Source organism: Aricia agestis, chromosome Z (genome assembly GCF_905147365.1).
Source record: "Aricia agestis chromosome Z, ilAriAges1.1, whole genome shotgun sequence".
Lineage (NCBI taxonomy): Eukaryota > Metazoa > Arthropoda > Insecta > Lepidoptera > Lycaenidae > Aricia > Aricia agestis.
Window position 1 is genome coordinate 29,246,866 of NC_056428.1, and position 108,024 is coordinate 29,354,889.

Genomic DNA, 108,024 nt, shown 5'->3' on the forward strand with positions numbered 1-108,024 from the left:
CTGAACAGTCGCGTAAGCCTAAGTTAGAAAAAGGAACAGAAAAAATAAATCGTCGAAAAAACATATATTTAGGGCCTTAAATTATTTACATCTGCACTAAACTATGATCCTGATGGTGATGCAAATCATAATAATGTATCTTAATTAGCTATGTCCACACTATGTGCTTTCATCTTTTTTGTATTCAACTTTTGTTTGGCGCTTTCAATAATTGAATGCTTCAACGAACGCAACGCCAACATTGTCATTGTTGTTCAGTTGCAGTGTATATCAGATTATTGTTAAAAATATGGGAGGAGAACATTTTACTGGGTGGAATATGTGCGACTTATTTGGTTATAAGAAATTCAAGAAAAAAAAGAATAAAGCGAAAGTTTTGAATACGGTCAGAGCGCATGCGTCGCGGCTTGCCTCACGTGCGATGTTGACTGGGCTATGACGCATGCCCTTGATGAACAAAAAAGGCACAGTGGACATAGCTATTCACTGTTAAATCATTGATCGTAATTTCGCCTACATTGTGAGGACTGTATGTTTTCGTAGACACCGTGTAGCGTCATTGTAGCACCTCGTAGCATTTCGTAGAGCGCTACGTGCTAGCTACGTGTCACTTTTAAAACGCATCTATAAGGTTGGGCTGTATTATTTTATGTAACGGAATCTTTGAGCATGATTTTTACCTATCTCCAGGAGTCTAATTAAACGTATTAAGAGCCAATGACAATGCAATAATTTATTAAAATAAAATTAAAAGTTGACAAATTCTAATAAAATTTGAAAATGCAATCTTAAAATATGTAGATCAATTGAAGTCAAAAATGCATTGTCTATGAGTTATTTTAATTATTATTAATCTTGTAATGTATAAAATTTTCGCGTGTTTGTTGCCACATTCCCCCGGAACTGTTGGGCCGGTTTTGTTGTAATTTAGTTTGCTTTATCTATTGGTCTAAGTATCGATCCTCATCTATTTTTAGCGGCAAAACAAACTCTGCCAGGTCAACTTGTGTGCTATAAAAAAATGATATTTAATTTTACAGCAATTCCTAACTGAGCTTACAAGTTTCCAATTAACCCATCAATCCCCAAGCGGTAGCCGGCTGCCGCATCACAATAATTGAAAATGAGGACTTCCTGCTTATAGTCGCAAGGCGTTGTTGTGATACATTTCAAATGAGCCAGTTTTTAGTAAGGGAGGGGAAGAGGGGATTTCGCGACACATTAAGTATGTGTAGATTTTCGACATGTGTCTAGTTATCATGGTATAGAAATCAGATTTCTCACGTGGTGGGTTTAAAAAAGTTATTTTGAAGTATTGAAATACTATCGGATCGGTCAGATTAAGATAGGGGATGTTCAGCATACCCCAAAGTAGCAAAGAAAGTGTTAAAGGTAAGCCTGTAGAGACAATTTAAAATATAGAAAAATAAAGCTTCATATTTTCCTAACTAAGCTTTGCAGATATTTTATGTTACACTCAACTTAATAATATTATAGTCCTTGTTATCTAAAATCTTGTTATAATTTACCTAAAAAAGCAATTTTCTAAATATATTTTCTTTTTCATAACTATAAAATGGCTGTAATTTCTGAACCCAATGCTAAAATAAAAATAAACACTTTTCTTATTTTTATCAGTTTTACCTAATCTAAAAAACCTACTAGGTCTCCATGACACGAATAGCACTCTCCCCTCCCCTACTATTTGGAACAGGCAGCCTCACATCGCAACCGGCCAGTCTTTCAATTCAATGTATTCTTGAATCTTGTGTAGTACATAAAGGTCAGTTTTGAATAGGTCATTTATATACTTTGCATTGCATCGTCATCGAAAAAGTAAAACAATATCACAAGATTTTTCACTGGTCTTTCTGCGCACATACCATAGTACTTATAGCTGATTCTGTATGTTATCACAATTTAGCCACGACTGTGGTTGTATAAAACTGTTGAGTTTTCTGTTAGTGTTGACTGACCCCTTAGCCAAGACGTGTTCTTTATCGCTTCTCTATAGATTCACCGATCAAAATGTATGGAATTGACTTATGAGTTCGTGAATATGACGCAGACGTTCGACTCGTCTAATGTCAATTCTATACTGTACATTTTGATCGACGATTCTATAAAAGCGATAAAGAAATAGTCACTACAGACACTAGATCTCGATTTGCAAAATAATTTCGAAAATCGGGGTCCTATATTCTAGATTCTAGGACAATTGTTTTTAAACTTTTATCATATTTTACAAGGTAATGTAAATAATGTACGTAAGTATTTAATTATTATGTTTTACATGATATTATGTCTTGTTTTTCCAAAGAGTAAGAAGTTGATGTGCCTAAATATTAAATAAGCAAACCTTATAATTTATACCACCACAACATTTAATATTTTTATCATTTCCCTTGTTTCTTACATAATCAGGATCAAAGATCTTTTTCCAGGTTAGTAGTGTATTCTTAGCGATCGCCGTAAATTAATAATAATCGCGGAGGCTGTGTCACAATGGTGACACGTGAAAGTTATGCGCGACTTTGCGTAGTTAAACCACTAGTTAAATATTCCTCTGTACCAGCTTTGTAATATGCACCTGCTTTACACTCGTGTTTGTGTTCGTGATAAGTAGTTAATTATTTATTTATTAATTAATAATTAAATTACGAAATATTTTGTATGAAATCTTTCAATAACTGTTTACACACAGAAACTGATTCAAAGGGAGATCGGGTTACGTCAAGCTAACGGCCGTTCCCAATATTTGATCTATCTCTGGTTTTGCCCTACTAGAGATAGGAATAGCTCACAATTGACATAAAATATATGTCTCTAATGTCTAATTTGAGCTATTCCTATCTCTAGTAGGGCAAAACCAGACATAGATCAAATATTGGGAACGGCCGTAAGACGACACTCAACTACCTTTGACTTCATATTATAGTCCGACTTCATATAGTACTTTGTACCAGGGGGTTTGAAAAACCAAAAGTTACAACAATTGACAATTCAAATTCTTCATTCGGTGGTAATTCTTCATTCTTTAAGAGGATGAAGTTTGTATTGAAATTAATTCGTAGGTAGATAGCTAACCTACGTTATTTGATCGGGTTATTTCAAGTCAATAACTGTCGTGATCTGTATTGAATCTTGATATAACCCGACAAAATTACGTAGGACGTACGGATTATTACGCAAAGGTGAAAGCAGAGGGCGCTACTAACGCATACAATAAATAATTCAACCAAAATCTGACATGCTGCATACATCATATCAGAATATTGAGAGCTTTGTCAAACGTTGAAAAAAACTTTTTGTTTACTATCAGTAGGGTTGATTGAGACCGCAACGCAACGAGGCGAAGCGAGGCGCAGCGTGGCATAAATTTGTATGGACTTGACAAATTCAAATCCAAATAAATTTAGAAATGCATTTAGAAATGCATTCGTCGCGTTGCTGTCTCAATCAACGTCTTAAACGGAAAAGTATACGTTGATACTATTACGTTACTATTAACGGTAACGCTACACGATAACGGTTGTCGGCCCTTCGTGATTTGCGGTTGCGTTTCCGCCGCGACACGTGCGGATATGCATCGGACGTCCGTTGATATTCCGTTTCATTTGATTGATTTTCCGATTCATTATGACGATTTTTTTAATAACGAAAATAAGGGTACTTACAGTCTGTCAAGAAAGAGTACCTAGTTGCAGTACAAAATTTTCTAAACGTCACGTTCCAAAGGTGGATTTTTCTCTTTGTATTTCCACAGAGAACGCTTTATATATTATCACCTTCCTCATTTTTATTTCGATGAGGTTTTCATATTTTAGGTGATTTCAAAATTGTCTACAGCGTCTACTTTTTTTTGACAAGCTATACATACCTTGCGACTTAAAGGGCCTTCTTAACGTTGGCTCATGAACCGAAATTGCCACTTTATAATTGACTGGATGACGCCCGCAACTCCGTTGCGCCAAAACTCGTTTATCGCGGCGGAACCGTACATTTGATCGGGATAAAAAGTATCCTATGTCCTTTCCCGGGACTCAAAGTATCTCCATGCCAAATTTCAGCAAAATCTGTCCAGCGGTTTGGGCGTGAAGAGGTAACAGACAGACAGATAGACAGACACACTTTCGTATTTATAATATTAGTATCGATTATGCTCTACAAGTTTATGTTCTTTTATTTGTCCATCTTGGGCTAAGATTGAGAAACCACGGAGCATCTTACATAACACGGTCCAAACTCTATATGATTATATATTATTATTATTATATATTATTATATATTATTATTATATATTATGATCTAGTTCAAGAAATTGACAGAGTTGCCCTATTGTATAATATTGATGATTGATCCCGTAACCACATTACAAAACTGTGTACACAAATACAACACAGTCTAACACTCATACACAATATCCACTCCTTAATATATCCGCAACCACATAAAATCCTGTACATACAGCCTTCCAGCTACATTTATATACATAGTTATATGCACAAAAACAAAAGAGAGTCGTAATTGGGATTAGCGTTCGCTTTTAATACAACGTTAATTATGGTTTTAATTGAGGCTGTGCGAATAACATATTTTCCCGTTTTCACGAGAGTAATTCTGCTCTACGGTCGGCAAAGAAAATGTACTGGTATTATATTTTATTTGGAATATTTACAGTTAAGAATAATATTATATAGATTTATATTAATAAATCAAGAATTATCCTTAGTACACAGTATGTGTATTAATTCTTAATCAATGATCAAAAAAAAATATAAAATACTTAATCAATGTACTTAGTACATTGATTAAGTATTTTTTAAATAAAGTGTATTGATGATCTAAAACACAATATTATTACTTATAAAATCATTATAATTTTAAGCAATGCTTAGGCTATACAATGTTTTATTTTTGTTTGTAACACAAGAAATGACGCTTGAATCTTGGTCAATACTGACAAAACATTGAAAGTTTGAAAGAATGTAATGAATATTTTTTAATTTAATCTCTCAAAATGCCGCATCGGCATGATTTGATCTTAACGCGATTTGATCGGATTTACATTGAAAAACACACGTCAAAAAGAAAAAATAAATAATTATGTAACAAACTGTTCTGCTGGCCGTACACATTATGTAAGTCGGAGGCTCGGGGCCGCAGGGTGGGGCCACATCCGGCGGAAGCCCCGCTCTATGTAAACGTCAGCCTACTATTTCTTCGCGCTCGACGAATACTTTTGCATGCAATAAATAATTTTATTATATGAACATGTTTTAATTAAGTTTTAGTTGTAATATGAATATGTTTTGTGTTGCTCGAGCTTGTATACTATGTAGTCTTTATTGTAAATCTATACTTCTATACTAATATTATAAATGCGAAAGTATCTCTGTCTGTCTGTCTGTCTGTCTCGCTTTCACGCCAAAAGTACCGAACCGATTGTAATGAAATTTTGTATACAGATAGTCTAAAGCCTGAGAAAGGACATAGGCTACTTTTTTACTGGAGAAAAGGGTTATAAGGGGGTGAAAATACGAAAATTTGTTCAAATTAAGTTGGTTCCAAAAATTCATACTAGATGGCGCCGTGCGTCTCTTACATCGCGCTAACGCTTGCCCAACATCTTTCTATAAGACGTGGTAAATCGAAACTTAAATGTATGATACATTTAAGTTTCGATTTTTTTTCGATTGTAATTTCTTTTTTCACGTTATTTAATAAGTCAGTACTTTATATTACATACAGTGACGTAACCTTAAACCTATCAATGATAAATAGTTTATGGGTAAAGTTGTGTAATTGGGGGGCTAAATAAGCTTTAAAATTTGGCATAATATATAAAGTTTAATTTTAAAAAATGAAATATTATGTGCACACTGCACAGCTGTTTTGATTTAAGGGGTACAAAGGTTTTTTTTATAAAAGCTTTTGACACCAATTTTGTTGACATCGCGCGCTATAAACTGAAGTCCACGCGGACGAAGTCGCGGGCAACAGCTAGTAGTGTATAAATTTAAATAATATCCATACTAATATTATAAATGCGAAAGTGTATCTGTCTTTCTGTTACCTCTTCACGCCCCAACCACTGAACCGATTTTGCTGAAATTTGGTATGGAGATACTTTGTGTCCCGGTAAAGGACATAGGGTACTTTTTGTCCCGGAAAAATGATCGGTTCCCGCGCGATAAATGGATTTTGGCGCAACGGAGTTGCGGTCATCATCCAGTTACAGATATTCGAGAATGTTAATTGGTGCACGATATTTAGGTAGATAAAAGCCAAGTTGCTCAAATACGAACATTATTTTATCAGGTAATGATCTGTTTAAACACCATTGATATTTCAACAAACAAATTCATATTTCAATCGTATCGGTTCTAAAAATGTTATGTATACCATCTCAAAAATATTAATTCCAGAAGCTCCGGCCTTACAAAAATGTGGGCATATGCGAGATAGGGTAAGGTATGGTTTAAAATCCATTAAAGACTACCACCAGCTTTGTTGCATTTACACGTATTGTACATTTAGAGTGCTGCCGGCGCCCAATCTTAGTTCCACCTCGATCCGCGATACCCTAAAAAGGGTACAACAATTGATGCTTGGCCCAATTAATAAGCGTACGAGATTCATATTTTCGTTCCCCTTTAAAATATTTACTCTACTGATACGTAGTGTTGACTGCTGTCTTTACCTGATACAACCTTACAAGCATATTGTGGCACTCAAAGTGAGTGTCTCAATTTATATACCTATAAACTCTGTCTATATAGCGATAGTAGTAGATGCATTTCTTAATTTGGATGGATTTGACAGATTTGCGAGACGTCTCACGCTAACAAAATCTGCCAATTCAGTACAAATTTAGAGATGCATCTACACGTCACGTTGCGGTCTGAATTTACCCTAAGGACGTAGTGTCAAACTGATGGCAAACGCAACGGCTCGGCGCGTCTAACTCGGGCACCATGCGATATGCTCCCGAAGGAACCGCAGCGAGCGATAAAAGCGTCATGCATAATGTACAGCCGTCCGAAATCGAAAAATTAAACTCCCTCCGCCGGCCCTAGTAATTACGTGAAGGGTTGGCTCTGTTTTGACATGTATCCGACGGTTCGCCGGGTTATGATCACCGCTAATTATCTGCTGCGTATCATCGCGTCCGTTGTATTCGTCTAAATTTTTTGTTTGGATTTTTTTTTCGGAGATTACATTGTTTGGACGATGGAGATTTGTTTTTCTTTTTGGGTGGAAAAAATTATGAAATAACGTCAACAGAAATGAAGACAAAGAACATAGAAATGAAAGGGATTTTGTTTTGTTACTATTTTTGTAATTATCTTTGTTAGGTAGGTACTTTCTGATAAGAGGTCGATCTGTTTAAAAAAGGTAAAGTTAAAAATAAAGTTTGGAATTTACTCTGAATATATTTTATATGCAACTTGTATTACTGAGAATAAAATAATTATAATTAAAAAACAACAATTCCTTCTGTTACTGATCTAATTAACTAAAAAAGTTAAAAGTTGCAACTGAAATAATAATTGAATTAAGCACATCTGGCAAAAAATACATTCAAATTTAATTTTTAGTGAGTAACATAATTCAGCACAAATTAAATATGTAGAAAGCTGGTTTGGCATAGCTGCGGAAAACTAAATATAATATTAATAGATCAATAAATGTATTTGCTACATAAAAAAAAACTTTTCAGTGTAACATATTTTGTCACAAAGCAATTCTGATATTTCCTTTCTTTGATACTGACTTATCTAAAGTAACATCAGAAGGGCGGAATAACATAGAATACTATACCAGTGTAAGGGTCAATTCAGACCGCAACGCGACGAGGCGAGGCGAGGCACGCCGCATGGCGCGGCATAAAGCTTAGGCCAAACCTACGCGAACAGGCGTCTGCGAAGCGGAGCGTCAAGTTGTCAAATGTGTGTTTTGTATACAAAAAATCTGTCAAATTCAACCCTTAGGCTGCGTTTCCACCGGAGCTAAGCTTCATTGCGAGGGATGTGTTAGCGTGGTTAGGCAAATTAACCGATTCTATGGTTTGTAAAAAACACAAACTCCGTTGGCGTATCCATCTGAGCTGCAAGGCTTGGTTTTTTTTATTTGTTCCAAGGCTTAAGACATTAATTTTCCATATGTCCGGACATCCTGGTTTCAGCGCTACGGGATGACGACAGGAAACGACTTGTGTCCGGAATTCAGGACACTCCGTCTTGATCGCTTAGGAAATCCATTTAACGCAGTATTATTTAGTAGTGTAATAGCCTCTTGGTGCATGCATCAATGGCAACAGGTTCTAGATAAGTGGTTGGTTGGTTTAGAGACACTCAATAGGGAATATTACGCAAAAGTCAGATCAGAGGGCGTTACTAGCATGTACATTGTACAGTAAATACTCCTACCCAAATAAGATCCAACGTCTGCACCATACACGACATATTATAATATTGACAAAAACGTTGTGAAACGTGGAGCAAAACTCTTTATATACTGTCTATGCTGGTGCTGCCGTCTAGCATGAAAACAATGCAGCTATAATTCCTTTTAAGAAATGGAGTATTTTTTTTATGAAATCCTTATTTCATAAATCGATTTATCGCCCCCGAAACCCCCTATATACTAAATTTCATGAAAATCGTTGGAGCCGATTCCGAGATTCCAATTATAAAAATACAATAAATGATTCCACTAATAAAAACAAAATATAAAATAAAATACAATTAAAATGTCAAATAATAAAACAACGGCACAAATATAAAACCAAGAGTACAGAGACTATCCTAATATCAATGCTTAAAATTAGAACTTAGTTATTATTATCACACAAAATACTACCGTTACGCTTATTTACTACACCCACGATTGTCCTGCAAAAAGCCAGTAAGATATCCCGCTTTTTACCCCCCCCAGGATGGATGGCAGATTCTCACCAGATATCAAATTTGTACAGTGGCTTCAGTGAAGTGGTAACAGACAGACATACACACTTTCTCATTCATAATATTAGTATGGATATGGACAGAATATTCAAAGTGTAAATAAATACTTTAATGTAAATTATTATTTAAAATTACTAATAATTTATTGATGCCTTACGATCGATTTCGCAACTCGCTAGCAACTACTAGACATACAAATTACTATGTAGTGAAGTACAACATATATTTTATATATATGTTGTACTTCACTACATAGTAATATACAGTGTCGAATCAGTCTCACATAATATTAGATTAGACCTGTGTACCTGGCCAGAGGCCGTACCACGAAACCGTTTTGAGACTCAAACAATCGTACGAGAATGCCGCGTCCTGCTCTCACAAACGTGAAATGACGTTGTTAGAGCAGGACGCGGCATTCTCGTCCAATTGTTCGAGTCTCAAAACCGGTCACCGTCACCGAAACATGGTGTGGGAGGTACTGTTATATTATTACTAGAGGACGGCCGTCGCCCGCAACTGAGTGGTCGTAGTCGTCGAACGCTACGCCAATTCGTTTATCGCGCTGGAACAATACAATTTTCCGGGAAAATGTACGGTTCCAGCGCTATGTCCTTTCCTTTGACTCAAAGTATCTCCATACCAAATTTCAACAAAATCGGTTCAGCGGTGTGGGCGTGAAGAGGTAACAGACAGACAGACGTCTGTCTGTCTGTCTGTTACCTCATTTCTTTCGCATTTATAATATTAGTATGGATTCAGTTTCAATCTCTTGACTGCAAGCAAAGTGGTATTCTCACAAACGTCAAACATGATGTTTTAACTTTGAATCATTTATTATATTAAGGATTAAAAACAAAACGGCTAAGTTTTATTCAGTGATTGTAAAAATAAAGTTATTCTATATAAATTGAGTTTCGGGCGCTTCTATAAATATATCTGGAACCAATAGCAATCTCTGTTCTGATGCTATTTGTATGTAGGTTAGTCATAATGTCAATTACAAAAGTGGATCACGAAATGAATAGAAGCGGCGAAAGTTTCAAAGGTGTACGAGTAATTTCTTAAGTTTAAAAATGTTCCTGATTAATTTATAATGTAACGAGCTTTTGCCCGCGGCTTCGCTCGCGTTAAGAAGTATTATTATATACAAACTTTCATCCCCTATTTGAACCCCTTGGGGTTGGAATTTATCAAAATCCTTTCTTAGCGGATGCCTACGTCATAACATCTACCTGCATGCAAAATTTCAGCCCGATCCGTCCAGTGGTTTGGGCTGTGCGTTGATAGATCATCACCATGTCAGTCAGTCACCTTTGAGTTTTATATATAAGATTTTTTTTATATATTACATATATTATATAAATGAATACATATACTATAATGAATGAATGTGCTCCCTCACCGGGAATATTCGCTTGTAATGTAAGTTGTAACGTTACAGAGTCGAGCATTACATCGGTAAGGGAGGAGAGCCGAGCATTACAATGCGCACGTGTAATATCTTGATACAACTTCGTCGGGAATATTCGCTTGTATTGCAACGTTACAGAATCGAGCATTACATCGGTAAGGGAGGAGAGCCGAGCATTACAAGGCGCACGTGTCAATCAAGATATTCTTGATACAACTTCGTCGATCAGGCAGATATTTATGTAACGTAATGCTCAAAAACAAATTTATAATAATGTTACATTACACGTGAATTCTCCCACGTGAAAACGTGTAGGAGTACCGTTAAGTATGCTATGATAAGTACACGAAGACGCGTCTATTTTGATAACTTTATTCAATACAATACTGCAAAGTTAATTGCAGACACAAAATTAGTTTCAAACAGCCAAAACTTTGTCTGATTTTCTATAAATTTCATCTTATAATATGTTAAAAACAAGTATAGGAAATGTTTTTTTTGTGTATTTCCTCGACTCTTATAAGGAAAACCTAAAAAATTATGACGGAAAATTGGTGTTTTATATTTTAGAACACAAAGAGTTTTTACTATTACGTATTTCCATTTTTACGGTTTCATTTAACAATACATATTCTACAAAAATGAATTGCAATGTATTTTTTTTGTTCAGTTGCGAATTGTCATTTGCCAAATTAGTATTAATTATTAATTGATTTTAGTTTAATGTTTGAAAATAAAAAAAATTCGACTATTATTATTTTACTGAAGATGAAAATCATTTTTTTATTACGTCATATCTAAATCACAATTAAATACTTATACGAAATACAAATTATTTATTTAATATTCATGTGTACGTGATAATTAGTAAATTTGGCACTTGCATCCATCAACCTTTTCGAGTTAGAAGCGTGAAAAGGTAACAGACAAGAGAAGTGAATGGACCAATTAAATAATTCAGTTAATCGTGGAGCCGGCGGCGGCGACGTAAACATGCGTGAGAAGGGCGAGCGGTGCGGTGCGGGGGTGGTGCGGGGGTGGTGAGAGCGCGGGCGGGGTGGCGGGGGCGGGGCGAGGCGCGGGGGCGGGGGCGAGGGCGTGGCCGTGACGTCACGCCGCGCTCGCCTCAGTCGGCTATCACCCGGCGAACGCATCGGCCGCGGCGACGCGTCGCCATTTTAACCCCCGAAGTACGATAAAGTCGCCAAGATTTTCGACCGCCAGTACCACTCACCTTCCAAGGTGTTGAAGCTCGAGGACGACCCGTGGGGGTCATGCGCCATGTACTCCCCGGACAAGATGAAGTCCGGCGGAGGGCTGATGGCCCCCCCGGGGTGCTTCCCGGGCCGGTACAGCCCCACGTACCGCAGCGCGGACCCCCGACGGTGCGTCCCCAACCCATCCGTGAGTACCACCTTGTTTACAAACACTCCACAGCCAGGGGGTTAAGTACGTGACAACACACGTCAATTCTTAACCTTTAAAAAAAACAAAATATATCAACATCCTAAAATGAATCAAAACTAAAAAGCAACTTAAAACCTATAACACCTATAAGGACAATATAGCTATACAAACTAACATTCTTTTTCAGGACTGTATATTTGTTTTTGCTATGCGTCTGTGATATGCTGGCTTGCTTGCGACTTCACAATGGAGCTCCATTTATGTTGTGTCTGTAGCGAATTAATTTTGTTATCCTTAACATAACTCTCAGTGTTACATTGTTTTAAATTGACAATTTTCATTAAAATTCAACATAGCTCATAACAACAAAACAAATTAAATATATTAAAACTCTACCTTCATATTATCACAACGTTGTTTACTTGAGTTATTCTGTCATTAATGCAAGTATATTTTCAGGATGACTAATTATTTTAAAAGTTAACTTAAAAAACAAGGACCTCTTGCAATAAAGAATAATAATATATTTTTCTTTTTACGAAAAAATATTACAGTAAAAACAAAATATCGCCACGCCGTCGTCGGAAGCCTTAAAATTTTGTTTTTAATTGAAGAAATCAGTTAAGTAAACTTTTTTTTAGAGTTATAATAACATTATAATACTTAATATAATATTACAGAATAGTAATAGTGCGTTCAAGAAACAAATTGATTGTAAATATCATAAATTAAAAATACCAAAATAATTTATTTTATTTTATAGACTAAATTTTAACTTTGTATATTTTTTATTATAACGCGTTCATTTTATGTACGTTTATAAACATATACTTAAACAATTAATCAATAAGTTTGATCGACTGGATAGCGATGGACGTTGCCATGGTGTCATACTTATTTAGTCACTTCAATAAATCAATAATATTATTATGGCAAAACAATGTTTGCCGGGACAGCTAGTTATCGGTATAAAATTACAAGTTTTTCGTAGCAGCCTACGCCGTAGCCGCCGTGCATCATCCATCGGATATTTTTACTTGTTTTTGGCTTTTATATGAATATGTTAAATAAGAAAATGATAAAAAAGCTGTTAAAAATCGTTAAAAAATAATTATTATAATTTATAATTATATTTTTGTATTCACATGTTTTTCGTAGCAGCCTACGCCGTAGCCCTCTCCGTAGCCGCCGTCGGCTACGGCGCTACGGCGTAGCCGCCGTCGCGTAGGCTCTACAGAACACGTAGCAATAAAGAACACAAATTATAAAATAAATAATATACCTATAATATTATACATTGTTATTCATTTATAATTTCGGATATTTAAAAAGTGTTTTCGTGAAATGATTAATCTTTTGTAAAAGGTTCTTTTAATTTTTATTATTATTTCAACCGCATTTTAGTTTACAATCACGTAAAAAACTTCCGAAACAAGAGTATGTACGCGTGATTAAAATAAAATAATTGTCAGTTTTAGTAGTTTAGTATAAACGTATTTTATTATTATTTTTAATTTTTAGCTGAATTTTAAATGGTAATTAATATTAATTTAAAACACTGAGAGCTGTGTAACAGGAGTTATGTTGTTTTGTATTTTACAGATTTTCAGAAAGCAGTTGACGCAGATGGAAGCGGATTTTAAATAATTAATTTAACTTACACGAAATAAAATAAACTTCATAACGTTAAAAGTATTTTTGTTGTAACGAGGAGATAGTAAAATAAATAATTAGAATTTTTAAATAAAAAAAAATTAAAACTCTTTTGTTTAAAAGAATTTGTGATATTTTTAATATACTAAAATGCAACAAACACGAGGGTTGCATAAACTTGAAGTCCTTATATAATATAATCGTGATTATATTTATTTATAATATAAATATATGTATAATATAAATAGCAGTCACATAAACATATACTTATATTATAAATAAATATATAACCATATATTTATTTATAATATAAGTATATGTTTATATGACTGCTATTTAAAAAACAAACACTCAGACCTAATAATAAAAACGATCATTTCTTCGTTTAAACATTATAATACTGTTGATGTGACGATTAAGCGCATATTTCGTTTTAAAATGGCATCCGTAAAACGCGTAATACGTGAGCGCTTAAGTTATGGTTGTTTTAAAAGAAACGACGTTTTGACAGCCTTTAAAATGAATCGCCGGTAAACACTCAAAATAAACATTTCTGCTAAATGACACTTCTCAGTGCCTATTAATTTGGATGATGATTGAATGACGTGTTTAAATTGTTTTAATATATTATGATCAAGACAGCTGTAATTTACTACATTATTTAATATAGTTTATTTCTTACATTGGTACTATTTAAACGAAACTTGTACTTTTTAAACAATTATAGTATTTTTTTAACACTAATCGTACTTAATTATAACATTATTTGAAATAAATATTTTCTTAAAAGGTTTTGTAATATAGTGCGTGCGGTATGACCAACTTTTTATTATTATTAGTTTTGTAATGACAGTGTTTAACGAATCATAAGAAATTATAATTAACTGATGACGTGGGAACCGTACTTTTTTTCGGGATAAAATTAAGTATTCTATGTCCTCTTGAGGGGGCTCAAGGCGTACTAAATTTAATCAAAAACAGACAGACAAGTAAATTTTCGCAATTATAATATTTGTACCGTTTTAGGATTATATAAACAGGAATTCTAGTTTACGAAGACGCACATTAAAACCAATCATAAAATTTTAGTATTAGAAAAATCTTGTTTTAAATTTTATCAAAAAATACCTTGTCCCCAATAAAACTACCTTCGAGGCTCAAATGTATCGCGGCCTTCGCCCATTTTAAATCATGTATTAATAGAAAAAAGGGTTTCAAATTTATGTTTTACTTACAAATTTATATTTTTGTATTTAAGTTAAATAATGTTTGGTTTACAAAACTATTAGATATTATGATATTTAATGTACTGTTACTTCTTGGTGGAAATTCATGTTCAATTAGGTAAATGATTATACACTATCCTTGCGCTTATTCCACTTTAATAAATTAGATTTATTACTAAATTATTATATAAACGATTGGTTTCGACAAAAAAACTGTAACTATTGTATTTTTTGTTGCATATTATTTATGTTTTACGTTGTTACATGTTTTCTTTATTCATTTGTAATGGTGCTCCCACACAGCAGTTAGAAAATGTTTAGTAACATTAGTAAACATTTGCTTACAAATTATAACAAAATAAAACATATTGTGTTACCTTTTGTTTGCAAACCTTTTATAAAGGACGACGGGGTGTGCGGTGAGCCAATACCAGATTTAAATGTTATAAAATGTTAGTAAAAATTAGTAAAAATTTTCTATTAGTTTAGGAGCACTTATAACATGTTTCTAACAAAATGTAACAATTGACAACATTTGTTAGTAAATGTTTTTATGTTAGAAAATGCTTACAAACATTTTCTAACGGCGGTGTGGGAGCACCATTAGAATCAATTTTTACGATGTTTATATTTTATAACATTCTTTCTTTTTTATTTATTTATAGTTTAATTTTCGCGATTCAACTAGAGGTTTTATTTAGTAGATTTTTTTAAAATGAAATAAGGGGGCAAACGAGCAAACGGGTCACCTGATGGAAAGCAACTTCCGTCGCCCATGGACACTCGCAGCATCAGAAGAGCTGCAAGTGCGTTGCCGGCCTTTTAAGAGGGAATAGGATAATACAGGGAGGGTAGGGAAGGGAATAGGGTAGGGGTTAGGGGATTGGGCCTCCGTAAACTCACTCACTCGGCGAAACACAGCGCAAGCGCTATTTCACGCCGGTTTTCTGTGAGAACGTGGTATTTATCCGGTCGAGCCGGCCCATTCGTGCCGAAGCATGGCTCTCCCACGTATAAATGAAGATAATACTATTGATGTTTAGGCTGGATGTGCAATTCAAATATTGATACAATAGAAAAATTGTCAAAATAATAATTTATTTTGATAATTTTACATTTTTTTAAACAAATTAAGTAATTGCGCATGTTATGTATGGGTTACGGCTAAGACCGGAAGTGCGACTACAGCTAGGTCAAACTGGCTAAGTGTCAATTTAGACCGTAACGCGACGCGTCTGTTGCGGTCTGAATTGACCCTAAGCCCGTTTGTCCATCGCCGCTGTCACCGACAAAAATTCAAATAAAATGCAACTTTATGACCTACGCCAGGAGTTCTTAGAGCACTTGCAGACAAAAGGCACGAGTCGGTGGCACGCGTTGGCGGCAGTCGACGGCAGACGACGGCATGTGTCGACGGCAGCCGTCGACAGCTTATCACGCTTGCAGTTATGACGTACCGCGTAAAGGTAAGCGTCCACAAGTTGGTATCGTACGCAACGGACGTCTCGCATCAAACGGATAATTTTTTTACAGTACCGTCCACTGTATTGGCAGCGTACGGTTTAGTGACTAGCCACTATGTTTATCTTCAGATTAGTCCAAACAAAGTTTATAAATAAAAATTTCTGCTTTCGACTTTTCCATCCACCCCCCTTTTGAGCATTAATTTACTAAGTTAGTCGGTAATCCGTACGCGGCTGCGTACGGATTTTTTTTACAGTACGTCCGCTGAATCGGCTGATTCAGCGGACGTACTGAAAAAAAAATATCCGTTTGAAGCGAGACGTCCGTTGCGTACGATACCGACCTGTGGACGCTTACCTTAAGGCGGTACGTCACAACTGGGGGCCTACCACCTACACTAAGCGATACCGTTTGACAGATACGTATTTATTACTATAACGTCAAGCTAGCGATCTTGAAAAAGTTGATATTTCACAGCGGATTTAACAATGTTTTGCAGTTTTTACTGTTTTATAGTAAAATTATAATTATATTAAAAAGTGAGTACGGTAAAGTTATTGTAATCTTACAACAAAGTGTTCTAGAAACATGATAGTTTTAGGAAATGTTGTGGTAGGCCCCCCTGCAAGCGTCAGAAACTGGCTGCCGTCGACTGCCGTCGACTGCCGTAGACTTCCACCGACAACTGCTGTCGACTGCCGCCGACACGTGCCGCCGACTGCCGTCGACTGCCGCCGACACGTGCCGCTGACACGTGTCGGCGGCACTGTCTGTAAGAAGTTTGTCTGTAAGAAGCCTTAATCTTTTACATCCTGCGGCGCAGTTACATATAACAATGTTTTGTCACGGCGCCCTACTCTACGTAGCAAAAGATACCTAAACACCTTTAATGATTATAAGCAAATATTTAATCATCTATCTTCTTAACATGATTATAATTTTATTATATTTATGGTCATAAAGTTGACGTCCCGGTGACGGCGGCGATGGACAGGCGGTTAGCAGGATTGAACTAACCATTCTTGGTTAAATATAGTATTTAAGCCGATAGTTTTCGGGTAAAAGTATAATTGATATTATACTTTTACCCGAAAACTATCGGCTTAAATAATTGATATAAATAATTTGACTAAACTATAGGATTTTCTTCAAGGCTTATCCAATACTTTTTTGGTTTGGCTAGGCCTTGAAAAAACTCCTATCGTTACGTTACAACTACATCAATTACATTATGCAGTGAATTATTAAAAGTAATTTTAAATCAATTAATTTCTAAAAGACAATTCAAACGAGAACAAGAATACAAACCATTGCATAGTATAATAAATATATTATAAATACCTTGCGTATATTATAATAATTATAATATCGTCAATACATTTCGAGCACAATGTAATACTCAATTTGCGGTAAAAACTGATTCAATGAAATGAATATTTAAATGTAACCATACATAAACAAGTTAAAATTAATTATTAAAGTGTGAACTATGCCAATAAACTAACTATTAATTTACACGGTTTTAGATTTATTATATTATTTAAATTAATAGTTTGATTAATATATAAAATAATTATGTTTTCAACAAAATTAAGTATAAGTGAAGGTTTTAAAACATAGTGTACGAAGTATCCTATACTACGTTTTAACTATCCAGTGAACATTAAATATAATTTAGTGTCATGTCATTTTGGACACTTATTTCCGGAGATGTTAATTAACTTCTCCGGAAATAAGTGTCCAAAATGACATGACGTACGTAACGAGCGAAGCCGCGGGCAAGAGCTAGTTTATATAATATTATGTTTAATACCTTAATAACATCACAAAGACTAAATTTTAACCTTGAATTTAAGCAAAAATGCAAAAATCAAGCAAGACAGAAATATCATATTAAGGACGCTATCACATTTTTTCACAAATATCAGCGATTTTCAGGTACCATTTTAAAGAATTAGCAGTCACACTGCCAGGGTATTTTGGTTTCAAATGAAAGATAATATATTCTTGAAATTTATCAAAAACCTTTCTTAGCATCTACGTGCATGCTAAATTTCAGCTCAATCCGTCCAGTGGTTTGGGCTGTGCGTTGATACATCACTATGTCAGTCAGTCACCTTTGACTTCTATAATTATATTTAGATATACATCAGTTGCTGATGTGCATTTATATTATAATTATTAAGTTTAATCTCAGATCAATCCCCGAATTTTTCTCGTAATTATTTAATTATTAGAAACGTCGCCTGATAGCGTCGACAAAAAAATTAGTTTTTAAAAACTCTGAGAAATGGTTTAAATATTATTGATTAATCTGCTGCTGCAAAAGTTTTGTGTCAAATTCATTTACGGCCATATCGATTTTTGTGCTGAAAAATCAATATCTTTAAAAGTGAAGTGGCCAAAATGACAATATTATATTGTTTTTTCCTCTCACTTCGGGAGTTTTTAGTGAAATTAACAGTTGCTCGCAGTTTAGCTTAAAAGCATAATTAGCTACGCTCAAACATTACTTTACTTCTATGTTTTTATCCTCCTTTCATGTGTCACTTCTGAAGTGTCAAGCTCACTGTCACGGTGCTGACAACATAATCTTGTAGATCTCAAGATTGATCTCAAAGCACTCTGGCAAATTATTTATACGTAAATGTAAAATATAGACAAAATATCGTCGTGTCCGTGTAAGTAGTGCGGCGAGTAGTTCGTACTTTTCGTGTCAGAAAGTTTCTCACTTGGTCTAGTTACTTTACTCCAGCGAAGTAATCTCAACTCGCTGCCCTTTTCACTTTCTCACTTCACTTGAGGAACACTTTTATATGTATCTGCGGCACTCAGAAACAAAATATATTAATTGTTTATATGTAATTCTAATTAAATTTCGATTCAGATTCTTCATTAAATTTAACTTTAATCAACATAAAAAATTTCTGAGTGCAGCCGTAAGTGTGTCTTTCAAATAATAAAATACAATTATTTCGGTTATCAAAACGTTAAACCATATTGCTATAAAAATAAACTGCGTGTCATGTCAAAAATAATGTTCAAGTCAATGGTTGGGACCATTGACTTTACCGGGTATTTTGAGGCCGTATTTCTGATTTTTAAAATATTGTGCATCGCAACATAATAATATAAATTATAATGCTGTAAACGTTTGGAGCTGAAGCTAAAATAATACATAATATTGTACGGTCGCGGTCAGAACTGGTATATCGTTTTCGACTTTATCGCCTAAAAAATAAGGTCGAAAAGTGGTACAACGTTTCTGATATTAACTATACCCACACGCTAAATGCATGTGGGTATATTATAATGGAATTATACTAATTACGTAGCTAATCACATTGAAATAAACAACGTAAACACATAATGACTATGTAACCTGACTTGTATGTAGTCCGTATGTTTACACTGTCTTCGGCTAGAGCAATTGGAAACGTAAACTTATTACGTATAAAGACGTATCTAATTTAGGTTAATAGCTAGTAAATTACGCTTGTTTCAATAAAAGAAGTTAGCGCGACTATAGGCATCATTAGAACGCGAACGGTTAGACGTAAGTGCCGGGAGCGATTCTGATTCCTCGAATGTCGTTTCCGCTGCACGCTGTTGCCTCCGCGTGTGCGTTTGAATGAGACAGTCCGCGGTCGAATCGATTCGAGGTATTGAGAATCGGACCCCAGCCTAACAGCCGCTTGGCGTGACCGTTCAGGATATTGTAATGACAGCCGCGAAATTGATCCCCCGTAATGGTTGGAATTTTAAAATACTTTAAACACTGTTCTATTATTCTAGGAACATTTTTCTACCACGCCCCCTTCTTGTACGTGCGACGTGTGAATGTGTCCGTTGCAACTTGCAGTCGGTTTGAAATATAGGGAAAATTTTACCCGCATTTTAGATAGTAACTAATAATTATTAATTATACTATAGAATATAGATACATCCTATAGTGACTTATTATTTTTATAAAAGAAAATAACAGTCAGTATCAGGGCGTGTGTGGCTATTCCATTATTAACATAACTAATAACTATTCTTAAAAAATACATGCGTAATACACCACTAAAGGAAAACAAATTTCAATTCGTTGTAGATTATTCTAGTTCCAAAAAACCAGCCAAGTGCGAGTTGGACTTGCCCATGAAGGGTTCCGCAGCAGCAATAAGGTTTATTTTTATGAAATTATAAGGGTTTTGATACATTTTTATATTTCAGCTGATTTAATGAAAGTTAATTAAAGGTTTACCATTTAAGACGTATAGAAAAACTACTTGTTAGATCTCGTTCAAAAAACCAATTTTCGTTGGTAGTTTTTATAGTAATGTACATCATATATTTTTTTAGCCTTATCCTTCTTTAGTAGTAAGGGGGAGGGGGGGACATATTTTACCACTTTGGAAGAGTCTCTCACGCAAACTATTCAGGTTAGAAAAAAAAATATTATTACAAACTTCAACATGACTTTAAAAGAACTATCCATAGATATCCCACACAGGTTAGATGAAAAAAAAAATTTTTTTTTGGTTTAAGGTTTACAATTTATGACGTATAAAAAACTACTTGCTAGATCTCGTTCAAATCAATTTTCGTTGGTAGTTTTTATAGAAATGTACATAATATATTTTTTTAGACTTATCATAGTTTAGAAGTTAGAGGGAGATTAGATGAAAAATTTTTTTTTTGTTTCAGTTGTACCCATCCTAAAATATTTTATAATTTTTCCATTTTTGTATCAAAATCTTAATGCGGTAAGACAGACATGACGAATCTATAAGGTTTCCGTTTTTCGCCATTTGGCTACGGAACCTTAAAAAGCTTTTTCAAGCTTTAATCTGCTTCTGTATATTTTTATAAAATAAAAATGTTACGTTATTCAGATGTTACCTAGGTAGACTTTAAAGTTTAGTTTTTTAAATACTTTTGTATTTACAACTACAATTTTATATAAATAGTACCTACCTACGGCCAGTCAATATGTACATGTCGGTAATATGGTGTTCATGTTACAAAAACTTATTCACGACTATGTAAAGTATAAAAATGTCAAGATGCAATTTCAATGTAATCGTTTCTGTAAAGGGTAAAATTAAGTTACAATTTCAACAGTAAGTAAGTATATGATATAAAATAAGCATCATTACGCCAAATTAAACTGAATTTAACACGTGTGCTGGCCGAATGAAAGGCAAATAGCGCAAAACATCTACATACTATACCTTACACTATACGCTTCTATATAGTTACAAATCTCTCGTGTAGGCGCAATGTTTTATTGCATTTCAACTCCGAGTTACCAATGGCTTTCTCGTTTTGGCAAATGGCATAATTGGCAGTTTGGAGTGAGACAGGTAGAGTCGGCCGGTACTATCTTATTTTATTCATGGAGGCGAGAAGAACGGAGCGAGGCGAGACAGACTTATGTTAGGAGTATCGCGAAAGGCAAGGACGGCCGATGCCTCTCGTGACCGCCTGCAAACAAAACACTGCGAGGGTGAGCGGCCACCGATTGTTATTCGACTTATATTATAGTGACGTTTACCTTCATAAAAGTAGGAATGATAATCGTAACAAAAGAATGCAGCTATCGAATTTTTTCCGACAAACATTATCGGAACGTTAGACATTAGAATATTATATTAAGAGTTGATACTTAATAATAAAATATTATTCTAAAATAATATTTTGTTCATTTATCGAAATAAAATACGAAAAACTGGTTTTATTAATATTAAGTGACAGTATATAATCGGAATTATAGCTCTACAGTAAAACTTTTTGGGAACTCTAGCCCCAGTAAAGATTTTTCGTAGAAGATTTTCGGGTCTATGTAGCCCAGGAGCTAAGGAGAGTAATGAATACAGCTGATATAGCGGTAGTAAATTAGACAATGAAAAATATATCAAATTATAATTTATCACTTATATTTTCTATCATTACTATCGAACTTTTGGATTAAAACTTCAGATTATTTAAATGTAACATGTTTTAGCATTTAATTATAGTTTTTATTTCATCAATTAATTAATAGAAATATAACATACTGTCTTCGTAAATGAATTGAATTGTCTGTATCACTTTTAATATTTAACTTGCTAGATTTCTATTTGTTTTATATTCACACAATGGTGGCCATAACTTTTTTGTAATCGTAAAATAGAAGAATAAATCGTCACAATATTATTATTACGAATAAGTAATTTAAAATTCAGATTTTCTTACGGAGTCCTAAAAGATATTTCTAGGCTAACGAGACAAAGAAGAATATCTAAATGAAAATATTGTAAAGAAACCGTATAAAGACGTCTTTTCTATCATTTGTACTATATCAATGGATTCGACGAGCAATATCTAAGAAAATCTTCAAGCCATTCTGAACTTTTTATAAAATAAGAAGCAACGTAGCGTTTCTTATAAAAGGGGCAAATAATAAAAATATTCTTATGAAAGGAAGACAGGTTACTAAATTATTCATGAATGTTTAGTTCCTTGTTTGAAAGAAAACGCACTTTACATTATTTTGGTCTTTGTAGTGGAATAACATTGCAATGCGGACTTCGCATTTTTTCTTTTACAATATTTCATTTATGCAAATTGTATCAATATAGTGTACTTTGTGCGAGCAGCCATGTTGCTTCCATACTTGGACCCATGTATATAACCTTTATGTGTTTTACATTTGAATATTTTGTGCTATCATATATTGTATTCTAAGTGTTCGCATAGTAACAATTCTAAGTTATATCAGTAACGTTAAACAATTACGTTATGTAAGGTACTATCAGATCAGTTGATTCCTAGGCAGATGGGGGACCTACGTAGTTGTTTCGCGTTACGTCGAACCGAGCCGACAGATCACAATTAACATTGAATTGACACGATCCGACCAAATGACGTTGGTCTGTCAACTGCCTACAAATCATATTTCTCGAACCTATGTTGAATAATATACATCATCGGATCCTTTCTGTTGCAATTATTGAGCTTGTTTTTAATAATATGTATTTAAAAAATGATATTTGCAGTTTATACCATTATAGCAGCCAGTTGTGATCGTGTTCGTGGCTTCACTTATGCTATATTATGGTATACAAGAATCTCATGGCAAATTTGGATGGGAGATTTCCAAAAAATATCCTCAATCATTTGATATTTTTTTACATTTGCATGTAATATCACACACAGAATCAGCCGCTATATGAAAAAAAAGCATCAAACGTTTTACTCCTATGTCCCCAGTATAATTGGTAGCGTCAATTACTTTTGGAACAAAGTTCCTTTTCCCGCGTTCGGCGTAAATCTGTAGGCTAGACAGAACGACCTCGACACTTTTTTCTTAGTACCTGCATGTTAGGGGCAGATAGCACTGATAGTAAGTTCTTGTGCGTCAACTAGATGGCGTTTTTTTTAAAAATAAACAGCGACGCGTGGTTAGTATTCCTGGGCGTCAATAGATGACTTTTTAAATATTTTTTGAGTGTATATGTATACAGGATTTTGAACAGAAATGAATAACTCAGTTCCATTCGGGTGTCCCTTGACACCTCTCAAGTTTTTTTCCATTTTTTGCGATCAGATTCTGGTAGACCTATACCATTGTTTGGTACCATTTATTTTGAAACATCGATGCCCAGTTTGTATCATGCGGGAACTTTTCTAAGTCCTTTATCGGGACTCGAAGCATGCCAATAGTCAAAATCGGTTCATCGTGAAGCAGTTACGTTAGACAGAAAGCTTTCTCAGTTATAATATTTTATTATTGATTCTTAATAAATTTTCATCGTTTAAAAAATAGTTTCTAAAATGTATTATATACTTACATCTACATAACATTATTATGACTGTATTCATTTATGTTTTCATAAAATCATAAAAACTTGTATTTTAGGTAACTTCAGATTTTCCATATTATCATAAAAATCAAAAACATTTCACATTGAAACCACTTTTTACGTCCGTGATTGAAACATTAACAAAATGGTTTATCCTTGTCAGATACGAAAAATGTCACATAAACATTAATATAGGGAGGCTTACGCCAAAGGAAGAAGAAGAAAACTTAATACGCTATCCATCTCATATAATATGATAACATACTACTAAATTATATAACTTTTATTATTAAATCCGTAATAGAGTACTTATTAGTACTAGAATTCTAAATGATATTGAAACAAGAGAATGGGTGTTAAATAGACATTTTGAAAACAAGTTTGTAAGGGGCTTACAGGAATTGTAAAACAAAATATAATAGCGAGCTTGCTTGGTGAGAGCTTTTAGGACGCTTTCTAGTGGCAACCTAATTACTGTATTCAACAGTCGCAAACTTTAAAGCAAAAAAAAACATTTTTGTATTAAATGTTGTATATTATTATCTATTTATTGCTATGGTAGGTATATGATTTTATAAAACGTATTTAAATGTATGTTTTGGTTTATTTTAATCGTTAAACTTGTTACTTACATAAAATTATTTAAGTATTAAAATTCATTTGACAAATTGTTTTATTTATATAACACATCTTAATATAACTGTAAATCTTACACGTACAATGCAACGCTTAACGTAAAACGGTTCTTTATTAGTAAAAAATATAAAATAATAAGTAAATTATATTATTGTTTTCACTGTGTAGAATTTTTTTAGAACTTATCATCAGACTAGAATGACATGATGTGAAGCGTCCATCGTTATCATTACATTTCATGTGACTAATAATTTACAGTAGTAGTATGAGCTGGTACTTGATATTTCTATATTTCCAACCACGCGAGTCCAGGCACGCAAGGTAGAAAATATTATAATTAATTAACTAGAAGTTCCGCGCGGCTTTGCCCGCGTAAATTAGATATTTCACAGACAAATTAGTCCACAAAAAATAGTCTATGATCCATCACGCGGTCTACTTCTTATCTTTTTCACATTCTTCGTCAAAAATAATAATTAATCCATTATTATTTTTACATTTTTCGATCAAGTCAGTTAGTCATAGTGAATTAAGCAATCATTAGGCATCTATGATCTTCCAAAACACATCTGACTCGATGTGACAAGTCAGCTGGATTTCGTCTGACTAACCTGACTAACCAGTCAGTTTAGTCAGATGGAAACCTGACTGACCTGACTTGATACAACCGTATCAACTTTAAACCGGCGTGAAACAGCGCTTGCGCTGTGTTTCGCCGAGTGAGTGAGTTTACCGGAGGCCCAATCCTCTACCCTATTCCCTTCCCTTCCCATCCCTACCCTCCCCTATTACCCTATTCCCTCTTAAAAGGCCGGCAACGCACCTGCAGCTCTTCTGATGCTGCGAGTGTCCATGGGCGACGGAAGTTGCTTTCCATCAGGTGACCCGTTTGCTCGTTTGCCCCCTTATTTCATTTAAAAAAACCAAGTCAGGTCAGTCAGGTATTCAAGTATCGAAACTAGTCGGAGTCTGCAGGAAATTAAAACAGTTCTATATCTCGACTCAGCGTCCGGCTCGTGCACAATACGCCTGCTGAATATTTCACCTGTAGTTAGCGACACACTCGTGATGCAGTTAGCCCATAATTGAGTGTGCAACGTTAACCGAATTGTTAGTTTGTTTTGTTAATTCACAATTACGCTGTTTTCTTTTAATATCAGCCGTAAACGCTTTCAGCGCTTTTAAAATCTTATTTACGTAAAACAATTGATGCCTTTATTACTATATCCCTTGTATGGCCCATGTATTTTAATGGAATTATAGACTTGCGGTGGATCCAAATGTGTATGAATATTAATTAGAAGCGGGTTTTGGTAAATCTTAATCTGCGAAATATTGAGAACATATTTATTTTTAACTGTAAAACGCGATTAATTGAAATGACAGGGTTTTACTTTGCCGGAAAATAATAGAGTTTTTAAGTGCACTGTGATAACGCCCATTCGAAAATTCAATGAATTTTGTGTAATAAAAGAAAGTTAATTAAAATCCTTACATACTTTTACTACCAAGTAGATATTAAATCCTGTTTGACATTAGTCACACTAATATTGCGACTATATTATATAAACACGTCAGACACTTGTAAATTAAATATACACTAGCTGTTTGACGGAGCTTCGCTCGGTATCCGATGATTTTCTAGAAAGACGAAAAATTTTTTTCACTTTTGTATGGGCAAGGGCCCGAGCGTCACGAGTTTCTCCATACAAAAGTGAACAAAAAGTTTGTTCTTTCAGCGCTGCTACTTTCACAGTGAACTCTCTACAAGGAACACGTACACACCCTAAAGTATTATCACTTATTTTTGTTACACCCTGTATATAAACACGTCAGACACTTGTAAATTAAACAAACATGTTTATGCAATTTTGTATATCACATATATAGTCTCTTTGAGCAGATTATAGTTGTAAGCGTGGATGCGTTAAAGTGAGATTCATGCACGGTTGCATTACCCATTCCTAGTCAGATTGGCCGTACGTCCGACCAATGCTACTGGCTTAAACTACATTACGGTCTTAGTATTGTTCGGGATTTAATCTAGGAATTAAGTCGTTTTAATTCACTGAACTTTAGTAAAATATCTATTATGCGGCGCTTCTCCCTATGTGCCCGTTTATGCATATTTTGTGTGCTGTAATGAATTGAGTGTTGAAATTAACCGCTTTGAAATAAAATAATTTGGGTGTGACGAACGTAGATACAAGTGCTTTTATTTACAAAAGTGTACCTTGTATTATTATCGACGTCTCGAAACAAGTTTTAGGACTCGGTAGGAAGGCAATAATTTGTTACGAATTACGATCGATTTCAAGGGCAGTAGTGCTCTTGAAATCTATTAACCCATCAATCTCTAAGCGGCAGCCGGCTGCCGCATAACAATTGAAAATCTATTGTGTCTGCGATATCCACGATGGAGTTAAACGAGTATTCCACAAAAGTAACTGAATAGAATTAATAAACACCTTAAACATTAAACAATAGACATTTTGCAACAAGGTTCTTTATATAAACTAATTAGGTAGAAACTAGCGCATACGAATTTTCCTCAGCAGAGTAGTTTCCAAAACCTATTAAGCTCCAAGATGTTGGTATTTTAATAACTGAGCGCACGTCTCGGCTCCGTAAACTTGAAATTAACTTGGTGCCCACGGGAGGGATATGCACTTTGCCATGAATACGGCTCCTACTTCTATTGTTACCTGTTATAATAAGGTTCCACGTACCTATTTTAATCTTGCATTAGGGTGCAGTTACTCTCTTGTGTACAGTTAATACCTAATTAGTTATATACGAATTGAGAACTCGCTTTAGGCTTAGGAGGAGGTTATGCATATTTGATCTTGGCTCTCCGCACCCATTGATAACACTGTGTAAACCATGAAACACGACAAGTATATAATTCTGATACGTGTTTAAATCTTTTAATTTATACTTTTTTTTATGAAATAAGGGGGCAAACAAGCAAACGGGTCACCTGATGAAAAGCAACTTCCGTCGCCCATGGACACTCGCATCATCAGAAGAGCTGCAAGTGCGTTGCCGGCCTTTTAATATATTTTAAATAGGGGAGGGTAGGGGATTGCCTCCGGTAAACTCACTCACTCGGCGAAACGCAGCGCAAGCGCTATTTCACGCCGGTTTTCTGTGAGAACGTGGTATTTCTCCGGTCGAGCCGGCCCATTCGTGACGAAGCATGGCTCTCCCACCTTTATTAAAATTATAAGTTTTATGGTAAATATTTATGTTAACATTCAGCAAAACTTTTCTCGCGCTCACCTCCGCAAGTCGACCTCACTTCCACCGTATGTTCAGAAGCTATTTTATTCCTACAAGAGCTGTCTTTGTCGCTACAGACAGGGTAGAGGAATTATTTTGTGTATTACTACTGCTTAAACATAAAGCCGTTTTGGTAAAAAATGATCATTTTACTAATAAAAATGACGTATGTGTGATTCTACGCTCGACGCATCAACCAAACTCCTTCCACAACGTTCCAATTAGTAATCATTAATCACTAATCTGGTAAATCAAAAGGGTAAACGCACATTAGAATGAAGAATGGCGATCCCTGCAGTGTAATTCGTTCGGGGAATCACGTTGCTCGGGTTCAGATGCATAATCATATATACATTTTACGAGCGAATTTATGTCTGATACCATTTTTATGCCCGCAGTACAACATAACCTGTCAGCGCTTGGTTGTGGTTTATGCCAATAGTTCTCCTGTTTGTGCGGGATAGCTGCTATTTATGGTATTTTATATGTCACATAATTAACAAAGTTTATAGTATTTTAACTTTATTATTTGTCACGTTGCAATTGTTTTAGTGAACAATAATAATTTATAAGAAGTAGTAATAAAGTCTTCGTGCACAAATATAATTATTTTTTTAATTTATACCTGTTTTTTTTCTTAATTATTGTTTTTAATAATTAGGTTAGATATTAGAATAGTAAGTGGCTGAACATCTAGTATATTTAATATTGACTACTTAACACTACTACATTAACTATGAAAACCTTGACTGCGTATTAATTAACGTAATAAACCAATAATAATTTATTATTGATACGCTATTATATCCATACTAACATTATAAATGCGAAAGCGTCTGTCTGTCTGTCTGTTACCTCTTCACGCCCAAACCGCTGAACCGGTTTTGCTGACATTTGGTATGGAGGTTATTTGAGTCCCGGGAAAGGACATAGAATACTTTTTATTCCGGAAAATGACGGGTATCATCTAGTTTAACCCGTGTTTGGTCGCACTTTCAAAATAACGCCGTCAGTCACCATGGGGTCTTTGAAAGGCCGAAAATTAAACTATAAAAAAAAATTGGCATATTATATTTATATGAGTACTTATTTTTTTATTTTTATTTAATTCAATATCAATCCGAATTCAGATTCAATAAAAAATTAATGATATTTTGAAGATTTATAACCTAAACTTACAATTTAAGTCAAAAATATGTAACTGGAGACCGTATAAGATGGGAAAAAAAAATAAAAAAAATAAAAAAATGTTGAAAAATTTTAAGGAACAAATTAAATGTTAAACATTGACATATTTTCTGCACCAAATCCTTCTATATCGATACATAATATTATTATTATAAATGTGAAAGTTTGTTTGTCTGTAGTCTCGAGAAAGGACATCGGATACTTTTGATCCCGCGCCGGTAAAATGTACGGTTCCGGCGCGATAAACGAATTTTGGCTCAACGGATTTCCGGGTGTCATATATTTTTATATATTTTTCTGTTCTAAAATTTTAGGCATATGGTAAATATACCTAGCAATAATTACTTTCTCATCATCACTAAAAATGTATCATCATCTTCTTCGTCTAGGTAACAAAATATGAATTTTTGGTAAAGTGCGTCTAAAGCTTCTTATAATTAGTATTATATAACAAATTTACAATTAAAACAAATACACGATCATTTTTATTGATTTATTATTAAAATACAATAAAAATCACAAAAAAAATCCATTTCGGCGTGAAAACTGTATGGAAATATCAAATAAAATTTTGTTACGCGGTTTCGTCACCTGGAGTCTTTAAATACCCCAGCGTGAATACACGCGATACACACACCACATACACGTGAGCTCGGATGAGTAGCGGTTATATCGAAATATAATTCCTTTTAGAAAGTTAAGTAAAGAGCGTAGTTGCTTCGATTAATTTAAATATAATTTTTTCACGTTTTCGCAAACTCCGGACTTTTAAACGTGACCAACAGAGGGTTTATATAACTTTGTTTACGCATCCTTGGTGAACTTGCCACGTTTTATTTTTTCATATTATATTATATAAAGTGGAATATATTGAAGCGAAACGAAACCATTCCAATGTTGATTACGTCTAGCATGGTTATAGTAATTTAGTGCCATTATTTGGTGTTATTACATCTAGGAGACACATGCTAACTCTCACGCTTACTCATGTTATATTTACATGGTTTTACTGGCGAATACTGCATTATTTTTTTACAGATTACGTTTAAAATTGACCAGAAGTTTAAAAATTAAGATTTAGCACTTAAGGCGGTCCCCCTACGGAGATGCCGTAATTTACCGCTTTTTAGAGTTTTATAACTCATGATTTGAAAGCTACAAAATTATAATAAAAATATACCAATAATCTTTAGTATACAAACATTCCTTTCCACGTAATTAATTTCCTATTTTTGTTTATTATACCTATGATATCAGCTTTTTTTTTATGAAATAAGGGGGCAAACGAGCAAACGGGTCACCTGATGGAAATCAACTTCCGTCGCCCATGGACACTCGCAGCATCAGAAGAGCTGCATGTGCGTTGCCGGCCTTTTAAGAGGGAATAGGGTAATAGGGGATGGTAGGTAAGGGAAGGGAATAGGGGAGGGTAGGAAAGGGAATAGGGTAGGGGATTGGGCCTCCGGTAAACTCACTCACTCGGCGAAACACAGCGCAAGCGCTGTTTCACGCCGGTTTTCTTTGAGAACGTGGTATTTATCCGGTCGAGCCGGCCCATTCGTGCCGAAGCATGGCTCTCCCACGTATAAAAGCCTATAAAAGCTTCCAAAGTAAAACCAATATATTAAATTCAGCATCTCCCTAGTATTTACAAATTACTTTTATTTGGAACACACGCCAATAGATCGAAAATATCATAAACTACATATTCCACGTTTTAATTTTTTAGGTCAAATTTGAACTAAGATAAGTAAAAAAAAATTGAGTGTTGGTGCGATCTCGGCAACGCGGCAAATATACGGTCAATGTCGTTTGTTCGGGGGACGGCCTTAAATAAACAATAAGTTAACAGTGGTTGCTCTTGTGGAGTTCATCTTTTTCTTTGGTAGAATATTTTCCCCCAATACCAATTTAAGATGTATTAAGAAGATATTACGTATATGGACGCTTCACACCACGTCAGTCTGACCCTGTGGTAAGTATCTGAAGGACTTGTGTTACGTGGTACCCGTAACAACAACTGAAATATATTTAATATTTTTATACTATACATAATATATTTAAGATTTTTATTATATTATACATATGCATATTTAATATACATCCAAGATCCAGGAACTTCGAAAACCAAAAAATACATAATAGATACCTTGAAGAGCTGTTATACAAGGTGTAACAAAACTAATTGTAAAACTTACGGGGGAGTGTGGTTTCCCTATACAGAGTTCCAACCCAGAGAACAATTTTTTTTTCACTTTTGTATGGGCAAACAAAGTTTCCCCATAGAAAAGTGAAAATAAATTTGGTCTTTCAGCGCTGCTACTTTCACAGTGAACTCTCTACAAGGAACACGTACACACACTAAAGTATTATCACTTAGTTTTGTTACACACTGTAATTTCTATTTAAGTCTTGGGCAAACTGTTTTCAGAGTATAACTGAGCAATGTTTTAAGATTTATCAAATTATGTGAACATAAATGACGTGACCACGGCCGCTGTAAAGTAGCCGAAACGTCGGGATTAATAAAAGTGCTCCGCGACAAAATCCGTAAGTGTTTAAACCTTAATATAATAAATGACGTAACAATAGATGACTCGATATGAATGTGAAATATGGTTTCGACCCGCTGAGGTCGGTAATTAGTAGCACGTGTGGCCGAGTGCTCCTCGATTTGGGGTTCGCTTCCGGCCACGCGATTTACAATCTTTACACAGGGGTGCTCTACTGTTTTATTGTTTAAGAATTTTGAGATACATAATGTAACTAGCTATTTGACCGACCTTTGTTCGGTATTCGATATAACACGAATAAAATGACTTTTAAGAAAGGATGGAACAGGTTTTGCACAAAACCTGTGCCATAAATAATGCCGCAGGAGCAGTCGCACGCACACTAACACCGTGCCGAAGTCTGCCGAACTGAAACTACGCAATGCACGGCAACGCCGCACGGACTACCGGCACAGCGATGCGGCAACGCAACGACAACTAACACCCCCCCCGTGTTAAGTTTATTTTCGTTATGGAATTTCTTGTATTGAAAAGCTATGCAATAGCTTAAAAGAAAACATCTTCATATAAACTGTTCAGATAATGGGCACACTTCACATGTACTTTTTATTTTTATTTTCGTTAAAATAGGGTATTTTAAGAATATAAATAGATATAAATTAATTAATTTTGAAATTCATTGGCTAGTTTTTTCTCAATAAATTTTTAAAGTTTCGCTCTGACGTCATCATCGGCGGCCGATTGACCTCTGCAGTATGTTTTAAATTTCCTTTCAATCTTATTTATAATGGCTGGTTCGTCAAATGCAAGTTCTCATTATGTGAAAACTGATACGAGAAGCTTACCAAAAGTTCGAAACGTAATGTTGGTCGAATTTATTGCTAATTTAACGCCATTGAAGGTCAAACTAAGGTTAAACATATTTGTACAAAAGTATAAGTAAATAATGGGTATTTTTTTCGTTTATATACAGAAAAACGATCACTGACCTTATTCCTCGAAATGTTTTTGTGATGAGCCAAATTAAAAAAAAAATGAACAATTCCCATTATGTATCCCGATACAGTTCTTTAAAAAAAGTGTTGTTTCTTTAGCTTAGTAAAAACTAAAAACAGCCTTACAATTCTCCATGGAATGAATAATTATGAGGTCTATTCCCAAACAAATTAGGTAGTCTCCGAGACATTCGTCAATCATGATCAGCTAAACAGGAGCGACACGGTGTCAATAAAGCCAATAAACTCGTCGCAACTTTCTTAAGTACCAGCCGAACACAATTTATCGATTACAGACGGCCTCTGCCACCCTAAATGTCACTTTACTACCGATATTGATAGTCGGTGACAGAGAGCGCACCGACTTCCCCCATATCCGATTTGTTCACGAAAAATTGTCGTCTACTTTCACGATGACTTCCCAAACTCGACCTTATCACCACCCAATAGAGTCCGACCGGAAATAATGAACGGCAATACAAAAATTCGAACGAGCCAAACTTACGCTATATCTAAGAAAATATTTCCTTTGATAAAACGTGCTGAGGTTTTCGCCGGCGCGGGTTTATGTGGATTTTCTTCTCGCACAAGTTGAGGTCTTTTCATAACTGTCGGGGTTCGATCTTGTCGGCTTTGTTGATACTTTGCAAATCCCGTGATCTGTGATCTATCAATCTAATACGTCTCAAACATGAAGACACTTGCCAATTAATTTACACTCAATGAGCATAATCCTTTTGGTGTAGTCGGTTAAAAAATTGGTTAAACAAATTTTTCCTTCAGATACATCCATTCCAGTACATTCGGTAACGATTGATTAATGTTGTACGTAAATAAGATAAAAGAAAAAGCAAACAAATGTTTACCAATTTTAAAAGTTTAAATAAAAAATTCATCGTCCGAATATAAAATTGCGGTCCTTCTTCAAAATTTGATTCACACACGAGTGCGCCGGCCACCTCTCAATAAAACTTTAATACAATTCTCCGACCGTTGACGACCGCTGCATTTTACGTGTACCGCACCGGAAGTGTGTAGTTAAACAAGATGGCGGCTGGCCGGTCACGTGACCGCGGATTCACCCCGACTTCCGGGGCTCATTCACAAACATGTCAAGTGTATTGCGGGTAGTTAGATAATTATCGGCGTCATTACATCCAACCCTAATGTTTTTATGAGTTTTGTATTTTAAAGGAGCATCTGTTATGATTTTATTACCGGTAATGTACGGTGGCGTTTGTTTGTAGCCAAATTGATTTTCAAGTTGTTTTGATTAAAATAATCGTGTTTCGATTAGATATATCAGTGAAGTTGATGAGTCAATCAATTTTTTTACAAACCTCTACATTGAGAGCAACGCCACTCTCTCTAGCTTTGAAATGTGTACCAATTTACTTGTGTAGGTAAAGTTCTTACAAGCTTAAAATAGCTACAAGTGTCGATGTGCCCTGACTCTTATAAATGTCACGACACACAGTAGAATAATAGCTCAGTTTAAAATATGTGAACCCACTTAATAATTTAATTACTGTCACTAAATAGCATAAAACAATTATGCATTAAATAAAATCTACTTATCACATTACGAAATTATAAAAGTACAAGTTAACATTATAAAAGGTTTCACATTTAAAACATTTTGTATAAGCATATTTTCTTTAAAAAAACTGCAAAAATCCAGATTTACTGGGTTCATCTGAATTTCTTTTATCTTTTTATTCTCTTTACGGTGAGATACTACTCCGCTCATGAACGGATGTGCGCTTTTTTGTTCGGCTTAGGGTCAATTCAGCGCCGCAACGCGACGAGGCGAGGCGTGGCGCGGCGCGGCATAAATTTGTATAGATTTGACAGATTTCAATTGCGTGACTCGTGAGACGTCTTGCGAATCTGTCAAATCCATATAAATTTAGAAATGCTTCTAATTTTAATAATATCTGGGTTGATTAATTTAGAAATGAATCAACCCAGAGCCAGTCCACACGGCGCGTTGCGTCACGTAGCGCCGCCGTTTGACGCATAGCCGGTCACACGGGTTTTTACGAAGCAGTCACGTCAACACCTCCTCCCGCTTCGTCTCGGGGGTTGTTTTTCACCATGTGTGCGTTGCGACGACGCAGCGCTGACGCAACGCGCCATGTGGACTGGCTCTTAGTATTGGATATTTGCACCAACTCTCAATTTTTGTTTCAATTTTTAGCATCGCAACATTGAAACTTAATTTTTTACAAAACTTTATTTCGTACTCAGGTGGAGATTATTGGATAATCTTTGCATCATCTAGACGGGAATAATTATGAGCATACAAAATATTAATTTAATGATAATTTAATATTAATTCTCGGTGTGAACAGTGAGCACACATTTTTATTTAAATTGCGCAAGTAATTTACATACTTATAGAATATTGTTGTAATTTTGATGGATTATTATAATTAACGAATAATTATTATCATTAAATGATTTGCGTTACGAAATTATAAATGTAAAAAAAATATTTTCTTAGATCTATTCCTCTTATAAAAGTTTTTGCCATGTCCTTCGACTTGTAAGTCTGTAAGGGAATTTAAGAATTGTAGACGGCTTACACACGGCACGGACGTTAGGTCTCGAGTTTATGGCACGACTGTAGGTACTTGTCGCGTCAGACAGATGACCCAACATAAAACGTTTACCTCCACATAATATCTTACCTTTACTTATTCCTTTTCCTGTTCTTGTTTGTTTAGTATTCGAATTTTCAAATACAGAATTTTTAAGTTTACTTTTTTTTAATTTGGGCGGCATTTTTACTGATGCTCTTTCTCACATGCGTATTTTTGAATTTTCGAACATTGATAGTTTATATTTTTTTAAAGTTTTAGACACACTGCACATGCATATTATAAAATATTTTTTATTTTATATTCCTATTTTCTAGTTTCTACGTAGTTGGTAGAATTTAACAATATAGAATAACATAACTTAAACAGGGAAAATAATATATTTGTTTAGCCTACGAATAATAAAAAGTTTAGCTTTGAGTTTTGTTTCATGAAATGATATTGTTTTTCATATTTTTTGATGTGACGAAAAAGTAAATCGAAAACGTATAAAAAAAATTTTACGCTCAATAATTGACCGCCAAAACGGAATGTTAAAATCTGAACCGTTCAAAAGCCAATAATTGCATAAAATTAATCACCGTTACATTCGACCAGAATCCCCCTGTTTCCCCTCAAAGGACACAATAAAAAGCCGCCAAAACGCCGTGCGTCTGGCTGTCAGTCCATCTGTGTCAATCAATTAGACAGACATAGAGCGCAGACTGGTACGCAGCGGCAAATCTCTAGCCCCGCCCCTTATTGATCAGGCCCGCCCAGTTGCGCTGAATTTCGTGGTGCGCATTTTGCCCTGTCTACTCTTTCGTGAGCCCCCGCGTTAGATGGTATCACTGTCATATTTGTAAAATTCCTTTGATGGCGGATTTTAGAGTTCACTCCGCTTTGGATGTCCGCCCGCCGGACGACAAATTTTGTTGTGCAATTTTGTTGTCCAACATGCGACTGAAAAAACCTTTAAGTTTATTCTGAGCATTTTTAATTTAAAATGCTGTTTCCTAAAAATGGTTTTTATACTACTTTTAAAGCAAAATGAATCCTACGAAAGTTAAGGAACAAAATTTTTATCCCAATCATAACATTAGAAAATTCGTAAAAAAAAAAAAACTATAGCATGCATTCGACATTCATCTATACGTACCTAATACATAATATTATGATGTAACAGACAAACAGAAAAACAGACATTTTCATATTTATAATATTATTAGTTGTTTAGCTACGTTTAACACAGTTCTTATATTATTCGTTTGAACCTAGCATAGATACTGAAAACAAAATCCCACAAAGTTTGTTTACTAGGTCTAGGTCAAAGTTCCGTAATCCACATTTATCTCACTTGACATAAGTTTTAGGTAGAGACAAATATTTAAGGTCCAATGACCTCCACCAAGAAGACGAATCTAGAATGTAGAGACTAGGCTACGTGTTTAAAATAGAAGACGTAAGTGGATGAAGTGGATAACTAACATTTTATAATATTAGAACAATTACTAATTTTTTCCGTTTTAATTTTAACAAACCTAACCTCCCTTCTTCTTTCTTTGTACCTAGATAATAAAAATATATCTACACATAAAGTCTACATATTTACATTACCTACGATCCATCTCCATTTCCAACTGCAATTTATGAAAAAAAAAAAACAATTTTCAAATTGTTAGTTACCCTCCACTTACGTCTTCGTAATTCTTTACGTCTTCGTAAGAAGACGAATCTAGAATGTAGAGACTAGGCTACGTGTTTGAAATAGAAGACGTAAGTGGATGAAGTGGATAACTAACATTTTATAATATTAGAACAATTACTAATTTTTTCCGTTTTAATTTTAACAAACCTAAGCTCCCTACTTCTTTCTTTGTACCTAGATAATAAAAATATATCTACACATAAAGTCTACATATTTATATTACCTACGATCCATCTCCATTTCCAACTGCAATTTATGAAAAAAAAACAATTTTCAAATTGTTAGTTACCCTCCACTTACGTCTTCAATTGTTTTTACCCTTTACTTTCTTCTCTGGCTGGCTTTTTGGTAACATATGCCTGGAAAACTTCATATAAAACCAAAATCACCATCGCTTTCCATTTAAATTTCGAGGAGTTACCTCGATTACTCATGGATCCCATCATCAGGTCACCACTTTTATGAACATGGTACTAAATTGGAGTGAAACCTAATACAACAAAACAAAAATTAAAAAAAAAAGGTTAGCAAACGGCTAAGTAGGATATCGTTGAACATACAAAAATAAAAAAAATATCCACAGCCGAACATATAACCTCTTCCTTTAAGGAAGTCGGTTAAAAACTCGTAGTATACCAATAATAAAAGTATTAGGCGCATAAAGGCAAACCAAACTGTTGAGTGTACCTATAAAAGTATTGGGCACATTATCGCAAACCAAATATGGCGGAACCAAAATCTCATTTAGTAATTTTCTCGGCGGGGTTGTGAATAGGGAAGTGGCTCCATCTGCCGCTAAAATCTTACCGTTGCTAAGTAACCCATTGGCAATAACAATTAACTGGTAACGGTTATTGTTACGGCGACCGCTAATGCAGCCTGTTATTTGCGGCGCCTCCCTTTTAACGTTTCGATGTTATCTGTATGGCCTTAGATAATATTGTACACTTCCGTGTGTACTATGTCTTAGGTCAATTCAGACCACAACGTAGATGTATTTCTAAATTTGTGCTGAATTGACCGATGTCAATTGCGTGAGACGTCTTGCAAATCTGTCAAATCCAAACAAATTTAGACCCTTATAGTAGGGGAGCCCAGGGTGCTAATCGTGTAGTCACTCCAGCATCATAGAGACCTAGTAAATTAGGTACAACTGATAATGTTATGAAAACGAAAATTTATTAAAAACATTGCTTATTTAGGTAAATTATAACAAGATTTTAGTCACCAAGGACTTATTCATTTAGTTTAGTGTAAAATAAAGTATGTGCGAAGCTTAGTTAGGAAAATATTATGAAGCTTTATTTTTATATTTTAAAATGGCCTACAGGCTTACCTAACCTCTTATTCGTCAGTGCTTTATATGGAAGCTTCTTTAGGTTATACTAAACAGTAAACATCCCCTAACTTTATCTGACAGATCCGATCATTTCAATATTCGAAAATAACTATTTTTTAATCCACTACGTGAGAAATCTAATTTCTATACCATGATAACTAGACACATGTCGGAAGCCTATACAAGCTTAATCTGACACGCTCGAGCTGGTCGCGAAATCCCCTCTTCCCCTTCCTAACTACTAGATATTATATATGTCGTAGGATGATTTGATAAATCCGTGTTTTCGCGAAATCCCTAGAATTTTCGCGAAAATTCTAGGGATTTCGCGAAAACACTGATTTATCAAATCATCCTACGACATATACACTTCCGTGTGTGCTATGCCTTACGTACGAAGTGTGTTGGTGCGTATGAGCATGTATGAGGCATTTTATTTACGGAGCCGGTGAACTTAACGGTATCACTTTCCTCCTTATATAAACCTTCCCATGGGCGTAGCGAGATACGAGGTACTAATGCTCACGAGTGTCATACCTAAACGTGGAACGGAGAGAGTTGCGGGGTGAGAGGGGAGGCATTCAATCCCAGTTCGCTCGCTCATATTTTGTTTTAAATTTTTACCATAATTCAAGACAAAAATTATCCAAATCGCCTCAGCCTATCTTAAGTTTTAGCAAAATAAACAATACTTATGTGAAAATTCATTTTTATTTATTTTGATTTTTTTACCAAAAATAGCAGTAATTCATTACAGAAATGGAAAGAAATGAGACAGGACGCGATGTCGCATTTGGTGTAAATTAATAAAGTAATTCATTGTCTTAAATACAGAGATTGATGGATACAAAAAACAATTGAATCATATTATTAGTAGATTGTAAAAATAAAGGCATCTGTTGTGGTACCCACCTACCCACCTACTTGAAATACAGAACCGATTTTGATAAAATTTGGTATGCAGGTACCATAAAGTTAATATATTCCGCTAGGATTAACTTTATGGCAGGTACTTCAAATCCCGGGAAAGGACATAGGATAGTTGTTTTCGAAAAAATATTATACGATTCTCGCGCAATAGACGAATTTTGGCGCAATTGAGTTGTTGGCATTATCTAGTAAACGTATATATTTTTTTATATTATCAACGTTCCTAGGACATTAGAACTGGCAATACGCAACTGATTATGGGAACTAATTAACTACAAATACAGTCGATTATGGCTAATCCTACTTCGAGGCGATTAGACTAATTGATTTGGAATTTGGTAACTCCATAAGCTTATATTGGCGTTAGGAATTTTTAATCAAGCATTGATTGCATTTTACATAACAAATGTATGGTGTACAATTATATAAGTTATAGTTTAATTAAATATGTATTAAAACAGTAAAGAGACTTTATTTTTATACGAGAATTGCCCGCGGCTTCGCTCGCGTTAAGAAGAAAATTCGATTTATCAAATCATCCTACGATGTCGTAGGATGATTTGATAAATCGAATTTTCGCGAAAATTCTAGGGATTTCGCGAAAACACTGATTTATCAAATCATCCTACGACATATACACTTCCGTGTGTGCTATGCCTTACGTACGAAGTGTGTTGGTGCGTATGAGCATGTATGAGGCATTTTATTTACGGAGCCGGTGAACTTAACGGTATCACTTTCCTCCTTATATAAACCTTCCCATGGGCGTAGCGAGATACGAGGTACTAATGCTCACGAGTGTCATACCTAAACGTGGAACGGAGAGAGTTGCGGGGTGAGAGGGGAGGCATTCAATCCCAGTTCGCTCGCTCATATTTTGTTTTAAATTTTTACCATAATTCAAGACAAAAATTATCCAAATCGCCTCAGCCTATCTTAAGTTTTAGCAAAATAAACAATACTTATGTGAAAATTCATTTTTATTTATTTTGATTTTTTTACCAAAAATAGCAGTAATTCATTACAGAAATGGAAAGAAATGAGACAGGACGCGATGTCGCATTTGGTGTAAATTAATAAAGTAATTCATTGTCTTAAATACAGAGATTGATGGATACAAAAAACAATTGAATCATATTATTAGTAGATTGTAAAAATAAAGGCATCTGTTGTGGTACCCACCTACCCACCTACTTGAAATACAGAACCGATTTTGATAAAATTTGGTATGCAGGTACCATAAAGTTAATATATTCCGCTAGGATTAACTTTATGGCAGGTACTTCAAATCCCGGGAAAGGACATAGGATAGTTGTTTTCGAAAAAATATTATACGATTCTCGCGCAATAGACGAATTTTGGCGCAATTGAGTTGTTGGCATTATCTAGTAAACGTATATATTTTTTTATATTATCAACGTTCCTAGGACATTAGAACTGGCAATACGCAACTGATTATGGGAACTAATTAACTACAAATACAGTCGATTATGGCTAATCCTACTTCGAGGCGATTAGACTAATTGATTTGGAATTTGGTAACTCCATAAGCTTATATTGGCGTTAGGAATTTTTAATCAAGCATTGATTGCATTTTACATAACAAATGTATGGTGTACAATTATATAAGTTATAGTTTAATTAAATATGTATTAAAACAGTAAAGAGACTTTATTTTTATACGAGAATTGCCCGCGGCTTCGCTCGCGTTAAGAAGTATTATTATATACAAACTTTCATCCCCTATTTGAACCCCTTGGGGATGGAATTTATCAAAATCCTTTCTTAGCGGATGCCTACGTTATAACATCTACCTGCATGCCAAATTTCAGCCCGATCCGTCCAGTGGTTTGGGCTGTGCGTTGATAGATCACTATGTCAATCAGTCAGTCACCTTTGAGTTTTATATATATAGATAATTCTCTTAATAAAAAAGACTGGATTGTTATTTCATATTTCTATTAACTATTCGTGTATCTTCTTTAAATTTTCGTAATAAAAATATTCATACTCTAGACGACCTCTGTGGCTCAGTTGGTGGGCCGTTGGTAGCTCAAGCCGGAGGTCGCGGGTTCGAATCCCGCCGACGGAACAAAAAGTTTTCAAAGGTCATGGATGTGTATTAAATATGTCATATAATAAAAATCTTAAATATATGTATGGTATAAAAGTATTAAATATATTTCCGTTGTCTGCCAGTACCCGTAACACAAGTCCTTTAGGTACTTAGCACGGGGCCAGACTGACGTGGTGTGAAGCGTTCATAGATATTGTTATTATTATATATTATTATACTTAAGTAGTGTAGATCTTGTCATTGGTAGGCGGGTTATCTTTGCCACAAACAAAAATATTACAAAATGGTGTTTGCTTTACCACTGACATCGGTGGACGAGACTCAAAAACCCCGCTGGAAACTGCCGATGGAGTGCACCTCAATTATCAATTCACAAATCCCGCTCGCATCCCCCTTCGCTCCCCTCGCCCCCTAAGCTCGAACGACTCCCCCGATCTCCTCTCCGAAACATTAAATACAATATCTTTAAATTGCTTCTAAGTACCGCCACCCTCATCGAGTATTTTTATCGTCATTACCATAATCTCCAATCAGTCATCTCGCTCGCTCGCCCGTTAAAGCGTACTCGTCTCTCGCTCATTCAAAGCTTAAAATTCGTCGCCAAATTTAAGGTTCATTCTCATGATTTAGGTAAGATTGTTTCGAGCTCTTAGTATTTGAGACGCGATTACGGGGATGTAATTTGAAGTACTTTTTACACATTTTTATTTGTGGCGCATCGTGCGAAGCGTCAGGTGGTTAGCAGTACACGTGCATGTGAATTAAATTGTCAGTTATAATAACGAGTAATTATATTGTAATGCTATCGTTATCAACTCTAGGAACAATATGAATTCGGTCGCTAAACATTGACTCGAGGTTTCCATTACGTTATTACTTATTTGCATTTATAATTTGATTTTGTGGAAAATATTATATGAATTGTGTTTGCAATTTTGTGTCCTCGAAAATTAAATACGTCTCCATTTAAATACATACTATATACTTAGTGCATAATTAAAACGTTACTACTCAGTCAAGCAATCTGATCTACCATCTCGGCTACATCAAATTGTAGAAATAGTATTGAAATAACAGAAGTTTACAGCTGGTATACAGTATATAAAATATATTCCTAATTCATAATTGATTACCAGTTTGTTTCACTTTCATTAAAACATTTTAGCTATTACATGATTGTGTTTAAAAATGTCAGCATTTGAACGTCCTCGAAAATTAAATACGTATCCATAATATTATAATCGTTGAACATACAAAAAAAAAATAACTCCACAGCCGAACATATAACCACCTCCTTTTTGGAAGTCGGTTAATAAGCATACTCAAAACGTTACTATGAGTAGTGCCGTCTGTATCTAGGTGCAGGGTAGTGCCCCCGTCAAGGCGAGCCAAGCGAAGCACAAGGGCACTACCTACCTTTTCTGGAAGTGTATCGTCGTTTTTTTGAACCCTCATAGAGTTGGTTTCCGATGTACCAGATATTTCATATAGACTAATATATAATAGACTAATTATACATATTATAATACAAATACTCATTTTAAAAGCTCTAATACTTTAGATTTCATTGATATCTAAAATACACAGATTTCGTCACTGACATACTGACTTACTGACACACTGATGATCGTCAAAATGTTTGGCTACTTTCTGAAGAGCTAGAAAGCTGAAATTTGGTATGTAATCTTAGTTTAGTATACAACGAATAAAAAAAAATCATAAACTTATAACTTTCACCCCCCATTCCCTAAAATGGGGGGAGTGGAGGTTTATATGAGAGTTTAGGACATAAGAGTTTACACGGGCCTATAAACAGTAACTAAAAAACCTTTAAATCTTATATCTTTATATTATTAGGCCGTTCCAGAACCTTGGCTCTACATGAGATCTGATATCTTTTTCACAGGGTAAACCTCATGTGGTCGCCTCGGCAACATTTTACAAGAAAGGTTATTGGTGGGAGTTCATATACTTCGTCTACTTCAAATTGTATGTTGTGTGGGTATTTTGCATGCCCATTACCCACAACTTATATTCTTGAATTCCTGATTCATAATTGATTACTAGTTTGTTTCCCTTCCTTAAAAAAGTAGTATTGAAACAGGCGATTAGGTCGTTACGTTTAAACGTCTTAAGTAGTAAATGCCAGGAATTAATGGAACCCGTCTGTAAACTAACCTGTAATCGATTAAAATAGGTTTCATGTTGTAGCACATTACACATGTAACGATACGAATAAAATAGTTGCAACGGACACGAAATAACATTTATTGTAAAGAAAAAAAAATCCCTCATCGGATCGGAGCATTCGCTTGCAATATAACGTTTTTTAGTATTTTCTCGCAATTTTATCATATTTTCTCACCATACAAACCTTCTCTGAACTTCGACGAATATTTCAAGACTAAAAGCCAAATCCGTTCGAGTTCTCGAGTTTTAGCGAGACTAACAATATTGAACATTCATTTTTATTGATTATGCTCAATTCTCAAACAGCTTTTGTTCACGACAGTTACTTATAAGGTGCTCATCGGCAGCATTCGCTTGTAATGTAATGTTACAAAGTCGAGCATTACATCAGTAAGGGAGGAGAGCCGAGAATTATAATGCGGACCTTGTAATGATACAATGATACAATATATATACATATATATATATATATATATATATATATATATATATATATATATATATATATATATATATATATATATATATATATATATATATATATATATATATATACTTGGGCACTATAAAATTACTCCTGCTTAACTGGTCTGGTTTCATTAAAACCAGAGTGCTCTTGTGTATTGCGCACACACTTGGGCACTATAAAATTTCCCCTGCGTAACTGGCCTAGTTTCATTGAAACCGTCGTGGCCGCTTCAAATGTTACATTACACGTGAATGCTCTCTTTAAGCGTTACATTACAATACTACCTCCCTGACTGACAAGCATTCGCGTGTAATGTAATATTCGACTTTGAGCATTCCATGGCTAGTTGATGTTACAAGTTGTATCAAGATATAACACACTGTATCATTACATGGTGCGTATTGTAATGCTCGGCTCTCCTTCCTCACTGATGTAATGCTCGACTTTGTAACATTACATTACAAGCGAATGCTGCCGATGAGCACCTTATAAGTAACTGTCGTGAACAAAAGCTGTTTGAGAATTGAGCATAATCAATAAAAATGAATGTTCAATATTGTTAGTCTCGCTAAAACTCGAGAACTCGAACGGATTTGGCTTTTAGTCTTGAAATATTCGTCGAAGTTCAGAGAAGGTTTGTATGGTGAGAAAATATGATAAAATTGCGAGAAAATACTAAAAACGTAAAGTTTTATTTTCTTATTTTACTTTATAATATACACGTTGATAATGAGCGAGCTTATAGTTTTACTCAGAGTTTCCACTTTCCATGTATTTGAAGTTGAAAAGTCTGACGTAGGTATTGTAAACCGTTATGTATACAATATATTATATAAAACGTGAATAAATTTAGAGTTGCCGTAACTAAAGTTTACCACTCAAAATTATCCTCAAACAAACGTTCAGTATTAAAAGTTTTTAGCGGCCTGCGAGGGAGGGAGAGCCGTCCCTCCCTTATTTAGTCACGCCATTTAACAGGCGCGGCAAAGGGCTAAGAATTAATTATGTATAGCCCTGCGAGCGGATTCGGAAGATGTCACTCCGAGCTTTGGACTCTCATATTTTCTAACCGTTTCCCGGATGCCAAATGGAATGATCATTAACATTATATAATTCATTTTTCGCATTAATTCTCTTTGGAGATCTAGGTGTAAAAGCAATATTAAATGCAAACGATATTGCAGAACTCGTTATTGCACTGAATTGAGAATGAGTTGATGAGATGAGTTGAGAGAATAAGAAAATAGATGCTGTTGTTATCTATGCATATAATTAAATAATATGAAACATACCTTTAATCAAATATGACGCAGGAATTTCTTTGTGCAGAAATTTCTTTACAAAAACTATCCTCGTTCCGTCCCTGCCCCCTGGGACTTTAAAGTAATTCGTACCAAACTCAAAAAAATGGACTGAATGGTAGAATCGAGGAGATATACTAGATAGGATTGACGAAAAAAAAAATTCAATGAAAACATATTATAAATATAGAAATTACGAATCAACACAGTTTAAACGTTAAACACATAAGACACGTCACGTTCTAGAAAACGGTAGAACAATTAAGTTCCTTAAAGGAAATAACGTTTTATCGACTGTTGATAAACTAAATTACAAGCCATTAATTCAAATTACAAACGGAATATTTAATTGTGACTATTCTCACGTCTGTTTCCACCAGAAGGCAGTGACATTGTCTTGTTATCTATGTCATATTGTAAAGGTTCAAATTCTATAGGTCCACCAGGATCTGATGGCAAATTTTGATGGCAGATTTTCATAAAATGTCCTTCATCATTGGATAAATTTTTATATTTGCATGTTTCACACACAGAATAAGCCGCTGTAAGGAAAAAAAGGATCAACATGTTTTATTCCAATTACCCCAGTATTGCTAGAGTCCATTTATTTTCTCACTTTTTGCCATCAGATTCTGGTAGACCTATACTTCAACCAGAAGATATTTTTTAAATAGGAACCCTATTTCCAGTGCCCTGAATATAATTTTTTGGTCAAATCCTTTTTGCGTATTTTTTTAATTCGCAAACATTAGGGATTTGGGACGGGATTCATATCGTATCGTATCAAGAAGGTTTTTTTTTCAATAATATACTATCGAAATTTCAAGAATCAGTTATCATATCCCTGATATAGACAGAATATACTTAAGTGCAAAATTCAATTAGGCTTATTACAAATACATAATGAAATAGAAAATAAAAATTATGATTCATATACATTATTATTATTGATTATATACTTTTGATTTCTAGAACTTTACTAATTGATAGGTCCTCCTTTAAAAAAACAGGTGTCTAGACCAAAACAAAAATAAGCTACACTACATAGCGCATGTCACACACATAGACCGAGCACCAAATCCTCAGGGTATAGAACCCCATTACAGGCGCACTGATCGCAGCCAGGTCTATTTTGCCCCTCGCTACTAACCAGATTCATATTCAAGTAAAATTAGTCGTCGTTACCATAATATTGAAACACGGGTCACCTAGCTATGAATAATGTATCAAGTCACCATGCACACCAGCTAGAGCTAAAACTGTAAACACAAATTGCAGCAATTTTCTTGACATACATCCTAAACTCTTTTATTATAAAATATTGAACGTATTGTCCTTGCCGTGCTTTGCTATTACGAAATTATTAATGTAATAGAATTGAATAATAAACTATAATAGTTCTAGTCTCTATCCTCTAATCTTCTTCTGCTTATAGAGTTACATTACATAATAACCAAAAAATGAATCCTAAACTATATAAGTATTATTTTCTCTAAATATATACATACAGTAAAATAAACAAAAAAGTTTATCTTTGCATATTTTTTTCTTCGTAACTACGTTTATTTAAAACTGATACCAACCTACGCACTGTAATTGGAGCTTTTTAACATATTTTTGTACAATATTATGGAATATTAATGGTTTTAATTGTAAGTTTAAACTAAACATATTTTCATATCAGACTTTAATCTATCCCTGATCTGAATTTACTCTAATGACTATTTGGTATGTACCTAAATACTTAGGTAATTAGACCGTCCACGTAGCCGTTAATTCTAAACATTTTAACAGTATAATTTGCTCCGTTCACTTTCGAAACGATCAGCAAAAATAGATCGTGTAGCATTTATTTAGCACTACCGAGTGCAGCTTAATATAGAATAGGCTATTTGGCTGACCACACTCTTCTATTTTTTACGCTGTCAACATGCTCTATAAGAAGGTTAATAAGTACGTATAATGGGTAAAATATTATAGAGACGCAGGATAGTCTATTCTTTTTTTGACCGACTTCCAAAAAGGAGGAGGTAATACGTTCGGCTACATGTATTTTTTTAAAATCTATCACACTAAAAGAAGATCAACGAACTTGAAATAGATCCGCGACTTGACAGTGCAAATTGCAATAATTGGCTACAGCCAATTATTGCAATTTGGGTCTACAAAACAAGAGCTTACAAACGTGATGTTTTAAGTTTTATATATTTTGATAACATGATTTAGGGTTTAATATCTGCCTGGGAAATCTACCTTTTGTTGGATTGAATGGAAATTAATTAAATACAAATAATTCAAAAATATCCTTGAAATAAAATTAAAAACACTTAGAACGAAACAGTTAAAAATGTTTGCATTTTGCCGACTAATGTTCATAAGAAATAATTCCACCTTAACGTCGTATATGAGTTTGCGATGGGCGGGGCCGACGCGACGTATTAAAAACACATTTTGAAAGGAACGAATTCGCCTATTAAGCATTTTGAATTACTTATTGCACTTCTTGTAAAGACGTCGTTAACAAAATGGTAAAAGCAAACAAGTTGATGCTTGTAATTTAACTGAATATGCAAGCTATAACGACTGCAAGCCATTAACATCGTTAACTGCCTTTAATATTTTACTTCTTTACTAGTACAAGAATTTATACTGTCGATATGCTATACGATGTTTTGACCTTGTTATGAAAATTGGAATAGTGAGACAAAAAAAATTACTAAGAGGAACAAAAAGCCAATTGACGGATAGCTGATACTCCGACGCAAAATCTTACAGGGTTGATTCAGACCGCAACGCGACGCATAGATGCATTTCTAAATTAGTATGGATTTGATAGATTCGCAAGACGTCTGACGCAATTGAAATCTGTCAAATCTTGGTCAAATCCATACAAATTTAGAAATGCATCTACGCGTCGCGTTGCGGTCTGAATCAACCTTATTTTCCTGTTCTGAGGAATCAACCCATAGGCCTAGAGCCCTTAGAGCTAGAAACTTCGCACACTTCTTCCTCTTATGTATCATGATGTGGCTGCTAGTGGCTACTACTAGCACTAGTCATGCCCAAAAAAATATTTTTTAATGCCATCCCGAAGTGGATTGCTTTATGGCAAAGCCGCGGAGTAACTAATATAATTTGTTCAACAAAAGATAAGTTCATACAGGTTTTTACTATATTTAGTTCTATAAAATATTTGTCCAAAAAAATGAGTTTTTTATATATTATATTAGCTTGAAACGTGATTTGGATCATTATTGTTATCAAGTTACAATGGAACATCAAAACAGAGTAGACAAAATTATATTATGTCTATTGTCTATTGTGATCAAAATATTATGCAGTTTTAAAATACAATATAATAGCATTTGGTATTGCGACTACTACGGCGTTGGCTGTTGCGTAAACCAAGTTGGTCGAAGATGATCAATTATTATTATCAGTTTAATGTAATGCCCACGTCAGGCCTTTCAGTGAAATGGACGGTTGCTTTAATTATTCCAATGGCAAAGAGCAAACTGCATCTATTTTCGAGTTCGATTACCATGAAATATCTAATATCCGATCAATCAACAGTAAACATGAACCTAATGTCGAGTAAATGGATAATAATAAAATAGTCGTATAAATTTTTAACAATACATCTACAAAATATGGTAGCCAGACTCACTCACATATTATGTATAAGTACTACATCATTTTTATTAAGTTAAATAAAGCTTTTAATTAACTTGCTCTGTATGTATGTAAGTATGTATGTTACGGTGGAATTTTGGAACTCAATTTTGAGGTAGATATATTTAACCGATTGAGCTGAAATTTTGCATATGCGTTTAGTTTGGATGACCATGTACGATATGGTATGGCCGACCATCCAAGATGGCGAAATAATTATTTTCTATGCAGTCCTACAATATTGATATTAAATGAAAGGGCTTTTTGAGAGTAACTCGAAAACGAATGTAGCGTCATTCTACATCATATAAGGCGGCTCATCCAAGATACGGGAATAGTCATTTTTAATGCACTTCCGCAATATGGGTATTAAATAAAACAACTTACTGAGAGTAAATCGGAAACGATAGTAATGGCATTCTATATCCAATATGGCAGCTTAGCCGAGATAGGGGAATAGTTATTTTAAAGCACTTCTTTTTTTTTTTTGCAAACGAGCAAACGGGTCACCTGATGGAAAGCAACTTCCGTCGCCCATGGACACTCACAGCATCAGAAGAGCTGCAGGTGCGTTGCCGGCCTTTTAAGAGGGAATAGGGTAATAGGGTAGGGTAGGGAAGGGAAGGGAAGGGAATAGGGGAGTGTGGGGAAGGGAATAGGGTAGGGGATTGGGCCTCCGGTAAACTCACTCACTCGGCGAAACACAGCGCAAGCGCTGTTTCACGCCGGTTTTCTGTGAGAACGTGGTATTTCTCCGGTCGAGCCGGCCCATTCGTGCCGAAGCATGGCTCTCCCACGTTAAAACTTCTGCAATATGGGTATCAAATAAAAGGGCTCATTGAGAGTTAATTGAAAAATAATATTCAAGTCGTGTCGTGTCGTGTCGTATCGTGCGTGTCATGTCGTGTCTTGTCGTGACGTGACATGACGTGACGTTACGTGACGTTACGTGTCGTGTCGTGACTTTACGTGTCGTCACGTGACGTGACCTGAAGTTACGTGTCGTGTCGTGACTTTACGTGACGTTACGTAACGTGACGTGAAATGACGTGACTGACAGCCGGGTGTCATAAAATGCCCGGTTGAATCCGGTCACTTTTGTTAAATAAAATATATCTTTTTAGTCATGCAGGAATCTAGCCAGTGAACTAAAAAAACAAAAAATAAATTATAAACAAAAAACTTTTTGAAAAAAGCTTTTATTTAAATAGTCTAAAAAGAAAAAAATAAATTTCTCCTTAAACATTTTAACTATATATAAATTGGTACTAGTTTCTTTACAAATCGCGCGACAAGCTTTTATTATCATGCAAGTTGTATAATATATTGAGGATTATAACTTAATAGTTAAAATTTTTAAGGAGAAATTTATTTTCTTCTTTTTAAACTAACTATAGTTTTTATTATTCGTAGACTAACTATATATACTTAAATAAAAGCTTTTTTTCAAAAAGTTTTTTTTTATAATTTATTTTAGCTAAGTTTCCTCAGAAAAACTAAAGATAATAGTTTTATCAAGTTTCGTAAATAAAAATATAAGAAAACAAAATATTTTAATTTAAAAAAATGTATAAAATATTAAAATAATACCATAAAGATTAATAGCTGCAAAAGTCTCTTTACGTTATACTTAATACATATTAATCAGTATAAATTGCGTAACATAGATCAGAGATAACTAACAGCTAGAGTGTGTTGCATGAGTCATTGTAAATCACTAAAAGACCGTAGATTTTTGTTTGCAGAGTCGAATACTGGAGGACGCATCGTTGATGTGTAACTCATGGTCACCGCGCCACAACGTAAGTTGCATCCATAATATGTTACATGTCGCTCTGCGAACTGCGCTTGAGCATCTTTGGCCAAAGATTTTCTAGGCTTAGCGATTTTGTTTACTGCAATGTTTTTTCTAGATTTATTCATCAGTTTATAGTGGAGACAACGGTAAGATTCAGTAGATATTAGATATTGCATGGTAACACTCTAAGTTTAATTTAAATTATTAATTTGTGAAATTGATTGAATGTGTCGAACTAAATATTTTTTGGTTCCAATAACCTAGCCAAAATAAGGTATTGTTTAAAAAGCTATTTTATTTTATACATACGGATTTATTTTATTCAAAAGCACTAATTATACATTATCGACTCGAGTATTTCGCTTTGAAAAAAGGTTAAAAGGCCTCGATAGGCAATTAATGTGCAATTATGGTTTGGAACACAGCCTGTAATTTCATCGCGATGAAATAAAATTTGAGAGAAATTCCGTAATTCACCGAGGGAAGTGGAACTCGATTAATACTTCAACCTTATCGTGATATGCCAGAACAACGGACAACAAGGGTTATCCAACTTCCATTAAACACACAAAAATAATAGACGCCACAAAAGTTATGTGAACCTACGAGTACATCGTTCTTTTATTAAAGTCAAGGTTGTATAATATTATGTTTTTGTTGTAATACTTACTCCAATAATTGTAGACCTATATTATGTATATATATTATATTTAAAACATGATGAAGTTTCTGTAGAAAGAATATTAGTTGTTGAAAAAAATATTAGATAGCGGGTCTTAGTTAAAAAGTTCTGTCAAAACGGTGTGAAGCTATAAAATTGAAAATAATTATTTAGTAATTATTATTGTGAAAAAATCCAAAGTCAGCGACCATGTTTTAAAAGTCCTCGAAATGTTATTCGCTCTGCGCCAAACAAGCGCAATATTATTTCACTAGCAACAGTAGGTAATATTTGTTTTGTGAAATATTAATAAATTGCGTTTGTAAACTAGTGAATTAGATTCGATGAAACTGAAAACTAATCACGTTTTCCACTAATTTTCAAACAAGTGGTGGAGTTTTCCACTAATTTTCAATCTAGTGGAAAACTCCACCACTTGTTTGAAAATTAAAAACGATTAAAAGTGTTATGAACTGAGAATATTTTGTTTAAGTATACTTAATTAAAATTAACACCCCAAAAAATCACTCTCAAAGTGCCTAAAAAGTTTCACTTTAGAATTGATTATGTGCCATTTACAGTAATCAGAATTAAAAAATATAGAGTGTGTAACAAAAATAAGTGATAATACTTTAGGGTGTGTACGTGTTCCTTGTAGAGAGTTCACTGTGAAAGTAGCAGCTCTGAAAGACGAAAATTTTTTTTCACTTTTGTATGGGCAAGAGCCCGAGCGTCACGAGTTTCCCCATACAAAATTGAAAAAAAAATAGGTCTTTCAGCCCTGCTATTTTCACAGTGAACTCTCTACAAGGAACACGTACACATGCTAAAGTATTATTACTTGTTTTTGTTACACCCTGTATAATTTAATTATTGAATCAGATCTATCATGGGTGTCGTGGACTCGTGGCTGTTTATAGTAAAGACATGAGTTGTTAAACACGATAACTAACATTTTGTGACATACGGACATTTACTCAAGGGATTTGTAAAGGAAAATATACCTTATAATTTGAACAAACCTTTATTAATCTAATCTACTCCAATATATATATCTGCCTAGTGCCTACACAAAACATGCACAGTTTTTTATTTATTTCAAACCATTTTTTCGGCCCTAAAGCCTCCATTTATGCAATAAAACGGCATTTTTAAAAGCTTTTATTTAACTTGCTCTGTATGTATGTATGTATGTTACGGTGGAATTTTGGAACTCAATTTTGAAGTAGATATATTTAACCGATTGAGCTGAAATTTTGCATATGCGTTTAGTTTGGATGACCATGCACGATATGGTATGTGACATCACTCTAAATCCAATATGGCCGACCATCCAAGATGGCGAAATAATTATTTTCTATGCAGTCCTGCAATATGGGTATTTAATTAAAGGGTTTTTTGAAAGTAACTCGAAAATAAATGTAACGTCATTCTACATCAAATATGGAGGCTCATCCAAGATACGGGAATAGTTATTTTTAATGCACTTCTGCAATATGGGTATTAAATGAAAGGGCTTACTAAGAGTAACTCGGAAACGAATGTTATGTCATTCTATATCCAATATGGCAGCTTAGCCAAGATACGGGAATAGTTATTTTAAAGCACTTCTGCAATATGGGTATCAAATAAAAGGGTTCATTGAGAGTAAATTGAAAAATAACAGTCAAGTCGTATCGTGTCGGGTCGTGACGTGTCATGTCGTGTCGTGTCGTGTCGTGACGTGACGTGACGAGACGTGACGTGTCGTGTCGAGTCGTGTCGTGTCTCGTGACATGACGAGAAATGATGTGACTGACAGCCGGGTTTCATAAAATGCCCGGTTGAATCCGGTCACTTTTGTTAAATGAAATTTAACTTTTTAGTCATGCAGAAATCTAGCCAGAGATAACTAAAAAACAAAAAAAAAATTATAAACAAAAAACTTTTTGAGAAAAAGCTTTTATTTAAATAGTCTAAAAAGAAGAAAATAATTTCTCCTTAAAAATTTTAACTATTAAGTTATAATCCTCAATATATTATACAATTTGCATTATAATAAAAGCTTGTCGTGCAATCTATCAGTACTTGATAAATATTTATTAAAATAATTTAAATAAAATAATTTACTCAGTTAAATTGTATTAGTTTATTTACAAATCACGCGACAAGCTTTTATTGTAATGCAAATTGTATAATATATTGAGGATTATAACTTAATAGTTAAAATTTTTAAGAATAAATTATTTTCTTCTTTTTAGACTATTTAAATAAAAGTTTTTTCTCAAAAAGTTTTTTGTTTATAATTTTTACTGTTATTTATCGTGTTCTTCCACTTACATCTTTAATTAAAAAGTAACACAAAAAAAAACATACAAAATTTTACTTTAGAATTTCTAGTCTCTGCATTGATCAGATTAAAAAAAAACATAATTTAATGATTGAATAAGGTCCATGGGTGCATGTAATCGCGCGTGAGACCCCTCACAGCTTGTCTCTATGACACTCGATACAGGCATTACGCAGATGTACCGGGGGACAAGATGTCTCCAGTTAACCCTAAAATGAGAACGTTGATGAGTAATAATAGTAATGGATTATTTCATTGCTTTGGGGATTAACGAGCACTTTTGTTTTCATGTCAAAATTATAATGACAATTCACTAATTGTGAAACTTTCAAAGGGTTTTACACTTTGAAAGTTTACTTTATCTCAGCTGGAGGCAGTTAAAATCCAAACGAATCGAGATCAACTTTTTATTTAAAATATCTGTATGAAATTCTAGTATAGTATGGGTCCTAAAAAGTAGTTGCAGGTAGGTAATAGCAGAATTTTCTCACTCTCAAAATCGTTTTTCCGATACAAGCATATAAAATGAATAAAATATCAAGTTGAAATTGTTTTCGAAATGATATTAAGAACATCACGGCGTTAAAGCTTCGCTTTCTTATTCAAATTTTCAATCTTTTTATGTATGTATCCACTGGCAGATGTTATAACTAAGAGAATTGTAATGAAACTATAATGTTATCGGTAAATAGTTTTACAAAATAAAATAAAAACCAAACATGTATTGTAGAAAGCAAAAGTAGGTTAAATAAGGATTAAAGCTATTTTTATTTACTACGAAGTAGATAAAAATGTTAAAATAGAATACGCTGAAATATAAATGAATCCGAATCCATGTGAACTGATTAAATTAAATAATACATTCAGGCGTTTTAAGTGAAACCTTTTACTTTTGTTAATACAATTCTAAGCAAGCAATACACATGCGAAGCCTGTCCCACAGTGGGACGGGGAAGGTACACCGCCGGTAAAAAAAGAATATCACTTTAAAAGTGGGCTCTTAAACCTGCTTACATAACACAATACAACATACAGTAAACCGCCTTCATATTATGAGACCGTCGGAATCAGACGCATGCACACATTAACGTGATCTCAGATAACACGAAGTTACAAATAGTAGAAACGTTGCACACACGTAAAACATTGTCTCTTCCATTCCTTGTTTTCAATAATGCGGTTGAATTACTCTTCTGCTGTTATACTGTGCTATTTGTGAGTCAGATCTCGCTCGAGGAGGTCTGAGGAGGTACCACCGGGTCGGAGTCACTCATAAATAATTTAAAGTAATCCGGGAAAAACCCCTGTCCGCAGCCTACGGGTTGGACCGCCATGACTATTTGATGCGGGGAACATATTACGCGCGAATTAGCGCTACCCCTTTGAACTCGAATAGTGTTAAGTGTTAACATATTTTTATGCCGTTAATTAATTTGTTTACGTAATTTGTAATTTAAGTTTAGTAAATATAATTCAAGTTTAAAATGTTGTGGCATTTAGTTTTTGCTCAAATAGAAGTTTATATTATTCACTTGAAAAATCCTATATTTTTTTAGTCATTTTTAATGTAATAATTTAATTGCATATCCATTAAGTTATGGGCTTGTTAAATTCTACGTTGGAATTTAAAAACCATGGGTAAAAAATTTTCCTATCGTAGTTCCAAAACAAAAAAAGAGTAAAAAAATTGTTCACGGAAAAGTCTATCCTAATTCAGAATGTAAATTAATTCGTTCGAAGATATTCTAATGCTGTTGCCGCACATGCGTAGTGCTTCGTGCTTTAAACGATACCATACCATTGGACGATCTGCGTGTATCGTTCAATGGTATCGTCTCATAGCACGAAGCTTCATACGATAGACGCATGCGCGGCCGCAGCATAAGAATAGGTAATAGGGTTGATGACAAGGTCAAAGATTAGCGAATTTTATTAATAAAATAAAGAAATCACGGTAAAAAATAAGTGTTCCCAAAATTTCAGTTTGATAGCATTTGTATTTTTTTTGTTATGCGCCTTCAAAGTTGAATATTCAAGTCGATTTTTTTTTTTCAATTAAATTTCTTAATATTTGTATACAATTCGATAACTTATGCAATTAAAAGCAACTTTTGTTATGAAACCACTTTAATAAACGCAATATTTAATAAACCTGTCGAACAAAGTTGTCTCATTGTGTTGTTGTACATACTACGAAAGACTGACGTCATACTTTCGTAGCACTTTGTATGGAGCGTTTCGGGCAGGTCTTTTTAATGAGATATTTGAATTGTCATATCTTGGTGAATTTTTAAGTTATCAGAGTCAATCTTTCAACGATGTTTCTATTTTTTAAGTGTCTTTCAATTACCGATAAGAAAAAAAATTTGTCATCATGCCTATTATAGTTTATAACGAAGTCTAGAGAATGAATAAAAAAAAAATGTTTCTTTACCTACGAACAATATAGTATAATTTAATCATACTGAGCACCATGTAATAATAACTTCCCTTTCATCAGGGTGACCTATTCAGTGGGTTGAACGACGGCCTCCTGAGCAGGGCGGAGGCGCTGGCGGCAGTGGACATCAGCAAGCACCAGTCTGGCCCCCAACCTGGCCCACCACTACCACAGCTGAAGCACGACATGGTCTACCACCATGGCGTGGGGGCACCACCACCACACAACGCGAGGCCGCATCAGGTAACATCGTAGATATAACGGCGAGTGCGAGTTACAAGTGACCAGCTGTTCGCCTGAAAATCAAATGAAATGAAATTCTATTTTCGAATAGCACTGTCTAAAAAGACTACATACGATGTCTACTAACGGTTCGGGAACTTACACAACGAGAAAAACTGGCGTAAGAAACTCGCACGGGGCCTCTAGATTGTATGTATAGACTCATCTGACATATTATGTATATCGCCTTAATGCTTTTATAACTATTTTATAAGCATGCTTTTCCTCGCTGTATTTAGGTGGCAACACGGTCAATACGTGCATATTAACTTTGTAAGAAAACGGAGTCTTTTACTTGTTTCTGGAACTATAACGTACCCACCTGTGTAAATTAAGAACACATAATAAGTTATTTATTCAGACTGTTATAATTTACAATTAATCTTACATTTCTTCCTTTAAAACCGTATTGGCGGTTAAGCACCGCGATGAAACAAACATACTTACATGCATATTTAGACTTCAAAACGATACAGGCACTTCGCCGTAGCTAATAGGCTAAAAAGCTTTTGGGAAAAATGGTGCGGTCGTTGCACATACAATATGCATACATTCTTAATGATGCACGATCAATGCAATATCTTTCGATGTTTTGTAATGAACTCATTGAACCCCTTATTATTCGAGACTAAGCTACACTAAGTTATTCATACTCGTAAGTGCAATTACCAATATTCCCATTATCTGAAAATAATGAAAACTAAATTTTTAAACAAAGAAAGAAACAGTATAAAAAATAAAATAACTATCCTTATTGTCTCTTATACAGGCTCATGCTTGGGAAGTTAAATACGAAACAAATGCCAGGTTATCAGAGAACATAATATTATGCATAATAGCAGAAAAATAGAAGGGTTCGCATACATTTGATACGTAACATCATAACTTCAACGAAGGGACGAAATTTTTCTCATGGGCGTTGAATTTCCAAGTCGTACCAATAATTCCAATCGAATTTTCCGTCTATAAAACTAAAGCGTACTCGTAAAATTGTTGCCAAATTGGACCGCTCTGCGCCTTCACTGCGACATAAATAATAATAATAAAAGTAAATGCATTTTTGTATGCCCCATACACCTTGCAAAATCTTTTAGTCTTCCTACATCGGTGGCCGGGCGAGGGTAGGCTCCTGGGGGATTTGCTGGCATGGGGTAGCGAGGAGGGATATAACATGTAAGAAATATACTCGCTTCGCAATAAAAATGAGGTAATTTTATGCACTGTTCGATATAATGTCGATTGTGCATCTTACCCTTAGATTGCGTGAAGGAGATACTTTGTTATCATTACTATATTCTCAGATAGACATTTTGTAGTCGATTACCGGAGTTTTAGTCAAAGATAATTTACAATGGTCTTTATTATGTTAGTATTCTTTAATATAACAAAAATAATAATTAAAAAAAGCTGAAGTGCAGTTTTGTAAGCTTGTAATTTAAACTTTAATTTAAACTTTTACGGTACCTCATTACATCTAAAAAACGAATGCGTACCTAAAAACCAAATATATTTTGTTATTATTCCAATTTAGCCCCGGAATTTTAACTAGTATAAACCAAAAACTATAAACTTTGCTTCTAACAAGTTAAGATTTTTCAGGAGACGTAAAAGGAAAATAATTCTAAGCCCCATGTATTTTTCTTTTATTACATCCCCTTCCCCAAGTAAGGGTTAGTCTTGTGTGTACGTAATGCGTACTTTACAGCTACGGAACCAAACATTGAAGCCGTTTGGGGTCCCGTATATGTCTCTAATCTGTCTAACAAAGTTGGGGGCTTGTTCTATCGAATTTAAGTGCGTGTTGTATTTCACCAATCCTTATAGGAAGTAAAGGTTGTTTTGCCATTTTATATGGATTTGTTTTCCTTGAATTAAATGTTCATGTTAAAAATATGCCAACCGAATTTTATTAGAATATTAAAAAGTAGACGTTGCGCGCGGCTTCGCTCGCGTACATTAGATATTTCACAGACAAATTAGTCCTCAAAAGATAGCCTATGATCCTTCACGTGGTCTACTTCTTATCTGTGCCAAATAACAGAAAAATTGCTCCGGTAATTCGTAAGATAAGCCCTTTCAAATAATTTCCGCCGTTTTTCCACATTTTCCTCTATTTCTTCGCTTTTATTAATCTCAGCGTGATAAAATATAGCCTTCCTATAGTAATAAAATATAATATTTGTGGTTTCGGATAATGATGGAGGCTTGAGTCACGGCGCCCTTCTTGCCTTTCCACGGCGCACCAGGGCACCGCGGCGCACATTTTGGGAACCCCTGGTATAGATGTTTAATCGCCTTTAGCTCGCTTAGTTCGAGAATAATGATCAAGTTATAAAATGGAATTATTTAATTTTCGTCTGATAATATCCATCTTTACATCAATTCAGCAACGGTATCAGCAATGAAATCAATACTTGAAACAAGTCATCTCATAAGCAGAAGAATAATATGTAAGATATAGTTATTGTAGAATTTGACTTAACGAGCTGTAAGGTAAACTGTAACCTCTGATATGTTTACATAAATAGTGGATCATAATAATATTCGGTATATTTCTGAATTATGTAAATGTACTTAATTCAGTTTACATAACTTTATAATAAAATATACTGGCATGTAGTACCTGACGTGTTGAATAGTCAATAGTACCACTATTATACTAAAGGGTAAAGTCTGAGTTGTGAAATTATTCAGAACATTACAGTAAATTGTGTAAATTAGTTCCAATTTGTGTCACCATAGATTGACAAGTCCTAAACGAAACACAAGAACAACAAAAGGGTATTGTAAATAATTGTATTGTTACTGTTTGTTCTTTACATAAACTAAATTAGGTTCACTTCCTTCAACTTTGTCCTTTCACGTCTGGTCGAAAAATTTAAAAATAGTATATTTTATTTTATCCTTCGTAGTTCGCGTTCCATACTCCAAAACCACAAGTGCACCTCGGACGAGATGCTGAATCGCGTGCTAAACACCATAAAGTTCATTAAAACTCGTTAGTTCCAATGACATATTCTGCTGACCCCACGACAAATATACAATACAAATAACGGGTAGAATTTAAACAAAAACTGTTAACTGGCAGAAAGGGCGAAGCATAAAAAACGCACGGCCCGAGGGAATACAGGACATTCGGGCATTTTACTGCCGCGCGGTTGTCGCCTGCCCGCTGGGACTACGCACGAAAGACTCATTTTAAAACATTTGCTACCTCATTATTGTATAGCCCATAAAATACATACTTTCACTATTTTGTTACCCGACAACAGTGAAAAAGTTTTTGGCGGTATGTTGGTCAACCGCCTCGAGTTGTGATACAATAGATCAAGTGACATTAGAATCGAACCCACACGCAAATTATATTTATGATGGAAGTAAAAGAAATTAATAAATTTGTTTTGTAATTAAGTTCCTATAAATATCTTCTATATTGGGTAATCCTGTAATAGTAGATAAGTTTGTTTTATAAATAAATAAATAAAAAACATTTTAAATTAATGAAATAACTTTGTTAGTTCTTTATGATACAGTATAACTATAAACTATGAGCTGGCGTAGCGATCCTACGTTTTTAACGTGCCGTAGTCAGTTTGAGATCTAAGGTTGGGTTGCACCAGAGGCGTGGTTAAAGTTAAAGTTTAACTAAAGTTATTCTTATAGTTAAATATGGCGTCCTTTAGCTTTAACCTTAACTTTAACCGGAGAAATTCACGTATGAGCGGAGGTAAGGATGCCATATTTAACTTTAACCAAAGATTTGACATTTTGCACTGTAGTTAAAGTTAAAGTTACAGTTAAAATTAAAGTTAGCTGGTGCAACCCAGTCTATAGCATTATCAATTGAAGTTAACTAACTGATCGATAAAACTACAAAAAATAATCCTTTGAATACGCACTAATTATATTCTAATAAACGCAGCACGCAGAAGCTACTATAGCTACGCGTCGTGGAGGTGCTACGCCAGTGAGCCGCGTTGGATGATTCACGCAAAAGTAGCAAAATAAATAATATTATTTTAAAATTAGCGATATATTGATACTATATTTTTCCTGTTTATGCTGACAATATTGCTCACTATAGAAAATGTAATATCGATTTGCAAAATTCAACGAATGCAGCGAAGTTTTAGTGAACGGAGATTATTATTTTCGAATTGAAATTACTCATAATTTGTGCCCCTCACTGATATTTTGCCACTTGTTCAAATCATAACGCTGCGATACAAATCACTATTAACAGAGTATAATTTATTTAATACCCACTCGCGTTCGAGCGAGCCCCAATTTAGTGACGCAACGTCGTCGATAACAAATTATCGATAAACAAAACTTTGTTTCTTTGTTCTTTTACAAAAACAGTGCTAAGTTTATTTATAATATGTGAGCTAAAAAGTATGCGTATGTTCCCTAACTTGAATTTAAAAATGAACGTGTTCAATGTTTATAATGTTCTACAGTTCACTTTCATGCGAATATATTGATAATGAAAAGTGTTTTACTATAACTGCATTTTAAAATTTCATTTCAATCTACGTGAAATTAAACTCGATATCGATAGATTCACATTTTCCACCCTATTCATAAGCGGCGCAAAAGTAGGGTGAAGTGTTATTATACAATGACATACGTGCTATCCCCATGCAGGGAGCATATCAACAAATTGTTGCTACTTAAAAACTACCTACGCACCTGCGCGGCTTTGCGGTTTTCGAAAGCGTTACCACAAATAGACTATCGATTATTTAATTAGAACACTTATTTAAAGCTTTTTAAAATTGGAATATTGAAAAAAAAGTCGTAAAAGTGGAGGCGTACCGACCGCGATACTTTATGCCCCATGATATTACATAATACAATTATAAAAAAGTTAAATTGCATCACGTATTTAACAAAGATACAATAGGAACTCGCTTCTGATTTACAAGAATTAAATCTTTTCAAGAAAGAGAAGTGGAAAAGAGTAAAGTGATTAAGACTATCGTGAAATCTGGGAGGATAATCGGCTTAAAGAATTTGTCCCAAGTATTATCTTTTTCTCGTCATTTTCAAGCTTCTTTTATTGCTAAGGATTAAATGCTAATATCTAAGCTTAAGCGGACCTAGCATTACTGAGTCATTTTTAAAGTAATGATTAATAAGGCATTGGCCTTAGTTAATTACTAATTACGCTTTGCAACTGCCATTTTGGATTTGCACTTAGTAAATTAATTAATAGAACTTCTAGTGGCGGGCACCAAAAATGTTTTTCATCGATTATGTCAATACATAATCTCCTATTTGGGTCGATTATATTATTAAATATCCTGAAGTACAAGCATTTTGAAAAAAAATCGAAGGTTTTTTTATTGCTGTACTTAATCAAACTTAGTACTTATGTATTATACATACTTATACGGAAAAGTTTTTGTCCAAATTTAGAGTATCTCTATGTTTTGACATAGATACTTTACGTTCTAGGAAAGAACTTAGTATGATTATTATTATACTAAAACAATTATATTGCAAAAAAAAGTTTCCGCAATAATTACTAATTTCGGCGTAGCCATACTAGCCATGCAAGAACCACATAGACAAAGATGGTAGGATGAAAAAATGCAGCTAAGAAATAGCATAGAAGACGGTGGCAAACAAAAAAGCGTGCACGCGGGATAGTGTCGGGTAATTGTGATCTACCGCACACCAGGGAGACGCGCCCCAGCCTGGACAACGGTAAATTGTACACGTATCATACTGATAAATGTACTAAAGTGGATTGATATCCACCGTACATTCTTCGGATGTGGATGATTAAAGTTGTGTCTAGCAGGGGTGGTGTTTTCTAAGCTTAACGAGAATTTCAATTCGATATATATTGATAGAAAGATTTATATTTTTTGCGACTAATTCAGCACGATATAAAAGTAATAAATCCAAAGTAAACATAGCTTAGTATTAAAACTTTTTGCATTCTAAGCAGTCCAAACATTAATTTTCACTACAATGCCGGTCGCAACAGAAGCATATTGGTAAAACACTTGCGACCAATCAACGTCACAACAGACTCACCCTCCATGAAAAAACAAGTGTTTGCACTCATAAAGAATGAGTACAAATCTGCACAAAGATGATTGTTTATGTTTCCATATCGTCCCGAGTGCGCCCATTGTTCCCGCCCCCCCGCTTTATTTACAATAAAACGAATGATTTAACACGAATGCACAAGTTAATTCGACGCAGCGATCCTCGCGCCCCTCGTGATCCTCCTAATAGTCGAGAATTTGACAGTACGATAAAAATGAATTACAAAAAAAGCCTTTCTTTCCGCAGATGGGGCACCACGGCATGGAGGGCCTGGACATGCTGGACCCGCTGACGTCGTCGTCGATGACGACCCTGGCACCGATGGGCGAGGCGGCACCCCCGCACCACCAGCTGCACGGGTACGGCATGAACCACGTGATGAACCACCACCACCACGCGGCCGGCCTGGGCCACGCGCCCCCCGCGCACCTCGCCCACCCCGCCGCCGCCCTGCACCCCGACACCGACACCGACCCCCGCGAGCTCGAGGCCTTCGCCGAGCGGTTCAAGCAGCGCCGGATCAAGCTCGGCGTCACGCAAGCCGACGTCGGCAAGGCCCTCGCCAACCTCAAGCTGCCCGGCGTCGGCGCCCTCTCCCAGAGCACGATATGCCGCTTCGAGAGCCTCACGCTGAGCCACAACAACATGATCGCGCTCAAGCCCATCCTGCAAGCGTGGCTCGAGGAGGCCGAGGCGCAGGCGAAGAACAAGCGGCGGGACCCCGACGCGCCGAGCGTGCTCCCCGCCGGCGAGAAGAAGAGGAAGAGGACGTCGATAGCGGCGCCCGAGAAGAGGAGTCTCGAGGCGTACTTCGCGGTGCAGCCGCGGCCCTCGGGCGAGAAGATAGCGGCAATCGCGGAGAAGCTCGACCTGAAAAAGAACGTCGTTCGGGTGTGGTTCTGCAACCAGCGGCAGAAACAGAAGCGCATGAAGTTCGCGGCGCAGCACTGACCGGCGGGGGGCGGCGCGGCGCTGCTGTACCCCGCCTCCGGCTACGGGTACTAGGCGCCGCCGCCGCACCACCGCATCGGCGCCTCCCGCCCCGACATTCGACACCAATGACCACATCTTTTCGAACCATTCTTCGACCTAGACGTCGAGTAGTTTCCGGGAGCGATCGCGACTTCCGTCTAGTGTAGATATTGTACAGATGTTTCGTTTCGAGTTTCGTTGTTCGTATGATTTTCGAGACACAGGGTATGTTAATATACAGCGTCGGCTAGATGAAATAACTAGGTTTTTCTTTCCCGTCGAGTTTCATTTCACGTGCGCCGTGTTCGGTGTCTTCGGAGCGTCTAGTGTGTACATTAAAAAATTAAAATCAGGATTTTTAAGAAAATGTGCCTTGCAAATATCAATATTCTGTGTTTAATATTAGTATCTTCAATGCTGCGTGTCGCAGATTAGAAAAGGATGCGTCTGCGAGAGACGGGAGCATCCGACGAACATGTGTTAATAGTAATGATTATTATTGTAACTAATTGTACACGAAATGATAAGTTTAGGGCGAAGCTGGACTGTCAGCAAAAATATACGCTGTTAAAATATTTTATAGCCTAAAGGACGACCGAATCTATTGATGAATCTAATCACTGCGTATTAAAACAAATCAGCTCTACTTTAAAATTAAATCTCAAAATTAGTTTCCACTCTTCGTCTCACACTATGTGATTTTGGTTTCGGAACAATGTATATTTTTGCTGACTGCACTGATAGAAAAACTGTTTCATTTTTTATATCGTTATTTTGTACGTTATCAATTTGTAATTATATTTAAATTCTTGTTAATTATATCGTAGGCGTGCTAGTAGCCCTGGACTTATTTAGTATGGATATTGTATTCTAATTTATTATTCATTCCTTTTTAATTGTACAAAGTTCAAACATATTGAACACACCTACATTGTAGATACAGCTGACTCGTTTCGTTTTCATTTCGTCAGTCTTTACAAAATGGCACAATCTCTAGTTGTAAGAAGTTACTAGTGACATTTAGCCAAAATAGTATTTAATAACATTGTAAATAAGTTACACTTGAATTTATCATAGAAATCGGTTCAACGCCACATTAATTTCGTTAATGGTTATCGATTTGCAGTTTGAAGCAAGCGTAAATTATTGTTTTTAAAGCTTTGAAATTTTTGACACAAGGGCCAACATTCGATATTTATAGCTGGTTTTATAATTTTTGATCGTAATCACCAATCGTAGTTATAAAATGGAAAGGCCACAAAGCTTAAAAGTAAATGAAAAAAATGCGAATTATAAATAATATTTTTAAATGATATTTTGTAAATATAGAATATATTATAATAATATAAGTAAAAATGTGCAATGTACTTCGATAATTAAAGTCGATAGCGTAAGTAACTTATAGGAATTTATTGAGTTTTAGGATAACGAAGTAGGTTTTGAACGCTTTACTATTTACGATTCTAGTCATGGCTTTAATTTTATTTTTAATGACAAAACAAAAAGAGTTCTTACCATATCAGTTATCACTAGATACTTTTTAATTGTTCAATTTTGATTTTTGAACAAAGTTTTTAACGATTTTTTGTAAAGGTAATTAATGAAATTAATTTTGTATATTATCACGAGAAGAATTGATTTAATTTATTGTAGAAATAATAATAAATCTCTACGTAAAAGTATTTGTAATGTAATTAATATTTATTATCATTTAGGTTATATAACCAAAATGATTTTTAAACCATTTTTTTTCATATGATATTCCAAAAAATATGAAATGCTCAACTTCATAATTTTATAGAGAACATAATTTTGTAGGGGCCAATGCACGTTTGTATCACTACACTCTCCGGGGTCAAATTGTTCCGTAGCTTATAATTTGCATTTTTACATCAATTGCGGAATCATTTATAGAGATTTTATTGAAATGGCTTTATTATAAGCTGGAATACTCGGATAACATTTTCTTTGGCAACAACAAGTTGCTGTGGAAAGACCCGCTAGGTGATAATGATCTTGCGACAGATAAGCAACAAGCGTTCGACAGCAGATATCTTGCAATATCTGCTTATTGCTTACCTGCCGCATGATACGAATCTGCCGATCGAACCACTGTTTGTTGTATAATTATAGTAAAAAAATCATTACGATCTCGTGATTTTAGTTCTATCCTAAACTAAGCTCAAATTTTAAAAATGCTATCGCTGTTTCATCAAACGTACCATAGTAAACCAAAAAGCAATTTTATTAATGCTAAGCATTTTTTATGTACATAATAAGGAATAATAGACAGAATTTACCCTTTATTATTAACCATTATTAGTTTACAAATAAAACATTGCTATGTTAAGTAGACATTAGTAGATTCCTTACGATTTATTAATTAAATGATTATTGATAAATTAAAAAGGAAAAGTTTATTTCGAAAACCAAATAAAACAATGAATAAAAGAATAGAAATATTAGTAAACTTAATTTGTTTTATTAAACCTTCCCTAATATTATGTTTGCTCTTGCTAACAGTGCAGTGTACCGTTGTCGTTTTTAGGGTTCATACCCAAAGAGTAAAACGGGACCCTATTACTAAGCCTTTATGTCTGTCTGTCCGTCCGCCTGTCTGTCTCCAGGCTGTATCTCAAGAACGGTGACAGCTAAATATTTGAAATTTTCGCAAATTATGTATTTCTGTTGCCGCTATAACAACAAATACTGAAAACAAAATAAATCAAATATTTAAGGGGGGCTTCCATACAACAGTCTTATTTTATTTTTATTTTTTTGCGCTACATAATATGTCAATAATGTAGTAATTTCTCAATTATTCGCAACAAAAATTAGCAATTTAAATAACAAGTAACATTCTTAGCAACTGTCAGCAGTTCAGGGATAGTTAAAATAATGGGCGTACCCAGGTAGGGCAGCTGCTCCTCCTAGAAGATAAAATAAATGTCAATTTTCCAGTCAAGGGCTCCCCCCCCCCTAGCTGAAATTCTGGGTACGCCCATGGTTAAAGTACACAAATAAGTTTATAATACATATCTATGAAACTACCACCACTAAGTACATAGTACATATAATGTATAAAAAAGTGAATGCAAAGCACATCTAATAATTACTTATTTACGTTTTATTTAGTACTCACCTAAAAAAAATAGTAATTGTAATAATCTAATTGTCCCTTCTTCCTGAAGGGGGAACAAGAGGTCCCAAGTGAGGGGTCATTAAAAAAAAATACTCATCATGAACAAACCTTTTATAAAAAATAAGAATGTAGGTTCACCACACTTTTAAGAAAGCCTGTGATAAGTCTGTGAGACGCGGAGGATGATCATGGCCGGAAATATGCTTAGCAGAGAGTGGAGCACCATGGGGTTTCAGTGGATATACCTTACGGGGAGTCTCACATACCCCGGCCGATGATTTCCCCATGTAAAAAAAGGTTCACCGAACTTTAATGTAATTTTTAAATGTTTAAAAACTATATTAACCTTTTAAATTTCGCCTGCCCAAAAGCACCATTATTTTGCATATATATCATTTTGTTTTAATCCATCTTTAAACAAAATCTAATATGACAATGGTGCTATTATTAAATCAGTTTAATACGTGTGATTTAAATTAGTAGCACTATACAAGGTGTAAATAAAATAAGTGATATTTACTTAAGGGGGTGTATGTGTCCCCTGTATAGAGTTCGCTGTCAAAGTAGCAGCGCTGAAGAAGTAGCTTTTTTCACTTTTGTATGAAATATGAATGGCGCTTGGGCGCTTGCGGCTTGCCCATAGAAATCAGAAAAAAAATTTGCTCTTTACTAATTTGCTCTTATCTAACTCTATGTCAGGAACGCTACACCCCCTATAGTATTATCACTTAGTTTTGTTTCACCTTGTTTAACTTTTTTTTAATGAAATAATATACTTACATCTAGTTGAAAATGAATTTGAACGATGTATACTGTAATATGTTTTAAAGTAGTTTAATAGAATTTATATGCATCCGTACCTATGTGTGTGAGCAAGAAACTAATCAATTACTCTGTTTAAACAAAAATTTTGGCGCGCGCCGCCCGAGGCGTTTAAGGGGTTTTAACTTGTACTCAATGTACCCTAACCCTATATTTAATTTATCTTTTATTACACAAATAATTAGAACACATTAAAATATTTTTATACAATTTATAACAAATATTATGGTTGTCCTATTCTTAAATGGGTATTATATTTTAAATCTTTATTTAAAAATGATAGATAAATTAATGTACAATCCATGTTTTAAGGCCGTTCCCAATATTTGATCTATCTCTGGTTTTGTCCTACTAGAGATAGGAATAACTCACATTAGACATTAGAGACATATATTTTATGTCAATTGTGAGCTATTCCTTTCTCTAGTAGGGCAAAACCAGAGATAGATCAAATATTGGGAACGGCCGTTAGAGACACTATACAGTGGTTTGTGTAAACACCGTTTACATTCGTCTTCATACCCATACAAATTGCCGATCCGGGTATCCGTATGGGTATAAAGATTTTTTTAGCGTTCTCATAGAAAAGTTGTTCATTTTGATGGGCTCATTTGATGGTTTCAAGGATAACGGTGTTTATGTCGCAGCCGACTGGTTTAAATAGCCGTTCAATCAAAGGGCTAGCCTTTGACTGAACAACCATTCAATCACACGTCTAGCTTTTATATTGAATATTTTAGTCGCACAAAACGTTCAACACTACAGCTGATTCAAAAGCCGCCGTCTAATTGAAGTAGTTCAGCGCGCACCGCTGCGGCGCTAGGTGCGTTTTATTTACAATATGGCGTCAACTAGCAGATGTTTGTTGGTGTTTGTGGTTGTTTTTCGGAAAGAAAGTTTACAAGTGTTATTAAAGAGACAAAAATTGTGAAGCCACATACGAGTGAATCAAAATTTCAACAAATGTTCGAGGAAAAATTACGGGATTATGAAATGGATGGATGCAGCCCCCCCGAAAGGGGGTCAAAACAAAACAATCACAACCCAGAAAGTCTAAAAGTTGGTTAGGTTAGGTTAGAACTTAGACCACAACACAGAGGGAGCCGAGCGAGCGCAGCGAGCGCAGCGAGCGTGCTGCGGCAGCAGCCGACGACCGCCGTCAAATAAAAGGGGGGAACAAACACAATCCTGAAAGTCCAAAAGTTGGTTAGGTAAGAACTGTGACTGTGCTGCGGCAGCAGCCGGCGACCGTTACAAAACAAGCCTCAGAATTTTTTATTTTTTACTTATTGCATTAAACTTTTGGTCACCCCTTAAACTTAATCCGAGAATAATCTTTCAATAAAATACAAAAAGATTTCCTATTTTCAGCTATTTTCCCAAATTACATATTAAGCTAATGGTCGCCCTAGTTAGTTTGCCATTAAACCAGTTGGCTAAGCGTCGTCTAGCTGTAGTGTTGAACGTTGTAGTCAACAAGTCGGCTAAACGACGTACGACGTATCCGTGTAATTGAATGGCGTTGTTCAGTCAAAGGGCTAGCTGTTTGATTGAACGGCTATTTAAACCAGTCGGCTGCGACATTTACACTAACATCTTGTATATTTATATCCGTCTATTCTTGGAATTATTCGATAAATATTATACAAATACTTTTTGAAATTCTAAGACTCCGATGTTATTAAAATATAGAATAGTAGGAGGCAGGATTACTTACGGTTCAATTCAAAATCAAATCAAATCAAAATAAAAATACGGTTGTCTGGTTTCTCTGATCTGTGCTCCTAAAACTAAAGTTTGTAAATAACAAACAAAGCCTTAAAAAACTTAAAATCATTTTTTTACACAATATAAACATTTTTTACTTAACCGCTATTCTTATTCCTTTTCAAGTCTCTAAAATGTTATCAAAATATAGCAGTATGCAGGTTATTTACGGTTTTAAGTCTGGTTCCTCTGATCCGTGGTAGGCGTGTTTACTCGAGCATTCGCCTCAGGGCATCTCTCCCCTCGCTCCCTAATATTGGATGTATGGAGATTGGTCTTGTATTGTGTAACACAAACAATATTTGGCTAATCTAACTGTTTGGTTTAACGTTCTAATTGGATGAATGTTTGCCGATATTTGGACTGAATCGGTTTGCTTACGTAAAGGAATTTGTACAGACTAATCGATATCGATCCGAAAGCTTTGAATGTTATAAATTTGATACTCGAAGCTACAAAAGAACATTACGAAATCAAAATATCGAGGGTTATTTTGCTATAGAGATGTTCCTACTAGACAGGTGCTATACTTCACAGGGAATGGAAGATTATTATTATTATTAGTAGTGTGATACGTCTTGCCCTACATTACGAACATATTTACGATAATATAGGTAAGTAAATATGCTAGATAATAAGTGTTATTAGCAGATATGCAAGAGCCAGAATTTAAATCTAGGTTCTAGAATTCATGATGCGGACAAAGTTTAATGAAATTGTACACTAAAGAACATTTTACTTGATTAAAAAGTTAACAGATAGAGTGGGGGTATAAACTCGACAGGTACATCGATTGTAACTTAAAACGACCTCAGCGTTTTCATCTATATATTCGTATTCGAAGCACACACCTCCCATCCGACGAAAAAGAGAGAAATCAAATCACTTTAGCCTCCTAAGTGGCGTACCTGGTACAGAACCAAAACACTCACTTGGAGCAATAAATAAATCAATTCTCAACCGCGTGGGGTGTCCACATAGCCTGGGGAACCCTAAATTTAGATAGGGTGTCACTAAATCACCGTTATTGTTAAATGTAACGTCCGAAAGGTGTTGTAGTGGTTACTATAATTTTGCACAAACTAATATTAATATATTGCCTCTTGAACGGTTGATTTTCCTTTGTTTGTGTTTGTAGTTATTCGTGTTCTTGCGAAGCCGTTAAATATATTTATTTGTAGTTCTAAGTTTCATTACAAACTTCGGTTTTTGGAGTACCATTAGAATACTTAAGCGTTAACTGATTAAAAACCGTAGTATTATTATACATACATAAAGTAACTTTCTTAACCACATCTATTTTGACCTAAAATATATTAATGTCGTGACATAATATTCTTATAATTTATTATTAGGACTCTCCTTCGCAACTGCCCTGGCTAAGTTATAATCAATATTAGTTCTATATTAATACAGATTGCAGTGGCCCACACAATCTGAGGCCAATCAGCAGGACAATAGACGTTGTCGTCACAAACAATAGACGATTATATTCACAACAGATTGTCCATCACATGGTTCTTAGTCAAGTTGCATTGAACAATAGTTCAAATATTATGTAACATCAAAAAATAGACACCCGCATTAACTTCGTTGCGCTAAATTCCTGAATCGCACGAGAACCGTACATTTTTTTGGGACAAAAATATCTTATGTCCTTTGCCGGGACTCAAAGTATGTCCATACGAAATTTCAGCAAAATCGGTTCAGCCGTTTGAGCGTGGAGAGGTTACAGACATACACACTTTTGCATTTATATAGGTAATAGCTGTCCCGGTGAACTTCGTGTCACTTAAAAACCTTCCCTGGACTTCTACGAATATTTTAAGACTAAAATTAGCCCAATCCGTTCAGCCGTTCTCGAGTTTTGCGCTTAGCAACACATTCAGCGACTCATTTTTATATTTTAGATAATATTAGTAGGAAGTATAGATGTATGGGATTTGGCTTTAAATTACACAATAAAACGGCCAAGTGCGAGTCGGACTCGCGCACGAAGGGTTCCGTGCCGTTATAGAGCGAAAGTTGTCAAAAAAATTGTGTTTTTGTATGGGAGCACCCCTTAAATATTTATTTTATTTAAATTATTAAAGAACAAATATAATTAAGAATTTTGTGAGTATTTCAAGTGCCCACCTCCTACAATTATTGATTATGAGCAAAAAAGGCCAAAAAAATACGTTTGTTGTATATAAGGGGTTAGGGGAACCTTATTTATATTTATTTTGTTTTTAGTACTTTTTGTTATAGCGACAACAGAAATACACAATCGGAAAAAAATTTAGAAGTCTAGCTATATCGGTTCTTGAGTTACAGCCTGAGGCAGACGGACAGACATCGAAGTAATAGGGTTCCGTTTTTACTCTTTGGGTACGGAACCCCAAAAATGAGAGAAAGCAAAGTTTTAGTACAAATGGTCCAATCCGATAGAATGCATACAATTGCCTTACAGAAAACCGGCGTGGAACACCGTTTATGTACCGTTTATGGTAGGCCTCGTGTAGACGTTCTAAAAGTGTTATCTTTGTTAACCTATTTAGAAATAAATATTTTTTTTTGTTGTTACGCCGAGCGAGTAAGGTAACAGACTGTACTAGAGAAGTTTTACGTACAACTCTAACTAGATGTCCATGGGAGACGCCTCGATTATCTGGCGTTCCCTCTGCTCGTTTCCTTGTTAATTAAATAAAAAAAATACGTTAAAGTTGCACAATACGGGAAATATTTTCGTAACTTGAATGAAACAGTTCTCTCTGCAACCGAGAGGAATGATCTCCAGCATGTGTTTGCATAGACTTGTGTCTCTGTATAGCACGAAAATGGTACTAGTGATGTCCAGCTTTTGTCACTTTATAACAAGAATATTATTAATGTGGATGAAATAAAACAAAAATTTTCCAAGTGCAAATTTGAATGTAGAACTAAGTAGAAAAAATCATGTTTTATCAATGATTTTTGTGTTTTATGCTTTAAAGTTATTTGAATATTAGATGACGCTCATAATAACTCGTTTATTATGCGGGACTCATACATTTTTGCGGGATAAAAATGTTAAATATTTAGTTGTAGACCTCTACGCAGCACTGGTGCTATAAAAATATCGTCGAAGTAACAATTCGTAATATCTATCAAAGTTGACTGAACACGCTACAGATCATAGACTTAATATATACTGTCGTCAAGAAGACTGTCGTAATATTATGTCTATGCTACAGATACTTCATGTAGGGTTAACTAATTGTCTTTATGGATGTCAAAGAATTATGTTTATAGATAACCTATTACATGCTAAATAAAACTATTTTTTACAACACTAAAATTGTTTAAATGCTTATAAAGTATTAGCAATTTTAAAATGAACAAAATAAAAGAAGAATAATTTAAAATATTCACGACTCCATTATTCCGAGAACTCGCGGGAACAGCGAAAAACATTGTACTTTAATAGGTGAAGAAATTGAAAATAAGAGTTGATATGTTAATGTTCGCGAAACGCCATTATTTTATCTTTAGTACATCCCTAATATCATAAAAGTTGCAGAAACGCTCCTCATTACCAGTTTTTTCGCGTGAATACTTCAGTAGGCTCGCCAGTGATTTTTCAGCGCTTTACGGACTTAAGCTGTGCGCTGTCTTTTACTTTGTGTCTGTATTTTTGAACGAATTTGATTTTTTAAACCCTATTTATTTTAACCCTGTTGATTGTTAAAGTTCAATTATCATTTATTACTTAATATTTATTGCTTGATTTAATAAATAAGTACCTCCAATGTTATTATAATAATATACATAGATACTTAATTTCATTAATTTATAATTTTAAAGTTTAAAACATAGTAGGTAGGTTTGATTTTCAATTTTTTTCAGGTAGCTGGCCTTTGCGGTTGTATACAAAAGTAACTCTCAAACTTTTTCCGAGAAATTTGAACTTTAATTAAAACAACTTTCCCCCACATTGGTACGAATTTTATTGCGTGAGAAATGAAGAAAATTAAAAATTACCATCTTTTTACGACACTTAAAAGCGACTCGCTCTCCCCAGCAAGTTCATTAGACCGTGACTAGCTAATTAATTTTTTTATCTAAATTAAACAAGCACGAACGATGCTTATTTCAGCGCGAATTTAGTAATTTATTCCCCGTTTTATTAGCCGCGGGATTTCCAAATGACTTTTTTTGCGAACTTGTTTCAATGAATTTTAAATGGCCCGCCCTTTTACGATTTCGGTCTGAATAGATTTTAACAGTAACAACAAATTATGTAATATTTAAAAACTTTTTTAATTTCGCCAACACCTATGTAAATTTTACGGAAAATTTCTAATGTGCGACTAACCTTAGGGATGAATCTTAGCGAATGAAATAACAGCGACCCGAATCCTTTAGTCTCTTCTAAACCACCAAAATACTTTAATTACATAAATAACAGTTACTTAGTAAAGATTAGCAAAAATGAGAGCAGGCGTTGAGTGCAGTGTGCTGAGCAGTCAACTGTAACGCTTCCGCTTAATTCGTTCGGGGAGTTAGTTACGAATGTAATTAAGAAAACTTTTCGAATTACCTCAGTTTTTCAGGCCACCATCCAGTATAAACTGATACCTTTCCCCCTGTTTTTACCTCCCGCGCGCTTCGATGTATGATAATGAAGTCCAAATTGGAGGTCAGCTTGTGTTGGTCGCTCGGTGTAATTTTTCCGCCACTTATGTTTTAGTTTAACGCGGTATTCCGGCACTGAGCCCCTAGACAGTGAGATATTTGCTAATTTACTTGTTGTAAATTTGTTTTGTTGGTAACACGTTCACGTGTTTATGTCGGTTTGGGCCATGGGAAAATGAAAATGTTGTTGATAGTTGTTTTGCACCTGCCTGTGTTTGCTGGTCGGATAGAGATTCCTCGTTTTAACATTTAATTTGGGTTATAATATTAAATGATGAGGAACTTTGTTCCAATAAACAAATTGCATCATGTAAAGGTAATAAAATACCTCTATACACGTATACGTTTTAACTTTTGATAGAGTACCTAGTAAAAATAAATGTGGAAAATCCTTCTTCTTTACTAAGTCTATATCTTTACTAAGTCTATGAATGTTGAAAGTTCACAACGGCTAAGTTTAAACAATACTTAGATACACTAGGCAGGTAGGTACTTGGACGTATATTCGTATATGCCAGTCGTATGGAAATATAAGAGATGTGTAAAGAAGCGTTACTTTTGAAAAAACAAAAGGAAATATAGCGGAATGCTCGCCATAAATTGTACTACTCACGGGAGTTGTAGCGTTTGCATACCGTCCGAGTAGGGTGACCATGTGATACACCGGTGCACGGGACAATATTAGGTAGTAACTAGTATAGTCACCGACAGACGTTGTTCTGTTTAACCTTTAAAGAATAATAATATCTGAGTGTAAAGCTGGATGTACTATTAGAGAAGTTACGTTAAACCCAGTCGACAGATCACAATTCACATTGAATTGACATGATCCGACCAAATGACGTTGATCTGTCAACTGCCTAGGAATCAATTTCCTTGGTTGTACAAATGTATGGGATTTGAGGAATGACACAACCACCATATTACAAGTACCATAGCTCAAATCCGATAAATTTTTATATCTAACGTTAACGAAACTAACGAATGTATGTTTTTACATGAGGTACACCTACTGTTTAGTCAATCCAAACATTCTACATATTATGCTTAACTACTACTTAATTCAACAACCTACTATTGTAACTTGCACCCATTACAATTAGGTACACCTTGCGCAGTAAGTACTATGATATTATAAATCTACCAGTCTATCGTCAGATACAGAGAAACTTGCCCTAGTTATAAGTACCAGTAGTGTTACAATATTATCCAACAGTCTACTTATCAAGCTTCGTGTGGTCACCGTATCGTCAAGAATACTCACCGAGTACGCACACTGGAGCGGCGTTTAGGGTTATCCTCGCTATATCGGAGGAACACTGTTATGACCCCCTGTATGTAGCATGATTTCCCGCGTGTACCTGCACAACTTTATCATCTAAACACATATTTACTAACTATTACATAACGTTTAAGGTGCTCCCTCACCGGGAGCATTCGCTTGTAATGTAACGTTACAGAATACAGAGTCGAGCACTACATCAGTGAGGGAGGAGAGCCGAGCATTATAATGCGCACTTTGTAATGATACAATGTATAATATCTTGAAACAACTTGTAACATCAATGCTACGGCCTACGTGACAGTGAAGTGAAGTTCTATGTAATGTTCGAAGTCGAATCTATAATGTCACATTACACGCAAATGCTTGTCAGCCAGGGAGGAAGTATTGTAATGTAATGCTCAAAGTCGAATCTATAATATTACATTACATGCGAATGCTTCCGGTGAGGGACCACCATTACGATGCTTTTATTTGATATATTTTTGAGAAGTGCCCATTTATTATGAAGTCTTCAAATTATATTTGTTTTAATATAGAAATATGTAAGATGTTATTTCGTGTTTTCATTCTAGTATTATATCTCTTTAATTTCGGTCTATCCACTTTTTTTTTGTTTCTTAAGCTATAGAGTACCTATCCAAGTTTTAACGGACCTCTTACACCCGACAAAAAGAGGGGTAGGTGGAGTACGCGTGTTTCAATCTTGCACAAGTGAGCAAGATTTGTTAAACGTTTATTTAGTCAGCGGGCACGTCTCGACTTGATTACACCGGAGCGGTTGTGCAAAAATGCCTCATTGTGGAGTGTCTAATTGTAAAAACAGAAGTACGAAAGTGAATCGGCCAAAAGGAGGTATTTCTTTCCACGGATAAGTTATTTGTTGTAACTAAATGCAAAGCAAAATTTGACACGATCGATTCCTTAGCAACGCACGCGCGTCGCCGTTCTATCTTGATTTATTTCTGTGCATTTACCCCTCTATTTGTCAAGTACTAAAATATGCCCAAATTGTTTTTTGTAGGTGTTGTTTTGGAAGAAAAGTGGTAAATAAGGCACCTCACAGTCTGGTTTCGAAACATAGGTTAAGGCGAGACCGCACGTCACTGAAGCGATACGTTTATAAAACGTCTAAGTGTCAATTCAGACCGCAACGCGACGCGTAGATGCATTTCTAAATTAGTAGGTATGGATTTGACAGATTCGCAAGACGTCTGACGCAATTGAAATCTGTCAAATCCATTCAAATTTAGAATTATGCATCTACGCTACGCGTCGCGTTGCGGTCTGAATGAACCCTTAAACGTCAGATTCATGTTTGTAAACCGGCACTTCATGTTTCATAGAACTGCTATGAAACATGAAGTACCGCTTCGCGTTGCTACCGCGTATTGTCATTTGTCGGGTAGTGCGCTCTCACCTTAATTCTAATATTTCGTCACGACCAAAATTCGACCCAAGATTCGAGGAATAAGATGTGAGCTTCAGAATTCAGATAAAATATAATAAAAACAAACAAAATCTTTGATTATTTATATGTATTACAAATAAATAGTCTAGTATACAAATTACAATCTATGAATTCTCAAAACCTTTCGTGGAAGTACAAATTTTATAAAAATCTAGACGTAATATCATTTTACCTTCTTTGGCGAAATTATTATAGAAACATTTAAAAATATTAAAATGAATATTGATAAACTATCATCCTTCTTATCATACCTTACATTATATTTATCAAATATTTACAAAAATGTACCAGAAAAATATGGCACAAGCAAAACTTAAATACATTATAAACGTTAGTAAAACCATTTATTCATACATGTTGTGTAAAAAAGCCTCAAAATCTCATTCGCGTCAATACAACTAAAGCGTATATTACATTATTTCGTCCTGCAGAAAAACATTCCGAACAACTGGAAATTGGGAAAAGGCATTGTAAAGTCGCCAACAAACTCGGTACTCGGTGTAACGCTGACCTTAACGTTACGCTAACCTTAATAATATAGAACTAGAGTTCAAAATTGAGTATTACATCGGACTGAAGTCATAAAAAATGTTATGATCTACGAATACCTTGGTAAGTCTTAACGATATATTCTCTGCAGATCGAACTAATGTAATCTAACTCTTATAAATACACAAAAATGCATGAAAGGAATACGTTGTATTAAATACCTAATAAGTACTACTTAACTACTTTGTTATATTTTATTGTAGCACTTACGATACGTTTTTTAATCGGACAAAGTTCTTCAAATAGAATATTTTGGATGAAATATTTTGTTCTATTATTAAGGCACTCAAAGCGTAAAGTACTCAGCTGTGGTCAAATTGACTTGGCTGTTGGCACATTATAGATATTATTGGCACAATATATTGACGATCAATGAGCACAGTTCGGTTACAGTAGACTTATGTACAGTACTATAAAAAACGTATACTACTACTTACTTTTTGTTATTAGAATTCTAATAAAAATAAGACGCCTAAGAGACGCCTAAAACGAAAAGAACGGTTTTGTATGTCTATTGTTAGCGAACTGTGCAATTTTGTTGTTGTCGTCGCATCATAAGGGCGAGGTCACATTACTCCCTTGGCCGCAGCGGCATTACATATTTATTATAATATGCCAAAATAACGCGTTGTACCGTCGGATATGGTATTTTGACCGAACAGCGGAATAAAGATGAAGTGGGATAAAGTGAATGATATTATCGCCGCCTTGTATTATGTTGACATGCGTTTACACAACGCAGGTGGGACCAACGCGCTATTCTACGTCAATGCGACTTACTGGAACATTGTGGCCTCGCTTTACTGTACTTTTAAGACTGCAATTTCAATTTATTTTCATTTAAAATAAGGGTCTAGCTGTAACCCGCGCCTCTGCTTGGTCCCTCGGTGGGTTCTAGGACGATTCTCTTGAAGCATCCATCTGGCAGCTGATTCAGAATATCCTTCACATTGTCCACTTCGGCACGAAGTTCATCTTTCTCGTCTTGGTATTGCTTCATCCACCTGAAAGAGATAAAAAAGGGGTTAAAAAGTGGTAATAGCCTTTATTCACGTATTGTGCAACATTATCGACCGTCTAGGGTTAATATTGAACGCGCCCGCCTTTCAATCTTATTGCCAAACAAATTGTTAAAAAATATTGTTCAATGATATTGCTCAATAAAACTGATCGTCTAAGGGCCCACTAAGATGCGACATTTCGACAACGCATTTCTGTTTAAGTTGTGAGAAGGAAAGAACAAACAATTGATGAGAAAGAAAGACGACTTTAAAATCGACTCTTGTCAGTTAAATCATTACATCTGCCAAGAGACAGACAGACAGAACGACAGCAACTACAACAACAGTTTAGCTTATAATAATGGAATACAAAGAAAACTTTTTATATCACATATGTTTAAATTAAAACAATACCTGCAGCTGTAGCTAAGGTTTTTAAATTTATAATTAGGTACCTGTGATGGTTGTTTTTGGCTTCGGTCAGCGATTTGATCTTCCCATCAAGGTCAACCTTGATCAAGTCGCCTTCGGCTTTATCGAGGTTCTTTTCTGTAAAAATATTTGTATTTAAATGCGATGATTCAAAATTTCGTATAGAAAAAAAGCGTGTTAAAAAGTAGTAACAATTTTCAACACAAAAATAACAGTCCATACTGAGTTGAAAATAGTCTCAAATGAAAATAATTATGTAACATTACTATAATATGAAATAAGAATATGCCAAAGCCGACATTTCACTACAGCATCAGAAGCGGCGTTAGGGGAAGGCGACGCTGGGCGACCTCCCAGGGCGCCGGATAAAAAGAGGCGCCGCCTTTTTTTAGCACTACCAGTACCCTGGGCGCCGAAAAAATCTCGACCAGGGCGCTGGTAGTGCTAAAACCGGCCCTGTACAACATATCGGTAAAAAGGCGGTACTATGCCCTAAATCGACACCTCTGTGGCTCAGTGGTGAGCGCGTTGGTAGCTCAAGCCGGGGGTCGCGGTTTCGAATCCCGCCGACGGAACAAAAAGTTTTCAATGTCCCCGGGTCTGGATGTATATTAAATATGTGTATGATATAATAAAAATCTTAAATATATGTATAGTATAAAAGTATTAAATATATTTCCGTTGTCTGGTACCTGTAACACAAGTCCTTTAGGTACTTAGCACGGGGCCAGACTGACGTGGTGTGAAAGGTTCATAGATAAAAAAAAACACGCGACAAATACTAAAACTTTAAAATTAAACTAGGTGACGCCCGGAACTCCGTTGCCCCGAAAGTCGCTTAACGCGCAACATTTTTTTGCAACAAAAACTATCCAATGTCCTTTCCCGAGACTCAAAGAATCTCCATACCTTTCATAAAAATCCGTTCAGCGGTTGAAGCGTGAAAAGGTAACAGGCCCTAAAGCCAAAATCCTTTTTATTAATAACGATCACAAACTTCGTTTATGTGGGATTTGACAGTAGTCTTCGCTAGGCAAATGTCATTTTTCGATGACTGTCGAACGAATTCTGCATTGTTTTTAACGATTGGGACTTTGGCTAGAGTCTCTGGTAACATTCAGACAGACTTTCACATTTATGATATTAGTAAAGAAGTATGGATATGTGAAATTTTGTAACTCATATCTTAGTACGATCATACAGTATATCAACTTACGCAATCTATCCAAAGCAGCGTCATCAAGGGTCGGTAAGTTCTGTAGCTCATCCATTATAGTCTTCAGATCTTCTAGACCCTTCGACACCTGCTTTTCCGCCTCTCTAGCGTCGGTATTGGCTTGTCCGACCTATCACACAAAATAAACTTAGTTAAACTAAAATAAATTAATATTTTGGTTGCGTAACTGGGTCCTTCAGAAAGTTCCATTCGATAATTTTAACAGGGAAGTTAGTTTAATTACTCAGTTAAGCCCTTAACTGACTTTGCTTACGACATGGTGCTTGCAATGCCTTTTGTTAAATCACAAACATTTATACTTACCTAATTTCCTAACTTACTCATCGAAATTATTGAATTTGAATAATAATCAGCCAAGTTGGCATTTATTCAAGCATTACACACACTTTTACTGACTGTAGAATTATTATCCAGAATATGTTTGTAGAAAGAAAAAAATTCAATAGACGAAATTTTACCAACTCTAAAAAATCTTGTCATCTCTCTCGTCCTTCGTATTAACGAAAGAGAAGGAAACGTTTAAAATTAACACGTGTCGGTGAAATGGGGCAAAATATTTAATGTTTACCTTCATCTTGGCGTCGCTAGTAAGCTGCATGTTTTCTTCAGCTTGTTTCTTCAAATCGTCTATCTGTTTTGCGGTTCCTTGTACGCGTGCTACAAAAGAGACGAGTTATTATTATATTATTATCGACATACTAATAAAAACCTAAATTTGTTTTTTTTTTTAATTCAATTTACCCCGTGGGAGGCACCCGAGGAAAAGTAACTCCGTCAAAAAACATGATCTACAATACTTGTCAAAAATGTATACCTTAGGTACACAGACATAATTCAAGATAGATACCGCATGTCGCTTCATTTGTATGGAAACGAGCGTGCCACTTTTTTATAGCTACTGTCACGTACCGATGATAAGAAAAGTGCCCATTATCTAGGCCAACGTTTCTATTTGAATTTCTACAGCTCAATACGGCACTTTTAGACATTTAGGGCGTTTGTGCACTACACGAAATTTTACCATCCGGCGCGGCGCGGCATCTCGATTTCCTACCTTATTTATATGGCAAACGTGAAGGTTTGAACGCCGGACGGTAAAATTCCGTGTAGTGCACAAACGCCCTTAGGCATTTTTAAAACTCCAATTGACGTCTAATTCCGATAGCAGACTACAGAACAGACTTTCGAAAAACGAGCATTGCTCGTCATTTGGGAGCGCGATATGGCACGCGAAGTACGGTATCTATCATTATCTATGTCTGGGGTTCGAAAGGAACCAAAATGGTAATAGTATGGGAGTTACGTTTCCTTAGTTTTTATTATTCGTAGGTGGGTGCCATTCGTTTTTCCGCAATAAAAAGTAGCAAAAATATTTATTTATTTCTTAAATTTAAATAATTTCTTGTGCATGTACAGACCAAAGTTAATTGAGACGGATCTTCTGCCTTCTGAACTTCCTTAGGAAGTGCCTTTAATAATAATTAATGGTAGCAGTTACTCTTGACATTAGAAGTCAGAAGGTAACTTACTTGAAAGTTTGTCAGCTTCGTCCAAAAGTCGACCAGCCTCACCCCTGGAAGACGAGGCCTTCTTCCTTATTTCGTGAGCTGCCTGTTAAGAAAAAAAGCTTTTTAGTAGTAGCTTCGAGGAATTAAGCTCTACTTTATTTTCTAAGGAATTATGACAGCAACTCATATAAAAAATGGTCAAGTGCCAGTGCCAAAATATGGCTAATTTATAAAAAACCAAACTAATAATCAATTAAATATATCCGCTTCAAAATTGAATTTCAAAATTTTACCCAAACATACATACTTACATACATACAGAACAAGTTAAATAAAAGCTATTTAAAAAAGAATTTCCTGCCTGCTTAGTCAAAATGCATTTGCCAGGAGATGACAAAACGCATCGCTAAGTAGTAAGTGCCATGGCGCTTGCGTTATATAAACTCATAAAGTTAATATACCTAGCGGAATAGAGAAACAAAGGCCTGAGCAAGAGAGATGTCACTATCAGTAACACTGCGTAGTAAAAAGGGACGTGTGATACATGACAGCAGCACTCTTTTTTTGACGTCCAGTCGGCACGTGCCTCACGTTGACAATTTAATCTCATAGAAATCATGTTCAATCATGCTTGTGTAAGTGTATACGTTCACATATTTTTACACACAGATGAAACAAATTTCGGCTTCGTTTGACAGCTCGAGATTGTTGCTCTATTCCGCTAGGTATATTAACTTTATGTATAAACTACATTTTTGACTTCGCTATCGTAACTGATTATAACTGACACTCTGTTCCAATATAAACTTACTTCGGATGCCTTATCGGCGTACTGTTTTTGTGCCTGCTGAGCCAAGTCCCTCGCTTCCTTCGCCTTGTCACTGGCATCGTTCAACTCCTGGATAATATTCTGGATGTTCAGATCGGCTGTTGCCACCTTCTCTTGTACTTCTGGCACATCCAGCGCGGCCTGTTCCGCTCTCTGGCGAGATTCTGTCACTTGGTCACTGAACTCTGTAAAGCAATGCGGCGTTATTACTTATTATAATAGGATAATATATTACTGCAGACATGGGCGCCGGCAGAAATAATAATAATAATAATATCTATGGACGCTTCACGCCACGTCAGTCTGGCCCCGTGCCAAGTACCTGAAGGACTTGTGTTACGGGTACCAGACAGCGGAAATATATTTAATACTTTTATACTATACATATATTTAAGATTTTTATTATATTATACACATAATTAATACACATCCATGAACTTTGAAAAACTTTTTGTTCCGTCGGCGGGATTCGAACCCACGACCCCCGGCTTGAGCTACCAATAGCCCACCAACTGAGCCACAGAGGTCGTCAATAAAAAAGAAATAAATTCCAAGGAGTGCAGATTTTAGTTTTCTTTTATTTTTACTTTTTGCTATTAACAGTGACTGTCTATTTACGTCAACAGAGTACATATTTTAGTGCCGTTTACATTACGAACTATCTTTGTACGGCATGGTAATAGGGTTACAGGCGGCTTTTAATTTCAATAATTCCTGTTGATCCCGAGATTCCCAAGGGGTGCAAGTGCACCACCTAGCACCCCCCTGCCGGCGCCCATGACTGCAATGTATTCAAGCTAGAGGCAGCACCAGCACAGACGGTGAACAAAAAGATTTGTTAGACGTTTCTGACAATATTTTGATATTTTTTGTGCAATATGTCAGATTTTGGTCCGATTATTTATTGTAATAAATGTGCTCTGCCTCTGTTCCGATCTTTGCGTAATATTCCCTATTGTATGTACATGTATGGATTTTTTATCCTACCTATAACTGTGACGTACCGATGATAAGAAACGTGTCCATTATCTATGCCAACGTTTCTATTCGAATTTCTACAGCCCAATACGGCAAAATTATACATTTAGGCATTTTTAAAATTCCGATTGACGTCAGATTCTGATAGCAGACTAAAGAACACAATTTCGAAAGACGAGCATTGCTCGTCGTTTAGGAACGCGGTATGGCACGCGAAGTACCATCGAGGAAGTTGATTCCTATGTAATTGACAGACCAACGTTATTTGGTCGAATATGTCAATTCAATGTTAATTGTGATCTGTCAGCTGGGTTTGACGTAACGCAATCAAACTACTTAGGTCCCCGATTTGCATAGGAATCAACTTCTCTGATAGTACATCTTGATCTATGTCTGTGGTACACTGTTATTATAGCGAGACTTGGCACGAAAATGTATACACACAAATTTTATTAAATTAAGGCACGAATCACGATTTTGATTCTAGTGATATAGATATTAAATATCTAAAAATTTTTATGTGCATATAATTAAAAAAACATATATTTTCGGACATTGTTAATAGTACTACTTTATTGTTACCTCAAATTGTTTACTATTTAGTAATTACGAATATCTTCAAAATTGCATAGGTACATATTTATTATGGTGATTTTTGTTTTCATTACCTACTACAATCTTCCAAGAAAGACTTACCTTTTAGAGTTTTGTATATTTCATTGGCGTCTTTCAAAGTGGCGTTAGTAAGTTCGACGTCATTTTTCGCCTGCGCTTGTATTTCGTCTAACTTGACCAACAGATCGTTTAGTTCGTCCTGTCTGTCGTGTCCCTGTTCTAGAATGTCTTTCCCTCTTTGAGTTTCTTGTTCTAATGCGTGAAGAGTATTTTCGTTCTTCTCAATAATGTTGTCCAACTCTGCTAACTTAACGTCGATCTAAAACGGATTAAAAAATAATGAAATCTGTGAGTCTTTGATCCTTAATGTGTAAAGATGTGATTGAAATTTGTAGATACATCTTGGGATACAAAAAATACACGAAATATAATAAACGCATCCGAGGTTTTTTGACGTTAAACTCGTTTAGTGCTTAACTTTTTGAAGATAGCCAATATAACTAGTAAATAGACTAGATCATAGATAACTAGAAAATTGTATCAAAAACCTTAGCAACAATACATTTATTGATTGCTGAACTGAAACAGCAACTTACAGTTTTATTCATTTCCATCGAATCGTGATGTAATTTGTCCATCTTGATATCAGGTAACAGAGTTGTGTTCACTTCGGCATATAGCCCTAAAGCTTCGTCGTAGACTCCTTTAGCCCGCTTCAAGGCCTGGTCGGCCAATTCAGTCATGCTATTTAATTTACCTGACGCTGCATTCAATTCGTTAGCCAAAATTTGAACTTCATTGCTGAAATTGAGATATAAATATATTACATTACTTATTGAGGGAGAGTTCCAAAATATAACCAAGTATACTAACCAATACTAGTGACGTCAATAATAGATTCCATAGGTACTGTTGATTCGCCCCGAAGTCCGAACTACCGTCAATAAACTTTATTGTGATGTCAGATACCATTATTGCAATTAATATGACATATTATACTACTAATAAGTGACACAATGTGTCTTACCTGTACAATATGGCGTCGGATTGAAGATGTTATGAGCACTGGCCAGTATACTGGGTATAATTTCGGAACTCATTATAAATTGATTACATCAAACTTCTTATTTCAATAACACATCAATATTTAAACATTTACAAACCTGATGTTAGCTTGTTTGGTAATTCCCTCCTTAGCGATTGAGTGAGCTTGCTGAGATGTATTAAAAGCCTTCTCGGCTATATCTCTGATATTTTTGGCTTCATTTTCTAGTTTTTCCGCAAGTAATCTAGACTCTTTAGCTAGAGCTGACATGTCCACCGACTGTTTACCGAATTGGTCGGATCTGTTGCGAGCTTTCGCTAAGGCGGCTGCTCCTTCCCCGTCAAGATATTCCAAGGCACTCTGTAAATACAATTCATTTTCTTGAACTGCAAGAGTTTCAATCAGTCTGAAGTGGCATAGAGAATAGGGATTACCACGAGCCCCTCGAAAACTTACTAATAATCTAGGAGCTAACAACATAATCCAGTATCGAGTTATGATTCTTTTATAGGGTGTAACTAAAATACTTTACACGCGGTTTAGGTATCAACGAATGTAAAAACTGTAGTTTCAGAAAGTATCTCAAACTAGAGCAGCTATTTTTATATTAACAACTGACCATTTGGGATCGTTAATTGAAACAAAATTTATCTATTTATAACTAAAATAACATCACAACAACATAACAAAAATACTATCATCTATTTTACACTTACGTTGATTTCTTTCTGAGCGGCCTCTATGGTGTTTTCTGCTTTGGAGGCATTGCTCCTACTCTTTTCCACAGACTCATTACCTTCATAGCTTTCGTCTTCTATTTTGTACAGCATGTTACTAAAATGTAAAAAATGACAGTTTCAAAACACCGGCGCGGCGGTGGACATAGGGCGCCCATATTCGACACATTTAGAGAGGATTATACAAGATGTTAGTGTAAACAATGTTATCCTTGAAACCATCAAATGAGCCCATCAAAATGAACAACTTTTTTTATGAGAATAATCATGGGAACTAAAAAAAACGGTCTTCATATCCATACAAATTGCTGATCCGGGCATCCGTATGGGTATGAAGACGGCATTTTCTTTTGAGTTCCCAGCATTGTTCTCATAGAAAAAGTGGTTCATTAAGACGGGCTCATTTGATGGTTTCAAGGATAACGGTGTTTACACTAACACACTGTATATTTAATTTAAATATATTGTGATTGAATATTTTTTAATAACATCACTCTCAGGCAAGTACATTGGTACTTGCCTGACTGTAATGTAGGCGGTTTCTGACTTTTAGGTAACGCATTGAGTATTGACGTTACCTAAAAGTGAGAAACCGCTTATTGTGTGTATAATTTATTTCTTACTAGATGACGCCCACAACTCTGTTGCGCCAAAATTCGTTTATTGCTCAAGAACCGTACATTTTCCGGGGTAAAAAGTATCCTATGTCCTTTCCCGGGACTCAAAGTATCTCCATACCAAATTTCAGCAGACAGACAGACAGACAGATAGACACACTTTCGCATTTATAATATCAGTAATGATATTTATATTGTTATAATAACAATATAATAATAATGAATAAGCAATAAGTATGGATATGGAAAATGGATTTGTATGTGTGTGAATGTCAATGACAGCAATATCTTACCTGACATCAGCCAGTCTATCAGCCAGCTCAGCCAGGCTGTTGGTGAGACCGTCGCCGGCGCCGTTGCCAAGTTGCTCCTGAGCTTCCTCTACTAGTCGCTCGATATCGTCTCGAACCCGCTGCAATTCGTTGTCGAAGTCCGCATTCTCAACCACTGTGGGAGCCTTCGATATCTTCGCTAGGATCTAAAACGCAACATCAGTGACCTTGAAGTGCCGAAGCGTAGCGTGTCTTGGCGAAGTCCCACTTGAAAATGTGTAAGACGTAAGCACGTTGGCCTGTGGCCTGGGGGCCCCGTATATACGGCGGTAGTTACGCCTCTGTTGAAGTGCTATAAGGCGAATTTTCAGAAGTTCCCCCGATTTCTCGTAATTATATCTAATCTTTGGGCTCGATGGGACCACCTTTGTAGTATATTCCACACATTTAGTTCCGTTCACAGCTAAACACGAAGTTTTGTGCCTTGATTTGCCGTTTGATTATACAGGGTATAAGAAAACTAAGTGATAATTTAAATGGGTCTGAACGTGTTCCTTGTAGAGAGTTCACTATTAAATTAGCAGCGCTGAAAACCCAATTTTTTTTACTTTTGTATGCGTTACGAGTTTCCACAGAAATGTGAAAAAATTAGTTAAGACATCGCTGCTTCTTTCACAGTGAACTCTCTACGAGGAACACGTACGAACTCTAAAATATTATCACTTAGTTTTGTTACACCTTGTATACCAGAGCCATAAGTGTACTTACGTCATCTAACTCCTTGAGTTCCTTTCTGTGTTGGTTGACAGCGTCCTGGACTAAGTTGTAACACGGAGGACAGTCCTCGCAGCCACGACCATCGCCTCTTCGCATCTTGTTCTCCATACACCTTGTTTTAAGTCAAGCATTTTCATTATATAAACGTCAGATACTCGATACATAGGTACACATGCCAAAACACTATATTACCACAATAATCTTATGTTATAATCTGAATGTAACAAATAAGCGTTTTTTTAAATAACAGTTTTAAACATTTCGATGTTTTCCTGCACTTTATAACGTTTTAAAATGTTTTTTTTCACCTTATAAAGTTTTTCGTACCATACAAAAATCTGTACTGGTATACCACTTTTTATATTTAAAGGTGGAAACGATATTGACCACACTTCAGTTCGTCACGTGACATTCGTCCTACTTACCTATCACACCGTCGTCCCTCGACGAACTCTTGGCAGGGACACTGGCCGAGCTTGTCGCACTGGTAGTTCGTCGAGCCCCAGTCGTCGCAGTCGCAGTCCTGACAACCCTCCGTCGAGAACCCGTAGTGGTACACGCGACAACGATCGCAATGGAGACTGGAATACAAATTAAAACTAATTTATATGAGCAGATTTTTGGTATCTATTTTTCTATCAGTAATTGATTCATTGGCAGATGCCGGACCTAGGTCATTTGGTTGCGTTACGTCAAAGTCAGGAGACGACTAACATTGAATTGACATAACCGAACCAAATGACGTAGGTATGATGGCAGCTATGAATCAATTTCTCTGATGATGTCTAAGCGCTGATTGCCCTTCGTGTTTCAAGTGAATGTTAAGTTGTGCTTGGTGTATATAAAAAAAAAATGTAAATATTACTGCAATGTACCGTTCACTTACCCATCAATACCAGGTTTACAATAACACTGTCCGGTTTCAGGATGGCAGGTGCTGTTGAACGAACCCTCCAGATTGCAGTTGCAAGGTTTGCAGCCTTCCCCAGAATTGATATTGTAATAGCCGTCCTAGTAACAAACATAATAAATGTGATAATAATGTAGTAATATTAAGCTAGTTTTTAGGGTTCCGTACCCAAAGGGTAAAAACGGGGCCCTATTACTAAGACTTCGATATCTGTCTGTCCGTCTGTCTGTCTCCAGGCTGTAACTCAAGAACGGTAATAGCTAGAGAGATAAAATTTTCACAGGTTATGTATTTCTGCTGCCGCTATAACAACAAAATGTACTAAAAACAAATACTAAATTGTATTTATATTTTAATAATTAATTATTTATACGTGGGAGAGCCTGAAACATATCCATGATAGGCCATAATTGCAGTTTGATCACTTACTGTCCACGCAAGTCTTCTCAAGACATACACGAATCTGTTTAGTTTAGAACAGACTTTGTTTATTTGTGCATGCCAATTGCATTATGTCCATTTGTATACCTAAAAATACGTTCTCATCTACTTGTTGTATAATTTCATCTTTATGTTTGTGTGTTTTTGGATTATTTTCTGGGATGATGTACGTTTATCGATTAAACGTACTCCTCCGAAACGGCCTGATTTTAACCAAATTTTATATGCATAGGTATTCAGTGGGTCGCAGAATCGGCTACTGGGTACTTATTATATTGATAAGTGCATTTGTTGAATAAATAATAGTAAATTATTACAACTCGAGACTGACGGCGACCATTGTTTGTGTGACGGGATAGCGATGGACGTTGCCATGGTGACATACTTATTTAGTCACTTCAATAAAATAATATGGGCGAAATACTTTATATGGCAAAGAAATGTTTGCCGGGACAGCTAGTAACTATATGTATAAGATCTGAAGAGCAAATCACATAAGTAACAAACAAAGAAAGCGGACCTTACATAGTTAAAGCCCCGTAAATATATTATACATATTAGTAATTGGGTAAATGTTCTTGTTTACTCTACTGAAAATAATACTTACTTCACATTTATCACAGTTTCGGCCTATGACATGCGGTCGGCAAGAACAGTAGCCGGTCAAGCCGTCGCACTGCGGGGGTCCTTCAGGGCTCTCCAATGTGCCCGCCTCGTGACACATACACGGCTTGCAATCTCCCTTCTTCTTTTGGTCAAGTGCATAGCCGAAGTATCCTAGAAATTAGAGTACTAAAATAGCAAATTTATAGGACAATCAGTCGCAGTATCCGCAAGGGATATCTAGAATATTATGTCATAAATGTATAAAGATAAGTCGCTATAACCGAAAGAATTTATTTTAAAAGAATGCTTATAAATCAAGGGGCGTAAGTTTGACGTCGTTATAATTAAACAGTTAGGGAACTTTTCCTAATAATAATAAGGATTATGTTGATTGTTGACCCCATCCGCAGACCCAGCTCCTCCTGGTCGCGCGCGATTTTTATGCGGACTAGATCCGCGCGCGGGCGATGAGCCGATGACACGCATGGCATGGCAGTGGCGTGGCCAATCGTGTTATGCTATGGGTAATTCAAAGACAAAGACATGATAAATACTGACAATAAACTTTGATTTCTTAGCTTTAGTCATTGCTGGGAAAAATCGATAACAGCCAAATTATCAAGGCGTCGCCTTAACTCACCACTCAAACACTTGTCGCAATGATCGCCGGCGGTATTGTAAATGCACTTGAGACATTCGCCAGTAGTTCTGTTGCAGTTGCCGACGGCGTTGGGGTCGACGTTGCCGTTACACTGACACTCCTCGCACTCCTGTGCCGGGCCGAACTGACCCGTTGGGTCGCCGAAGTGACCGTCCGCGCAAACTTCGCACCTTGGACCTGTTAAATAGAAAATTCTTTGGAAATGACAGAAATATAACACATGGGCCGTCTTACTGTTAATAGCTGATTCTTCCAGACTACCTTAATATATTTGAGTGGAATTCGTTCTAAATGGTATTTTGAAAGTAGCCGAAATTGAGTTTTTAACTCACTTAATAATTTAAGGATATTTACGGAGCTCTTTTAAGGGTAATATTAATATGCTGTATTTGTCTGTCATTTAACTCTTTCAACGTATAAGTAAAGGCAGACCTACGATAGTGATACGCTGTGTAAATATTTTCATCAGTATGAGGATTAATGCCTTAATATCTAGTATATCTATAATATTGTCATATCATTTTAAATACTGTTAATTTTAATACATACATGATATTTTGAATGATAATATTATAGTTTATACTAACAATTTTAAGCTTGAAAAGACACATCAGACAAGCTTACCGGCATAACCAACGGGACAGTCAGTGCACACAATGCTTTGATCCATCAACTGGATACACCCGCTGTCCTTAGGGCACGGGCAGGGCTTGCAGTCGTCTGGCGTACCAGCTATGGCGTTGCCATAGAAACCCTTGGCACACAATTCACAATTGCTGCCAGTCGTATTGTGTTTGCAGATACAGAAACCTGGAATTGTTAAAAATAATAACTGCTGAGCTTATTATCATGGAACAGAACAAAACGACTAACAAAGAATAAGTGATCAAGAATAAACATAGAATTATAAAATTCATTGTAAAAAAAGAGCAACAAACGGAACAATAAACAAACCTGTTGCTGTGTCGCAGATGTGTGCGTGCCCGTTACAATCGCAGGGTATGCAGGTAGAATAAGGGCCGCCGTTCGCTGGCTCGTGTTTGAAGCCCGGCGCACACTCCTCGCAGTAATCACCCACGTACGCTTTAGGACAGGAACATTTCTCGACCCAATTCGCAGCCGCCGAACCCTTTTCCCTTCCGATCTTCGCGGTATCCAACTTGAAGTTCATCAGATATCCCTGGCCGCCCTTATTGTAAGTTCCTCTGATCTTAATGGCGGTCAAATTCTGAAGAATCGACATAAACTCGAAGTTCGATAGTGTGGGTGTCCATCCGTACCTTGGGTCCTCGTGCAATCTAAATTTGTATTCTTGAGCCTAAAACAATGACATAATTTTAAATATTCCTTCTCTTCCTAAAAACACAATTCGCTTCGCATGCACATAAGAATTCGCTTAAAATACGCCCAGCAACAGGAATTCGCCAATAGCATTTAAACTCAAAATTATTATACCTGATCATTTGGTTCCGGGTTGTTTTGTCCGTATATGTTCATAGACACAGAAGTTCTTGCACCTTCTAGAATAATATCCTGAGACGACGGGTAGCCTCTATCTTCCCCTAGTCGAAGAGTGAACTTAAGATCGTGATTGTACGAAGGTCTTTGGTCTCCAAGGAATTGACTGGCAGCCACAAAGTACACTATATCTGAGTTCTTCGATACAACAGCTAAAAATAGAAAAAGTTAATTGGGAATTTGAGAAATAAGTATGTATAAAAGATGTTTATGATAGCAGGATGGAATATACTTAAAGGATTTTTACCTATATTTTGTGTGTTTGCATTAAACTGTAGTTGAGCTGGTTGCTTATTGATATCCTCTGCGCTCCATTTCTCCGCGTCTCTGATAAAGTGCGCGCTTATTTCGTGAGCCTGATACTTTGGTGCCGAGCTACATTGAGAGGAGTGGCCGAAACAGAAGCACGGCGTGCAGCCAAACTCATTCGCAATATCGAGGTTGAAAAATCCGGGTTTACACCTACAAATAATCATGATCAGCAAGGGAAATGACCATAAATGTCTCGAACTGTATGGCATTAAAGTTACTTACTCCTTACATTGTCTTCCTTCCACGTTTTGTTTGCACAAACAGATACCAGTTTCGGAGTCGCACTGAGGCGTGTTGGCGAAGGAGCCGGACTCGTTGCAACCACACGGTTTGCAACCTTGGTTCGTGAACTCGTAATGATTGGGAGCACACACGTCGCATTTGTCTCCCGTCACTCCTGGCTTACATTGGCATTTGCCTTGGGCGTTGCACTGAAGACTGCGAGAACCTAAAGATGAACGTAGTATTTACTTTCGCTTTGCTTCAGGAAGTTCAGAACATATTTTTTTAAGTATTATGAGCTTAAGAATTTGGTAACGTTTCATAATATGAGAATAAATTTGTGTCAAACTTTGAGTCAGTTACATAAATGCTAAACAAAATATAAAAGAGAGAAAAAGGCTAACAATGAATTCAACATACTTATTTAGAAAATTCTGGATCTCTTACCAATAGGGTTACAGTTGCAAGGCATACAGATCTCCTCAGTGCCTTGGAAGAAGTTCTCTTTGCACCTCTCACAGTTGGCGCCATCTCTGTTCTCCGCGCAATCTATACAATGGCCGCCATGTCCAGTGCGTTCATACAAATCCTTGTCAAAGTAGCATTTGTTCGAGAATCCGTTACAATTGCACGCTGTGGAAAATTATATTCACTAAACACTTGTGCTTACAATATTTGCAAATATTGACTTTCGCATCTTTTAGGCTAATAGATAAGTGTCATTTTAAAGCTATATAGTTATTGAAGAAGATCTCTTTGTCTTTTTTGATGACGCAATTGAAACTTTGTATTATTAGCTTTCGCGTTTTACGGCCGTTCCCAATATTTGATCTATCTCTGGTTTTGCCCTACTAGAGATAGGAATAGCTCACAATTGACATAAATATGTCTAATGTGAGTTATTCCTATCTCTAGTAGGGCCAAACCAGAGATAGATCAAATATTGGGAACCGCCGTTAGTGATTAAAAGCTTGGGTTAACTTTGTGAGGTGTGATTTCGATGCAGGCTTTGAAACAACAAAAAACTGATGTTTGATGAATTTATTTTGTGTCAAAAATACGCATGTGCTGACTTATGCAGCTAGCTAGAAAAGCATAGTAGTAAAGTAGTTCCTGCGCCTGATCTCTCAATAGCCATGTCGGTATAATATATTTGTTCACTGGATAAAAAATTTGAATAAAGAAAAAGTGCTGCAGAGCACACACTTGAAACTAGTCATTTTAATAAGTTTTAATACTAAATCCTGCGAAGTTGGGTTGGTTTTAACAAAACCAGAATTCGCCACAGAAATCGGTTTATTACATGAGTTTTTCTAAATCTTATAAAATATTTAAATAATATTTTATAAGGTTTAGTTATTAATTTTAAAAAGTTATTAATACTTAATATTATTTTCTACATTCAAAAGACAAAGTATAATAACAAAAGAAATAAATAATAACCCGTAAAATAATAAATTCGCTTGCATTGAATAGTATTACTAAGATCAAAAATTAAATGCACTATTAATTCGTATGAGGTACTAGCTGTTGTAGCGACTTAACGCGTTAACATAGGATAATAACTAAGATGGATAGTTTTCCCCTTTTGTGGTTCCTTATACAAAGGGTTAAAACGGGACGGGGTAAAATTTCCAAAATTCTTTCCGCAGTGGATGTCTTCTTAAAAAAACAACCCTACTCACCAAATTTCGAGGCTGAACTTTAACAGTTTTTGCTCAGCGATAATGAGGAAAAACTGTTAAAGGTCAATCAGTCAGGACATATTATATATTTTGATTTCGATCGACTCTCGATCGAACCTAGTTTCCAGATGTATAACTTAAAAGTACAGGTTGTACATCCTTCATAATATTGACATTTTATTTAATAGTAAATTACTAAAGTTTTCTTTACACCTAACCAAAAAATTCGCAAGAAACTACAAAACGTGAAAAAAAGCATAGAAATTCGCAGAGCACTTCAAAACATTTACCAACCTTTACATTCGTGTACATTAGTAGGGGAAGCTCGACCCCAGGGGGCGTCATTGTAGAAATCCAAGCACTTCTCACACTCTCTACCAGCAGTATTATGCTCACACCTACAAGGACAGATCCATGTTAAAATACGAAATATAGTCGCTGATAAAAGATCTATTATAAAAAAGAAGATTAACGGCGGTTCCCAATACTTGATCTATCTCTGGTTTTGCCCTACTAGAGATTGGAATAGCTCACATTAGACATAATATTTTATGTCAATTGTGAGCTATTCCTATCTCTAGTAGGGCAAAACCAGAGATAGATCAAATATTGGGAACGGCCGTAAGAGTGCGCTTCCACCGAAACTGAGCTGAACTACGTAGCGAGAAATGTGTTCTAAGATCTAATAGAATCGATGTGATGCGAGTTCTGGAAAATGAAGCGATTCTATTAGTTCTCACAAAACACACTGCTCTCAATACACCTTAGTTGAAGATTTGGTGAAAACACAGCCAAAAGGAGGAAATTTCAGTCCCCCAGCACTTACCTACAGTACCTAGCCCTAGTACCGTCGGAGAGCTCTTGGGCGTCGCAAACAGAGGCGTGCCCATTGCACTTGCAGCGAGCACCGACCGCCACGTCAGCTATAGCGTACCAATAAGATTGCAACACTTGGACGTCACCGAAAATTTCATCTCCGAAAGTGTTCAAACGATCCAAAGATATACGCAGGTCAGTCGCAGTTACCCATTCCTAGAAAATTAAATGGTTCAGCTCCAAACTTTGCATAAGACGATTAATACATTTTATAGTCTTCAAAACACAATATGCTCTGTTCAGTGGCAAAATTTCTTATCTACTTTTGATGAAATTACTGAATTAGTATAAACGTTTTCCGGTGACACACAAAATTATCTTTGTGTGTCGGTTTGTTGAATCATCGGCGCCACGCATGTAGAGCTTTTACTGATATTCGTAACAATTATTAAAGTTCGTAACTTTTATAATTAACGATATATGGATATTATGGGCTATCATAGTATGCCCATAGTGTCGTACCTATTTCTATGTTTGTCATTAAGTTCTGAGAGCCTATGGGATCCTTACCCAATGGCTCTAAGACCTCACCCTAAAATATGTTCTTTACTAACCTGTAATTCAGGGCTGCTGTCGAAGGTGAAAGCGGATGGACGGCCTTCAAGTGTGGAGAACAGGACGTTACCACCAGATAAGGGAGATATGTCTGAATATTCACTGGTGCACAGCGCCCTCGTTTCTGCTCCTAACTCCGCAGCGCGCTGCTCTTGGACTCCGTATGTATCACGACATGACGCACTGTGGTACACACACAATACTAATTATCATCAATTATTATTATCGTTATCGAACATCGAAATATGATCCTGATTTTTCCCTCACTCTTCCATTTAATCTTTTTTGCTGATCGATTGCATCTACCGATCTTTATTATTTGCATTTGTATAGCCAGAGTCTGCGGATTGATATTTTCACTCTTTAAACTGCAACTTGCAGAGTTGCAATGGTTTTAAAAGTGACAATCCTTACTATAAAGGACAATTAGCTTACTAACTACTTAACCACCAATGAAAGCAGTGATGGATGTGCTCAATGGGCTCTTACCTATAAAGACAACCTTGAATTCCGTTTAAGAACTACTTGACTTTAATCTTAGGAACTTATTCTTAAAAAATAACAGATATAAAAACGAATAATTTACCTGAAATATTGATAGGGCTCCCATTCTGAATCTTCACTGGTTTTTTTGTATATGGCGAAACTTTGTGGTCGTGGAGAATAGAAAACAATCCTAACGTATGTGATGTCAAACGCCTTACCTGAAAGTGATACATAGCTAAAGGTTTGGGTCGGGTTATACTTCGTCACTTATCTGTGCTACATTGGTCCTATTCAAAATTTGACGTTGAGATCTTTTAGGCCTTGTCAAAGTTTGTCCTATTAAGGCTGACCTCGCACTGCCGGAATATCTTAATGGGAAATTCTAATTATTAATTCAGAATTACAAATTCATAGATCGATCTGTAAGAATATGAATTTCTGATAATGAAATTCCGGCGGTGTGAGGCCAGCCTTATATTATTCAGATAATTCGAACTTGGTCATTCACTTACCTAAATGCAACGTTAAATTTACTTGATTCGGATATTGGATGCCTTCCTTCATCGTTTCTGATTGCCACCATGTTTGATTGTCCTGTTCGTAATGCAAGTCAGTCAAATAATAGCTGGAGAACTGATCCCGTTGACAATAATCACAAGACCTGGAAGTTTTGAAAAATAGGATCATAATTTTGCAAATGTCTATAATGGCGAAGACTTTGCAGTCAGCTTTTGAAAAAATGCTTCGGAATTATCAACGATACATCACAGTACCGTATTGAAACTAAAAAAGGTAACAAAATTACCTATGTAAATGCCCCGTATATTATTTTTCTGTATGGTAAATTCAAAAACAGTCTATCGTTTTCTAAAACTACATCTAAATACTTATCTTATATCTTTAAACGAGCAATTCTTGTGTGTGTATATATATATATGTATATATATATATATATATATATATATATATATATATATATATATATATATATATATATATGTATATATATATATATATATATATATATATATATATATATATATATATATATATATATATATATATATATATATATATATATATATATATATATATATATATATATATATATATATATATATATATATAATATAACTCAAAGGTGTCTGACTGACATTATAATGATCTATCAACACACAGCTACGTCTTGTACTAATATGTATTCCGTGGCACAGCCCAATATATATATATATGTATATATATATATGTATATATATATATGTATATATATATATCTATATATATATATATATATATATATATATATATATATATCGTGTTTTATCGAATACAAAATAGTCAAACAGCTAGTAAATTATGTATATAATATAACTCAAAGGTGTCTGACTGACATTATAATGATCTATCAACACACAGCTACGTCTTGTACTAATATGTATTCCGTGGCACAGCCCAAACTACTGGACGGATCGGCCTGAAATTTGGTAGATTTTATGACGTAGGCATCCACTAAGAAAGGATTTTGATCAATTCTAATTTCTACCCCCAGAGGATATAGGGGATGAAAGATTGTATGAAACTTTGTCAATTTTAAACCGATCGGGCTGAGACTTTGCATGCATAAAGCTACTACTAGCTGTTTGACCGAGCTTCGCTCGGTATCCGATGAAGATGACATTTTCTAGAAATGATTCCTAGCTAGATCGATTTATCGCCTCCGAAACTCCCTATATACTAAATTTCATGCAAATCGTTGGAGCCGATTCCGAGATTCCAATTTTATATATATATACAAGAATTGCTCGTTTAAAGATATAAGATAATGAAGACATTTCCTAAGAAAAGATTTTGATAAATTCCACCCCTAAGGGGATAAAATAGGGAATGAAAGGTTGCTTATACAATCAAATATATTTTTAGATTTTCGACTGATTGAATTAAAATTAAAGATTGGAGCTACTATGATGAAGATGTTCGCTTATATAGGATTGTGATAAATTCCATATTGTAGTAAGTAATAATGAAAAATTCAAACAAATTAATAATAATATTTCTTAATGCGAGCGAAGCCGCGGGCAAAAGCTCGTAATAAGTAAAATTATTGAAGAAATCTTTCACCTTGTCGAAGTGCCAGCGGAGGTCTGTATACAATACATCTTCACACCATTGTCACCGCATGTGTTTGTGGCCTCCATTTGCACCATAAAGGCGGCATTTTGGAACTCCGGTATACATCTCTGAAACACATAATCGACTTCACTTTTGTCCCTTTCGGAATCATTTGCAACGGCAGGAAGAGTACGAAGCAACAAAACATCATGAGATCGGCGTATACAATGTATTTCCTAACGCGAAGTCAGCCAACACGCTATTCTATTAGGATTTAGGATAATAACCAAATTATCCTATCCTAATTTGGGAACAAACCCGAGATATGCCCCAATGGATTGTCGATTATGATTGCGATGATGATGATAGATCAGTGTGATGGGAGAATTCTACAAAACCTGGAAGCACAGTTTTATAACTGACATAAAACCAGTCTGTTTAGCTAAGCAAAGTACCAACTCTTCGCTAGTAGACAGCGAATATTTATATGCGTTTGACAATCAGGAAACAGGTTTACGATCTACGTTCCAGATGGTGGTTTTGCCGCCAAAATAGTAACGCTATATATAGATCTCCTGATTCACAGGACGTTCACATCTCGCCTTACAACTACTGGTAATATTACGTAAATAAAAGGTTACTTTAATGATCAACAAACTGTATTTAATAATAAGGAAATTACAATTTGAGGCTCTAGCATTACTACCTCTACATAATTTTTTATCACTATCGCCACTACAAATCTCGTAGTTACTGATAATAATTCTATTTTAAATGCAACTTTTATTCTAGTTTATAGCGGTAGTAATTTCTATGTTCAAATAACCATAGCTTATCATATTTTGTATACGGGAATGTTAATATTAGGTCTGGGAGAAAGCTTTATAGAGCTTTTTTCACCATCATGAATTTTACAATAATAATATGGAAGTTCCTAATAATGAGACAAGCATTAATCTGCACCTTTAGTTACCTGACGTAAAGTATAATGCTGAATTTATTCTAATTTTGTCTACGACATTATCATAGAAATTGATCGATATGTATGACATACCTAGTATCTTGTTTAGTTGGTACTACTATGTCAAGTTAATGTCGATCGACTGTGTTTAACATAAGCCGACCTAATAACGTAGATCCACATGTAACCTATGAATCAATTTCTTTGGTAGTACTTTAAGTAGAACCCTTTGATGAGAATATAATTACTACCCAGTCGATATAATATTATTAATTACTACAAATGCATGATATTTTAATCTTATTAATATCTCAATAAGGTCCATAAGTGGTACCTGATAGTGGTTATGTACCATCGAGGAAATTGATTCCTAGGCAGTTGACAGATGTCATTTGGTCGACTGATGTCAATTTATCAATGTTAGCTGTGATCGGTCAGATGGGTTTAACGTAAATCGACCAAATTACTTAGGTCCTCCACCTGCCTAGGAATCAACTTCTCTGATAGTACATCGGTGCACCCAATATTTTAAGTTGTGCCTGTGTACATTTAAAGACACACGTTAAGGGACCATGGTATCAGCGATTTAAGATCATCATTTCAACTGTCACGTTGTACAACCACGAACTAAACGTTTACGGGAATCGTCATTTACACGCTTCGTCCCTTTTCCATAAAAGATCATCTTCAAGAGCTATTAAATTACATTTTCTATAGGCTTGCTACAAAAATTATGACCTTGTCAGTTTTTTATACATTGTAGCATTTGTAGCATTTATTTAATATCAGCCAAAATATTTAATTACTGGTCATTTTAAGTTATAATTTGGATTTTTTATGTAAATTACACATGTGACATGCTAAATATCTGTGGGACAGCGGATGCTACGATAAGCTCCGTTCCGTTGGCCCCTGATAACAAAACATTGGGCTCTAAGAGTAAACGAACTCATTACTATATCAATCGACTTACATTTTATAGTTCTTTTCGAGTGATAACCCCACGATTGTTATCTTAAACTAGAACGTTACTAACTCAAAGTTTTAATTCATAAATTACATGACTCTATATAACTACTTACGTTCTACTTGTATGATAAATTATTTATCAATAAAGTTTTATATACAAATCTACACGCTCATGATATTTTAATTGCTTCGGTATCTAATTTATCGTCGTTACGAGGAACTAATCTCAGTCACGCCTTTATAAGTTTTTCTAGACGTAGAGTAGGTAAGAACTATAAAGTAGGTAACTTTAGGTATAGTACTTCGGTAGACTGACATGAATGAAAATTCATTGATAACTTTTTGGCAATACTTGTGATGCATACTTTATAACATTAAAACATAAAATAATTATTATAATAGTGATACCAATACATTATGAAATCATAGTATGAATTCAATGTTAAGAATTCTCATGATACCGAGATGACTTTAAGAGAAGTGACATAAGCTTCCACGATAAATAAAATATAATAAATAAATGTTTGCATTTAAAACATAAGATCCATTGTAAGCAAAATTGAAAATTTGAATTTTGCTCCAAAACATGACACACCAATGACATAGATTAAAAACACTAGACATGTCAAAAAGAACACAAACAAAAATGAAAAGCTTCACTTGAAAAGTGACTCACTTGCGGTTGGCCCTCGTTGTTGTAGCACGAGGCAAGTTTTTGCGATCCAATCCACGGGGTTTGGTAGTAATCCTGTGCGAATGCGAACGTCATAAACGTTAGAAAGTGTGTACAGATGAGAGGGCGCGCCATTTTGTATAGCGCGTGGAGCCCGCGTCGACGCGCCTGCTGGTCGACCGAGCACTGACGCCTCAGCCTGTTTCACAACACTAGCGCAAAGATCAGCTTACTGCACGTGTCACGTTCGCACAATTGTCTCTCGGAGGACAACTTCAGGTTTATCTTTTACTCGCACTTACAGTGCGTTTTTCGAATGTTTTTCAACATGAGTTATTTTTGATTCGTCTGTCAATTTCTAAAACAAAATGAAATTGACAAAGTATAAAGACAATTTGGTTTTATTGTAGCCTACGGTTGATTTTGTCATCTACACTCTACACATCGATCATGGTATGACGATGCATTATATTCTTATATGCATTTCGATGCATAGAATAAAGAAACGATTTCAATATAGCTAACCTACCCATCTGATGATGATGATGGTGATGAACTTAACCATCTAGGATTAGAATTTTTTTATATTATAGTATTCGGAGCGTGCGAAGTAGGTGGAGGGGGTAAAGAAAGCGATTGCCGCGCTTTCCGTGGCAAAAATATGCAACCAAAGGGGCTCAGTTAGTAGTCAAACTTGTCAATCTTTTTTTAGAAATTGGTATTAATGGTTTTTGTATCGTAGACTGCAAAAATAACAGCAAAAATAGGTAGTCAGTATACAAATTTAATGTTTTTCCTAAATCCACTAGGAAATTAGATCAGATAGCTGCTGTACAAATTAAAAACTATGTGATTCGATATAACCTAAAATTGCATTATCAGTCAAGTCAATTTTATTTGAGTTGCATTTTATAAAGATATTAATTGAGTACCTAACTATTGTTTTAGTGTTGATGAATGAAGGACCCATGTTCTCTAAAACCCGACGACAAATCTTGCAGTGATAGTTTCATAGAATACCCATTTTATTTGAATCCAAAGTATCAGGTGGAAGAAACAGTGACTCACAAATGACGATAAACCAGATCTGGTTAACTGATCTTTTAGAAGCTGGAGATAGAGTTTCAATGAAAAAGGTTTTTCAAGTAAGCAAGTCTTAGATGAAAGGGGTAAAAAAGTTAAAATTATTATGCCCCCTTTTGAGCAAAACAAAACGAGTACTCTCAAGAGGAAACCGAAAGGACTTGCTCGCTGATATCGCTCGAGTAAGAATCCATATTGAAGTGGTTGAAAGCAATGATGTTCTATGTTACTATTTTAGAAACTCATTGATTGAAAGTGTATTAATGTAAAGACTCAGAAACATGAAGAATGTTTGCAGTGTTTTAGTAAATTTATAGACTCCGATTTTCTTCCAGAGTATTAATGTTGTAAAAAATAAATAAAAACAAGATTTTTAAAAACATTACATTTATTTTTTCAAGTATTGCATGTATTTTTGTTATAAACGCAGCTGCATTTTACTCCGGCAACAACCGCTCATTATTATCTATCTGTAAGAATGAATAAAAATGTTTAAACTAGCTTTATCAAAATGCTTAGTTACGTTTTTGGTTGGTTCATTACTTACGTTTGAACTTGTTTTATAGGGCGCTTAAGTCACCGATGTTCAACGAATTATATTGGCTCGTATTAAATAACATTGCCATTAGTTCTTAGCTCTTCTACATCCGTTAAGTAAATGTCCTGCTAACACCAATTTATTTCCTTTTAGCATAGATTGGGCCTTGAAACTTATTGAGTGTTTTATACTTTCCACAAGTACTTTTTAACTAAATCTAACCCAAATCCCATTAATTATTGTTCTAAATATATTTTACTTGCTATAATATTTACAAAATAAACAAACTCTTGTTTATTTTTTGACACATGCCCCTAAAACTTCGTTTGAAATATGTCACTACTGACGTGCACGTTCCGAATACAATTCTGTGACATATCTTTATTTTTTCATCGGCGTCACTCTGGATGATCATATTTTAAATAATAATTATGCACTATGGTATGATTAAATAAATTGTAGAGTTGCAATGTTTACTTTATACTTAAGCACTAAAATAACCAAACTCAAAATATAATTACTTGTTATATTAAGGCATCGTTTAAATTTACGTACATTCACAAAAAATATTCGTAAAAAAATATTATGTAACAGTTATAATTGACGAGCCATCTAATTATCAAATTAGGTAGTAAAATTGCTTAAAGAAGCAGAAATACATTTTTTATTTTATTAGGATTTTTCCTTGCTTAGAAAGTAAATATTATTCGTCATTGTTTAACAAGCTATGTCTCAAAACAATAAGCTTCCATTGAAGCTAAGGACTCCTGTTTTATACCTACGCCCTTGAAAGTTAATCTGTGACCATTGTGGAACGCATTTCTAAGCGCGGTGAGGTGGCCTCATAGCGACTATTTTTTGTGAACGAACCTGAAAAGGTTTGAGCTTTTGTTTTCTGTTACAACTTACGAACTCTACAATGTGGTCTAATCACAATTCACAACTCTATGGTGTTGGAGGCTTCTATTGTTATGAATGAAGCAATGCTTAATGTGCAAATATTTATGAAAAATAAATAAGTTTAATATCTTCTGGCTAAACCGTAACTTTATCTTTTCAAATTAAGTTTTTGCTAACATAGCATAATCTATTAAAAATCAAATTGACGAAAATAGATGAATGACTTATTTGGATGATTTTTTTATTAGTGTCAAAGACGGAATAACACATTCTTATATAATATAAATCCCTGCAGATACAAAGCACTCAGTAAATTCTGTTTGCACGGACCACGGCTGACGCAGCCGCAGCCGGGTGCATTAGGTCATATTATGGGCCGCACTCTTTCCTCCTCCATGCCTTTCACTCGCACGACGATAGTAAAGGACAGATTCAATCACTGCATCCCATGACTTCATGACTACCAGAAAACTTTAAAACCATTTTATATTGTTCAAGATATATTTTGGCGAAGGCATTGCAATTTGAAAAAGGCAAGAAAAAAGAAGCCCCAAAATAGTATGAGAGCAGCAAAAAGAAAAAAATTGTGGACGAAACTCATTTTGGGCAGGGCCACCCACACTTGGCGGAGAACAAAAAATTATAACCACTCATTCAGTGATTGAGTAAACGGTAGCTGATTGCAATTCATCATGATACATAATATTATCATTCGAAGCCGACAAATAACGGGATTTTAGTTTATAATGTAGGTACTGAATGTTGTCCATTCAGTATCTACTTTATAAAATAAAAGCCGCCAAATACAGCCAAAACCGCATCTTCTAACGATTCTCCTAAAACGTTTGAATGGTCTACTTACTCGCTAACACATATGGCCACCATCTGATATTCTAATGTCTGTAACAGTCGTGTGAAACCAATTTACCAAGAATTACACATATTTCATAATAATTATATTATTCTTCGACCAAACTTGATTGTATATGAGATGAGAAATATTTAGTATCAAGGCAAGGGATTCAGTAGCAACATAATAAGCATTCACGCGCTCTATAACTGCTTTTTTGAACTGAAATAAAAATTGTTACATTTCTGTTGATAAGGATTGACCTCTTTGCTAGATACTGTGATCTTTCAACTATAACTACTGAGACAATACACACAACTATTTTGTACTATTCAACAAATTTGTGGAGTGTATGATTTTGTTGATAATTATATATCTATACATTTGAGATTTGATGACTTTAAAATAATTAAATTAAATCATTGTTACCCTTCACTTCGATTTATTAAATTGTTATTAAAATTAAATTATGTGCGCTGTACCAAGTTAAAGGACAGACTACTAAAACTTCAATACTCAATTATTTGTTCGTCTTAATTTATTCGTTCCAATAGGTACTGATCGGTTCAAACCATGTTCAAACTAATACATTAACATCCTCTTACACTGAAATAATTTTTCAAATCAGACCAGGCCATTTAGCCGAAATTGTATTCGCTTCTTTATAGAATCGCTGTTCAAAATGTATGGAATCGACATAAAACGAGTCGAACGTCAACGTCATATTAACGAACGCTTGTGTCAATTCCATACATTTTCAACGGCGATTCTATAACGAAGCGAAAACGAAAAGATTTTGGCTCAGCCCCCTGTAGTTCCTGAGATTAGCGCGTTCAAACAAACAAACTATTCAGCTTTATAATATTAATAGTATAGATAGACTATAGATATATCAAAATCGTTTATACCACTAGATCTGTACCACATTCCGTTACTAATTTTCAAGTTTCAGTTTTAAAAATTGTGATTTTGAATAAGTGGTCCCTATAGAAACCTCTACCTGCATACTTGTACTATTATCTATTCTGTGCCTGCACTGATTTTGATGTTGACGTAGTGGGTAGTTTTGTAATTAGAGCAGCCGGATTACCTCAGATGATCCCGGCCGGGTCGTTGAACTATTATCTCGATTCTCGGTACACAAAATAATAACTTCCGTGTATTCTAGATTTTGGCATCGAGATCTACAACTTATAAAAACAGCCATCATTAGCATTTCATTAAGTAGATACAAATAAGATTTTCACTGTTATTAAAACCGTATTTTCTAGTAATAACAATTACATGTATTTTCATTACATAAGTCCAGAAATACCCTTGATTCGATTGAAAGTTATTTAAAAAGTAAGTAGTAGACTTAGAAAAATCTAATGCGTTATTCAGGGTATAAAAAACAAGAATTTTTCACAGAAACGTAGAAGTCAAAAGTAACTCTTTCAGCGCAGCTACTTTCACAGTTAATTATATACAAGGTGTAACAAAACTAAGTAATAATACTTTAGGCCCTAAAGTATTATTACTTAAGGGACACACACACACACCCTAAAGTTTAGGGTACGTGTGTGTCCCTTATATAGAGTTCTTCTGTGAAAGTAGTAGAGCTGAAAGAGCAAAAAATTTTTTTATATTTGTATGGGCAAGCGTAATCGCGTCATGAATTTTTCCATAAAAAGGTGAACAAATAGGTAAGTTACTCTTTCAGCGTTGCTACTTTCACAGCGAACTTAGTATACCCATAAACACCATAAAGTATTATCACTTAGTTTTGTTACAACCTGTATAAACGATACAGTACATACCCTAAATAAAAATATTATCACTCAGGTTTATCACAGCCTGTATCCGAATTCGGCAAAACCTCAACTATTTCTGTACTCTATTTTCATCATTTTGAAGTCGGTACCAGATATAGCTGAATCTTCATTTCTCTGACAGAAAATTTGAAACTTTTGGAACTGGCACCGACTTTAAAATTATGAATATTGAGTACAGAAATAGTTGAGGTTTAGCCGAATTCGGAAAAAGGCACTATTAGACAGGAAAAATTATTTAATCCTTTCTAGTTCATATTATAAGGATGCTATTATTGTTTTTACCTTGGAAGACGGTTTTAATTTTTTGATAAAAAAAATAATTTCACTCTTTTTAGTTACCTAGTAAACTATCACGTATATTCTACGTATCTTATTACAATTAGTTAAGATAGTGGACGCAGTGAAGGTTTTCACCTCCGATTTCGTTGAATATCCATCTATTTTGATGAAAATTGGCAAGTAGTTGGGGGATATCCTAAGAAACAAAAGTGACATAGTGTCAGATAAAGTACTGAGTAGTGAGTTATTTAAACGCGTGTAAAACAATCTAAAGAATCTAAAAATGGAACTTGAGATGGTACCACCTCATATAGAAACACTTAGGGAGATCGCAGATGACAGACTTTTTGTGCCATCGCACAAGTCTGTCATCTGCGATCTCCCTTAAGAGCAAGTGATAGCGCGATGTAGACGACTCTTAGCGCCATCTGTTATGAATTTTTGGAACGAACTTAATTTTAATAAATTTACGCATTATCACCCCCTTACAACCCCTGTTTCTAGTTAAAAAGTAGCCTTTGTTCTTTCTCAGGCTTTAGACTATCTGTGTACAAAATTTAATAACAATCAGTTCAGTAGTTTTGGCGTGAAAGCGAGACAGACAGAGATACTTTCGCATTTATAATATTAGTATAGTACTAATATTTAATTTAATACATTAGTGAATTTATAACATTAGTATCATACTAATATCACAGAATATACACTTGCGTGCAAAAAAATCGTCCCACCTCTCTCCTTATGATTCAAACGGTAATAACTCAAGAAATATAATTAGTATTAAATAAATGTTGGTATCGTTTTAAAGGTAGTACAATAAGGATTTAATTAATGCTATAGTTATTGTAACTGTAAATCGTTTACTAATTCTACAGCCTTAAAACAAAAACCGGTCAGTTTGGCATAACATTTCAGTAGGCGATTAATGACATCTTGTTTCTATCCGGGTTTTCCTTGACCTTATCAAAGTTATGATGAACTCCTGAGCGATACTATGCCGATCTTCTTGTACAGCCACCCGGAGGTCCTAAAGGGTATCTGCGGCAAGAGTCCGGGCCCTGACCCTCCTTTTGAGTTCTCCCTATGGGTGCTCAATAGGATTAAGGTTAGGACTCCTTGCTGGCCAGTCCAAACCCGAAATTCCGACGTCGAAGAGAATATATTGACGAACTTTCGCAGCAACGTGCGGTCGAGCATTGTTCTACATCAATATGAAACCTTCATGAACAAAACCAGCACATGGCACCGCATGTTGTCCCAGTACACCCTGAATGTAGCGATAGGTACTCAAAGTGCCAAGGCGCGGCCCGGTTACGAACTCAAGATTGGTTTATGCATGAAAAGAAATCTCGCCCCATACAGTCCCCGAACACCTACCAAATGGAAGCCTTTCGTCAATGTACGCCTGCGCAAATCATTCTCCTTATCTACGGTATGCTTTTCTGCGACCATCGTTACCATAAAGACTGATTTAGCTTTCATCAGAAAAGAGCACGACCCGCCGTTGCTCCAATGAAAAATCAACATGAGAACGTGCGAAACTAAGCTGCGCTTGACTGTGTGCTGGGGCTAATTTTGTTAGCGAGTTTTTGTGAAGTCAAACAACTGCCTGCAAGTCTTCGTCGTACAGTCTACTCAATTACTGTAACTCATCGGACTTCTCTTAGCCGTCGTTGCACTTGAACTGAAATGAGATGTCGATTCCACAAGGACGTTGACACCTTAAAACGGTCATCACGTTCAAATGTAGCCCAATGTCTTCCTGAACATGGTCGCATGGTAAAGTTTCTAGAATACTTCGGTATACTCTTGTAAACGAAGTTCGACTTAAATTAAGACTTCTAGCTACAACTCGTTGTCTAAATTCAGCTCTTAGCAAAGCCCCTGCTTGAGAGGCTTTATTCGGAGTAATATCCACAAAGAAATTACGTTTAAAATGAAGTTAAATGAACAATAAATCAATAAAAATCGAAACAAAACCAAAACAATAAGATTTGACCGATTTTTCATACAGAACAAAACCGTTCAATTAACGATTAAAAAACTGAGTGATGGGGGTGCTTAGTGATTTGTGTCGTTTGTAGTCAATCATGTTGGTTTTAGAAAATGTAGAGTAAACGTACACATTCCCTATCATATTAACTCGCATTATTAATAAAAAGAAATAATAAATAACTATAACTTTTTAAGATATAGCGACCTGAACAGAAATGCGCGGGGTGGGTCGATTTTTTTGCACGCAAGTGTATATTAGTAGTACCAAAATATTATAAGCGACTCGCTCGACTTGTCGCACACGCAGTACGAAACAAAAGTAAGCTGCCCGGCCCCGCACCGCCGCACCGCGCCGCGCCGCTCGCTTGACAGCCCTGGCAGATTGAAGCGAGACGGCAGACAGTTATTGTACTACGAACGGTAAACGCAATGCAAAAGGTTGAAATTAGGTG

The 108,024-nt window shown here is 35.3% G+C and overlaps 2 protein-coding genes across 7 annotated transcripts; one reads left to right on the forward strand and one right to left on the reverse strand.

Moving 5' to 3' along the window:
• The first annotated feature begins 11,664 nt into the window (after positions 1 to 11,664).
• On the forward strand, positions 11,665 to 63,385 carry LOC121738295 (inhibitory POU protein). Of its 6 annotated transcripts, none has more exons than XM_042130264.1 (6): positions 11,704 to 11,787; positions 12,043 to 12,052; positions 23,174 to 23,188; positions 27,631 to 27,638; positions 56,136 to 56,318; positions 62,667 to 63,385. In XM_042130264.1, the coding sequence occupies exons 1-6, from the start codon at positions 11,704 to 11,706 to the stop codon at positions 63,369 to 63,371; spliced, it is 1,005 nt and encodes a 334-aa protein (XP_041986198.1). In that variant the 3' UTR covers positions 63,372 to 63,385. The 6 variants fall into 6 exon arrangements, with proteins under 6 accessions (XP_041986192.1, XP_041986193.1, XP_041986195.1 ...); XM_042130260.1 differs by lacking the exon at positions 27,631 to 27,638 and adding an exon at positions 50,579 to 50,649; XM_042130258.1 differs by lacking the exons at positions 12,043 to 12,052; positions 23,174 to 23,188; positions 27,631 to 27,638 and adding an exon at positions 50,593 to 50,649 and having other exon boundaries at positions 11,665 to 11,787; positions 62,652 to 63,385.
• Positions 63,386 to 76,985: 13,600 nt separating this feature from the next.
• LOC121738883 (laminin subunit gamma-1) lies at positions 76,986 to 100,355 on the reverse strand. Its single transcript, XM_042131148.1, has 29 exons — positions 100,117 to 100,355; positions 97,520 to 97,638; positions 95,914 to 96,062; positions 95,502 to 95,619; positions 94,915 to 95,098; positions 94,311 to 94,516; positions 93,779 to 93,882; positions 92,247 to 92,432; positions 91,800 to 92,025; positions 91,513 to 91,727; positions 91,203 to 91,417; positions 90,702 to 91,065; positions 90,372 to 90,557; positions 89,727 to 89,924; positions 89,088 to 89,257; positions 88,016 to 88,140; positions 87,555 to 87,710; positions 87,121 to 87,241; positions 86,374 to 86,558; positions 85,443 to 85,560; positions 84,845 to 85,086; positions 84,278 to 84,482; positions 83,763 to 84,000; positions 82,071 to 82,273; positions 81,281 to 81,362; positions 80,320 to 80,408; positions 79,731 to 79,860; positions 78,538 to 78,631; positions 76,986 to 78,085 (listed from the first exon to the last, which is right to left on the reverse strand). Exons 1-29 carry the CDS (start codon positions 100,246 to 100,248, stop codon positions 77,935 to 77,937), a joined length of 4,911 nt encoding a protein of 1,636 aa, XP_041987082.1. The 5' UTR covers positions 100,249 to 100,355; the 3' UTR covers positions 76,986 to 77,934.
• Between the last annotated feature and the right edge of the window lie 7,669 nt (positions 100,356 to 108,024).

Excerpts from the sequence above, each read along its gene's own strand:
- LOC121738295 (XM_042130258.1), top strand. The coding sequence starts at position 11,665 with ATGTACTCCCCGGACAAGATGAAGTCCGGCGGAGGGCTGATGGCCCCC. Across the intron at positions 50,650-56,135 it reads CATGGTCACCGCGCCACAAC|GGTGACCTATTCAGTGGGTT; the intron begins GTAAGTTGCATC and ends CCCTTTCATCAG. Across the intron at positions 56,319-62,651 it reads ACAACGCGAGGCCGCATCAG|CCTTTCTTTCCGCAGATGGG; the intron begins GTAACATCGTAG and ends TTACAAAAAAAG.
- LOC121738883 (XM_042131148.1), bottom strand. The coding sequence starts at position 100,248 with ATGGCGCGCCCTCTCATCTGTACACACTTTCTAACGTTTATGACGTTC. Across the intron at positions 97,639-100,116 it reads ACAACGAGGGCCAACCGCAA|AGATGTATACCGGAGTTCCA; the intron begins GTGAGTCACTTT and ends TATGTGTTTCAG. Across the intron at positions 81,363-82,070 it reads ACGCCGATAAGGCATCCGAA|GCAGCTCACGAAATAAGGAA; the intron begins GTAAGTTTATAT and ends TTTTCTTAACAG.